We start from the raw sequence: 144,179 nt of genomic DNA on the forward strand, positions 1-144,179 counted from the left end.
TTTAACCATTGTGAACCAAGCTCATGACCAAAAGGTAGTTTGGGCACTTTGGTTAAGTATAGCTACATGTTATTTATATGTCATGTTTTTCTCACTTGGGCTTGCACCAGTAACATGGGTTTATAGCTCTGAAATATTTCCTTTAAAGTTAAGAGCACAAGGAGCAGGTATTGGGGTGGCTGTAAATAGGGCTACTAATGCAACTGTGTCAATGACATTTCTGTCGATGAGCAACGCAATTACTATCGGCGGGGCGTTTTTCTTGTTTGCTGGCATGTCTGTTTTGGCTTGGATCTTCTTCTTCTTTTTCTTGCCCGAGACTAAAGGGAAGTCACTTGAAGAGATGGAGCAGGTTTTCACAAGAGGAAAAAAATCAGGAAATGTAGATATTGAATTGCAGACTGAAAACCATGTTAGCAGACTGACAATATAAGACGTATTATACTTTGCACCTCTTTTTTTTTGGATTTTAAGGTGATAAAAGGTCAAGTATCACATTAGTTAATACATTAGAATTACATGTATTGTTTTCATCCCAAACAACGTAACTATATATAATAAGTCTTTTATTTTCTACAAATTGAAAAGTGCAATTTAAAAGATACTAATTGTAATACTGTATGTCCTGTCTGTATTAGTTTCATTTCATATGGCTTTTTTCTTCTTCTTAATAAGATTCTAAAACTGAACTGTTATCAAATATTTTAAAACTATTTGTTAGATTAAATTAAGTATTAACCAGATCAACAGTCAACTTGCTTTCTAAATTGTGCAATGAAGTTAACATCATGATGAAAGTGAAATATAAAAATATACGGAGTAATAAAAAGGTAAAAACCGTACCCAATTTATCAGTTTTCCAGGCAGTAGGATGAGATCACCTCTGCCTTAAGGTAGAAAATGGTTGCGTCTATAAGAACTTCCAGTCATTTTGTAAGGAGTGGGTATCAAACCTTTACCCCTGTATTTAAAGGTTAGGATTTCCCACTTGAGCAACCGTATTTGTTATGAAAGTGAAAATTCAAATAGAAAAAAAGAACTTCTTTCGCATAAAGGAAAGAAACGTACTGCTCACTGCCGTTTTTCACGGTTTTGAAGGACATGTGATCCCTATCTTTAAAGGACAGATCAATTACCACTTATCCAAACGACGCTGCTTCTAACTTGTTTAATCAAATTTCTTTAACAAGATTAAGTTAACAAATCAAAAAGCATGACATTAGTTATAGCAAAAGGAAGAGTTAAAACTAAGACAATCCTATATCCCAATAGGCAAAGAGAGAAAAATTAGCAACAGACTCTATGAGTATAAAATATTTGCTTTTGTAGTTCATTTGCCCATACGATTCAAAACAGTCACAAACTTTGCTTCATATGTAAATCATATGATATTCAGTATATAAATATAGATATAGACTATGCCATTCACTTCCATAAAAGGAAATTGGGATATCTATCGGGAAAAAACTTACACATAATGGTCTTAAAAAAATCGATGTAGCAAATGTAGAGTGCGCATTTCATCAAACGCATGGCGTGCAAGTTTTGGAACATCAAAAGTGCAAATCATTTAGAGTATCCTAATTTAGTCCATAATACTGATTATTATTCTTATATGGACAATTGTGTTGTATGTTGCAAATTAATAAAAATTTGATAGTTAAGTCGAAACAGAGATTCAAAGTTCACATTTACAGAAAATAAGGTGGACCGACCAGAAAGAAAAAAAGTTCATTTATGACCAACTTACTTAAATGATTTATCGTTATACTGACATATTTGTGTACAACATAAAGACAAGCAATAGTAAAATATATTAAGTTTGTATAAATGGGTCTAACATCTAGCGAGAAATATGTGTTTATATGATTAATACTTGATATAATAGGTCAAATACGATTTCAATATGTGCATTTAATTAGTAGTTTTTACATATTACTCACTTGTATCTTGATCTAGATATGTATAAAACGTCTTATGCTGCAAAACAAGTTATAACGATTGTTTACATGTATTTTCAATTGCATATAAAAAGTTTAAAATAAGCATCTTGGAGGACAAAATCAACACTGGATCAGTCAAAAATAAATTAAGAGGCACACATACATTTGTCCAAAAAATACTCCAAAACAAATATATTGCCCACATATACCTCTAAACTTAAGGGCAACAATTGGACAAATGTGATTTAACCCTTTACACCCTCACCTTCTCATTTTCATCACAAACCACCTAACAACATTCACACAAAAATAGCCAGACAAACAAAAGAAAAATAAAAGAAGGTTTTCTTCCCTCTGATCGATTTACATAAACAAAACCAGATAGCCCTGTTTTGATCATACAAATGAGGGTACTCTGTCCAAATGTTGATAGAGAAGACGCATTGGAAACCATTCTTGATGTACCGATACCGGAAGAGATGTTTACGAGCATGGGAAATAGTGTCGCTCTACGATGGCAAAACATGGCTACATGGATGAGGGCACAAACGTTGGACAAATGGTCGTCACCCGTCATAGCTAATAGTTATAACGAGCTTACGTTTTTGCTTTATATAGTCGGGTGTCCACTTCTTCCCCTTCAGATCCAACTAGACAATTCAAGCGCACGTTCCATTAGTAATTCTTCTATCGTAAGGGCATATATGCTTTTTATTAACGGCAAATCTATTCTGCTCTAATAAACACCAAGAAACACCCATGTCAAGGATCTTATAAATGCTTTTTAAGTGGTAGTTTTATTGAACTTGCATATAAAAACAACTTTTGTGCATGAAACTTTTAGAAAGTTTATGCAATGGTTGCTGATTTATTTATAGTTTATATTATCTTTTGTTATAATAATTGTTCATATTGTGAGTTAATTGATGTAATGTTGCTTGTGTTTTAAAGGAAGCATCAACTGCGAAATATATAGTGCAACAGTACATGGCTGCAATAGGGGGACAGCCAGCTTTAAACTCGGTACAAAGTTTGTGTGCTATCGGTGAAGTGAAGATCAGTGCATCAGATTTTCATCAAGGAGATGAAACCGTGAAAGCAAGAAGCAAAGAAGAGACAGGAGGATTTGTTCTTTGGCAAAAGAATCCAAATTTATGGTGTATAGAGCTACTAGTTTCCGGTTGCAAAGTTATTTCTGGAAGTAATGGCAAGATTTCTTGGAGACAATCTTCAAACCAATTAAAACCTATGACCAAAGGTCCTCCTCGTCCTCTTCGTCGATTTCTTCAGGTACTTGTCAACACTATTAACTAATGATCTCTTGTAATAGAAATTTAGAAACAGATTTATCATGGGCATGAATGCATGATGGTAACACCATAAAAGTGATCCTAACTTAATAGTAAAAGTTTGACAAGAAATGACAATAACGATTGGGCTGACTTCCTGAAAACTGTCATGGCTTTTTGATAAATGACAAACCCAGTATGTGAAGACTACCAACATTACCAGCCCATTAATAAGCTATTCCCTAATTAAGGAGGAGTTTGAAATTGCATTTTGAAGCGATTATCTGATTATTGTGTTCGCAAAACACAAATGTTTAGGAAAAGTGGCCGAATAAGCGATTATTTGCATTTGCATAGGGAGAAAACGCAATTTTAAAAAAGCAGGTTAGGATATGCTTGTTCGAAACGCAATTTTGAAAATGCAAGATTCATATGAAAACACATTGCCAAACACTCCCTAAATAGGGAGCTACAAGTGGAATAATACTAAAGTTCATTACCTCTGATGTATGTAATCTGTAGGGTTTGGACCCAAGATCAACAGGAGATTTGTTTCTTCAAGCAGTATGCATAGGAGAAAAGATCATAAACGACGAGGAATGCTTTATACTAAAGCTTGATACAAGCCAATCTGATCTAGAGGCACAAGCAGACCCAAAATATGAGATCATACATCACACAATCTGGGGTTACTTTAGTCAAAGATCAGGTCTTCTAGTTAAGTTTGAGGACTCAAGATTGTTAACTGTGAATAGTGAAGATGGGGAAGGCATTTTCTGGGAAACCAGCACAGAAACAGTGATCGAGGATTATAAGTATGTCGATGGTGTTAACATCGCACATCGTGGCAAAACTTCCGTAACGATTTTTAGATACGGAGAACAGTCATCAAATCATAAAAGAGAACTTGAAGAAAAATGGAAGATTGAAGAGGTTCACTTTAATGTTTGGGGATTGAATAAAGATTTCTTTACACCTCCTCCCGAGTTCACAGAAGAGAGGTAAACAACTTTATGATCATGGTGAAAAGCGGTTATGTTGTAAATATGGAAATGGAGGAGGTTCTGCAGTTCTTATTAACACATGCCAAACTTGGTTTTTGACCAAATTTTTGTTTTTACTTTTCTTAGTTTTAAGATGCACTGTAATTGTTCATCAGATTCTACTGAAGTGGTGGATGTTGTGGACACAAGGGTTGTCAGAACAGAGCTTTTGATGCTTAATTTTGCCAAAAGAGAGACTGTTTGATCAAGATGTATTACTCTTATATTATCAAATTTCTTTTCTTGAAAGAAATGCAGGGTGATTATCAGAATTGAAAACTTTATTGGATGATGCTAAGTTGTTTAAATTATGACCAACAAATGATAATTTGTTCGGCAAGAAGCTCAATTGCCAAAACAGGAATGAACTAACAATTAAATTAACAGATACCAAGATATACTAATTAGAAATCTTGCAACTTCGTTTCATAAGTTAAAAAAATTGGTTTTTACACCAGGCACTTAGGAAGTAGACTTTCAACGATAATAAAGGTACGGCAAACCCAAATGTGGAAGTACTAATTTTTATGTATTTAGGATCAAGATAGAGTAACAAAAGAGACATAACTTAAGTTACCGGATCCGCGTATGACCAGTCAAAACAACCGTTGGAACGAGCAGCAAGTTTCTACGACCGCCTTGTTGGGTCAACCTTCAGGCCCAAAATCACCTTTTTCCTATGAATTTTTAGCCTTCTTTATGTATTTTTTTCGTTTATTGGACTTGTTGTCCAGACTTCGGCCCTAAACACTGGGTTTACAAATTTCCTTTAGCCAAAATACGTTGTCTACAAACACACCTCATTATATATATAACAATCCGAAAGTTAACTACTACAGTACGGCTTAGTTACAATCTAACTGGCTTGGTTGGCCTTTATTTAATATCAAAGTTACTTTTTTACCCTTTCTTCTTCTACAACTTTCCGGTTTTCATCAACTTCTTTCCACCTCTTATCTTTGCCCTTTCTTCTTCTTCTTTTACAATTGTAAGCATTCTTTTCAGCTTTTATCTTTTTCTCACAAGTCTTCATCATATATGGAAACTAGGTAACACGGATAATGATAATCACCAAATATTTTCCACCGCCACCCAATTCAACATGGAAGATAGCATCAACTCCGTCGCCGCCGTTGGAAGCTGCGAACTCCGGGGACTACATACATACACATGCTGATATAAACATAAAATATATGTATATGTATCTATATATCTGTCACCAGGAAAACACGGCACGAACAACCACCGTCTTTCACCACCACGGGCTGCCATTGATCACACTAAACAATCATGGAGACCGCATGACACCCGTAAGAAACAAGAACAACCAACGACCTCCTTTCACCGTCAGGAACAACTACTTTTCAAATCACCAAAATAATCAAAAGTACTGGTAAAAAGAAAAATTGATTAAATTATATACTTAAATACAATCCCAGCTTTACTTACATGATTCAACCTCATAAGCCATCCTAATTTACTTTTTTTCACCCACCAATCCACCACCGAGTTGTGCCCCGCCAAAATGGAAGAGTGATTAAACCCCAAAAAAGATTTGCTGATTTTTTGTAGGTATATTAACAAAAATCGGGTCATCAAAATATCTATATAAATTTAAAATGAAAAACATGGTTGAGTTTTTATTTGAATCGAGAGAGATTGCAAATCTGTGAACTGTTATCATCAGCGACAAATAATGGAATGAAAACTATATGGAGTTTTATCAATAGAGAGTAAAAACATGATCACATGATAATGGAAACAAACGAGGAATGCGTGTAACAATGACAATAATGTGAACAACAAGTGATACAGAGACATACACCTGCCTCATTATTTTATTATTATTATTTGTTAGTGCCATTGATGTTGTCAATTGTAATTGTTGATGACTTGATGTAAGTTACTCCTAAAATAGCTATAAATTGAATTTAATGAATTTAACAATCAACAAATTTTTAGTAACGAAAGCTTGCATAAAATTAATTTACTTTTTTTACATTTACTTATTAACAAATGAAAGAAGAAATAAAAAAAATTGTTCTTTTGCCTTTTCACACGGATGATGCATGTAAATTAAATAATTTTTAACATATTACTTTGTACCTTTTAACATACTATCATATAAATTAAGGTGTTAAATCCATGAATCTTATTCTACTTATATCTTGAAGTATGGTTAATTTCATGAGGAAATTACTGTACGTTGAATGTTCTAACGAATGCTATACGTTGTTTCTGTTTTATTTTCAATAGTTGGCTAAATATGCATATAAAATCAATAAAGAGAAGGTTAACTAAACAGACGACTAGATGAAACTCGAAGAAACATTACATAAAATACCCCGCAGCGAAGCGCGGGTATATTAACTAGTTAGATAACAATTTCTTATGGTGTTTTAAGATAGAAAAAAAAAATATCTAGCAATAATTACCTGATAGCATTCCTTTTATACATGACTTTGCCATATTTCTTAAACAAATCATCATTCATGTCATCTGTATCTTGGCACACATTCTGCAAGTTCACTACTCATTTTAAACAACATATGTAGTCAACCAAATAATAAAAAAGCAGCATGTTTGGATCAGTGGTAAACACCCTTGCCTCTGGAAACAAAGGTCATGGGTTCGATCCTCATCCCATGCAAAGGTTGGAGGGCCTTTTCTACCATTTAGGTAGAAACTGGAAGCAGTCTGCCTACATCTTAACCTCCCCCATACACCGTCGAGGTATTGGGGCTCAAAACCCGCGGAAAGCAGCACTGAGCAGTTACTTACTTTTTAGTCAACCAAATAATACTTGCAGACAATAATTACAAAAAATAGAGGGAGGGGATTCCCTTAATTTACTCTTACCTTAAAATGAAAATAAATAACATGTGAAATTTAAGTATAACCGAAATCACTTCCTCCACTAGTCCCCTGTGTGAAAGGAAAGCAAAGAAACATATGACTATCTCCAATGTGAAAGGGATCAATGGTAGAGCGGTACAGACGCTTTGAATTTCTTGTAGAGTAATGGAATTTATCAGATTTTGATGGTTGATATGTTTTGTTAGAAATCTAACTTTGGGGCCTTAATACTCAGTGGGCCACGTGCTTGTGCCTAACCCAATACTATTATTGGGCCGGCCCTAGTGTTGATGTGAAGACCGGCTTTGACTAAGATGGACGTGCTTTTTAAATTTTTATTTCATGAGATCATGTTTCTACACGAATGGTAACAAGTGTTAGTCAAATTTATTTTTTTATTTTCTTTTTGCAAAGTTGAAATATGAGGTTAGTTTCTTGGTCCCCATCATTACATACTATGAGGCTATAGAATTTAATTTCAAACTTTGACTAACAAATTATTTATCTTTAAATTTAATTTATCGTTTAATTTAACCAACCATTACATATAAACTAACATATTCTACAAAGGAAATACTCATAGTAAACTAGCTATATCCTATTTTTTTTACCAAAACTCAAACCAAGTCTTGCCATTTCCATTCAACATTTCCATAATTTATGCAAAAATCTTAAACATAACATCATATATATAATATTCATGCAATGCTACTTCATGATTAGGATTGTATAAATGAGACGTCACACATATATATCTAAATTTGCATCTAAAGGTGATTTTATGTACTTGCTCATGATTATGGTTTAATAGATCAATTTTGTTGGAAAATGTAACGTGTAAATAATGAATAAATACGAACATATCTTTACGTGAAGTAAATCCATTTGCAAATATGCAATCTTATAAGCACAAACGTATGTAGGTGTGAGCGTACTTGGTCCATTATTAAACAAAATAAACAAGGTTACGTAAATTTTGGTGAATTATTCTATACACTAGGTTTTGGGTCCGTGCGTTGCACGAGCTAACGTAAATTTTTAACGAATAATTCAATAACATATGAATATAATTCATTGAAAGACGAAGATATATTATTGTGAAATTCAAGTAAATGTCTCTTATTTTTTCATCCCCTTCATTCCCTCCCCGCAAGTAAGGAATGTTTCACCATTCTCTCCCCATCTCTCTACATTTAAAAGAAAACAAAAAAATCAAGAAAAAAATTAAACAAATTATAAGGTGAGAATGTGAAGAAGAAATCAGACACTACTATCACCACTTTGCTCCTCATCCCATAAGTACCTATAGAGCAGGGAGTTGTTTCACCTGGTCACCACCTTACTCTCATATGTACGTACTCCTTCCACCCTCAGATAACTAAATATAAAGTATATAAAAACATATATCAACTTAAATTAAGACAACGTTTTTCGTGATGACTTGTTATGTAACAAAAACAAACAACTGATAGTCATAGTGATTAAAAATTTACAAGCCAAAAGGGAGATACATTACAAATTACATGTTTTGTATACATTTAGAAACGATTTTAACCATCCCACTCTTTTATATAGTAAAGTTGTTTGGGAGAACCACTCGTTTAATGGCGCAGTGGCCACCTGCCTCCTCACAAAAACCCCTTGTGGGCGCATGTCCTGGGTTTGATCCCAACACAAGGAGTTTGGAGATTTCACCGCCAAGCTTGCTTTGCTAGGGTAGCGGCTTGAGAGAATTATTTTCTATGCGATTAAGTGGTGTCCAGGCAAATACCATTTTTTTTAAAGTTGTTTGGGAGGTTACACAACTTTATGTATCTATTCCTATAACTTTCTATTTTAGATAATCAATCTTTTTTTATATAACGTGTAATAACTTGAATCAGATGGTAACGAAGACGATAACTACAGAAAAAACAATTAAAAGAGCAACAACTATCATCTTGATTATCTACGCATAATAACATGGTTTTACTAAAAAATGTTGGAATGAAAGAGGCAATATGTAATTGAGGATTATGAGTGAATTCTCTAAACGGAGTCTGTTAAAACAACGTATTTATCGAATTTGGTCACTCATTATTGAAAGTTTTATACCTTCCCTTTTCTCTTTTTTATCTTCCAAGTTATCTAAAGTTTATCTTTTTGCAATAAATTTGTATTAAAAAGTAAAAGTTAAATATACATATGAAATTTAATATTTCAAAACATTTAAAAAAGATATTAAGAGCCATGATTATTTTTTAGTGAGAATTAGACAAAATCCTTTAAGTACAAAAATTTAATGACTTTGGAATATGTCATTAAGATATAATTATTATTAATCGATTTACATAGTATATATTAATATTATATTTTTTTATATATATCTTTTTTATATATTGGAAAAGTGAATATGAGGTTATTAGACACCCAACTTTTGTGAACACTTTTCACATATTAATTTTTTAATATTTTGAATAATTAATTGGGGCCATATGTTTTTTTATGTATTATAAATTGATATGTCGGAGTTTTTTTCACAAAACTTGGGTGCCCAACCGTCTCATATTCACTTCTAATATTGATAAAATTGTATGTTCCGTGTATTGGACACGACCTAAAATCTATTATATACATAATAAAATAATATAATATAATGTATAGTCATTCTTAATTTATTGATATAATTTTTTTTTCTATAACAATAATACTTGTATCTTAATTGATTGTGTATCTTAAAATAATTTGTTTAAAGTTCTCGTATATTGCACTTTCAAAAAGAGTACTCATAATTATATATCACTTAGGGATGGGAATGTTTATTTATCGTATGTTTATTTGTACTCTATTTATGGTATATTTCAAATAAGACATTCAATAAGATTTTAACGATTCACAAATCCCTTCACAAAATCGTTACATGATATATTTGAAGTTGGTATGTACTGGTTTGTTTGTAACAATATCTATTTAATTTTTTAAAAAGTAAACAAATATCAATTTGGATGAAGTGGTTTGTGCCTCACATTAAAAGTTAGAGGTCATGGGTTCTAATCTTGCATTTAGCTTTTTAATCTTTTATTTATAATTAATAAAAGCGAATGTCTATGTGGACGATGATTTGTCAAGTTCTCGTAGATAATCAACGTATGAGTGCCACGTAGGAAAAAGATGACGTGGCGAGTAAAGAGGTACGCCACATATGCGCTTGGAGATAGAGTATTATATATACAAGGTTTTTTACCCACGCGATGCGTAGCTATTGAATTGATTTTAAAAAATTTTTAACATATAGTTTCAACGTGTTGTTTATTTTTGTAGCTACGTGAATACAAATAATAAAATAATAATAAAAAAAATTGAGCCTTACTTTTACAATTTACAATGTAAATGAATAGAACAATCAACTAAATAAAAAATTATAAAGAAAAAATTTCACATCAATTACTCGCAAAAATGAGTGTATCCATTTTTTTTAAAGTGATGCTTAAAAAAATATATATTCATCAAGTATCTCCATCTTTTATGTCTATTTATTGTTAATATCCATTATCTATGTTAAAATCGACATCTTCATCCCTTAAAAAAGAATTGCATATAAGAAAAAAAAAGGAAGATGATATAAATAAACCCACCAATTTCAAGAGCACAACTTTATATAAACACATTGAACCCCCAACTATATGTCAATGCTCCGAAAAACATCCAAGAAACATGGTTTTTGATGTCTATATTTTATATATACAACCAATTCATACCAATATAGTAAACTATTTTGTTAAATATATTATATTAAATATATTTTATATATATGTCAAAAATATGTATGGAGATGACACATAGGATAAAATCCTATGTGGCAATGTGTGAATAATTCTTTTAGTTGAAGAGGCTCTAAAATCGCTCGGTTAACTACTGTTTTATATAAAAATATTTATATAGATAGAGATTTCTATCTTATTGGAAGTTATAATAGCAATTTTATCGACCTTCAAAAGTGATTACCTTTGAAAAGGAATTTTGCTACATATGTTTCTATTTACTCAGTTTCTTCCATAAAAGTGCATAACTTGTTACGTTGATTGTTGGCATAATGGCGGTATATGCATTATAAGATTTTATTTTTAAATATAAGGATTTTATTTTTTGATATTGTATAGAACTGAACATTTTCTACATGTTATTTATGTGTAATATGTTCAAATATACGCTAATTGATCAATGATAAAATACGTGCAACTCACTATTTATTGTAGTATGTTCAAATATACGCTAATTGATAAATGATGAAAGTACGTGCAACTTATATTGCATATACGGTCATAAACCAATGCCATGTTATACTTAATTACGTATATTATGTTATTTGAAGGCTCTAGATCGTGAGAAACAAATATTTAAAAGTGACACCAAAATTTTGGTATTTTGGGTTATCCCAAAGCACATATATATGTTTATATATTTTATTTAATGGTTCTATATTATTTGATCGTTGATATGGTTAAGGTGATAAGAGAAGATGTCACTACATATGAGAAGATCACTGAGTAGTGACAATGTGCAAAAGATAAATATGTCATTAAAAGAGATATATTATGGTCATGAATATGAAAACATGTTGGATTGTGAATAAAAGAAAAGATATATATGTAATTTTGTATAATACATGTTCTTAAAGTTGTTACAAATGACGGGTATATGACATACAAGAAAAATACATTTTAGTTGATTTGATGTTTTGAGTTTCGCATATATGTGTAAGTTATGTTTATATGTGGTCTTATATAATTATAAAAAACTTTATTGAATAGTTAATGACATGTACACGTTTAGCAAGTTTTGCTATTTTACCATTACAAACATTGTTCTTGTTTGATATAGCTAGAGGCTAGTATACATATTGTATTCAATTGTGCGAAATCTCAAAGAATTTATATAAATTTGAAGGAAAATTTTGAGTTTCAAAGTACCAATGTGTGGTCATAAACAAGAGGTTTATGACTTGACATTATTTGATTGATTGACATGACCGGATTGATCATCCATGGTCAAAAATTGATGTGAAAATTGTAAAAGAACTAAGATATTCTTTATAATGATTATGTTATTTTGTCATCATTTGCTTCAAAGAGAGTATATGCCAATTATGATAAGAATTGAATTCTTTTAATTTGTTGGAACGTATGCAAAGGAGATATAAGTAGGCCAATACATCGTCCAAAAGACCATTTAATGTTTTAAATCGATGCATCGTCTAAATGGATCATTAAACTCGCAACATGAAGTTTGCATGATTGATTGCTCATCTTATAAGATTGAGAGCATGTTCCATATTTGGCTATTATTGGCAATAACGATTAACTTTACAAAGATTATTTGAGAGCAAATGAATGACTATAGATTGGGGGCATGTTATTATTTAACATGCAATAATTTGAATTCGCATCATGCCAAGAATGTATTGTGTTTCCTCCCCATTGAAATGGTTTATGGTCAGAAACCACATATGTCTCATAAGAGTTTTGAATGTGCAATAAATGATTAAGTTGCTCCACCACAATGTACAAAGATGAGACTTCAAAGAATGTTGGAAATAATGTTGGGAAAATAGACGTGCCTTGGAAGTGTGTAGGCTTATGTTTTGATTCAGTTCGAAACTGTCTGATTAAACTAGACATTAGTATGTGTAACAACCGTCACCTGAGCGTTCGTCTAACTGTACTTTTTCGTCCGAATAAGGTTAGTAACCGTCAAACATAAGTCTAAAGACGTGAGTTTTATGGATTAAAGTATGACTAAGACATGTCATTTTATTGTATACTAGTGTTTTAGACTTTTTAAGACTTGGTGCGAATGTTTGAGGAAGACTAGCTGTTTAATAGAAATGTCTAAATAAAGACTTAAAATACTTTCGTGAGTCAAATATGGTCATGTGACTAGTTGTTGGGTTCGTAATTCAAAAATATATCATAAAATATGGTCAAATCATTTCTATGACATTCGGTGTTCGTCCGGTAAGCAAAAAGGACTAAAACTGTCAGGCATTCTGTTAGTCTGACGGACCTCCCCTCCCTTGGCTCTCCCTATAAATAGAAGACCAGCCTTTTGCCCTTTTTTTTTTCTTTTTTTGGTCGTTCACATAGCTACACACACACTCAAGGTTTTCTTTCAAGAATTATAGCAAAATTTTCTATTGATTTTCGGTTCTAAACGCGTGTAAATCAATCAAGGCTTCAATCATCGATCAAGAAACAAGTGTGTATTATCATAATCATCATAAAAAACGTGGGTAAGGCTGTTCTTCATCTATTTAATTCGTTCTATATGTATATATATATGTTTACTTTTCGGTTCTTATCAAAAGCTAAGCGAATCATGTCTTTGATTATTGTTTGTGCATCTTTGGTTACATTTGTGTGTAAGAACTAAAATTGAACCTTGATTAAGGTTTGATTCGACTCATTATGCACTCATGTAATCGGTTTTGTGCAACTACAAATTGAAGATATCCTTTACTTGGCTAAATGACTCAAAAACTAGTCGATTTCGTATCCTAGATCAAGATTTGTGCAATTGTCAATCACATGCGTATGAAATCGGTCGAACATCACCCTTTTTGTACTGAGTTGTGTAACTTTTGTGCATCCAAGATCCATGGGTATGAATTGGCTAGCCATAATCTACGTCGTTTTAACAAAAATCGCATCGAAATCGTCGTTTTTGATCAAAATGCGTCCAAATCCGACCCCGAACAGGTCTAGCTCGACCTCTACCTAGTCTAGCTCGACTTAGGCAGGTCTAGATCGACCTAAATCAGGTCTAGGTCGACCTCTTCTGGTCTAGTTCAACCTCTCATAGGTTTTGTCGCTTAAACGTCTCGTAAAGTTACTAGCTTGACCCGAAATGACTTGTTTTAACTCTCGGACCCTTAAGTATTGGGGAGAACTCATTTTGACCTCTGTCCAGGTCTAACTAGACCTGTCATGGTCAAGTTCAACCACTTCCCTACTCATATAATCGAATTCTTTGGCCCTTCGTGTCCATACGCGCTTAATCGGTTCTTAAACTTGACTAGTTTTCTCAAAAAGTGTAGTTTTGGTCCAATTGATTAACGTATGATTAAATGGTTTCAAAATAACATTTTTGGGCTGTAGTTGGTCGAGTTCAACCATAAGGTTGAGCTCCACCTCAACTCGTTTCGGTTTCGTAAGCTTTTCGGTTAAAATCTCCGGTTTCGTCTAATTTTGATTAAATTCGAGTAAAACTTATTTTGGGCTATGTAATGATTTCAAATCAGGTTGTATTGATAAAATAATATATTTTAAACTTAAGAAAGGTCATTAGTGCCAAATCCAGACTCTTGTTCGGTTTATTCGAGTCTCGTAAATTCTAACAAACGTCATTTTAAAAGTTAAATAAAGACATATGGACTTAAAGGCATTCCTAATAGGCTAAGACTTAAGACAAAAGACTTTCATTGTGACTTTCCATGTACTATTGATAGGTGTTGATTGTCGTGGACTTTGATTGTGCTTGTCGTGCTCGTTCGTTATACTTTCATAACACCTTTCAGGTGAGTTTCGTAGCCCCTCTTTTTACAAGTTTTGGGGTGGAAAGTATACTTATTTTCAAACAATTTTGTCGGTTTCTGTTTTATGTTCAATATCGAGCCTGTGCGTATAGAGTTACTTGTGCCATTTGACGTGCTTTGATCTTATTGTTTGTGTGTGATTATGTGTTTGTTTGTTGTGCTTTGGACGTACTTATTGTATGAGTTGAGACTTGGGACTTTGGACTAAGGCAGGTACCGTAAGGCCGGACTTTGAGACATTGAGACATTTGGACTTATTATGGCGTAATTCTGCTCGTTATATATTGAACTATTACTTGTTTAGACTTAAAAGAATCGACAAAAGACTTATTTCTTTTATTAGACTTTTGACATAAAACCTACGAACTCACCAAGCTTTGTGTTGACACGTTTTAGTATACTTTTCTGGTGCTCATGCTAATCAGGGATAAAGGCTGCTATGCTAGGCTGGACTTCGGAGATTAGTACTCCTTAATAATTGTCAGACTTTGAGGCTACATGCCTTGGATTATTTCTTTATGGACTTGATTGTAATAAGCTATTGTAGCACTGTTATGACTTGAACTCATACTTTTGGGAATATATTTATTATATTCTATTTCATTTAGCAGTATCTATGTAATTCCATGTCGTGCTGTACTTTTCATGACACCTCATGTTTCCGCCAACGGTGGGGTGTTATAGTATGGCTGTTTTGGGTATGAGTTGGAACATGAAATAGGTGTACGTATTTACTAAAGACATCATTAGAATATTTGTCTATGGCTTAAGTTCTTCATTGACATGATTTAGTTTTCCCAACATTAGGGGGAGATATTCCCAATATTAGGGAAAGATGGAAAGTAGCTGAAATGAGTAAAAATGAATTATCTAAGATCCTCACACCATGAATATAAACTCAAAATTTGTGGGATAATTTGTTCACAACATTTAGTATCTAAGATCCTCACACCATGAATATAAACTCAAAATTTGTGGGATAATTCGTTCACAACATTTAGTAATTGCCAACATGTTAACTGACCTGAAAGAGATAGTGGTTAAATCACAAATATCAGCTGCTAATGTTCTGATTGGTAATGAGTCTACGCATATTTGAAAGTGGTAGAAAAGTCGATTTTAAATAAAAGGCTCGAAAGAATAGAAGCATAAAACTGAGATGATCAAAGTCGAGGTATAAAGACCTCATAAGAGATTGATGATGAGAAACTAGACATGAAGGCTTTTAAGAAACCCCAGGTACCTGAAAATAATGAGATCTCAATGAATTGGGACATGTCTAGAGACTTATGGAATCGAAAATAAACAAAGCGACGCTGAGAATGATTGTATATGATATAGCGCTAAGTATTATGAATAATGGTGAAGATCTTGTAAGCATGCATGCACATAAGTGACATGATATGGATGATTGGCCAATGATGAAAAGACGCTAGCATTTTGTACATGAAGTCCAAGCACTTGAAGTGCATAAATTATATGATGTAAATCGGTCTATGTTCAAATATTGAATTGAAGTATGGCACATAGATTATTAAACAGACCTTATATTGATTATGGACAAGATATGTCATATGGTTGAAACAATTATTGATATACTGAAAGTCTGGCAAAATAAGATATATGATTTGCGTCTAAAGAATACGAACAGAGCTCATTTGGTATTAATATTTCATGAGAGATATAAAATGCATGAAGCATATTTTGTGATTTGAAAAGCTTAAAAACCTATGTGTAATTGGAATATGATAGAATCGCCTTAGTACGTATTTATTAAAATGTGTCATAGAATTACTATGTTTGCTCATGAAACTTCATAAAGAAATTTAGATTTGAATATGATATAAGTTTCAATGAAACTCCGAGAGGGTGTCCAATACAAATTGAATTATTAGAAATGAATGTAAGATAAAAGACAAAGACTGTCTTAATTTACAAATTACTATGTTAAGGACAATATCATTGAGCATCATAATAACTAAAAAAGGAAGCTATGTTTTTTTTTGTGGACAAGTGATGCTCATGGCTATGAGGTCACATGATATTGAAAGAACCCCCTTAGTTTTCAAAGATAATGATCACAATGGATTGGTTCAAAAGTTTTGTTAAAACATTGATAGTTATCGATTGCTAATGTATGAAATCATGCATCATTTAAATTGAAGTTGTTGATAGAGCTTAGCTTATGAAGTACGCGTATGTACTTACATGAAATGTACGATGCATGTTGAAATCTTGAATTGACTATGTGAGCCATATTTGGAAAAATCAACATATAGTAAGTTGGTTCATGAGATATCAAATTTGTTTAGCGAGATACTTATTGACTATGTTATTTATTTTCTTTTTTCTACTACAGTTAACAGTGACCAGGTCGAAAAACAAAACATAACAAATTCATCATTAGGCGAAGAATAAAACCCATATCTTAAAAAAAAAATGGATCTTAATGTGGGGTAATACGAAGCCTAGATCTCATCGCAAAACGATCAGGGTAGTGGAGGATGATGGTGGCAACATGAAAAGGGCTCGCGGACCAGAATGATGACCTTTGTATTCTTGTCTATTTGAAGATTGCTCGGGAATAAGTTATTTGGATGTAGAGATACATCTAAGTTTAGTTGATTTGGTCCCTTATTTGTATCAAATGGGTTTTTTGATTTGGGATTTTGTTAAGGATTTATATTTATAATTTATGTTGAAGATCTGAAAACGTAAAAGAAATAAAAAGGTGTTGTTTTGAAGATAATAGATTGATGGGGATAGTCGGGTTGAGAGGAAAGAGATAATAGATTGATAGTGATGGTGGACTTGGGAAATAAAGAATAAAACTAATAAAACAAAAATGAAAATGGTTTTTATGGATTATAAATTGCAAGAATATTCTTGTATGTGTAAAAAGACAATATTTCTTTCATGTGAGAGGTACATGACCCACTTAACGGTTGATTATTGATGAAATCGTTAACTTGGACCAAAATTGCCACCAAAACATGAAAATTGGACCAAAATCGCCACTTTAGCATAAGTTGGACCAATCTTGCAAAACGTATGATATCACAGGGACCAAAAGTGCAATTTGGTCTATTGAAAAAAAAAAGAAAGTAAAGAAATCCAAATAGTAAAGCGATAACCAGGGTGGTATTATCGTAAAAAGAAGAGAATCCCATAGGCATATTCCTAAACCCATCACACAATAATCAATCCATCCATCCATCCATCCCTCTCTCAACAAACACACCAATCGATCATCCCCACCGTCCATCCAATCCACGTCATCAATCCGCGTCTCTAAAATCCAACGATCACAATTTCATCCCAATCCAGAGCCAGACAAAATATCTAAACTCTAGGGTTAGGTTTGTTTAACCCAACAATACCCATTTTGTATATCCTCTGTATAATCAATCACCCCACTCGGAGCTCCATTATCACAACCAACAATCTCACCTGAAAAACAAAAATTATACATACACATATTTATATCTATATTTATTTTAGGGTTTATCAGATTTTTATCTGTTTTTTTTTTTTTTAGGGTTTTTTAATATAAAATATATATATTTATTGATATATAGAGATAAATAGAAATATATAGATATAGATAGATGATGGATGAGATCTGGGAGAGGGCGGTGGAAACGGCGTTAGATGGACAAAGGGATGTGACGTCAGTGAGGACGTTAACATTAGACGGAGCCGTTAAGTGTGTTCATGGGCGGTTACCACAACCGTCATTATTTGAAAAGTTTATAAACTTAGAACATCTATCAATCGCAAACATAGGTGTAACAACGTTAGAGGAGTTTCCTAGGTTAAAAAATTTACAGAAATTAATATTGTCTGATAATAGGATTGCTGGTGGTTTGGAGTATTTGGTTGAGGCAGGATTAGATGGGTTAAGAGATTTGGATTTATCGAATAATCGGATTAATGAGATTGATGATTTAAGGGCTTTGGCTGATTTAAAAATTGTTTCTTTGGATTTGTATGAGTGTCCTGTGACTAGGGTTAAGGATTATAGATCTAGAGTGTTTGGTTTGATTAAGAGTTTGAAGTATTTGGATAAGATGGATGTCGATCAGAACGAAAGGCCGGAGTCGGACGAGGAGGATGACGACGATGAGGAGGAAGTGGAGGAGGAGGATGGAGAAGAGGAGGAAGGGGAAGAGGAGGAGGACGACGAGGAGGATCCGGGGAGTGGGGAGGTAGATGGTGATGGGGAGGAGAAGACGAATAATGGGGTTGTGAATAATGGAAGTGTTGGTGATGGAAATGATGGGGTTGTGGATGTGGATGAGGACGATGAGAGTGATGCGGATGAGGAGGAGTCGGAGATTGTGAGAGGGAATAATGGCGTGGTGAACGGGTTTCATGAGGAGGATGAGGAAAGTGATGAGATTGATGAGGAAGATGGCGGTGAGGACGAGGAGGATGTGATTGAGGTACATGAGGTTGAGGATAGTGATGATGATGAAGTGGATGATGACGATGATGATGAGGGTGAGGATGAGGATGATGAGGTTGATAATGATGATGGTGATGTCGGTGAGCCTGGGAGTAGCGGGTGGGCGACGAGTACGGAAGGGGAAATTGATGGCCACGAGCAAGGTGAGGATGATGTTGATGAGGATGATGATGGGGAGACCGGTGAGGAAGAAATCGGTCTTGATGATGCTGGAGGAGATTTTGAAGAAGAAGAGGATGATGATGATGCTGAGGATGAGGTAGTCTCTCTTTTCGTGGCTTTTTAGTAATTTATTATATATGTGCTTACTTGACTAGTTATCTGTGTTTTTGGTGGTTACTTGATTTGTTACCAGTGTTTGTTTTTAAAGTTTTTGAAGCATGTGATTTGTTAGTAATTTTTATGTTATTGATAGGTTAAGTTCATGATTTTGGTTGACTGGTAATTTTATTTAATTGCTTATGTTCATTTTTTGAGCTTCATATGACTGTCTTAGTAGGGTATTTTGGCATATATTTAAGTTTTGTTTTGTATGCGAGACATTTTTTTGGAGGTGTGGTTTTCATGATAGTTGTTTGTTGCGAGGGTGTTTATTGAATAAATTGTTTGGTATATGCACTTTTCTGGAGTTTTTTTTGATATAAGTTTAGTGACGGGGTGAAAAAGCGATAGAACATTTTGTGAACCTTTTGTTTTCGTTTGGCCAATGTTGGTTTTGCGGTTTGAATAAAAAGTGACTGTTTAGCATGCTCTTATGATGCTTATTTTAAGAAAATCTAGGTGGTTTTTGTGTTTGTTTGATTATTGAAATGATTCATCTATGTGTTTTCTATGTGTCCCCAAGTTATGGTGATTAAAGATTTAGCAGCGAATTAATCTGTTACTCCATATTATTTATTTAATCCTTGTCTTTGGGTTGATCTGGTCAGGAGATGTTCATTAGTGAACCATCTGTTATATAGTTGTCAAGTATAACCAAGTTATGTAATGATTGCACTAAATGATACTATAACTTCTGTCTTGATAGGAATCAATAGAACAGATCCTGTTCAAGTAAGGTTGTAAATGATGCTATAACTTATGCTTGAATGTTAGCAACATTTATTGCACGTTTTGTTCTTTTGTTTATTGCCAGTAATCCACTTCAATATGTTTTAGATCTATATATTTTGTGATTGATCTGATCAATATGGTGAATCTCTGTCTATTAGTATTTGCTGCATCACTGTTGTGTTATTCTCGATGCGATATTGTTTTCATGCTCTTCATGCAATTAATGTCTATTTAGCATGTACTGAAATATATGTTTTGTATATGGATTGTGGTATCAAAATCTGAATGCAAAATAATTGCTATTTATAGATGTTGGAGGAATCATGTCTTTGTTTTGTCATTAGATGAGTAATCCGAAGATTAGCTTGTTCAATTTTGTAAGACTGAGCTTAGGAGCAGTGGCTCCTCTTATGTCATGAGTTCCTGTCTTGAAAAAGAAATTTTTTACAAGCTGTAGCTGGTTTAAATATGTTTCCATCTTAGTCATTGCAAAATCGAGTTCTCTAGGTGTCAAAATTTTTAGGTTCTTATATAATTGCTAGTTTTGATTTTGGATCTTTACTTTTTTTGTTAAAAGTGTTTTTGCAAATTTTATGAAATAAAAGCTGCTTGCTGATTTTTTGAGTATTTTTTGCATATTTGAGTTTTTTTTTTTGGTTTTTATAATCAGTAGGCTAATTCTGTTTAATCATTTTCAGAATTTCTGGATATCTGAGTGTTTATTGTTCTGTTTTATGTATAGCTTCTGTGAATTTTAGTATTTTTAAGTATTATGTATAGTTTCTGTGAATTTTAGTATTTTAAGTAAGTTACACTGCAACTGTGTTTGTTAATGGCTGCAGGAAGATGAAGAAGATGGTGGTTCAGGATACCTGGTACAACCAGTGGCTCCACAGGTTGCCGAAGACGTGGTAGTTGGAGACGAAGAAGATGATGATCCAGAAGTGGATGAGGAAGAAGAAGAGGATGATGATGATGATGAGGATGATGATGAAGTGCATGATAACGGGGTGCATCCTCCATCTTCATCAAGTAAGAGAAAGCGAGATGATGATGATGATGACGACGATGGTAGTGGAGAAGATGATGATAACATTGTTGATAATCATCATCCCAAATCATCAAAGCACAACTAGCAAAAGGTTTCAGTTTCTTATGCGAAAAAGATGGATGTCAATGGCTGTATGTATTGCTGCTGGAGTTGATTGTCAATGGTGGAATTGGATTTATCGGGGATGGAGAAAGAAAGTTCTAAGGTTTCTTCTTGAGAAAAACTGTAAACTAATGTCTTTGTGTTTTTTAAATGAGAGAAGATTGGATGATATGATACTTTTGGAGGGAAACAAAAGATTGTAAACTGGTTGGTTGGGAAGCATTTGAAAAAGTTTGTTTTTTTAAAACTATGGTTAAGTTTATGATGATGAATGATGTGTATGTTGATCTCTGCTATCCGTTACAATAGATTCAAATGGCAGTTGAATGTTTAAAGAGAGGGAAAACAGACTTTTTTGAATGTCTGTTAGAGCACCGTCTTGAATTGGAGGGAAACTAATATATGAACAAAGCTCTAATTTATATCCATCATGATTCATATCATCAAGGAAAGGAAGTATGCGGAAGGAATTAGAACAAAAAGATATATATAAAATAAAAAAATAAGGTGAGATGCAAATGTGAGTGTATGTAGTGAGTTGTACTTGAGCACATGAAAGAAGCAAACCAAATTCGGGTAGCCAAAATGTATTGGGCCGGGTTTTTTATTAAAGGATTTTGATCAACGACGTCGTATCGAATGATTCGAGTGAGTCAAGTTGCAAATTAATTAATATGGAAATGAAAAAGGGAAGAAGAAATATGGGAAGGGGGTGCTTTTTATTTGGGACGGAAAGTGCGGATGGACAGGTGTTGGCAATCTAACGGATGCAAGAAGAGGTGCAAAAAGACTCGACTCTCGGCTTGTGTTGGTTTAGCCGCGAAAATGACAGAATTCCAATTCAAACAACGTAACAAGGCTTGGCTTAGCTAGGCTATTCTTCGGCTTTTTCCTTTTTTCTTTTATAATAATAATAATTATTTTGTTTACTCATTATGTTGACATATGGGTGATATGGGGAAGAGACGCAAAGGTCGTTTGGTGCCTTTAATTGTATTTTAAGTCATATATATAGTGTGACTTTTGTAATTTTATCTTCTTACAATATTCTTTTTATTCTTCTATTTTTAATCATCCCACAAAGTTAATATTACATTTGGGGAAACAAGTTGATGCAAAAAATTTTTACTGAATAAAAAGTAGATTACGAACAAATCTAGCTAACATTTTAAGATAATAAACAAAAATAAATAAATAAAAATCTGATTTTTTACAATTCTGCGTTAAAAAAGATGATAGCTTATGGGGCGTTAAACCGTTTAGAATGATTTTTTCTTTACTAAGATTAAATAATACATCAAAATTAATGTAAAAATACCATCTTCCATGATATCAACTACAGCTAAATTGCAATATGTAGCTCTATATCTTCTCTAAATGTAAAATATTTAACATTCCATTGATTAGCCTGGTTAAATTTTTTTTTTTTAAAAAGAAAATTAATAATGCACACTTATTAGTAAATGTTTATTTATTCTTTATCTCATTCCTTTTTCCCTTTTATTTATCTATACTATCTAATAAAAAAAAATCACCATTTTTTTTCTTCAGGGGTAAATTACACTTTTAGTCCCTGAACTTGGCACGTTTTTCGCTTTTAGTCACTAAACTTAAAAAACTGAACTTGCCACTTTTTTTCACTTTTGGTCACCCTGTCAACTTTGTTACCTTTTCTCCGTTAACTTGCCTAAATTCGTTAGTTTTTTTTCTCCAGCTTTCGTCCTTTTCATTTATTTTATTATTAAAAGTGATAATCGATGAAAAGTACACTCAAAATTCAATCCTTTATCTGATTTATTACAAATTTATATAACACTAACAAAAATATTTACGGTTAAATCATAAGGCGTTATCGATTATTCAGAGAAAAAAAAATCTAGAATACATTACTCCGGATAACCGTTACAATATCTTATGTTTATTATAGTTTAGCTAATAAGATGAATAAAGATAAATAAATAAATCTATATAAAACATACAAAAATACTTACGCTTAGTTTGATTAGATGAAATAATTAATATTCTTTTTGAACGACGATGAAATAATTGTTAGTTGAAATTTTTATTTATATAGTTAGATTTTTTTTTAGTGCCTCTGTTTGAATTTTTTATTCTTCTTATGTCTACTTTAATCGTAAATTTTTTTGTTTGTGTTATATAAATTTATATAGTTTTCCTTAATTCATTTTATTAACTATTGCTAAACTATAATAAAAATAAGATATTGTCACGGTTATCCCGGAGTAACGTGTTCTAGATTTTTTTTTCTCTGAATAATTGATAACGTCTTATGATTTAACTCTAAAAATTTTGTTTGTGTTATATAAATTTGTAATAAATCATATAAATGGAACGAGTTTTGGATGTATTTTTCATCAATTATCACTTTTAATAATGGAATAAATGAAAAAGACGAAAACTGGAAAAAAAAACTAACGAATCTGGGCAAGTTAACGGAGGAAAGATAACAAAGTTGACGTGGTGACCAAAAGTGAAAAAAAATGACAAGTTCAGTGTATAATTTGTAATTTTTGAAGTTTAATGATTAAAAGTAAAAAACGTGCCAAGTTCAGGGATCAAAAGTGTAATTTACCTTTACATACTTTTATTTAAACTTTTTGTCTACGAAAAACCAAAAATACTTTCTCTGTTATTTACTAATTTAAAATTCTCATTTAATATACCTATAAGATTCTTAATGAAACTACCTTTAACATCAATTACTTTTATATTCACCACTATCGTCACCCTCATCACCGTCCCACCACTGTCACTACCACCCCTTCCGCCATCATTACCCCACCTCTACCGCATCGCGCGGGCAATAAGTTTAGTTTTCTAAAAGGGATTTCTGTAAAATTGAACGTTAAGAACACACCACCATTCATCCCATATCTTCCTTCCTAAGAACAAACCAACAAACCCCTCTCATCTCATTTCAAAACATTTTCTAAAACAAACAATGTTACTCCAAACATGTCCATATTCCACAACAAGACTCATCCCACTAACACCATCCTTGAATTTCATCTCTCAATCTCGTCAAAATGTCATCAAATCCATGGCTAAACAAACCACCAATGAACCAGAACCACTTTCCACCCCCAACAAACTGGCTATAGCCGGTGGCCTAATCTCCAACCCTGTGATCGGATGGTCACTTTACACTCTCAAAACAACCGGATGTGGCCTTCCACCTGGTCCTGGTGGGTCCATTGGGGCATTGGAAGGTGTCAGTTACTTGGTGGTTGTTGGAATTGTGGGTTGGTCTTTGTATACTAAGTCCAAAACTGGGTCTGGATTGCCTAATGGACCATTTGGGTTGTTGGGTGCTGTTGAAGGGTTGTCGTATTTGTCGTTGGTTGCGATTTTGGTCGTTTTCGGGTTGCAGTTTTATCAGCAGGGTTTTATCCCTGGCCCGGTTCCTGTTCCTGGTGACCAATGCTTTGGTTAATATCATGTATTATATGTAATAATTATAATGTTGTCTACTCTATCCACTGTAACATGTACTCATTTCATTTCAAATACATTATGCATATACTCAATTTGAGGTAAATTTATTTAGTGAATTATGTAACACTTCATCTTAGTATTCGGTGTGGTGTTATTGTAGCATTGTTTCTTTTCGGTGTGTGAAATGTTTTGATCTTTGAGTGATATGTAAATTTTGAAATTTGAAGAAAGAATGCTAGCCTAATAATGTCTGATTTATTGGAAACGATAAGAAAAACATACGAAACATTGATTGATGTAAATGTTTTGTGTGATTTTGGTACTTATGGCACAACTTATATGCTGTTGGATTCTTCTTAGTTTTATCTTACTATTTGATAAATCTGCCGCCTATGGAGTTCCTGGCCCTTCAGTGTTTCTTTAAGAAAAAGTCTGTATCAGAAATTCTTACAGCCGTTTACTCATTGAGAAGCTTATGAAATAAAGTATAAATATTATTATGTCTATAGTCTTATAAACTGTGTCCTTGGTTTTGTGACTTTGTCTTTGAAGACACATAATAGCTTTTTATTTGTCTATGATGTTGAAGATTATGAGTTAGTAGACTGCAGAGTTCTCTCAAGTCCATATCTTGTTTTTGAAACGGTTATCCTGTTGATCAAGTTTTTTGTAACTCATTTAGATGCAATTACACTTAATTATGTTAAAAATCAAATCTTTTGCGGTTTTAAGATTGTCAGGCTCTGGATACATAGAATTTGTATGCATATTATCATCTCAGGTTCTATGCAGTGTGCGCTCTGGGTACCAAGACGGTACATGGGACCAGAGGGTTCCCATCCATTTACCCTTTGTTATCATCATCTCAGGGTATGCACCATATAGTTATTCAACTCGTTTTCTTGTCCTTTGTTTTCAAACTAAGTCAACAATGTATTCATTTAGATGATAGATATTAGAGCTTCTAAAGAACCTATAATTTAGATCACTCAGCTTGTAAAGAGAGAGGGAGAGAGAAGAAGTCTCCATCATTGTAGGACTGTAACCGGGAGAAGACTCGGTGGCATTTCTAAATTTGGATAGGTACTCACAATGTTACACTTAACCTCTCTTTTCTCTTTGTTGAGTCTATTTTCATCTTCTTCAATCAGGTTTCACACTTCTTTGATTAAGCACGAGTTTCTTTACAGATTGAAGCTTGATAATTCCCAATCTGTAAGTATTTATGTTCTATAATTCTAGAGTTGCATCTTTTCTTGAAAGTTATTTGGTTTTCTTACATCTTTTTCATTATTTAATTTCATCTCGCAGTACAGATTGAAGCTTGATAATCATTTCTTAGAATATACGAGGGAATAAATTACAACTGATAAATCATTGAGGAAGTTTAACAAATCTTCTTTGTTAGCATGTAGTTTTGGATTTGTTTTGATGAGAATTGAAAGAAGTCTAAATGTTTATTGAGGTTATGGTTCAGCGTTTGTTTCTACGGGTGTTAAGATCCTGAAAAGGTACATCAGACGCATGGCCCCGGCCCCTAAAATGCCCCTTCTCCAAAATCATCTCATCCTCCCCCATCATCACCACCCCCAACCAAAAAAACGTCTCATGGTACATTTGATTCTCCACCTGGCCATGTTGTAAGCAAACAATCCACACCACCTGCCACACACAAGTCAACCAAGTCTCCAAGCCACAAAGAACACCATGATAAATCAGTTGACGACTTACATACAAGATTTTCTAATGCAAGTTATAAAGAAATTGTTCTTGCATTAGTTTTGGTCGCTATCGTTTTTGTTCTTTTCATCATCATTTGTGTTAGTTGCGCTAAGAGGAGGAGGAGGAGGAGGAAGAAAAGGCAGAAGGCCACGGCTTACTATAATAAACCACCTCCAGGTACAGAGTTTGAAAACTACTGCTTCTCCACGAGTTATGTATATACGTAGACGTAACAATAAAAGGAGCAAGATTGAATTCCTTTCTACCTTTAAAGAGTATACTTCAGTTTATAAAGTTCTCCGTTACATGATTGTTAGATCAGGCAATAGACAGTTATAGTAGATTAGATAACATTTGATGTTGATTTAGTATCAAAGATTACAATGAGAGCTTTGTTATGATAAATTATGTGTCATTAGTTTACATTTTATGATATTTATTATATTTATGGAACTAAGTGAAAATATAACATTAACTTAGTTCATATTTCACAGCAACTGGAAGTGGAGACAATTACAATAGACAAAGGGCAGATTCATCTCACGAGTATGTGATCCAATTCACAAGACCTGGAATGATGAGTGTTCCTGTTGGTGTTGGTGGCAAATCAGGGGCCTCGGGCTCACACCAGCCCAACACAAGTGGTAACTTGTCAACCTTCGCGTTGCATACACCAAAAGTGACTTTAGCATTCGGTATACGAAATTTCTCATACAATGACCTATCAACGGCCACTAGAGGGTTCTCACAGCTCAACCTGTTGGGTCAGGGTGGGTTCGGGTATGTGCATAAAGGAATTTTGCCTGGTGGGGATGAGGTGGCAGTAAAGAGCTTGAAATCGGACAGTAATCAAGGAGAGCGAGAGTTTCAAGCAGAAGTTGAAACCATTAGCAGAGTACACCATCGCCATTTGGTATCACTGGTTGGATACTGCATAGCTGATGCGCAAAGAATGCTTGTCTATGAGTATGTTCCTAATAGGACGTTAGACTTTCATCTTCATGGTGGGTATTTATTTTTTGATATTATTTTGACCTAAATAGAAATTTACGTCAAACATGTAAGAGTCATAACAAACTTTGATCTGCAGGAAAGGGTTGTCCCGTCATGAAGTGGGAAACAAGGATCCGTATTGCATCAGGATCAGCCAGGGGACTTGCATACCTACACGAAGATTGTATGTTTTCAATCCAAATTTTGTATTCTTTGAGCAAAAGTTTACTTCATAATATATTAGTATGGATTATCATTGAAATGATATAACTACTTTAGTTATTTATTTATTATTATTATTATTATTTATTTGTAGTAAAATGTACATTTTTGGACAAATGTGCTTCTCGTTTTGACCCATTATCAAATAGCCCCTTGTTTGGCCAGAACCCATTACCTGCATACCCATTTTGTATGCCTAAGTTGGGTTGTTTGAAATTGAAACAATGTATGAATCGATTTTTGTTCTAGCATAGCAAAGATTACAATAAGTATCTCTTGGAAACTTGCAGGTGATCCACGAATTATCCATCGTGATATTAAATCTTCCAACATCCTCCTTGACTACAACTTTGAAGCAAAGGTAAGTACTAGATACACTCATTTTTCCAAAATTCTGATGTGTATAAAAGCCTTCTACTTATATCATAGTAATGGATTCAGGTGGCTGATTTTGGATTGGCTAAACTAGCGTCCTTAGAAGACACTCATGTCTCAACACGCGTTATGGGAACTTTCGGGTAAATTTCTAAAAGCAAATCAAGATCAGTTTTTCTTTTCTGAAAGTTTTGCCAAGATCCGATTTTCATACAGATCATGTTTTTGTCAGTTTTTTAACTTTTATGTTGGGGGTCTGATATAGGTACTTAGCTCCAGAGTATGCTTCGAGTGGAAAGCTAACAGAAAAGTCTGATGTTTTCTCATTTGGGGTAATGTTGTTGGAACTGTTGACCGGAAAGAAACCAAATGATCCTATCTTTAACAACACGGAAGATAGCTTAGTGGAATGGGTTTGTAACCTGATTTGTTTTCATTTTAATCTACAGTTTCCTTCCATCATATCCTTGGGACATTTGGATTACCTTTTAGATTTGTAGCCTTGATAATTGTCTTTGGTTACAAATCAGGCAGGGCCACTCCTAGTCGAGGCGTTGGAAAATAGAAACTACAATGAGCTTGTTGATCCACGCTTAGAAGGGAACTATGAACCAAATGAGGTGGCCCGTATGGTTTCTTCTGCTGCAGCTAGCATTCGTCATGCAGCTAAAAGGCGTCCCAAGATGAGCCAGGTAAGTTTATGACTATGGTCTCTTACAAAAAAGGATTGTGGTTTGCATTAACATATTTGGTTTTGTTTCATGTGAGTGAAATGTAAAGCTGATGATAATGTTATGGTTCAGATTGTACGAGCATTGGAAGGCGATGTAACATTAAATGCCTTGAACGATGCCTTGAAACCACAACGAGTTGACTCTACATTAAGCCTTTCGAGCCTTGACACGCCGACTTCCATCGTTAACGACACAAAGGCCTACAATAGCGACATGAGGGAATTCAGGGAGATGGCAGAACCGACCAAGAGCTCAGAAGAAGCTAGCAGTTAATAGCAGTGAACTTGTTTTTGTCTTATTGACAGGCAATGCATCTCTCCAAGCTGCAAAGAAACATCGGGTTCAAAACTCAACCATCGGAGATGAATAGTGTTCAGTGTGAAAGTTCAGTACGAAAGCTAACGTGATAGTTTAAAACTGAGAAATGGCTTTAATCCTAAGACCATTGGAGATGGTCTAAGAGGATAGAAGTCGATCCATAATTGATCAATGATCCATTTGGAATTTACAGAGTGATATTACTTGTCTACCATTTATGAATACATCATACTGACATTTTATAGTAGCGTTCTGTTTTGAAGCGTCTAGGTTTACACCCACACACACACACACACACGGTCGATAGTTGTAATAAGATACCTTTGATATATATGTAAACTCACTCAGTATGAGCTTGATCTTTCGGCCCGCAAGATCAACATATTTGATACAGGAAAAGAATTATTCATTTTAGTTCAATTTCAGAATTTCTACACCCAGTAATGATCATACTGATCCATATCTACGTTTATTCAGTAATATTTCCACGTTTAGTTTCACTCTCTTGTTTGAAAATTTGAAATTTGTTCATTACATTGTGCGGGTTGTCTGCATTTTTCTCTATTGAGTTTAAGGACTGACATTAAAATCAGGGTTGGATATATATAATTTATCTGAAGCTGGAACACTCCAAAAGATAATTAGGTCTAAAAAATTTTATAGATAGCAAGTTATGCAAAAAAGACATGATTTATTTACTTATATGATAGCAAGCTGGAACCTTCTCTGTAAGTTGTTTTTATTGACTCTGCATATAGACTCTGATGTGGTGAACTTTTCAAACTAACAAACAGGATAAATATTAGAGACCAAAGAATGATTCAAACAATGAAACCAAACTCTTCACTGTTTTTCTTTGGAAGTTGGGTTTAGAATACTTCTAAGATCTAGCTGTAAAACCGAATCATACACATATGTACTCATAGTATATGCCATACTTTTGAAGTTTGAACGAGAGAATTGTATTTCATATGATTATTCATGTAGGTGTACTTTGTAGGATATCTCTCATTAGTGAATTGAGTGCCGACTAACTTATAGTATAAACTCACGAGCATACATAAACAAATACCATCCATATCTACACTCTTATCATACATGTGGAACAGCAAAGCTTTCTAGACTTGGAGATCGACTGGGTCGTTTGTCTTTCGTAGTTAACATCTTTGGCATTGACATGCCTCCTGAGATTATGATTTCTGCATAATACACATGGAAATTTTCATTTATTACCAATGCTATTGTTATATATATATATATATATATATATTCAAGAAGGTGACAGAATTTTTATTTTTTAAAGAACACGTATAGAAAACTTTTATTTATGAATTGATTTTTTTACCTATCCCTTCACGAACCGAGATATTAGGCTTCATGACATCTTTTGAATTTACAAGGACTATATCACCGATATACAGGTGGTTAGTTGGCACATACACACAACATAGCTCTTCAAAGCCCATGTTTTTCCTAAGGATAACGGTTGATGTTATGAATCCAAATGCATATTCACCGACACTTGGATGCTTTATGATTGCAACTTCCTTAAAAGCATGTGAACCTTGTCCTGAGATAATGGGAATTAAAGTTAGACTGATGATATCTTGTAGTGAACTTTTGTCAAGGAACCTACCTGGTGAGATGGCTGTGCTGATTTGTTTGGAGGCAGTGTAAATATAGCTCATGAGAGGCATCTTCTTTATTATAAACTCCCCTAAACTAAGAAGAGAAGTTCCCAACCATGATGACATGAATACGCCAACGAAAAATATGAAAGCTATAGAGGTCACGAATCCAAGACCTGAAAATTAGCCAGAAAAATAGAAAGTAACAACATCTGACTGGACATGATTTGACCAATCCATCAGTAGATGGAGTGGTACTGCCATCATGTGACCACATGAGCCCAGAGATGAAGACTGGAGGTCACAACTTGCCAAAGGCAAGTGAAGATACTATATCTTGTGAACCATGTGTATGGATGGTAACTTATCAGGCATGAGTTCTATGCAGTCGGCGCTCTAGGTATCAAGACGGTGCATGAGACCCAAGGGTTCCCACCCATTTACCCTTTTTTTTCTGACTGGACATGATTTGTGATTAGTTGTTGGTCTAATATATGAAAACAATTCTCAATAGTAACAAGTTAAAGACATATTCTGCTTAAAAACCAATGACTCAATGCTAAAATTTTGTATTCTTTCTGTCCAAAAGTTAGTTTCCACTTTGACAATGCTGTGTCTTTGGGCTTCCTTGTTACACTTTGGTGTTACGTATCTAAATGAGCCCAAGTGAGCTATAACTATATCTACGAGCCAAACCAGATCGGAATGACTCATGTTTGACCCAGAGTTGTTTTAACCTGTTACCCAACCCACCCACTTTACCACCTCTAATAGCCCATAAATTTTCTTTAGCTAAGATAACAGAAGTTGCTACGGTCTTGGGATTACACCGTGATGATTTATGATATGAAAGAAAAATAAGGAAGCTGGTAGACTAACCAAATATATCTATTCCCAAAATATAGTAGATGGGGGAGAAGAGCCAGTCTCCAAATTGAATGAACCACCAAGTCACATAAAATGTAATGGCTATGGGAGATAAAATAACACTGAAAACCAATCAACCATTAGTAAACAACTGGCAAAATCACGATTTTATCATTTTTGCGAATGTAAACCATCTGGGTGAATACGTACTGCTCTGTTATCTTACCGCTGAAGTATGCATATAAGATCTATACAAGTATAAATAGACATTTCAAGATTGTCTAAAGGTTAACTCGATAAGGTAAGTAAAGATAGTTTTCGTAGTTCATCTTTAATAGACATGACAATGTTGTAAAAACCTTCTTTCCGATGAAGAACAACTGCCTTCTAAAAATGATGATTCAAATAATTCATAATAGCACTTTAGGGAATTTAGTGAACATGAACATAATCCTTTTTTTTTTTTTTTGTAAATTCATAGCTATAACACCAACAATGCATGATTAACTTACGGATGAAACAAACATATGAATAATACCATCCAGTGATGAACTTTTTGGATGCCCAGCTGCGAATAACTTTAATAAACGCCTGCACAAGCAAAACAGGAACAAAACACTTGTGAGATTTCCTTTTACAAACCATACTTTTAACATTCGATGCATTATGTATAATTGTATAAATAATGCATTATGTAATTTAAAATTTATATTTGTTAGTGTGTTATAGACTGTATGGCCTCCTCAATAGTATCTTGAAAACTGTTCGACCCTTATATAATATGTTCATTAGATGATCATATGCATGAAAACACAAAATGTTTTATGTTTTTAAATAAATAAACATATATGTAAAAACAAATTGTGTGTTTGATTAAAGAATCTTAATTAAACACACAATGCCATTAATAGAACATGATTTAATTTTATAAATTTAGAGACCTCTCTTCCGGCCGTATGATGAGAGGGAGAAGAATCCCCAGGAGGTGTATCCGACTGCAAAGGAGATAACGGGCCACCGATAAAATCCGAGAATCCGGTTGCCGGGATCAATCGTTCTAGATCTCTATCTTTGTCTCTCGTTCCCATTTTATATATGTATATGTATGTATATTATATATCTTCTGGTGAAGAGCTGCAAGTTACAATAACGAACTCTGTTAAGAAGAGCTCTTTCTATTTTTATTTTTGGACGAAAGACGTTAATGCATTATTTTTCATTGTGCTATGATATGTTACAAAAATGTCCCTCATATAACTGTTAAATTCATAGAATCATCCTACACTTTTGGTTTTCTATTTATATCCTTCTTTTCAAACCAATTTACACTTGCAACACATATCTCTATCAAATGATCTAATCTCCCCAAGGACTCTTCTTAGTACGTGGTCGCGCTTCAACATTCCTAGTGCGAGTCCTGAAGCTGTGATGGAATGGTGTGACAATCTCAAGGTGACTGCCTTAACATGCCAAAGGATCCAAGCTACTTTTTTTACTTGGTGGTGGTACTTATGGAAAGCTAGGAGCAATAAGGTGCATAATAATGATCAGGAAAGCACTTCGGACATTTTTAATGCTTTGGTTTCTTTATCATACCTTTGGTTACATAATCGCGACAAGAAGTATAACTTAGCTTGGAAAGATTGAATCGAGACACCCTTTAGTAGTGATTAATGGGTTGGTTTGTAATTTGGTTATTATGTGCGGGCTCTTCTTGGGAATAGCACTTTGCTTTTTATTTCCCTCGGAACTTGTATGGGAAAGCAGCAAAAACACCCCGAAGTGAAAACCGTTGGCTTGGCCTTTGTTGGTGAGGTTTTTTCTTGTGTCCCGGGTCACTAGAATTGACACAAGTTTTTTCCAATCTTTTTGCATTCCTAGCAGTTAAAGTTTCAGGAAACATCTAGTCTTATGGTTATGTGGAAAATCTAGATTGTTAGTGTTGTACTTGTTGTATTCCGACCTCTAGCATCTTGCTAGATTGGTCTTTTTTATTAATAAAATATTTTTGCCGTTCTAAAAAAAATATCTAATGTCCCCAACCTAGGCAAGGGCAAAGATTGGATCAATTTCGTCAGTTTTAGCTCAAAACTTTAACCCGTGTTGAAATTTACGGGTTTCAAAAACCAAAAATCATCAGATTTTGTTTTGGTTTGGCTAGTTTTTTCGGGTCTTCGGTTTGGCTTGGGCCAGTTTTCTTATCCATGAAATATTTGATTCTCTTACATTATCCAATACATAATACATACTAGTTAACGTATATCATCTTCGTTTTTTCTTATTTATTTATTTTATTATCATTGGAGCATAACTCATATGTCTCTATTTCAATCCTGAAGGAAATGGGTTGTTGCATCCAATAAAAAACACCATTTTGATGCAATAAAAGTCCATAAAACTAATATAATGCATAATTAATTATCATTATTTAAGTGTTTAACAACACATTGATCTGTCAAAATCGAAAAAATCACGTTTTTTGTTGTATGCATTATTTTGATGAATATGCATCCAAGATGGATGCACAAAACAAAAAAACATGATTTTCTCGATTTTGACAGACCAATGTGTTGTTAAACACTTAAATAATGATAATTAGTTACATACTATGTTAGTTTTATGGACTTTTAATGCATCAAAATGTAGTTTTTAGGTGTTCTCACCGTGTTCTTATTTTAAGACTGTTCTTATTTGATTGTCCATATACATATATATATATATCAATAAACTAAAACAGGATTGACATGTTCTTGAAACGTCACATGACGTAATCCTTGATCGACACGTGTTCTTTTAATTTATTTATTTTATTAAATTAGTTTTTTTAATTGTATATAGATTCAATTTTCTTATTAGACTTAGAGTTAAACTTTAACGGCTTATAAATACAAAACACATTATAACCTTATTTTATTGATCATTTTCTCATTAGTAAAATTGTCTTTTTTTTCTTTATTAAATGGCAAAATTGTCTCTTTTTCTTTTTCAATTGTTCAACACCTATTACATATATTACTTATAACTAGACGGATGTCTGCGCGATGCGGCAGTGATGGTGGTAGCAACGAAGGTGTGGCGACGACGGCAGTGACGGCGGCGACTTGCGGCAATGACGGTGGTGGTGGCGTGGTGGTAAATGTAAATTAATTGATGTAAGAAGGATTAATATGGTTCTTTAAGGGTATTATAGGTAAATAGGTGGAAATATTTAAATTAGTGAATAAAGAAGAGGAGTAATATGTGGTCATTTCAAAATCTTAATTACTTAAAGGGGTGAACTAGTTTACTTTATAGAGTAGTATAGATATAGATATAGATAAGTTATTAACATGAAGACTTCAAAAATTTGAGTATACGATCCGAAATCACAAAGTTATTTGCCATCATCCACTATGCTTATAAGTTCTGATTTTGATGTGATTGTAAAAATTAAAGGGTAAATCAAAAACCCTAATATATATATATATATATATATATATAGGGGACTCTTGTTTTGAGAACTCATTTTTTGTAAAAATTGTGAGAACTCTTAAATTTTATATTGTATCACATGTTTTGTTTGTTCATTCACATGTGAAATATTATAAAAATATATGTTGCTGGAGAAATTTTTTTTCAAAACCTTATATATAGCCGTTTGTCATATGTGAACAGAAAACGTAAACAAATTCATTCACAAGTTCACAAAAGGCTACTTTAAAGGTTTATTCAAAAAGTTTCTTTTACAACATACATTTTTATATCATTTCACATGTGAATGAACAAAAAAAACATGTTAACAAATATATAATTTAAGAGTTCTCATGGTTCGTACAAAAAACATGGTTCTTAAAATAAGGAAACTCTCTCTCTCTCTCTCTATATATATATATATATATCATTACTGTTTATTATAATTTAGTTTCGATTATCGGTTTACTTTAGCCACAATTTATTTCAATCTCATAAATCATGTATGAGACATATTCGAATTTATTTATGATATAATCTATTGCTACCGTACATCGTACGAGTATTAGGACTATTATATATATATATATCCCATAAGAACATGGCATGTTTGCCTCGATGCACGCAAAACCCATGAACAGTAATACATATATATATAGCATGTACTTGCCAATACACATGTTATAATATTGCCAAAGAGCCAGTGCTTGCCAAATAAACTTGTCGATCAAACTTGTCGACTGCACCCTTGCACCTTAGCTTACCCAATGTCGTATGTAGTTTTGTGAATGTTGTCGTTCTTGGTTATTGGGTGATTTTGAGTAGCTGAGCTTTATTCGTTGTTAATTAAAAAACAATGATCTAAATTATATTATTAAAAAACACTCTCCTTGATGAGAGTTATTTTTTTTTGGTATGACAATAATTATATAAAACTAAAAATTAATTACAAAGAAGCTCTAGAAACCATAGAGTTGCAAGTAGCAACCAACTGGCCGTAAGCAAAGAATATCAATAAACACAAAATAACAACCAACACTATGATTAACACATATAATACTCTACCGAAATCTAAAACAAAAACTAATGCTAACAATGTCCTCTACCACATCAACCTTGTTGAGAGTTATAAAGAATAATGGTCTAAAAGGCCTTAATGATTTAAGTTACAGTATCGGTCTTTATCTTTTAAAATATCAATCAATTGACCTTTTACATCGATTAATTTTACATCAATTAATTTTTCCGATTCCGAATATCACTTTCGCCCCTCTATCGCCTCCACCACTCCATCATAATCGCCATAATTAACAAGTAAAAACGGAGAGAGTGTGAGAGATCAAACACCCAAGACAGATCGAAGTTAGATATGGTTTTTGTAAGTCCACCACTACCAGCTCCGATTTTTTAGGCTATCGGTACCGACCACAATATATCCTTGTAATCTCTCACAACCAGCGATCTTAACTTCAAGCTACAAGAAAATCAAACCATTATATATAATATAAAGTTTAGCAGGAGGGGGTGATTGAAAATTGTTTAGTATTTGAAGTAGGTGGGTTTTAGAAAGAAAGAATTATAGGGAATTGGGGCGGTGATTATGATAACTAGATCAAAGTTGGTAGAACAATTGAGAGAAAATCAGATCAGATCTCAACACAAGTGGTTTCCTCCTCTTGTTCTCTTCTCTCCTAAGCCTACTCTCTCCTCCTGGTATTCTTTCTCTCTCACTCTTTCCTAAGTTATCTTTATATTATTGGAAAATAACTGGTTTTGTAGCTGTTTTTGTTAAAAATAGTTAATTTTTGTTTGCCGTATGTAAGTTTTTTAAAAAAATGGATGTTTTCTAACTCATTCCTTACCAAGGAACTAGCTAGCTAGCTATCTTTCTTTATAGTTTATACGCAACATTATGTTTGTTAGTTAGTTTCCCCATGGTACGTGTGGCCGTAAAGTTTTGGTTTTTAAATTAAAAAGCTTTGAGGGATCCCTGTTCGAGCTATTGGGGAACGTTGAACCATTATATGGCTATGATGTACGTTGCCTAACTGGTACTCCGGTGCTTTTTCCTACACCTTTATCCAAATTGTTTACCCAGAGAGGTTAAACCCGGTTGGGTATCTTCGGATGCCTTACCACTCGGAGATAGCTATTTGGTGGGGTGTCAAATATCATATTAACTGATTAGTATAAAGGAGCTAGCTTTATATGTTGTATGCAACTTTTTGTTGGTGGATGGATCAGTCTGGACTCAAAGAACCAACAACTGAACCAGATTGAACCTGCTACCAGTTGTTTGTCAAGACTTAAGAATTGACAACACCTACCCCTTTTTAACAATAATTAAACTAAATTCGACATTTGTTTATATCGCTGAATTAAAAGTCCAAGTTTGTACTTGGCACAGAGCTTGGTTTGGGATCGAACTGGGCCAGGTTCGTCTGATTTGTTTATTTTGAATTTCTGTGTTTAGGTATGGTCCAGTCAATACCGCATGAACCAAAGACAGATAATTTGGAAATGGGAAATGACATATTTTCCTAAGGAATTGACCTAATAACTAAAAAAATTAATTCCTGTATGTTGCAATTAGCTATGATTTTATATGTGTTACTAACTTCTAAATGATGAGATGCTTGGAATCTTCATCACAATTGGTTTATATTTGACGAAATTTGACCTTTCAAAGGGAGTCTTGGTTAATAGAGGGAATTTAGGGTGATATTTCAACTCATGCTTTCAGATTCCTTGGTGTTCTTATTTAAACAGAGGAACACAATTTAGTTATTCTGAACTTTTATAACAGCCTCCAGGTTTGTGTCTGTTGGCATGATAATTAACGTAGTATGTGATATGGGTTTGCCTAGCATCATATTTCACATAATACAATGGATAAGGTTTCTCGTTGTTCAGTCCCTACTTGTTATCGACTTTGTATATAAAACACACCAAAAAAGCTTGCTATTACATTTTGATGAATGTAAAACTGAAACCTTGGTTTGAAATAGCGTGTGGCGACCCGTGGCGATAAGGTCCCTGAGGCAACAAGCGTGGCGTTGCGAGCGCGGCGAGCGCAACACGTATTCGCGGCGACAGTTTCTACATATATGCTAATACTCTACATGTAACAATTGAATACCAAAAGATAACATTCCATATCATAAGAAAAGACAATAGTTTGTGATTTCAAATCACCAAATCATAATAGTTTGCGATTCTACGACACCAAATGTATAATAAGTAGAAAACAAACCATAAAAGTAGACTAATAGACTTGAAATTGAAAGTTGAAATCAAAACAGTGGGCCCAAAAAAGTGAAAACATAACTTTGTACATGTTGCGATGCAACAGACGCAACACGCAACGCTCGCAACGGCTCACTACGGGCATGTTGCGCTCGCAACATGTAACCTGGTCGCCACACCCTTGGTGTTGCGCCCTAGGGTCGCAAGACGCAACGCAACGCCTGTTGCAATTTTAAACCAGGACTGAAACTTGTTATGTTTAAACTCCACCTCTATATTCTAGTCTTGCAAATAGTTAGAGCTTGAGTATCTGTCATGCTTAATGACAATTTGTCTGAATTGATGATGCATTGAACGGCTGACTGTATCACTTGCATTAAACTTTTTAGTTTACATTGATTCATGCTATGTGAAATAATTTTAATTTGTCTGAACGATGCAGGGTTGATGTTACTGTGGCAATCTTGTGGGCCACACTGTTCATTGTGCTTGTAATATTATCATACATGACCCTCTACTCCAGACATTTTTGGCTTTCCTTTGCGATCATTTGTCTTGGTATTTTAGTTCCTATACGCTTGAGGATTTCTAGGCAGACAATTGCAAGGAAAAAAGATAGAAGGTTGCTATTGCCTTTGTCCATGTAAACAGCCACAATTGGTCATACAACTATACAAGTCAAACCCAGTTATCTTATCAACTGGTGAAAGTGTGAAACTGTTAGAAACTCCAAGTAGCTGTTAGAATAGACGCTGTTATTGCTCTTTTTCCCCTTTTTATCTATATGTACAAAACATGATTAATTACTCACATTTTCATTTGACTAGTTCATTTAAGCTCAATGCTATTGGGTATTATGGCTATTAAATTATTTGTTCTTTATCTCTTTAGGATCTTTTTGTTAGAAACTTCTTAGTTACTGATCTTTTCACTCATTTATATATTCCAGATTTTGCTTTATGTAACTTTAGGTTTTGCCGGAAATATATTAATTGGCAGAAGTCAAATTATTAGTCATTCGTGGTTAATAAGTGTTGTCTTTGGAACCTTACTCTGCAGGTCTTTAGACTTCCAGAACAGCACAGAATGCAAATGTTCTGATTTTGTGACCTAGATGTGGTAGGTTTAACTTGTTTAATTATGAAAGAGTCGAATTGGAGTAGTATTCTGTCTCAAACAGGTCAAATAAAAATAGTTAGCTAAAGCGTGAATGGAACACAGATGCTCAAACGGGTGTCGAAAGTCACCGCTAGAGTATTTTTAATTGATAAAAAAATCTTGACAGTTGTTCAAGCTAAAATATAGATTATCATTGTAATTATAATGATTTTGTAATCATAGTAAACACTTCAACTATTTAAATTAGTTTTCAAGAATGGATAAATATATGTTTGCGTGACCCAGCCCCTTTCAAGGTATATTTCAACCTGCAAATAAAGTGACTTGTTCTATCCCAACCCTGTTTCTACTAATTAGCCTACCCGCTTAACCCACCTATCTTGCCACCTATAGTGTAAAGTGTAAACCTATTAAGCTGGTGGACATGTTACTTCTCTAGTGCTGTTTCAGTGGTATAATACTTGTTTATCTGATCTAGAATTCTGGAACTATCCCATATTTTTGTCTAAATTTGAAACTGCAGTTATCTTTCTATGTTATTTCATAGATTGTACAGTTGTAAGTTCCTTTGTTGTCATGGTCCCGGCATGGACTGTTTCTGTGCAGTCAATTATATGAAGATCAATCTGATTTCAGAGAATTATGAATGGCATATGAGCTCATTATTGTCACAGTCAAAGGATGATGTTGGGCATACAGCAGCACATGGCTTAAAAGGTACGGCTCTCATCTTATTTTTATAATTATAAAGAATGTCGAGGATGCTGAATTATAACTGTTAGGCTGTTTGCTTTTGTTGAAACATTTGTTTAGTGGTTTTTCGCGTAATTAGTCATTTCACCTCGAGCTCTACCTTTCTGATACGCCTATAAGATCTTGCATTTACCATGGAAACCCTTTTTGGCTTTTTCCAAAAAAATAATTATATAAGATCTGAGGTACTCCTCCACTCATTGCCAGTTAGTTTTGACACGAATTGGAATGGGCTGTCAGGTAACAGATTAAATCAGTTAAGGGCTGTGGTATGGACTATTTTTGGTACAGGTTGAAATGGAATGGGACAGGATAGGTTGGCCCAGTAACATTTTGACTTTAATTTCAAGTCTTTTTTCAGTTCAGTTGATGGTTAATAATGGACTCTGAAAAACATTATTAGAGTAATCTTTGAATAATATAATTTAGAAGGTTGTTTATACTTAGGATGCCTTTCAAATCGTTTGACATTCTTCTGTTTTAGCTACATTTATTAATCTGACCCGTTTATGACAAAGATAACCCAAATTGATTCATTTATAGCTGTAGGAACTGCCAGGTTGCCACATATATTGGTAAGCATGTGAAAGTAGCTCCCTTTTTGGATGATTTTTTTTTTATTTTTTAATGAGTTTATGATGTAAAGCTTTTAGTGACTTCTGCTTGAATGACATCCTGGAAGGGAGTATCCCCCAACAGAACAGCCTGCCCATTTTAAGAGTTCCAAAAGGCCCACATTTGAATTTATGCATAGTTATATACATCCTCCACTTGAGAAAGTTGATATGAGAAAAAGGATAATAGATCCATTATTGTTGTACTAATGTACTTACATGTGATACATGTGTGCATTTATCAATTCAATTCTTGACCTTAGATGGTGATTAGTCATACAAGATGAAAGAGAGTAGACATGCATACATACAATCAACAATAGCTGCAAGATGCCCTCCACACCCAACATAAGGAAAAAAGAAGGGAAAAGTAATACAGAAAAAGACATCATAAGTTTTGAGTCTTGAATAGTGCACTTTTAAAGGTCGCTCGAGATACAAGTCGAAAGTAAAAAGCATTGTGTTTTTTTCAGACATCGCTAATCATGAACATAATTAAGGTATTAACACTAATCAGTATGAGTAATCTAAAATTAAGAAACATAGATAGTGGTTTAGTGGAGTAATAACAAAGCAATATGTGTAAAAGGGAAGATATATTGAGGAATGAGGATTAGATGTTCCCTTTAAGAGCATCAAGTTTTTCATAGTAGCATAGCGTAGGAACCTTATAATATCAAATGATTATAGAGAATGGAATATGTTCACCTACAGAAATATTTGCTATTCTTGTAGTTGTAGGTTAGCAGGGGTATTTATATATATTTTTGCTGATACATTTTATAGCTTATCACATGGTTAGCACTAATTATTTTCGTTTTTGACTCAATACTTTTCGAATTAAACCATACTTCGCCATGTCGTTGGAGCAAAGTAATACTATGAACTTCATGGACCAACCTGCTACTGCAGACTTTGAAGCTTTTAGTAGGGGGGCGAAAGTCACAAGGCTCAGAAATAACGCTTAGGCATTCTTTATCGTCATACACAAAAATGATGTCATGTGCCTACATCTATTTCTCTTACCTCGTTCCACCTTTTCATTTTTTCGTGTGTCTATATCATATATTCTTAAACGGGATAATTTGCAGGCAAAAAGTTAAATTTTTTTTTTTTTAAATCTAGGATAAATATTTTGGAAGCCAAATAAAGTTTTATCTCAAGTGGTAGTCAATTTTCTCATTATTATTTGATACCAAGGGAAATATAGTTTTGCTTTAGCATATTTATATGAATATATGATTGATAATTTGATATGATTGATGACTATTTCAATATTCTTTTCTCAATAGTAGCATGAAGCGCATGGGTTGTATGTGGTGCCAAAAGGTGTCCTTAAGGGGAAGGTGTCACAATGAGAGTAATGATTTCTTAGCACATGTGCACTAATGGATGATCGACCTAAATGTTTATTTGTTCTTTAAGTTTTTTTGGTCAACCAGATATAGTTCAACTTTGTCGTCCAAGTTCATGCATTACATGATAGATTTCAGAGTTTGGCGACCCTCTCACACTATGCAGTTGACTTTTTTTTTTTTTTTCCTGAGAAAGATGTCATTGACTAGAATACACGTGATCTACAAGGATATAGGATAGCTAACAAGATATGGATTATATAACTGAGATCGGTACAAATACACACTATCTCTATCTATGCAAAAAGTTGATGTCTTATTCACATGGTGTGGATGTGGTCAAAAAGGGCCAGAATCCTTTTATATTTGTTATGTTCCGTGTTCTAATGTCACCTAAGATTTAATGTTATCTTATGCATGACAAGACATTAGCAACAAGTTCACTATCATCATAGGTAAGTTACTTAACGTAATAGTGTTGAACACAACTAAAGTGATATATCTAGCTCCCTCAACTATCTTGATATATATATATATATATATATATATATCTGCGGGAGTGTTGGTTTAGTTCACTTAGTAGAGGCTCTGGCCTATTGAGGAGAAGTCCGGGTCAATTTCCTGGCATGCGTGAGTTTAGTATTATTCGGATAGTTTAGAGTGGAGTAGATTTGTTGTAAAACAAAAAGTAAGAGTATTTTTTTAATATTCGCGCCTACCAATATTGTTGTAGCTTTTAATCGTGGCTACACGACAAGTAAATATGGTGATTAGACATAATTAAGCTTTTAACTTTCATCGAATCTATGTTTGCAACAAATGGAGTATGTTGTGGTAGAATGGGAACATTTTAAAGTTAATTACCTTAACAGAATGATGCCCATTGGTCCACTTTATGGTTTTAGGCCTAACTTAATTCAAGTTGTTTTTAACCTGCCCCCTTAGTGTCTAATCTAAGGTTAAACTTTTGTTTTTAGAAGGAATCATTTTGTTTAGTTGTCATAGAATGTAGGCCATTGTCCCATTTAAAGTTGATTAGACAGACAAACCCAGGTTAATCAACTTCACGGCTAATCCCCGATAATCTCGGCCAATCACTTCTATTCTAATATTACTTTCAATAATTTTGTTAGTTTAGATTTGGACAGATTGACATAAGTAGCTTAGTTTTGTATGGAGATTTTGGAACCAGATGCATGTTTTATTTGTAGGTTATACTAGCTTCACATTTGAGTGGGGTGTAGATTCAAACTTTCACTATAAATTATTTCGACCTTATTGATAGTTTCGGGGTATCATGAAGTGTCTACGAGGATAAATCAAAAGACAACTCTAATCTAGGGCAACTAAGAGTTCGAGGCTGCAAAGAGACTATGCATGTATGCTATTTTTTGTTTTGAATTTGAAACAAAACTCTTGTATAAATTACATGAAAAGCCATATAATTTGGTTATCTACGGTTACAACTCTTAGATGTGAAACGTTACACCTTTTGACGAAATACACAAATGGTTGTACCCTTTTGTGAATTTCTCCGTCCTTTGGTGAAAATGCTTCGATCAACAAATGCAAACTTCCAATTTAGTGATTCTAGAGCATCCACTCTCCTAACTCGTAATAATATCTAACTTGAAATCCCTTTATTTTAAATAAACTCAAATCACACCCTTTTAGGGGATGGTGAAAAGACAGCAACAACATTCAACTAGGTCGGATGATTTTTGCTCCCAAATGGATTCAGGCCTCAAGTTAAAACAGATTTCCCACTGACCTGTCAATTCACACATAGATACGGATTCTAATAATCATACCACACCCCCAATACACAGATAATACCACTAATCAATCACTAATTAATTTGCCAACCTAGTGACCTACTCCATTCGTTATGTGTATCATGAGGCCACCTTATCACAAGTCACACACAATGGTGTGGGCTCATGGTTTGAACCATCAAGAGTCTACCACATGAAGAATTGGTATATTGGAAAACTTGAAAGTTCATGATAAAATTTAAATTTTGAAGGAACATATTTGTTTTTGTTGCCCCTTTTGGATGTAGATAGGTATAAACTTCCAATTGCATCCTTTAAGAACAGATTGCATCAAACAATAGAATCTCATCGGATTTATTATCCGAATAAACAATAGTAATGGATGAATGAGAATAAGTCAAAATCTTTGATTTGGACTTGATGTACACCGCATCTTATATATGTGCGATGTACCTCAACATCAGTAGCTTATTTGATTTCAAAGACACACAATGTACGCCAAAGACCTGTTTTGGTAATAACCGCCTAACCGGTATCATCTCATATATACCAACCATATACCAACCGTACAATATTTTGTTTGGTTTATGCTCGACTTTGGTACCGGTTACCAACGGGTTGGTACCGAACTTATCTCTAGAATAGTGGAATCAGTTAATGTTTTGAGCTTCTTTATCATGTTGTTTTATATAGGAGTACAATGACTCCATGATACATTAAATCTTACATTAGTGACATAATTGTGTGATTCATGAAAAATCGATTCTGGTTTTAAAGGTTTCTTCAAAGTAGACTTTAATTGATATGAAAAATGATTAAATATAATTCAGTGGCATAGAAATGCTGAAAACACATTTGGAAATTAAAGTTTAGAAGAGCAAATGGTAATATGCATTTAAAAGACCTCTTAACAATCCTCCTAATTTATAAATATGACATTTCAGATGATAGAGGTAAGTAGTGAATTATAATTATCATGTATCCATGACATTAAAAAATTAATAAAATGTGGGTTGGCCAGGGGTATTATCTAAATCCACTATGTGGGTCTCGGAGGTGACTTTTTTCCAAGGTCTCGGGTTCGAGTCTTGGGTTTCTCATCTCAAGGTAATTTCCATGAGGAGGGGTTAAAGGTCCAGCGATTTATTGGTTAAAATTGCCTCCAACACGTCTGAATCGAAACTAACTTTACAAAAAAAAAAAAAGTTTACTTTTTCAAACACTTATTTTTTGAGTTAAGTGCAAAAATCATCCCAGTGTTTTGTTAGTTTTGTAGTTTTAATCCATACGTTAACTTTTTCGTCAAAGACATCCTTGTGGGTTGCACTTCGTCCTTATTTTTCTTGAGTCTCCTACGTTCAAATCACGTAAGGGGCATTTTCGTCATTTCATTTAATTCCTTCCCCGCTTCTTGAAAACCACCCCTGTTGTTTGTTGTTTTTGCAATTTTCATCCATGTCATTATTTTTTTTAATTCAGACATTTAACTAGACATATAGTCTACATAATCTTATATATATATATATATAGTGAAAAGTTATTTTGAGAACCTTTTTTTTTGCGAGAACCTTTGAGAAATTTTCAAATCAAGCCCAATCGATGACCATTCTTTACATGAAAATTGTTTTTTGATTGTTTTCTGAATAACTTATGTGTAATTTTTAAGTTTATAATTATGTGGAGGCATAGATTATCATCCGTTATACAATTATGTGGAGATTTGGATTGTTGATCATATGTGCACGAATATTGCTATGATTACATGTGATCGACTTGCATACATGTGATCATAGCACTACTCGTGCACATGTGATCAAAGATCCAAATCTCCACATAATTGTATAACGGATGATAATCCATGCCTCCACACAATTATAAACTTCAAAATTACACAGAAGTTATTCAGAAACAATAAAAAACAATTTTCATATAAAAAGCAATCATCGGTTGGACTTGATTTGAAAAGTTCTCAAAGGTTCTCGCAAAAAAAAAGGTTCTTAAAATAACTTTACCCTATATATATACATACATATAAGGTTGTGAATGGGGAACCCTTATTTTGAGAACTAATTTTTTGTAAGGTTATTGATTATTCTTAAATTATGTATTAGATCACATGTTTTTTTTGTTTATTCACATGTGAAACGTTATAAAATATATGTTGCAGAAGAAAGTTTTTTTCAAAACCTTATATATACCGTTTGATCACATGTGAACGAAAACGTGAACATATTTATTCACAAGTTCACAAAAAGCTATTTTGAAGGTTTTTTAAAAAACGTTCTTGTACAACATACTTTTTTATATCATTTCATATGTGAATCAACAAAAGAAAAGCCTGTAATCGATTATATATTTTGAGAGTTCATGGTTCTTGTAAAAAAAAAAAAAATAGTTCTCAGAATAAAGAAAGTCGTTATGAATGTTATGATATATACAAATAACAAGGTTCATTTAAAGAAACTTAGTCTTTTATCAAACAAAGTATCAGAAACGGGTGTTGGGTTTTTTTTGGCCATAGTGACAACGTCTAAACTATAAGGATGATTTTGACTAAAAAGTTAACGGAGGAATGAAACTATAAAATTGAGAAACCATGGGGACAATTTTTACACTTAACCCTTTTTCATTAGCCAATAAGAATAAATTTCAATCATTTTTCATCTAAAACTTTCATACTTAGATATCTTGTATCCACTATATACTTATTTTGTACTCCCTCCGTCCCGTGTCCTACTTTATATATTCAAAGTCTTTATTTATAAACTTTGACCTTAAATATATTTAATCGTGTTATATATAATTTGATAAAAGTTATATCGGCCATAAAAAAACAAGTTTAAAGCACAATTAATTTAACTTTTATAAAATGTTATCTAATACAAATAAGTTTATTTAAGGTCAAAGTTAGAAATATTAAACTTTAAAAATTCAAAACATGACATTTCTAATAGAACGGAGAGGATATATAATGAAACACGAATTATGTTACGAACAAAATTTGTTAATATGTAAAAAAAAATAAAATTTGTTAATGCTTTTTATAATAATGATTTTGTTATAGGGTTCTTTAATTTGTCCCTTAGTGCATACCTAAAATTGCGATAAATTCTCCTAGTAATCGTTTGTATTTTAATCAAAACTAGATTTTAGACTCGTGTCCAACATTGGATACGGGGTTTACGATATTATGAATATTAGATCTTCATACATTTAAGTCATAAAATCTTATAATTTTGAAGATATAGGGTTTTAAGTGTTACACTTTGCAAGTAGTAGTACAATAATCATATGTTTGTCATTGTCATTATTAGCTGAGACATATTGATGAAATTGTTTCTCGTATTCATTCCACAAGACACATGTTATAATAAAATCTCTATTATATAACTTTTTGAAACCAATTATACTCATAATGTGATATTATTATGAAAGATAATTAAGAATTAAAATATAAACATACTTTTGATCATGTATTTGAAATTCAAGTATATGTATGGAATCATGATGCGGACCCATAACACGCATAAGTTTATTTTCAATCACCTGTCATATAATAATTAGATAACAATTAAGATTGTTTTCATACTCTTTGATAACAATTAGGTCTCTTGATTTGAGTGACGATTTTACTTTAAACATTAATACGCAAACCTAATATACAAAAAAAAATAAATAAATTATGTACCTTTTTGATTTGAGAGATGTAATGAATCTTGAATAGAGTTCATATTGAATTCGATTTAGTATTCAAGTAACCCTGTGTTGTAAATCGTGTTTTGTTCTGTGACCATTGCATGTTTTGTGATTCTTATTGTGTTTAGCATAACGATGTTGTATATCGTCATCTGTTATTATGTACGTTTTGGATATGTATCTAGAGTTCAAATTGTGTTTATATTAAATATTAAACTAAATATTGATATTTATAATTTATAAAAATCTAATCTAATATGTTAATAAGTCATTAGGTTTTGAAATAATTTTTTATAGACAATATTTAATATATTGAAATTTGTTTAACTAATTAAATGATTATAAATTTAAAAAAAAGTTCTCAAGTTGATGGTTATAAATAAATATAAATTAAGTATTTAGGGTTAACAAGTGTAAATTATTGATGGAAACAAAAAAAGTGTAAATTAATGAGACTTTTTCTACAAAATAATATAAATACTAATATAATAATATATTTGGATAATGATTATTAGGATTTTTAATTTATAGTTAATCTAAATGATGACATAAGCGAAAATCAATTTGATAAAATTAAACGATTTGATTGGTTAATAAGTCATTAATTCAACTGTCTTATAGTATATATATTAAGATTAAGATTCTTGATTCAAAAAAGTACGTATAACTTTTAAATCCTAGGACTTTTGCTTTTAATCGAGAAATCTTTTTAACTTTTACTCCCTCCGTACCAATTTAAATGTTACGTTGATTAATTTTGACCGTAAATAACTTTATTTGTGTCATGTAACACTTGATATAAAATATATGAATAGATTGGGTTTTTAATGTACTTTTCGTTCATATAAGTTTCATCAACTACTATATAATACAAACAAAGTTATTTACGGTCAAAGTTAGTCAACGTGACATTTAAATTGGGACGGAGGGAGTACATATCAATCCCTATCCATAATATAGACAATAACAAAGTTTTTAAATAGGGAATGAGCCAACACATTTTATTTTTGGGTAATCAATTTATCGTGTTGCCAGTGTTGGGATATTATAAAAGAAAAATGATATATCCTTTTAATAAATAGCCTAAAATTCTACTGAAATCCTTAAAACATGATAAGCTAATGTAATTCACTCATGCTCTTTTTCAATCTCATCTTTTAATTTTGACAAATGTGATGATCACATAAGGGGTGTTTGGTATTGCGATTACAAAACAGAATCTACGTTTTCAAAATAAATTATGTGTTTTCAAAAACATGTAGGTACATGCTTCTCCAAAACTGTGTTTTCATAGCCGATAATCACTTTTTCATACAAACATTTTTCTAGATTATTTGCGTTTTACAAATGCAATAATCAAATAATCACTTTATAACTCAATCCCAAACACCCTCTTCAAATGATTTATCATTTTTAATTATAAAATTAAAGCGTGAAACAAGATAAAATAATGCTAATTGGCAAACCCAACGTTAATATTTGTTTTTTCAATTTCTATTCCAACTCACTCACAGACAGGGATATAATGTAACGGGTTATATAGACAAACGAAATTGAGAGAGTTTGGGAATTTTCTATACTTACTTGATTGAAAAGTGATTAAGTTAACTACAATGAGTATCTAAACTAATATTTCTGGGAGAACTACCATCTAACTACCTCTCTAACAAACTCCAATAAACTAATTGTAACTATTTTGTATCTATACATTAACTAACTATATATACATAATCATCGAGCGGTTAGTATATATTTTGAATCACTGTATTGTTTGGCATTTCTTGAAATACTTTCTACGCCACTTATATTAATTAGTTGTTATATTGTTGATGACTACTGATTGACTGGTGTCACACCTTTTTTATCCAAGGTCTTCGGTTTTCTGTTCAACACAATTTTTATATAAATTTTCATTTTAAAAATTGAATCAATATAAACTATTTTTTATTGTTTTTTCTCAATCAAGCAACCGATCGACTGAATATATATTGAGTTGTTATATTGTTGATGACTGGTGTCACACCTTTTAATTAACACAAGGTGTTCGGTTTCGTCTGTCCAACACAATCTTTTACATAAATTTTCATTTTAAAAATTAAATCAATATTAAGAATTGAAAAAATGATAAAAACTCTTAAAGAATAGCCTAAAAATCCTCCTAAAATCATAAGTATGTGACATGTGTTATACACTAATTCTTTTTCTTAATTTTTCCCCTTAATTTTTTCACATGTTATCATCTCATGATTAAGAGGATCTTTAGGCTATTTCGTTAGGAAGATTAAGGGATAAATATCTTGTAATGTAACAAACTTTAAATGAATGTCTATAGTATGAAATAACTAAAGTTGTGTGTATTGTATGTAAACAACTCGAAAATAATGTTTATTGTATGTAAGAAAATGTATTCAACCAATTAAAATCAGACAATTAAGTGACACCTCTATACGGTTGTCACGTATGTTTTCTTACATACAATAAACATTTTTTAAAGTTGTTTACACACAATACACAAACTTTAGTTATTTCTTACTATAGACATTCGTTCAAAGTTTGTTACATTCCAGGATACTTATCCCGGGTATTAATCATTTCCCTAAGAATTGTCACATTGTTTTTAATTTATAAAATCTAAAGTCTTCCAAAAAAAGGTTGAAATTTCTTTTTCCATCAGATGGAACATTGCCAGCATCATGTACTTGTATAAAGGTGGTCTCATCTCATTTATTTCCATTGCAATCACTCCCCCACGCTTACACCCCACACACACGAAAAACACACTCATTGTGTGCTCCTAAATCATCAAAAACACACACAAACACATAAAAAGAAAATGTCTGACTTTGAGTTCTTCCTCTTAGTATCTCTTCTAATCTTTATTCTATACGTTATTCTCAATCTTTTTAAAAGAAATAGACCTTCAAATTATAACCTTCCACCCGGAAACATGGGTTGGCCATTCATCGGTGAAACCATCGGTTACCTCAAGCCATACTCGGCGACCACCACCGGGGCATTCATGGAACAACATGTATCAAGGTAACTAAGTTTTACATAATTCACATATTTCAAGCATATATATATATATATATATATAGGGTAAGGTTCATATAATAACTGTTCACGTATGAATATCGTTAATATTGAGTATAACCTGATTTGAATTTTTTCACTTATACATTCACATATCAACATCAATTAATAATTTAGAGGTTCCCCCAATTCAGATGGTTGTATATATTCGTCATAAAAATATAGACGCTATCATTTTATCTTAAAATGACAATTTACTTTTCAGTCGTTACATTTTCTTGAGTTGTCTAATTAAAAAGTTGGTCAAAAAGATGCAACTTCAATTCTATAAATACGAACGTTTTAAATATGAGTTGTTACGTGAGTAACAAAATATACTAATTGAAAAGTAAGTTGTTATTCAGATATAAATAATAATTATTTTGTTGATATGTAAATAAATATAGTTAAGTTACCCTTATACTACTATTAATGCTATATATAATGCTACAAGCCAGTTACTTTTCTTCTTTTCTTTCAGTTTTGTTTTAGCTACGGTGAAATTAAGTGGTTTTTTCTTGTTGTATATATATAGGTTTGGAAAGATATACAAATCGCATTTGTTTGGAGAGCCAACGATAGTTTCGGCTGATCCAGGGTTAAATAGGTATATATTGCAAAATGAAGGGAGGTTATTTGAATGTAGCTATCCAAAGAGCATAGGAGGGATTCTTGGCAAATGGTCCATGTTGGTTGTGGTTGGGGAAATGCATAGAGACATGAGGCTAATCTCACTCAACTTCTTGACCAATTCTAGGCTCAAGACTCAACTCTTGAAAGAAGTTGAAAAACACACTTTGTGGGTGTTAGATTCCTGGAAAGAAAACACACCTTTTTGTGCCCAAGATGAAGCCAAGAAGGTAATTTCTTTAATTTCCCAATAATGCATGAATTCTATACATAACAATCCAAATGTGGAATATATGGTATGGCAATATGTCAAATAAACAAGTTAACTTTGATCGAGTCTTTTCTAAAAGACAAATATTCTATTTTAGAAACTAATATATGCGAGATTCGAGCTCAACATACTATCCAATTAAATATCATTGTGGTGTCTCGAATGCTAACTAATAACTTTAACTCATCCTAAAAAAAGTCAAAAATCATTTTACTCTTACAGTACTCTAATAAATATTGAGGACCAGTGTCAAAACCCGGCTTGGCCATCTTTTCCTCAAGACTCAAAAGCATCAATGATGTGAGCTAACTCCACATTGATAAATACTTCATCCGTCTCATTTTAAGTGTCTTAGTTTGACTTTCAAAGTCTTTTTCTTTTGATTTTGACCGTATATATTTATTTTTGTATTATATAACAATTCATATCTACCAATAAACTAAAACAGGATTGAGATGTTTTTAAAACGACACGTGGCGGGATCCTTGATCTACACGTGTCCTTTTAATTAATTTTTTTATTTATATAAATTAGTTTTTCTAATTGTATATGGATTCAATTTCCTCATTAGACTTAGAATTAAATTATAACGCTTGACTTATAGATACAAAACACATTATAACCTTATTTGATTGACCGTTTTCTCATTAATAAAATTGTTTCTTTTTCTTTCTTAGTTCTTCAACTCCTATTACTTATAATAATAATAATAATAATAATAATAATAATAATAATAATAATAATAATAATAATTTATTAACATTAAAACTTCAAAAATTTGAGTTTACGATTTGAAATCACAAGACTATTTTTCGTCATCTACTATACTTACAAGTTTTGATTTTCATGTGATTGTAAAAATTTAAGATAAATCCAAAACCCTAACTAAACATATATTATATTTATCATTACTGTATATTATAACTTGTTTCGATCATCGGTTTATTTAACCACAATTTATTTTGATACTCACAAATCATGTATGTGGCATATTCGAATTTTATTATGATATAATCTATATAACTACCGTACATCGTACGAGTATTAAGACTAGAAAAATATATGAATAGATTGACTTTTAGATGTACTTTCATCCATATAACTTTCATGATACAAACAAATATATTTACGGTCAAAGTCGAAAGAATAATACTTTAAAAGTCAACTTAGGACACTTAAAATGGGATGAAGGGAGTATGTATTTTGTTTATTTATTAACTAAAATTGTATATGCCTTCAATATTGTTATAAAAATAGTATTCATCTTTTATTGATAAAAAAAGGTTTTATATATATATACGTAAAAGTAGTACACTTTACTATTTAGATACTTTCCAGCCCTCTTTTAGTGTTAATTAGTAAGAGTAATAAATAATCGAAATTATCACCTTAATTTAGCATGACAAAGTGTTCTTTTTAATTTTACAACGTAACATGTGTTACTTTTTACAGTTTACTTTCAATTTAATGGCGAAACATATCATGAGTTTAGACCCGGGTGAACAAGAGACAGAGCAATTAAAAAAAGAGTATGTAACTTTCATGAAAGGTGTGGTCTCTCCACCTTTAAACTTCCCTGGAACTGCATACTGGAAAGCTTTAAAGGTAATTAATTAAACATATTTATTTTTTCTTTAATTAAATTACCTTTGTATATATATATATATATATACAAATAAAACCAAAGACCCCGATTAATTAAATGTGTGAAGATTTTGATTTAGAATTTGGTTTTTTTTACACAACAATTACAGTCTAGATCAACAATTCTTAACTTCATTGAAGTTAAAATGGAGGAAAGGCAACAGAAATTAGATGAAGGGAACGATGTGGAGAAAGTCGAAGATGATTTACTTGGATGGGTACTAAAGAATTCAAACCTCTCAAAAGAGCAAATACTCGACTTGGTGTTGAGTTTGCTCTTTGCTGGCCATGAAACCTCTTCGGTCTCCATAGTCTTAGCCATTTACTTCTTGGAAAGTTGTCCAACCGCGGTTCATCAACTTAGAGTAAGAATTTTTAAACTTTATTCCGATTACATGATTTCTAGTCGACCCAAAAAATTAAATATATATTCTCTCGTTTCATTTTATATGTCTTGTTTAACTCAAAGAGTCAAACTCAAACATGACATTTAAATTGGGACAGAACAAGTTATAATAATGAACTTGTAAATCATAGTTACTATATAATATGTCCGTTAGTTCATTATTGTTTCAAACTTTCAATATATTTTGTGCATGTACATGTAAATGGCCTACAAATTGAATGCATGAGGTGTATACATATATAGCAATATACGTTTTAAAAGACTTGAAACATAACCTTATTGTACTTTGACAACTCTCAGGAAGAACATGAAGAAATTGCCAAGGCCAAGATGCTATCAGGACAAAAGGATTTGACTTGGGATGACTACAAAAAGATGGAATTTACACAATGTGTAAGCATCTTCTTTTTAACTTTATGTGCATTTTGAATAATATATATTTGTATATAGAAACAACATGCAAAACAATTGAAATCGAATCGAACCAAATTGTATTATTTTGTATTGTGCTATATATAAAATGAGAAAAGTGATATAAAGTTGTCTGACATCTAAATTTAGGTGTGGAATTCTGCTTGTATTAATCTTATAATATGTTTTATTTGATGAATAAATAATTAGACCGTCTAATTTTTATGAATTACAAATTTCGTATGTACTGAACAATTTTATATTACCATTCCTATATTAAAATTGCGTGTGTGTGTTATTGAAGGTAATCAATGAGACGCTAAGATTCGGAAATGTGGTGAGGTTCCTACATAGAAAGGCTATAAAAGATGTTCGTTATAAAGGTACATAAAATACTACCGATACTATGTAGTATATTGGTTTTTTTCTAGCTTAATTACATCATAACCCCTTTGTTCTATTGATTAGTCACAAACTGGCCCCTGAACTTAAAGTTACGTACAGCTTTAACGATAATCTTATATATTTTGACTTGTGAAAAAAGGTTATGACATTCCATGTGGGTGGAAAGTGCTACCGGTGATTGCAGCAGTGCATTTGGATCCTACAATTTTTGATCAACCTCACGTTTTTGATCCATGGAGATGGCAGGTTAGTACTCATTTAGTGGACTGTCAAAATCTGATATATATTTTGATGTACAGATTATCACTCATATAAACAATCCTTAAAAATTATATGCAATCACGTACTCGCATTGTACTATAAGAGAATTTCGAGATGAGTCATTGCATAGTGTTAAACTTTTTTACTTTTTTTTTTTTTTTTATCTATTCACAACAACAACAACTGCATCATCCGATTCAAACATAGGGACTAAAATTATTTTTTATTAATCATCGTTTGGTCCTTTTATTCTTTTCGTGATTAGTTAAGATCAAGTATAAAATACATTAAAATTCTATATATAGCTCGGCTACGATCGTTGGAGTTGGTCTCTTCCGCCTACAATGAATTGTGTCCACCTACACGTACAGCATAGAGATCCCCTAAAGTTGTTTTCAACTTCACCTATGAAGTTGAGAACATCTTGACCTTTGGATTAAAATCAAAGGTTAAGATTCAATTATGGTTTTTGAATCTTGACCTTTGATTTTAATCCAATGGTCCATATGCCAACTTTACCTATTAAGTTGGGTTTTAACTTTATAGAATCTCAATCCACACGTACCACAATACAACTATATAATCTAGATATATATGGATAAAATAAGTTGTAAATTTATTTAACTTTTCTTTATACGAGTGTCAGGCAAATCTATTTATGAAATTTTAGTTACATGTTACTATTATTATAGAAAACTTATAAGCCGTATTAAACTAATTTTTTGTTTGGTCAAAGCACTTGAGAGATCATTATACTTTACGAAAAAATCTCAAATATTGTAATGATCACGAGTAATTAAACCCGCGTCTAACCTGAGTTAAGATATGTCGCTAGCTATTATTATTATTATTATTATTATTATTATTATTATTATTATTATTATTATTATTATTATTATTATGCATAAATATAAAATTAGTCCTTAACTGAAATATAATAAAAGTGTATATCAAGGTTTTCATTCCTATATTTATCATATTTATCCTATTTTTTAATTTATTTTGTTTCTTTCCTTTTTATAACTTTTTTTGGGTAAGGATTTTAAAAATTAGTGTCGGTGCACTGAGTAAACCAAAAGAAGAACTTGGTACCCTTTTCATAAATATTTGTATTTATAAACGTAGAGTAATGTGTGTCCCGGCATAAAAATCTCACAAATTTATGAAAGCTATTCCATTGCCTAAAAAAAGTCTACATAACATTTGTTTAAAGGGATTTTCTTCGTTTGGAATAGAATACTTACTAATTGCTATTAACAAATTAAAAAAAAACATGGGGACATGCTACAACTTATATAACACAATATTATTTAGCAAAAAAAAATCTCTCAAAGAAAGGTAAGTCTTTTTTATTTAGATATACGCGGTTTTAATCAAGATTGTAAAACTCCCCCGAGTCAACCGAGTACCCAAAATAAACTCCTGGCTCCTCACCTCGCCGAGTCGAGTCCGAGTCATGAGTTCTCTTACCTCGATACGGACAAAATGATGATGAAGCGTGAATCTATCGACTAATCTTACGTTTAATTTTTAAGTTTTAAATTATTATGTTACCTTTTTTAAACAATTATGTTAAAATTTGAATTTTGGAAAATATTTTTAAAGTTCTATTACATATAATTTTAAAAATACTTATGTTTGTATATAAATTTCAATCCGAGTTCTCCCTATGTCGAGTCCAAGTCTCCAAAAACTCCCGACTTCCTCCTTCACTGAATTGAGTCCGAGTCACGAGTTCTCCAACCTTTTAATTAAAAAAGTGATTGTTTTTGAAATTTTTTTTTACTATCCACCGAGAATGTTGTATCTAGTAGTTTGAATGAAAAGGTCTAACATGTTAACTATTTAACTATCTTGGAAGAAAAACTTCATCATTTTATATTGTACCCTTTTTTGAAATACGCTAATTGCAACGATACTATTTTTTTTTATATATAAATTGGCTGCTACAACAGTCTATTCTATAGATTAATTATCAAGCATATAAGACATTCATTGGGAGATAAAATGCAATAAAATTTGTGAACTAGTAAGTCGTTGGAATTTGTCTAGGAATGTGGAAAATAAAAATCATATCATAATCAAACCTCTTTTTTCTTTTTTGTAATTTGATAATGACACCAATAAGTTATTAAAATGCCCTAAAAATAGTTATTGAAATTTGATAATGACATATAATTAATCATTCCAGAAAGATATACATTATATATTATAAAACATCTCATTAATTTCCTAATAGAAAAAGACAACTTTTAATTCTCTAGTTAAAGGTTATCGACATTTATAAGGACTATTATTAACGAGACATTTTGATTAATCAAGTAGTTGACAAATAGGCAAGTGCATATATTTATCAGTTTATTAGGTGAAACCTTATACATTGCTAACAAAGTACTTCGACATTCGTACATCGTAGTTTGTTGACAAAAGCTTGCTTAAAACACATTTTTCTTGTATCATAACCGAAATAGAGATGTTTTAAAAGTTATATATCAATATAAATGTCCTTTTTGTAGTGTTATAATCAAAGATCACTTGATACATTATTTTCAAAGACCCAAAAGAAATATTTATGTAGAATATTATATATTATGTTTGGTTAAGGTGACGTTAAAAAAACTTTAAATAGTTATCATATGAATATGAATAATTGGCAGGTTAAGTATGAGTATTATAAACTTTCTAGAATACATCCATAAACACTTGAAAACTGAATAAGGTTGGATTAAATGGAAAATCCTTTTTCTTTTTTTGAAACAAAGATATAGAGTTTGGTTTTCACTCCCAAACTCTCTATCTTAGAAATTGGTTTACCTTTTTCTGTATTCATAAAAATGTAGAAATAATTTTGGAGAAAATATGTTTTTGCATAATATGTGTGAAAAAAGAAAAGAGAAGCACTTGAAGAAAGGAGCCGAAAGAAAAGTGAGTGGGCCCAAATGAAAGAGATGAGGAAGTCAAGGTATGGACAGATAATGAATAGGGGCCCAAAGTAAGCAGGCCTAGTATTGGTTGCACGTGTACGGCGCGTGGGCCCAGTAAGGAATGTTGATTACGCCGGGCCCAGTTTCAACCTCTGTTCCGTGCGTGTGGTAGCAAGTGATGATTAGAAAGGGTGTGGTTGCACGTGCATTCATTCTCCTCCTATGGTCATACTTACTCATTCCTCAATTGATATAACAAATAATAATAACTTGAAAGTAAAAATATGTTTAGTTATAGAAAGAAATAATGGTTTTTAATGTTTGAAATATAGAAAATCTATAGATGTAGCCTTAAAGTTAGTCGTTAAACAAACGCATAATAATCAAGATACGTGATAAAATCAATGATATACATTTACAATATAAAATAAATAAAAAAAGGTAAATGAAAACCTTTTAGGACCATGTATCCTTTTTGGTACCCATATACCAGCAAAAATAGTGTTAAAATAATTCAATCACAATACATTTGAGTCATGCTTTAAAACGTACCAAATTGATATATGGGCGTGTATAAATGTATAATGTTCATTCATAATGTAAAAGGTCGATACAAATGCACTAAGATTACTTAGATTCTATATTGCAAAGTCTCCACTTAACATTATATTTTACAATTCTTATATAGAAACTGATTAGTTAGTAGTTATTTTATGTAACTTGGTTATGTTGCTACTTATGTACAAAGATTAATCACTTATTTAAGTAAATGCCGCGATATAACTTTCTTTACAATGACAGGGAAGCGTCCCAGCCACGACGTCCCCAAATAATTTCATGCCATTCGGAGGAGGGCCCCGATTATGCACTGGATCAGAATTGGCCAAAGTAGAGATGGCGATATTTATCCACCATTTGGTCCTAAAATACCACTGGGAATTGGCTGATTCTGATCAACCTTTTGCTTATCCATATCTCGACTTTCCAAAAGGTTTACCAATAAGAATTCGTCGTATCAAAACAGTCTGATTGATGATCCAAAATTCAGAAAAGACAGACTACGAAAGCATCCAAAATATTTAAATCATAAGGAGACTAGACCTCATCAAATCTTAAGTTTGGTGGGAGAGAATCAATTAACAAATGAATGGCTCAGATATGTCCATGTTGATATTGAAGATGAAAGTTGCTTGGAGCTTTCCAAAGGACAATTTTCTCTCCACTTGAATCAAGTGGGATTCTAAAATTAAATTAAATTATATTAAATTGAATTATTATAAATTAAAGTATATATATTTATATATGTAGTTAGATACAATATATATGTCTAGTTTGATCGTACATTATATATACCAGGTGACTTTTAATTTTAATACTATTATATATTGGTTTATACTTTTTCCTTCTTTTAATTTTTAATACACCCCTCCCAAAAGGTAAGGCCTACTCAGACCAAAATAGTCCGTCATTTTAACTAAACGCTTAAAGAAAAACCTCATAGCTAGCCCTGCTTTCGGATGGGGTTAACGAGGATCGACCTCTCACCTTTTGAGTAAAACTTGAATGTGTCACCGGTTGAACTTTGGATCTATCATTGACTGGTTTGAGGATCGACCTCTCACCTTTTGAGTAAAACCTGAATGTGTCACCGGTTGAACCTTGGATCTATCATTGACTAGTTTTTACTTCTCATGCTCGTATTTCAGCTTTGCTAAACTTATACTTCAATACTTGCAAAGTTACAACAACAATACAAAGTAGACCTAATACATAATTTTTATGTATATGTGTTTAGACCTTCAAAATATGTCTTTTGGATTATTTATTTGAACTTATAAAGATGTTATGATAATGATAAAACTTGTCTACATATCGTTTTTACATAAGTTAGAACCGGTATAAGCAGAGGTGGCTTTATGCCTCTAAATTTCTAAGGCCTCAGAATCTTGTATATTAGACTTAGTGTTTGAATTTGGATTGAGTATCGTTATATAATTTGTATTTCAGTAACGCCTTTTTGATTTTTGCATCAACATCTGCATATTTTTTTATTACTTGTGGTTCAATAACAAAATACGAGCTACTTTTTTTTTTTTACTTTAGTTTATATGGTAATGAACTAGGCCGTCAAAATTGATCTCGTTTGACGCCTCCAAAAACTTTAAGCCGTCACTAGGTATAAGGCCAAATTTGTTACTCTGGTTGCTTTGGCGACCCAACTCTTAGTCTAAGTTAGTTGGCTAACTCTATTGGGTTGGTGTTAAGTTAACCCGTAGTGTTCTACTAGTGTTCTTTCTTTTGTTCTCTTTTTGGGCTCACTACTTCTCCCATCTCTAATTTTTCATCTACTTCTTTCAATATTTCATCTCCGCAATCACATACAATATTCTTTCTAACAAGAGAACACTACAAATAATGTTGTATTTATTCACACTTTTAGTTAGGGTGAACAAATTAAATTAAAAATTTTGTCACGCTTTTATGTGTATAAAAATATATAGAATTAAAAGTGTGCACTTTTTAGTGTGTAGAAATTTCTACACACTTTTAATTCTATATATTTTTACACACATAAAAGTATGACAAAATTTTTAATTTGTTCACACTAACTAAAAGTGTAAACAAATGCAACATTATTTGTAGTAAAAATTATTTTTTAAACGGTGATATTTGATCGTTCGTTCGATATGCAATGTCGATATGGCTCTTTCGACCAGACCAAACTGCATGTCTTTTTGATATAATATGGTATATTAGGGTATGAATTGAATAACTTTGTATAAACAGTTCAACTCGCTGATACTTTTTTAAAACATCTAACTAAACTAATAACATATACAATCAAAATTGAACTCTTAATTTTATTTCTTTTTAAAGATATACTTGTAATTTTGTCCTTATAAAAAAAAATAAGAAATAATCCTTCCGTCCCAATTTAAATGTCCTATTTTGACTTTTGAAGTCTTTCTTTTGTAACTTTGACCGTAAATTGTTTCGTTTGTGTTAAGCCATAATTGATGTAAAATATATGAATAGATTGAGCTTTGGACGTACATTTCATTGATATAACTTTCATTAAGTATTATATTGTACAAATAAAAATACTTACAGTCAAAGTTAGAGAAGAAAGACTCAACAAGTCAAATGTGGACACTTAAATTGGGACGAGGGAAATACAAATCATAACGCAAAATATTTTTAATTTGCCTCTCTCGAAATAATTTTTCTCACTCCGACCTAGTTATTAATTAAAGTTGGTAGCATCAAAACCAAAAAGGCCTGATGATAGTTTAACTTGTTGATACTTGTGACGACTTTGTTAGTAAAGACATATAGTTCGAAATCACATCACTATCACATCAAGTCTACGGCGATTTTCAAACTTCTTAATTGGCTTTTAGTTCGTCTAAATTTTTTGACGTTGGACTTGTGTCAACATCTATCCAATCTAGCAACTGTATATATATATATATACAAAAACACTAAAAGCCAACTCTTTTACTAGTCATGTACGTGGAAGATTTCTCTTGCTCATCTTATTTATTTGATTTTATCAAATATATCAACTTAATTTTTTTTCCGTAAAAGTTGTAACTTAATTTTGTGATTAGAAACTTTTTGAAAAGTTTACAAGTTAGAATTAGTAGTATATATTGTATCATTACTAATTATGACGTCGTCGAGGACTTAGATGTTCAGGGTGAGCCACAAAAAAATCTCGAGACTAGTTATAACGAATTAAATAATATTTTATTTTTATAAAAGATAAATAGATAATATATGCTAAATCGATCGTATTCTCAAAAAACATAGACAAAAGTCTATCAATATAATAAATTGTATATATATCAATCATATAACCAAAACAATAATTTAAAATTTATGCTTTGAAAAAAAATCAACCTTAGAACGACTTGTTAATTTGTTATTCCCAAGCTGCCGACGTCATTTTAACGGGAAAGTAAAATGAGCCATAATTAAAATGAGCCATTGAAAGAGTTGTAATCGAGTCCAATTAAGTCGGCTCAAATAGGTTTAAAGTGTTTAACGTTGACACTTGACAAGTTGACATACATTTTGAAATGGGCTTTTATATTTAGGCTCCCCACAATGTTTCAAAAGCCAGGTTGGACTAACCGGCCTTTTTTGAGTTGTCTGGTTCGAAACTTCGAATCATCCGGTTCTATGTTTTCGAATCGTTTTTGGTGGATTGGTCGTTATTTTAGGTTTTGATCAGTTTCCGGTTCAACTGAGATATTTTATTTTTCAAGATAATCATTTTTTTTTTTTTATGTTTTATATTGAACTTTAAAACTAATATTTTTTATAAGTATTTAGTATGATTTTCATGTGTATTATAATTGTATTTTTTTAATAATTTCTATTTGATTACAAAAAAAAAAGTGATAGTATATTTTACACACAATTAATAACACAACCAACAGGTGAAACCCGATCACATGGGCATACAGACGAAGAATAATTTTCACCAGGTTCGAAACTTGTTAAAGGCAAATAACTATATATCGTTATCTATGTGTAAGGATGGTGAGCTACTTGACATTAGTTCTATGAAGTATGTGCTCTGATAGTATATTGAACTAGAGGGTTTCCACCCACTTTCTTTTTTTAAGATACAACCCCCACCCCCCCTTAAAACCCAATTGTTTCAACTGTCTGGTCTAACCGATCCTAATGGTTGAATTGGAATTTTTCGGTTGCCTGACTTAGTGCCAAAATCCGATTTTAAAGCACTGCACCCCTATCAACTACTATCACACTAGGTATCTAAAAAGGTATGAAGGTAAACATGTTTGCTACATAGATCAAAATTATAAAAGTCCTCAGATATTTAAACATACCAGTAGTTTAAAAATATACTAGTTTGTCGTTTTAAATATATACTAGTCACATGACCACGCGATGCAACAATGTTATGGTAGTGATGGCATCAGCGACAGGTGGTGGTGCAACGGTAGTAGCGGTGACGGGTGGTGGAGGTGGTGAAGAAGGTATTGTAGTTATTTTAAGGGTTGAGCGATATATGTTGTAGGTAATTTCATTATGATATTTTATAGGTATATTAGGTGAAAGATATTTAAATTACGAGTAGTAGATAAGGAAAAGAGGTACTTTGGGTAAATCAAATTCATTTTTAAAAACATAGGAGGGGTTAAATGTTTTGTAAGATAAAATAATATTGATAGAACAAAAGAAACTTTTTTTTATTGCAATTATTATTTTAGAAAAAGTGTATATCATAAGTCATAACTTTTTCTTTTTTTTAAAACCAGGTAAATTTACTGATTTTTTCTAAACCAAAGTGTTTCTCCAAATACATATTAAGGACCTCACTTCTAGTTCTAGTTACATTACATGCATAATTAATGAATAATAAGAACATTCATTTTGGGCCTCGGATCCAAAGAGCCCAATTTTAGTCCTTATCTTTATATCCGCTTGCAATCCAACACTAAACTTAAAACTTCGTTTAAGTTGTGAGAATAAATAATTTTGAATGTATTAGAGGAATAAATGATTTATGCAGGAAAGAGAAAAAAGATGATTGGTTGAGATTTGAGAAGAGAGAAATGATATTTGGTAATATAGAATTGATAGAAGGGGTATTTTGGGAAAGTAACTGTTGAAACTTAAAATGTTAGACAGAGCAATCTGCTTTATAATATAGTATAGATAGTATAGATATAGATATAAATATAGATATAGATATAGATATAGATATAGATGAAGGACAATATTGTGATGTCTCCTACTGAACCATTCTGCCACTTTTAGTTGTTATGATTAAACCTCTTTTTTGGTGATAGATATTAATGATATAGCCCGTTATGAATGATGTCTCTGATGTTATTGTAGGTTATTACCATTATATTAAGGCGGTGATCCTGATGCCATTGTTCCAGGACTCATGGATGTTGGAGAGGCAACACGTGCTTCTGTTCATGGGGCCAATAAGTTTGGTGCAACTTCCCTTCTTGGCATAGTTGTTTTTGATTGAGCTTGTGCAAATAGAGTCGCGGAGATCAATAGGCTAGGTAAAGGTTTTTTTTTATATTTATATTTAGTTGGTGTTGTGAATTTCGCATGTATAACTATTCTTGAATTCGTCCTCAATTTACTTATCTACAGGGCAGAAGCAAAAAACCATTAGAAAATGATGTTGGAGAGAAGACTCTTGCATGGTTTGATAAGATCCAAAATTCAAAAGTTGACTGGCTTGGGTTGAGACGATAAATTCCTAGGGAGTAGGGACGCTGGGTTGGGCTGGACTTAAATTACTTTTGGGTTCAAAAGTTTAGATCTTTTGTTCATTCTTAGTGTTTCAAAACTTTATCGGATTAGTTCAAAAGTTTGGAACGTGGAAAATATATCAGATTAGTCAATTCGCCTTAGCGGGCATAGTGAATGACCAGATTCCAATTCAAACGGAATCTTTTAACTAAAGCAATGAGATGCTTAAATTGAAATCTTTTAGTTCAAATAAATCAGGAGGAATTTAATGACAGGACATGGATTCAAGTCCTGGATCCTAAGCCTTTCTTTCATCTAGCCATTCTACTAGTTATCTAGTTCAAGTTGATAGAGATGCCATAGCTACCTTCACGAAAGTGAATTACATCGATCACTTTTTCAAACCCTAGTTACGTAGTAGAGTCTGTTTTTGAAACTGTCTCTATATTAACATAGTGGTAAAAAGAGTACCATGTCGCGTCTGTTTGGACTTCAAACAGTTTAGCTTTAACCATGTTAATGGTCCCGCATTATTGGTTGATGGAGGTTTAAATGGAGGATTTATAGCCCTTGAGAAATGGAGCTAAACTAAATGGGATGGACCTATTTTGTTCTACATTTCTACTTCTTTCCTTTTTTACTAGTCATGGAAGACAATACTAATTGCCAATTGGTGTTAAACTTTTGTCCCTTGCCCATTGGTAAGCCCTATTAAGGAAAACTTCCTCGGAAGATAAAGGAAACAGTTCATAGCCAATTTGTTCGACTTCATTTTCCTGTCCATCCCTTGGCCACTTGAGCTTTCCATTTTACACCGCTAACAATTCGACATGCGGATTGTGTGAGGTGATTTATAATGGTGCAGTTCCAAAGATCAAATTGCAGGATAACTACCCATTCTATGATCTTGACCAGGTCTTAATGCAAGACAGTAGTGTCGTTATTCAAGTTCGAGACACCTATTTTTTAGATCAGATACGTAATAATCGTTGTGACTCCTTGATGTACAGATTTCCTTCCAATTCACCTTCTCTCTATTACATCTATCCTACCACGACCCTCACCGTGTTAAAATGTGCAAAGACTCCGGGCCTCATTGAACAAGTAGAGCAGTATTTTAGCCCCCAAGGGGAATATTATGCTTTCATTGTTTGTGATAATTATAACTATTATTACACGTATTCAAGTGTCTATATTTCGGAAAACACCAACATACCAACTTCATGCTCTGTGGTTCTTCTGCCGGGAAATCCTCTATCTACTCTACCGAAAGATACAAACTTCAACAATCTGTTTTCACTATTAAACTATGAGCTTAACCTTGTACTGCAAATATCCGATGACTGCCAGGAATGTCGTCAGAGAGGAGGGCGGTGCTTAAATGAGAACCAGGAGTTTTTGTGCAAACACAACAACCTTAAAAAGAAGAAAGAATTTCCAACAAACACTGTGATAATATCTGCACTAGCAACTATTGGCATCTGTATTGTTATTATATTAATCTTACTGGTCATTGGCCTTAGATTCAAGATCTTTTCATGGTCTAATACCGAGAGTTATCTCGATCTGGAAGCCATTATAAAAGATCATGAAGCTCTTGCTCCAAAAAGGTACTATTATTTGAGTGTGAAAAAGATGACCAACTCTTTCAAAGTCAAATTAGGCAAAGAAGGTTATGATTCTGTGTTATCAAGGGGAATTGCCAACGGTAACACTGTAGCAGTCAAAGTTTTGAATGAACTAAAAAGGTCACGGTGAAGATTTAGTTTATGAGCTCGCAAGCATTAGCAAGACTTCTCATGTTAACATAGTAAATCTATTGGGATTCTGTTTTGAGGGTCGTCACAAAGCTCTGATTTATGAGTATATGCCATATGGATGCCTTGAGAAATTTATTTATAATCAAAGTTCAGTAATAGGTAGGCAACTAGAATGGGAAAAGCTGTATGAAATTGCAGTCGGGATTGGTAGAGGACTATAATACTTGCATCGGGGTTGTAACACCCAAATTCTGCATTTTGACATAAAACCCCATAATATTCTCTTAGATCAAGATCTATGTCCTAAGATATCTGATTTTGGGCTCGCTAAGCTATGTCCTGAGAAAAGAAGTGTCGTATCTATGTCAGGTATGAGGGGGACACCAGGGATATAGCACCAGAAGTATTTTCTAGAAACTTTGGAGGGGTATCTCACAAGTCAGATGTGTATAGCTACGGGATGATGGTGTTGGAAATCGTTGGAGGGCGGAGGAATGTTGTGGTTCATGATAACGACGACACAGACTTCCCCCATTGGATATATAAACAGTTAGTCTCTAACAAAAATCTTGGATTAAGTGGCGTGCTAGATGAGGTTAAAGAACGAGTAATGAAGATGATTATTGTAAACTTATGTTGCATACAAACTGATCCGTCAAGCAGACCATCAATGACTAAGGTATTGGAAATGCTAGAAGGGAGTTTAAAGTCATTAGAAATTCCTCCAAAACCCTTCTTGTTTTCCAGTCCAGGATTAGCTTTGGACTCCTGAATAGTTAAATAATTTCATAGTTTCAATCTATAATATGATCACAATGTAATCAGTTTTCTAGCTTAAACTTGTAACGGATGAATTCACGAAAATGTGATGCAGACCTGGTCGTCTGGAACTTGACCTATGACCCGACCTGTGAAAAGACCCAAAGTGAAAACAAGTATAGGGGTCGTTATCTATGATTTAATATCCTTAATAAGCCCTACATTCATTATGTAGTACAAGAATATAGGTTGTGAATTCATGATCTGCAGGATATTCGGAACAAGCCCAACACAGGGATTAATACTTCTTTGTTATTAATTTGATTTTCATTCGTGAACCCATTATATGATTAAGGAAAACATTATTGGTGTAGCTTTAACTGTTTTAAGTTCTTGTTCAAAATGACTCAATATCACATTTGGGTACTATTCACTAGTGTTCAACAATTAATAGAGGGTGTGACAATTCAACCCATATTCTTAAAAATGAGTCGATTTGGGTTTGGTTCGTATCTAACAAGAAACAGGTAACTTTGTTGAAAAAGACCTTAAAGCAAATGGGTCAAACCGGATGAAAATCACCCACTATGTCTTTATTTCGCATAAAACCTCCTAAATCGTTTTATACAAAACTTAATATTTGATATAATTGTTATTGTATATATTTTAAAAAACTTGACAATGATGGTGTCATACCTAACCCGTGTGAGTGTCCCTTGTTTGGACCCGTCCATTTTGACCCCTTTACAACTCTCGCTTGTCACTCCCAATTTGCCACTTCTAGCCATTATTTCACTAATGATATGATACCCGTTTTCATCCCTTTATGATTGTCCAACTTACTATTTTTGTTTGTTTATCGAGGATATACTCTTGATTAGTTACCGTTATTACTACATTCCGATTCAAACTTGTTAAAAGGTATCAATTAATCTTAATATTTCTTTTTATTGCTTAAATTTATAAAGGGAAATGCTAAATACAGCCTAAGGGTTGTATTTAAGGTGCATAAAAAAACTTGTACCTTCCATATTAAGAGTCCGCCCCTGATTTTCATGGTAAATGTACAAACAATTTATGCACCTTAAACACAGCCCTTAGAGCTGTATTTAGCAAACCCCATTTATAAATTATAAACATTAAAGAAGTCAAAAGTTTCCATAGTGTATATAGACGTTGTTATTGGAAGTTAATTGTATTCATCTCATTATTCATGGATGGTTGTATACATGTTCTCAGCTCTTGTTTTATTATTGTGTTTGTAAAACGTCCCTCCACACAGTGATAACTCTTTTTCTCAACGTCTTATCATCACTTCTTTACTGACACACCCCCCGCACAATATTTATTTTCTTCGATCATCACTAATTTTATCACATATACACCCACAACACACAGTCACAGACACATTGGGCCTCACTTTCTCATCTTCACTTCTTGGCCTTCACGAAGCAAACCGGTGAGAAGCACTAAGGAAGAGCCCATGCCAACGATGTCTTAAGAAGAAGGAGCAATGATGACAAGCTTGATGGCACCGGCATTATGCTTCAGTTTATCAATGTATATATATGCTTAGATGGAAATATATTAAGAAATGATTTACCTTTAATCAGTTTCATGTAGTTCCGTAGTGACAAATTATAATATCGAACTAGATATATTAAGTTAAAAAACACCAATAAACGAACGATAAAATGTAATAAGATTGTACCAATTTATCTTAATTTTCACGTGATCTCTATTCAGATTTGGTCAATGTCAGGTGAAATTTATCCGTTAGTATTATTTTTATTACTTTAAAATTACCATAAAAATAGTATAATCTATAGTTCTATGTTAGTTATAGATTAACGAAGAAATGTGTTTGGTAAGTTAATCGAGTATTAAATTTCTGCTTGAGATTTGAGACTTGCCCACGTGAAACTGGTCCCATGCCATTGCTCAAGAAAATTTTTTATCTGAACGCAAAATCAAGTGAAAATCAAGTGAAAACGAGGCGACTTGGTCAAGTGAAACTTGTCTACGTGAAACTTGTACTAGTCACGAGTTGACTCGTACGAGCCAAGTCAAAATCAAGTGAAAACGAGGCGACTTGGTGGATGACTCGTTTTGCTCCACACTCTTAGCATGACTCATGTTTTGTTTTGCGAGTCGATACGAGTCATACTCCAAGTCACGAGTCACAAAAATGTTTATTTTATGTTTAGTTTATTTTTATTTTTTTTTAAACATAACTCTTTTATATGCTTTCAAATTTGATTTTATTTTAATATTGTTTACTATTTTTAGCATAATATATCAATACAATATTATAATTCTACAATAAAAACTTATATATAATAATAAAATTATATATAATCAAATATCCTGACTCTTACGATTCGAGTCACGTTTCGATTCACGTATGAGTCATCAGATTTCAAGTCGAGTCAAAAATACCGAGTCGATAACTATGGTATAATGCTTGTGTTAATATATACATATATATTTCATATGATACATAGGCCTAAATTTATAAGCTTAATATAAATGATATGTCTAATTAAGTCAATTATTTGTATGTTCAATCTTTTCATATACTTTTATATTATTTTAAAGCATATTTAATTAAGCTATTTTTTTAAAATTCAAAAACTATTTTCTTTTTAAATTTTTTTGAAAAAGAAAACACCGATTTATAAAGACGAGATGAAATGAATAATCTAAAAAAGGAGTTGACAAAAAAGAAAACAAAGCTTATGGCTTAAGTAGAATATGAATAGAAACAAAATATCTTCAATAATCCACAATATCTATACTCAGATCAATCTTAAGATCAAATCAATCTTAATTGATTTAATGATATTATTATTATTAATACAATCTCCACTGCTAATCAGGTGAGATTCACACAACTATATGTTATGTGTTCTATTACAATCAATCTAAATTGATTCAGAAAAATTATAGAGCAAATGAATAAATTGAGAGAAAACAGAAATATCAATCTTCAGGTTATGAACCCTAATGGTTCATAACGATGTATATATACTAGGCATGTTTAGAGTGTTGACAAAACTACCCTCTTCTCTCTTCTTTATCTTATTTAGTCCTTCTTTCCTTTTTATCAACAGCTCCAGTCCTTGTACTTAAATATGAATCAGCTTCAGTCCTTTAAGTCCTGCACATTTACTAATCATGTCATAAGTACAAATTAAAACCATCTTAAGAATAAGATTAATCCTTTTAACAGAATAGAACGATGTCGTTCAATGGCTTTTTATTTTTAATCATTCCTAAATTGAAGTTGAGTGCGAATGAGTGAATATGAAACCCGCCATGCACCTTTTACGGGTCTAAACTTTAAAGTATGTTTAAATTTATTTGGTAAAAATCGACGAATATGGATTGATTGTTATTTTTTTATCAGTCTATTGAGTAACGATATTAGCGAACATTTCATCATACAAGGATGAGGCGTTGTTAATTTCACTCTTTCTATTATGGTTTGACAGATTATGAATAGAAAATTTAAGGAAAATAATTAACTTCACAGAATAATCATTCTAGATAGTCAAACTCAAAATACGTAGATATCAAAAGATCGATTGGTTTGATTTCTAATTTATCTCAACTCAACCATAGGAAGAAAAAAAAAAGGGGGAAAATAAATCTGTTTTTTAATCTTCACATTAACTTTGTCATGTTTCTTGATTTTTGTATATAAAGATGTTTAAGATCATAAATTTTTAGTCGTGTATGATGTATCTTTTTTATATTCAATTACTATTATGTTTTTAATATTTGAAAAAACAAGTTATGAGTATGAAGTGAAATGTGTTAATTTAGAAAGGAGTTAATATGGGATGTTTTAGGTGATTTTAAATTTGGAATTACTACTGGCTCAGATTTTGAGCAAAAATAAAAATAATGAATTTTGAAAATTTTATAGCACGCGAAAAATAAAGGTATTGATAAGTCGTTTATATATGTATCTTTTGTTACGTATGTTTCCTTTTAACGCATAACAATGTAACCAAAAAATTTAAAAAATTTAGTTTCTCAACTATGCTCTTAAAAATCCTCATAAAATTATTAAAACATGACATGTATAATCTATTAGTTCTTTTTTCTAGTCTTATCTGTTAATTTTATTACATGTGATCTTGTAGTTAAGTGTAGTTAAGTAAATTTTTAGAAGGGATTAGTTAAAAGAGGATACATGGCTTTTAAAAAAGGAAAGTTTGATAAAACATTAAAACGTTAGGGGCTGTGTAGTGTCAATAATTTGTCAAATTGGTTAAATTGGCTAAATTTAAACCAATAAGGAGATGCCAAGTATGATAACCAAAAACTTGTCAATACTAGTCGAAAACTTATCAAATTTGTGGGTATAGTGCCAAAAGTTGTCAAAACTAGCCGATGAAATTTTGACCAAAACAAACAAAAAAAAAACACGCTCCCAACGTGCAAAAGTTCAACCCCAACGTTTACTTGCATCGGCCAAAACTAGCCGATGAAACTTGCCAAACTTGCCGATTAAACTTGCCGAGACATGTGCTATAGTATAACCGATTAGCCGATTCTTGCCTATGATTTTTGCTGATAAAACAAGCCGATTACACTCTTACCCCTTATATCTTAATTGTTAAGTACGCTTCTTTTTAACGCGTAGCAATGTAGCATTGACTTCATTGACTTGCATGATAAAGATTGAACATATTTCTTGATAAATGGGAATCGACATAACAATTACAATCATGTCACCATCATCATATTAAAAAAAAGAATATGCTAAATAGCCTTAAGGGCTGTATTTAACGTACATAAAAAAACTTGTATCTTCCATATTAAAAGCCCTCTAATTTTCATGGTAAATATACAAACAATTTATGCACTTTAAATACAGCCCTAAGGGCTGTATTTAGCAAACCCCTAACAAAAATTATGTCTAATGATACATACAATGAATAGATGGACAGTAATTAAACATATGTATTTTCAACAATATATAACAATAATCAAAATTACAATATTACAAAGTCAAAATTAGTTTTAGAACATTTTGCATTTTTTTTAAACAAAATATTAAATAAAATTGAAAACGATCGAAAACATTGCTAGGGCGCTTGGTAATCAGCCAAATAAAGAAACGTGTGGAATGTTAGAAACTCATGGGAATGGATGGTACGTGGACGAGAAGAAAAGTCATGAAGAAATGATCGATACTTTGGATGTATATATATGTTGTCTTTCCAAAATGACACGATGTGGACTCCTGCAGGTGTAGGCAGGAAGTCTGCAAAACTTACAATGTTCACACTGCAAAAGTAATCATCAATAAAATATTTATCACATATATATAGCACAACGTTCATGGATATCTGGTTTGTTTAACTTGCAGGCGGTTCATATATAGTTAGGTTTGTGGTATGTTCGAGAACCGTGGTTCATGGTTAAGTTCGATTGATTTGTAAATTGTAAGTCAATGTTTAAGTAGTTTGCTTCTTGGGGTTCATGGTTAATTGGTGGTTCTAATGGTTAATGTGTTGTAGGCTTGTAGCTCATGATGGTTCAAGAGATTAGAGATGGGATTTATATATATGGTTCGTGGTTTATGACTTTATGTTATATAAGATGCCACAGTTAACGATCTAAATTGAGATTGCATTAATTAAAAAAAAAAAAAGTGGGTGAGAACCATCTGGTTCTATATACCGTCTTGATATCCAAAATACACATAATTCAGTCACTCATGTCCGGTGACTCACTAATTCACTATCCTCACGCATGGTCTACTAGTTTCCATGCGTCTCTTTGACAAATTAACAACTCGTGATATATACTATGTACTTTTGTAAAACAAATCGATGAAGTTTTCTTCTTCATTAGTTTTTATTACTCTCATACACGTACGTGACATAATTAGGGTATCGTATCGAGTGACTCTTTCGTAATCTTATTTTTACCACCTCCAATGTTAACCTAGTGAGATTCATATGATCAGATCTTAATTAATCTTGTGTAAATAATAGAACGGTACTCGTGCAATGCGGCGAGCAATAATGGATGATGGCGGCGTGCGGAGGTGGAGGCGCGCGACGGTGGTGGCGACGGCGATTGGTGGTGGTGGCGGTAGCGACAGTGGTGGTGGTGGCAGTGAGTAAAGTAAAATAAGGGTAAAGGAAAGCATCATGTCTCTGTAACCACATTGGATCTCCAACACCCTACACCGTAAGGGTTATGATGCCGGTAAAATATTTTCACTTAATAACCATACGATTTCGGCATTCGTAAGGAATGAACCCGTGTTTCTTAACTTCCAATGTGGGCCCAAGCTAAATTGGTAACGGGTATCATTTCATCTAATGATGGATTGGTGATATGTTATTATGTAATGTAGTTTTAATGAACTATGACACCAAAATTGTGTGTCATAATCTTTCAGGGGGTGCTTGGTTTAAAAAGGGAAAAGAGTAGGGGTAAGTGAAAGATAATGGATAAGGAATATTATCATTATAAAATATATATATAATAATAATAATAATAATAATAATAATAATAATAATAATAATAATAATAATAATAATGGGATGTGAGAAAAGGAGTAGGGTATTGATAGTTATTCTCCCCAAATTATTGTATAATGAGTCATTACCTATTTTTAGTATTGATTACCCACTTTTTCTTAACCAAGCATCATTAATGATTGATTATCTTACTCATTTCTCATCCCCAAATACATTCAACCAAACACCCCTCAGATTTTACAAGTTATGACAGTTTTTTTATGACGCACATTTTTACTTGTCATCATAGATGTTTGTCATAATTTTGGTGTTATTAAAGACTATTTTTTTAGTAGTAGAAATTTGAAAATGATATTTGATTTAAAATAATAAAATATGGTATGGATTTTCAGATGTCAACTGTTTAGCTACTTTGAAGTATACTATACGAGTCCCGTTTTTAACACGCAAATCACTTTCTAGACATAAACAAATGAATGTTTTATATCGCTGACGTTTGATTAGACATTTGATTTTATAAAGTACTCGTACTTATTACGTATTATTTTTTATTATTTAGATTTGTCGTGGACATAAAACCATGTAGTTAAACCTCCGAAATAACGTGGATATAAAAATTTGATTTTATGATTAGATGTTGATAATTCATGCCCCATGCCTTTACACATATTCAAGTCTAAAGAGACCAGAAACGAGTGGTTGTTTTGATTTGTCAAACGTTAAATGTCTGGCTTCCACTCCACTTGCAGCAACAATTGACTCTCCTATATATCTTATGGGACCATTAATTAAATTAGGATCGACTGAGATTTATGATTCAAACATTTCCGAATACGGATTCTATATATCAACTCATTTTAACCTTTCACTCTTTTTAACTATAATTTTCACTAAAAACATAACATTTCATTAGAAATTAAAAAAGAAAATAATTTGCATAAATTTTTAAAAAGAAAATAAATATACATAAATATTATGCAGATCAGTTGATGATGTTAAGTCTTCAATCGGTGATGATTGAAAAAATGCGTTATTGAGGTATGATAAGTCTTGACTCGCTACGTACTCGTGATCAGCTCCCATTTGTATAGGATAGGTGATGGGTATTCGTGACCACTTAAGGCTTAGTTATGGGGTTATGGGTTACGAAGCTTAGGTGGTGGATCGGTAACGAGGATCTCAGTGATAGCATTGCTTACCTGGTTGATTGTTTATTTAAATGAAAGATAATGTATTTTTGGTTAAATACAAATGAGATCCAATTTGAAAATAATGTGTCATGACCTAAAAGATAATATGAGAATAGATGAAGAAAAAATTGGTTTTCACTTTCGTCATTTTAATAGGTAACTAGGAGGTTCACAACCACGTGTTGCGGGGTTTGCAAGAAATCAAGAAGTAACACGTAATAAAAAACCCGAACGAGATGTGGCAAAATCCAAATAATGTAACAGGGCGTAACCTACGAATAGTAACTCGCCATCAATAAGAACTTTGACATATAAAATAGATATTTGTTCAAAGGCATTACTCCAAATAAAACCAAGAATTAACCTGTAGTTTTATACCCTAACGGGTGTGGTAATATCAAATAGTGGTAAAAAATAAGAAAGTTTTCAATATAATAATTTAGAAACAGAAAAAAAAATATACAAGAAACTAAAAAATAACCCGTAATAAACACCCGAACGTAATGTGATTGACGAAATCCGAATAATAATACGAAATATAACGTGGCGAGTTACTATTCACATTTCATTGTCTTAATATACTATATAATACTCAAAATGTGTCCGTAAAATATGATTTGGATATTTTCATGTTATTATATGTTATATGTTATATATATATATATATATAAAAACTAATTAAGTTTTATATATGTACGATCAAATCTTAATATTAAACACTCAGGTAGTCAAATTAAGACATCTCTATTGGGATTGATCAGCTAAAATACATTACAAATAGTCTTATTTATCTACATATAAAATATCAATTTGTATTTGAAATGCATATAAACATAATTGTTAAACTCTTACGAATCTTGAGTTGACTTTTATGAGTCACAGAAAACGAGTCAACTATCTAAGTGATTCTCTTTTGTCCAGATTATTACAAGTCGTTGCGTGAACTTAGACCGAGTTAATACGAGTCGCAAAATTATAATTGTTGTAGTTGACACTATAATTGTTGTGTCGAAAATCGACCACGTATAATTTGTCCAGAAATAGTAAGTTCAGTGAAGAATACTTGTACAGAATTCTGAACCACTTTAAAATAAGTTCACTGAAGCTTCACTTCAGTGTAGATCATCCCAAACTAAAAGCATTCATTCTGAAATCAAAGACTGAAGACTGAAGCATCTCAGTGTAAAGTACTTACAATACTTTATACTGATTCCGAGTAAGCCTTTTTATTTTACCAACCTTTACTGAGATAATAGTTCTATCTCTGGAAAAGTACAATGTTGAGTAAAAGATTGAGAATAAAATGTGAAATTTCACATCAAATGAATTTCAACCTTAAAATACACATTTTAAGGAATCAATTTGAATTCCTTAGATGTTTCTCAACAGTATACTGTACGACCTTGTCTTGTCATCATGGACTTTGCCTATGAATACAAGGCTTCTCACAACTTGTAAACTGCTCGAAACTTTGGCATTGCAACTTGTGAGTTGTACTCTGAGTAATTCTTACGAGTATTTCCAAGTTATTAGATCACTTGTATTTCAAGGTTGTTTAGATACTACACCTTTGTGTTTATCTTTGTTCCGCAAAAAACCTTTGTATTTTGTTTATATCAAGGAATAAAATACATTGAAAAGTACATCGTGTCTCAATGCTACATACTTGACTTATATATATTATTTATATAGTTTCAGCACCTTTTTGTTTCTTGCAATTTACTTTCAACAATTTATTTTATTGTTCTATCCATATCTGGATCGTCATTCTGAAGTATTCCAGTTCTGAATTGCTTGCCAGTTGGGTATTTACCATCACTTTGCGACTTACAATAATCGTATATTATATACTATTTTTATGGCTGTAAATTTATGACTCAAAATTATAGAATATGTAACATTTTAGTATATGTGTTAAAATATTCAACTTATACTTTGTTGTAAAGACGTCAAATATATAATTATACAATATTATGTAATGTTTGAAAATGTTTACAAAGCGAGACAGTAAATCACGCTCTGAGTCACGAGTAAAAAAAACATATTTTTAAATCGAATTAAAAGTTACGAGTCAACAAGCATGTGTATAAGAACTTAAAATTGATTTTTTTTGAAAGACGAAATAGATAAAATGGCTAATATTCCTAACTTTGATGCACCCATGCCAGATTTAAATCCTGACAATGCCCTACAGTGTTTACTCTCTCATTTGACAAATGTTGTGTTAAGGCCTAAAATTTTAACCCATGATTCCTTAAAAAGAAACAACAAAATGAAAAGGGAATTAATAATCGTGCCATATAATTTAATTAATTTAACACACTGTACAAATATTATAGTATATTGTAAAAAACGTTAATGCACAATTGTAGTAGATTAATGAGAGAAAAGGTTTAGCCCTTTCCCTAATGGTCGATCGAGTAACGATGTCCCTTGATCCTAACCAAAGTAACGATGTCCCTTGATCCTAACCAAAGTAAACTAGTCCACGGGCGAAAGGCTTTCCACTAGATAGAATGAGGGTACGTATCACTTCCCAAATGAAAAACTTCCAAACTATTTAAACTATCACTCCAATCGCATAAAAACTTCAAATTAATCCGTAGAAAAGCAACTTTTATTTCCAAAGAAACCACCGTTTCAACTTTCAACATACTGACTTCCCCCCCTATACTCTCAAAAAACATCCCCTTTTATATAGATAGCTTTTTTTACCAAATATTGCCGTTGCTAATATCTTACTCTCACTCACTCACTCCCCCCAATAGTGATGTAAAAATCTGGCCGGATAATGGCATATTTGTGCACCGACAGCGGCAACTTAATGGCCATTGCTCAACAAGTCATTCAACAAAAACAACAACAAGAACAACAACAACAACAACTTCACCACCACCACCACCACCACCCATTAGCCGTCGCTATGAACAATGCAAACCCATTTTGGCCCACCACCGCCCACCAATCTCCTTACAATTTCTCAGATCCATTTGACTCAAATCCAAATGATAATGATGTGGTTGTATCTGGGCCTGAAGAAACCACACCACCGTTTCATTTCCCGAGTCAACCCGGTGGGTTTAGGTTTTCAGATTTCGTGGCGGCGTCGGGTTCTGTCGGCGATTTTGATACTGATGAATGGATGGAAAGTTTAATTGAGACTTCTGCTTGGCAACCCACTTCGGATTTCACTTTATATTCATCTGATCCTTTTTCTGATTGTCCTCCGAGTCAGCCGAGTCGACTCACTGATCTGAAAAACGTTAATTTAACATGGCCTGTGACGGCGACGACGGCGGCGACAGCGACGGCTGACCAGTTTATTCCGGTGGAGAAGAAGGAAGTTAAGCCGGAGAAAATTTGTTCTCCACCGCGAGGAAATGATTTTCCGAAAAAAGAGGTTATTTTCAAAAACCCATTACTCAAAACCCTAACTGATATCGCGAAAACTGCGGAAACTGATCCGGAAAAAGCGGCCAAATCGGTTGTTGATCTCCGTGTTCGGGTATCGGAACACGGAGATCCAACCGAAAGAGTTGCGTTTTATTTCGCGGAAGCCTTACATAGCCGCGTAATAAAACGACAACATTTGTCGTTAGTTCAGCCCGGAGAATTCGGGCTGACTTACAAAGCGTTGAATGACGCTTGCCCTTATTTTAAATTTGCTCACTTAACAGCAAATCAAGCAATTCTAGAAGCCACTGAAAATGCTAATAGAATTCATATTATAGATTTTGGTATTGTTCAGGGAGTCCAATGGGCTGCACTTTTACAAGCTTTAGCAACCCGACCCGTTGGAAAACCGGATAGAATTCGGATATCCGGAATCCCGGCCGCGATTCTTGGAGACTCGCCAGGAGCTGAGCTTTTAGCTACTGGTAACCGTCTCCGTGAGTTTGCGAAAGTTTTAGATCTTAATCTCGAATACGAACCGATTTTAACTCGTGTAGATGAATTAAGTGTTTCGAGTTTTTGGATTGATGAGAATGAGATTTTAGCTGTTAATTTTATGCTAGAGCTTTATACTTTTCTAGACCAAAGTTATTGTGGAGTGGAAAAGGTATTGAAGCTAGTGAAATCATTGAATCCTAGTATAGTCACTTTAGGTGAATACGAGGCGAGTTTGAACCGAGTTGGGTTTTTTGAACGTTTTAATAACGCGTTAAGTTACTACTCGGCATTGTTTGATTCACTCGAACCAAATATGGAACGAGACTCGTTGGAGCGGTTGGAAGTCGAGAAGTCGATGTTTGGAAGGCGGATAGTTGCCGCGGTTGGGTACGAAGAGGAAGAAAAAGGAAGGAAAAGGGTGAGAATGGAGGAAAAACAAGAATGGAAAATGATAATGGAAAAATGTGGGTTTGAATCAGTGAAATTTAGTAATTATGCAGTTAGTCAAGCCAAGATATTGCTATGGAGTTATAATTATAGTGATAGATATGGTTTGGTGGATTCTGATCCTGGATTTCTTTCACTTGCTTGGAATGATGTACCTCTTTTAAGTGTTTCTTCTTGGTGTTAATTAAGTTTATTAAGCTAGTCATAATTTTTTTTGTTTTAGTGTTTTTGGGCTATTGGTGTAATGGGTAAGAAGATTAGATCTCAGCCATTTTTAGTGTTGTTTTTTGTTGTTGAAAGTATGTTTCTATTGTAGTATTAATGTTGATGATGAAGCCTGGTCCATGAATAGGAAAGTAGCTCCAAGTTAGATTTGCTAGTAATGTTTTTACTTTTGAAGACTTTGCTTATGGTAATGATGATAATGATGATGATGCCTAGTCAAAATGACACGGTTTTTGTCTGTTGATTTAATGGGAATTGGAGGTTAACTTTACTTTTGGCAATTTCAATTGTATACATTTGCTTTATAAAAAGTTATACTTTGAAATTTTTAATGTTATGTATGATGTTTATTTTATCAGGGTTTATAGTTTATATATAGATAGACGTTACAATCCAAAACAGAAGATTGTTATACTGTAAGTCTCTAAGTGTAATGCCAATAAAGCAGCATATATCCAAATATCCAATCACAGGTATCAATTCCTTATATTGTTGGCTAATCTTGTTGATCTACGACCTAATTGCATCGAATCGTTGCTATTGTTTGGCACCTGACTTTTATTCAATTATTCCCTTGTTGCTATCACCTATGACGAGTTTCTTCTGTCAGTTCCATATGGTTCCTTAAATACAAGATTGTCCTTAAAGTCGGTCCAAACGATTTGTTTCTTCATATAATGATCCACTTGCTACAACTTATAAAAGTTATAAGTTTCAACCTGATCTTTTGGTGTCTACCATTGGCGTTTTGTTCTTATTTATGAACGCAGTTTGTGACATTCAGGTTGCCTGGCAGCCGAGAAGCTGAGAACACATTCTTTTTATGAGTGTCTACAGGTCGACACGCTAAGTCACGATTATCAAACTTTGATATCCAACTTTTCCCTTTAGTAATTGAAAAAGTCTTTCATAATGTATGTAATGTAACACATGAACAAATAAAGTATAAGATTCCTATATTCAAAAGTCCAAACATAAGCATCTATTAGGCGACCGTACCTCAGTCCTCAGGTAAGAGATGACTATGAGGCAGATTTTCAAACACATATGAGTTAGGCCCAAATATGTAAAGCAATATCTGTTAGCCCCTTCCAGGGTTCAGTTTTGCCCCTCCTTATTTGCACATATGGCCCTCACCTGACCTCATATTGTCATTCAAGATGACTACGGTGGTCCTTATTTGCACCAGCACTTTTAAGAGTTTATAAACGTATAGATTTAATTGATTATTGTATATCTAGTACTATAAGTCATGTTATATCATTGTTACCAAATTTGTGTTACACCATCACTGTATACTGTTGTAGTTTAATGCAATTAATATATATTGATGTGTATGAATTTGGAAAATACATGACATCTTTGAACAAGTACTATCAGTCTATCAATGCAAAATGCATGTATATATTTTCTGAAACCGAAACTCATGACCACAAGGTCTTGAGAAAAAAGTAAAAAAAAAAGAGAAACTTACTCAGTGCCGTCTTCTGCGGGTTTTGAACCCCAATGCCTCAATTATGTACGGGGGAGGTTAAGATGTAAGCAGACCTTACCTCTACTTAAGTAGAGAGGCTGCTTCCATTTCTACCGAAATGGTAGAAAAGGCCCTCCAACCTTTGCATGGGATGAGGATCGAACCCATGACCTCTGTCTCTAGAGGCCAGAGTATTTACCACTGATCCAAGCAAATTTTTCTGATTGTGGTAGTCAAACTTAAGTTATGCATAACCTTGTTTTTCTTCTGGAAAGACATTAAATTTATATATTGTTCCTCTCCACGAAAAAAACCTCACAAAAGGATTTGAAATTCTTTTCTATGTACGAGAGAAAGTAACCACGCGTTACGGCGGTGAGATAGTGGGGTGATAGGTCATAGGAGGTGATAGTCAAATGTCTTAGCCGTACGGGTTCCGCTCTTGGATTTAAAAATTCGTCGAAAGTATATTGAACTACATCTTTAATGAAAGAGCGTAGAATTTTAAATTTTTATAATTTATCGATATACGGTTTTTGAGATAAAAATTTTTGAATGAATTAGAGGAATAAAATGATTTATAGAGGAGAGAAAAAAAAATTAGTGGTTGAGATTTGAAGAGAGAGAGAGAAAAATGAGTGGTTGAGATTCAAGGATACTATAGGTATATTAAGTAGAGATGTTTAAATTAGTGAATAAAGAATGAGTAATTTAGGTAGTTCAAATCATCTTTTGAGATTTTAAAAAAGAGGCAAAATGCTTTACAAAATTGTATAAAATCCTCAAATTGGCATAAGTTTTTTTCAACCCTTTGACATTCATAGCAGTTAAAGCTTCGGGAAGGATCTAGGCTTTATCTATGGAGTTAATCTAGATTGAACTTGTTGTAATCCTGTATTTAGACCTCTAGTATCTTGCTAGATTGGTCTCTTTTTTTTTTTAACGAGAGAAACTACCCGCGCATTGCGGCAGTGAGATGGTAGGGTGATAGGTCATAGAAGGTGATAAGTCATAAAGTGTGATAGTCAAATGCCTTAGTAGTACGGGTTCCGACCTCGGATTTAAAACTTCGTCGAAAGTATATCGAATGACATCTCTAATGAAAGAGCATGAAATTTTAAGAACACCCACACAATTTTTATAATTTATGGATATACGGTTTTTGAGATAAATTTTTTTGAAAACATTAGATAAATAAAATGATATTTAGAGGAGAGAGAAAAAATGAGTAGTTGAGATTTAAGAAGAGGGAGAAAAATGGGTGGTTGGGGAATTAAGGGTATTATATGTATATTAGGTAGATATATTTAAATTAGTGAATAAAGAACGGAGGTAATTTAGGTAGTTTAAATCATCTTTTGAGATTTTAAAAAAGGGCAAAGTATTTTATAAGATAGTATAGATAAAGATAATATATTTCTGTCGTTTTAAAACAAATAAAAACCCCCAAACGTCTCTACACTAGCCTCCAGACGATGGTCAATTGATTTAGGGCTCATTGGAACCTTATGCAAAAGTAAATCATAGATTATTTTTTTTTTTGAAATGTATGGATCATTTGCTCGCAACATGGGATCTAGCTTACGTTGTCTTAACCGGGTCTGCGCTAGAGAGCCCCCACACCCTCAATACCTAGTAGGAGGAGAAACTCCCAACTAAACCGTTCGAAAGCACGACATTTAATTGGGATAAAACCATGCCCCCTCTGCGGGACTCAAACCTGCTTTACTGAAGAACTTTATTACCAAATTCATGTAAATGTCATTTTCATGTCTCGAACTCGAGACCTTCAACATGTAAAATTGGTGTTCAACCACTGAGCTATAATCGAAAGTACATGTAAATCATAGATAGCCTCTAATTATCGGGCTATCTCGGACACTAATAAGTGTTTAGTTCATCATTTAGAAGATACATAAGTACAATACACCACATAATAGCAGTATTGGTCAACACAAACTATATCGGGTACTAAATATCGGGCCATATTTATTTGGCATAACTTATGCAGTGTGTTCGAAACTCATTATGAACTAAAACATTTTTTTTGGTAATAGGCAATATAGGATTTAAATATCGAACAAGATAATCCATATTTATTTGGCAACAACAAATTTATTTGTGCTTGAAATATTACGCCAGCTACTCCATATTTATTAGGCAACCAGAATCACTAATTATACACACACAAAAAAAAAAAACGACATGTATCTTCCGTATATTTAAAATGTATGAATAAAGGATTACATTAAACAAAGAAGAATATTTGGCACTGCGTCGACGATAGTGCTAATGGCAACATGATGCATGATGGCATTGTCGGAAGTGAGTAACGTGAGTTATTGATATAAAAAGGTACTGTAATTATTTTAGAAATTCAGATATAAATATTGTAAACTAGGTGAAACCCGTGCGTTGCATCGGTTTATTTTATTTTCTACATAATTCATTGTAAATGATATGCAATAGATATAATATTAAAACGAAAAGTGAATATATGATAAAATAGATGTTCATATACATTCTAGAGTTGAATATCTTAAAAAAAAAGGTGATTAATATCTATTGTACAGAAAAGTTGTAAAATCAATTGGAACTAAACAAAAATTAAATATAAATATAAAAGAAATTTTGGATGACTCAAAACCTCATTCAAAACAAAACATTTTTTGTGGTATTTACACGCCTGCCATCTTGTCTAAAATTAAAACATCTGGCACTTGTTTGAAGTAGTGGCACGAGCAGGTAGAGGAAGGGTGAGAAATATCTTTGTATTCGATGGAGCTTTTGACACCTAATTTGAATTCATCTGACCATTCTAAAAATGCTTCAGTTAGCACACCTTTCGTAAACTGCAACATAACAAACACCATAAACATAGTTACATAAATAATGACATACACACCTTTATATTCCAGCATAATAGTAAAAATAAAAACAAATAAAGCTACATACCACTTCGATATTTCTAAGTTACAATATATTGAAGAAGACAACTTACCAGATGGGTTTTCTTCATCTTCACGGCTTCACCTTTAAATACATTTTTGGTGGAGAAACAATAGAAATTGAAAACCCACCTTTTCATCAATTAGGATGATGAGATCTAGTTAATACCCGTGAGTTACAACGACTATCTTATTTCTCGTCGATTTCTATGGTTTTCTCCTTGTTCCGGCTTGTTTTTGGTTCCTAACTGTTATAATATATATATACGTTAAATAATTTTTTTTCCCAGTTCGTAAGTGTATGCTTCAGACAAACAAAATAAGCATATATATACAATAAAACTAAAAGATGAATATATGTGACACTTGTAGTCTTCTAGAGAAATAGAAACATGTCTTAGAAAGTACTATGTGACACCAAGAGTCTTCATATCAGTCCACCTCTTTCAAGTCCCAGCTGGTTAAAAATCAGATCCTATGCCCAGACCCGCAACCTTGGATCTTTGTTTCCTAGACTCCGTATTTTTGACTGCCCTTGGTCACTAACCCATCGTTTCCTAATAATCTAGACGTATTACATGTTTTTAGCACTATAATGTGACTAATTTACAACAACGATTTCAATCCAGCCATTTCTGTGAGTTGGTAAGCATTGTGACTAAAGCGGTTGCGGTTTTACTATTCCTCAAAATTTCAATATATGAGTTTAGAAGTAACTTGATCAAATAATAATAATAATAATAATAATAATAATAATAATAATAATAATAATAACCAAAAAATTAGTTGAAAAAGGCAAACTGGTACCTTAAAATAAAACTTTTTATCATATAAATAAAAAGTATATGTATGCTATCTAATGGCCACAAAAAATCTTAAAAGATGCCCACATATCTCTCGCTTCTTCAGCTTGTTCCTGTTCGTCTATTCGGGAAGGGGCAGGCAGCCCACATACATGCAGAGAAAGACTGGGCATTCAGGCGAGCCACCCGGTGGTGTGGTACGTAGTGGGTTTAGTACACCCCGCCAAAACGGCTCAGAAACAAACAAAAAGGTGTGTGCCACACTCACAAAGGACTGCCAATGATATACTGGAGGAAGGTGGGGATGTATATAAATATAAATGATTAATTGTTTTTGCAGATGAAAATCGACATGCAACTGGTGACCCTTGCCTACGGGAATCATGGTATTCTAGGAGGGGGTACTCTTCTCATGTATAAATTAAAGGATCATAACAGTATCCCCACGACCCCGGGTTGTTTATCGACATGAAGAGGGAAAGTAAAGTCCATTGTATCCCAGGTGGGCATAAATTTCCTGATAGGATCAGGAAAGGCACGGATCTGTGAGATAATGATGATGATGGTAAAAGAAACTTATAGAATAAAAACGAATTCGATAATAGTACCTTAGGTCCCTAGCAACTACCAAGTAATTTAAGCTCATTGGATAAGATAAATTTAAACAAAATACTTACATGAGAATTCCTCCTAATTTCATGTTCTTTATAAAAGACAAATATAAACACAAGTTCCAAGCATTAGGCCTATTTATCCAATAACACGTGTTGTACGCAAAAACGATTGCATATATTCACATAAGTTCTTTTAAAACAATGTTCAAAGTTAGAATGTAGTGTAAAGGCATGAAATCTACCTTCCTCTGTATTGCCGTCATAACTTTACTGTTAACCCGAAGCTTATACAATTATCAATTTATAACAATTATCAATTTAACAACTAATTAAGTAATAATATGATCAGTTTTGTATCTTATGTGTACACACAAACACAAAAATACATCTAGACCCACTTTCTAAAATTGAGTAATAATATGATTGAGAAAAAAAACATCCAAACACAATCTAAAATATTAACAATAAAAAGCCCAGCATTATGCACGTGTGTCTTATTTTTATCATCAAAGATCAATTGATAGTAACTAATGACTAACCTGTTCATATGCTAAAAAAAGTTCCAACATCACGGGTATCTACCACTCGCAGCATGCTACCAAGAACGTAGCATTAGAACCCCTTACACTTGCATTTTGTGTCGTAGGTATTATAACGTTAGGCATGATTGCGGCTTGGTTCATCTTGTTGAAAACATGTAAAATAGACGTGAACTAAGCATTATAATGTACTATCTAATAAACGACCAAAAGGCACCTGACAATCTGATTTTAAGATGCAAATATTACGGAATTTGGTTAGGCAACTTTCCAACCAAGATTGAGACTATAATTTTACCAAGACTACTACTAAAAAATGCAATAATTATAAAAAGGTTAGACAAATTGATTCTGAAATGTTTTGTTAGATTAGATTCTTTCACTTTTTCCAAGTTCAGAATCACATTTATACTGATGCTGGAAGTCTATATTGGAATCGGTTATAAGTATCAAAAATATGTTTGATGCTTGGGTTCTTATATAACTATTTTGTATAATTCCAGTGGAATCATACACAGAAGTTCATTGACATTATTCATTTTTTAAGATCATGCTACAACACGGTTTATATCTATTAAAAAATATGCTAATATGAAGATCAAAAAAATTTGCACCGCTAAACTGGAAATAAAAATACACTTCATAATAAGCCTTAAAAGGATGAACCAAAAATAACCAAAACCTTCAATTAAAATTCTTTAATCACGAATTTAAATAAATAAAAAAAACATGATTTTTATATATATCATAGGAATCCATTAATAATCTCACAAAAAGGCAAAAAAATGTTTGATCACAAGTAATACATACCTTTGAACCGACATAACAGAATAGAAAAGGTTTCATGATGTGCTGATATCTCCCTCTCCCTCTCTCTCTCTCTCTCTATATATAAATATAAATATGAGATATATGGGGATTTAGCCATTATTTTAAAACCCTAAATCCCTAAAGTTGAGGGATTTTAGGTAATCTGTAAAAATATAAATTAGGAAGAGATTTGGAGAGAAAATAGGAAGGGATTTTCGGGGATTAAACATTTGAAAGAATTCGAAAAACTGAAATAGGGGAGGCTGGCAGAGGGATCTGGATGTTTAGGTATCTCGTTGTTTTTCTACATAAAAGTTGTCTGAATGATAGCTTATTAGTAGTGAGTTTGAGAAATTTAAACAAAACTTCCTTTGTTGAAGTGGTAAACGCGCGGAGCTATTGAGCACAAGGTCTCTGGTTCAAAACCCAGATACCGCTCTTTTAATAAAAAGTAAAATTATGCCTTGCATACCCAACCCATCAGCACGTAAAATGCTGATATGGCTGCTGACGTGCCATTCAAATCGCTCTGGTAACGCCATATCAGAAAAAGCTGACATGGCGGGATCAGAGAGCGTCACCTAAGTGCTTTTTGATAGCCTTTTATAGAGATATAGAGATAGAGATTAATTATATATAACTATTGTCACCGATAAGTGACTTTTTGAATTAATATGAACCCTTAGATTAAAATATTAGCTCATCCCAACTGTATAAAGTCTTACTTTTAAGAAGGAGTTTAACCTAAAGTTTGTTGGCTACTTAAAAAACATGTGTTCATTGTGATTTTAAGAAATACACTATTTTTATTTACTGAGGTGTTAAATTTTCCTTTTAAAAAGGAGAATTTGTTAGCAACTAAAAAACATGTGCCCGTTAAATGTTATCTCTTATCCCTTATATAATTATTGTCGTTTTTAAGAAAATATATCTACAATCATACTTTGTTAATTCTAAAACGATAAAATTGGCACTTTCATATGTATATTTCAAATTATTACAACTAACTAATAAGAAATTTATGGAATATAAACAAATACATGTCTAGCATATAGTTTTACAATTTTGATAATTATCATAAACTTCTCAAAAACTACATAACTTGAAAAGAAAATGTCTTCATCTAGCAAAACAAAGGATATGTCTTCAACCAAAAAATTAGATGTTCTCATCATCTTACCAACCAAGGTATAGTTTGTTTGTTGAAACTTTGATGATACGTATATAAAGTGATTTACTGTTTACTCCATTTCCAGTATATATGTAGCACAAAGGAAACAACGAAAAGAGAAGACAATCTAAGAAACTCGAAATGGGACGACATGATCGTGACCAATTATTCGGATGATGAGAAAATTGATGGTCTCGACTATGATGGCGATGATGAATTTGCTTTATTGGATAACTTTGTTTTCTTGGATGATATTCATCATGATTAAGATAATGTTAACGAAGTAAGTCACAAACCTACAATAATATTTACTCACAAATTCTATTTAACGTATATTTACTTTTTTATATGTCGTATATAGGTGAACTTTCAAGCTAATGATGAAATTGCTATCAAAATAATGCTAACCAAGTAAGTCACATATCTTGAATGACTTTACATCGTAATATATGGAATAATTTTTAATTTAGGAGATCCATTGAAAATGATATTAAGAAATAATACAAAAATGGCCTAAAAATGATTTTAAGCAACTTATTCAAAATACTTGCAGAGAAAACATTACCATGACATTTTTATGTGCAACCAGGATCTAGGAAGTGTATGGTGCATTGAGATCTTAAAATGATTTTCACTACCCATTTAATTTCAGACATTTTGCTTACTAACCCCTAATATGAACTCTAGGATAAGTGAGTTTTTAAGCTTGCCCGACTTTAGGAAATAAATAGATCGATCTTATAATAAGAGCTTCATAATCAGAATTTAGTAACTTAATAATATATGACCCCAACCTGATTTGGGCCATTAAAAAAAATTTATAGGTGTTTCATGCATAATGTCTGTAGTTCAATTCTCCAGAACTGACATGCCTTCCTGTGAGACTCGCGCGCAACTAAAATTTCAAGTAAATGCCTGAATGTGTATTTGACCATTGAAGCATTTCTTCAACCGAAAACTTCTCTTATGATTTCTTTTAGTTACAATACTGTACAACTCTATAGATAAAAATGTCAACTTATCAAGAAAAAAAATGATGGAAGATTACCTTAAGAGCATTACAAATGGTGCCAACAATGTGATTGAGGGTTAATTTAACTGCATTTAGCCCCTTCTGCAATGAAGGATATATTATTCGCTATCGACGGTCTTCGGGCAATTACCACTACTAATTAAAATACTTTATGTAACAAAAAGCAAGATTAGAGAGTCGACCAACTTAAACTGTTGTGAACCATTGTATCGTCCCAACTACAAAAGCTTAATCGTACCTATGCTTTGAAAATTTCGTTTAACTTAGGATGACTAAGCAGATACATATAACTCATGAGGGGAAAATAAGCATACCATAGGATGATGAACCGTGATTCATGCCTCCCTTATCATCTCTCGCCCTTACTCCTGCCTCTCCTCTTTTTGAGGAAAAGCCCAATTTGATTTACCAACATCATATATAGCGTAAAACATGTAACCTTACATAAGTTAGTTGTATTTGACATTTCATAAACTGTTACATCCGTTGGTTTTGATACATTTAGTTATGATCATGTCAAAGTGGGTAAAATGGGCCATATACAACACTTTGGTCTAAACCATAGTAAGCATAAACCTTAAACAAGACCCATAAACCATACGAACAAATTTTGGCACCACCGATGTACAAAGAACAAAAATCGCCAAGTAAAGCTTTGGAACAATCTGTACGTGTCACAATTTGTACCTGATGATGAGAATATCATGATGGACGAAATTCAATGGGGAAGAGGGTGTCTATCAACTACTTGTGCAACTGCATCGACAATTATGCGTGAACATGTGAAGGATGAGCAATTGAAAGATGAAGATATGAAGGACGGGTTTGATATAAATGGCGTGAAAGATGCAACTGAAAATGAATGAAGTCATATATATGGATTTAGCACAAGGGTTCGCATTCTTGATTTGAACACATCTCAATTCAGGTTTCGACTTATGTTTGTATCCTATATTTTGTATGACTTTGTCAATTATCCGTTTTTTCCTTAACTATTATGATTAATTTTTTGTTTCTTTTTTCTGTTAGTCTTTTTTTTGTTTTGTTTAATGTGATTTATGGATTTACTTTAATAATCGTTACCCGAGCTACGCACGGGTATTTTACTAGTTTCATTAATGGTAAATTAGGTACAATATGCTTGATTGGAATAGTTTCAAACTGATGTAACTTTTTTTATTTTTTCCAGTTGTACGTGTTGTATACCACCAACTTGGTGGTTATATACGTTAGTTACCTTTAAAGAAAGATATAAAGGACATTGGGGTATTTTGAAGGTAGAAATATTGATAGGAGGAGGGGAAGTTTGATTTATAGTAGACTAGATGAGTATCCCGCGTATTGCAACAACGAGATAGAAAGAGCAGAGATGGTGTTTGAAAGGAGAGAGAAAGAGATGGGGGGGGGGGGGGGGGGTTGGTTGTGCTTTGAGCTCCGGGCTCCATAGTAGATGTGATCATAGCAATGTGGTCCAACAAGCAAATATTTAAGGTCTTTTTAAATACAGTCTTACTGTGTTTTTTTTACATGTGTAATTTGAATATCATAATGGATGATCTAGAATATATTATATTAATTGGATCCACGCTAAAAAGCCCACTCACTCAATACTTAGTAGAAGGAAAACCCTAATAGTCCGTCCGACAGCACGACAACATATTAGGGGAAAACCTTGAACTCTATGACTTGAACCTCGGTCTCATTAATATATATATATAGGGGAAGAATAGACTCACGACACTATGACGGTTAACTATACACAATCCTTTATCATTTTATTTTACATTTTTTATTATTATTTTATTTATTATTTTTTTATATAATTTATTTTATATAAATATAATAATAATAATTAATATTAATAATAATATATTAATAATAATTGGGCGGATAGCGGGAATCGAACCCGTCTTCTCCTTGGCAAAGAGAAATTTTACCATTCGGCTATATCCGCTTTTTGTTTTGTTGTTGATACACAATATGTCCATAATACACAATATGTCCACACATATATATATATATGATGATATAATATAATAAAAATATATATGTCTGGAGCATTTTTGTGCAGCGATGGGCCGGAGACTCTCTTCAGATTGAGCTCAAATTTTTTATTAATTTGAATTTCATATTCATTTTTTTTTCAAGAACAGGAAGTTATATATATATATATGTTCACAATAAAATTCAGAGAGTGGACTTTTGATATCGAAGATAATTTTTTTATGTACCGTAACTACGACCTTTAGTGTTGTATTTAGCGTTTTCTTTATATTTATAGTATTTTAGTGAGTATTTGTATTTTAGTAAACGTTTAACAACATTTAAAAAAAGAAAAATCAAAAGTAGAAATAATTAAGAAAAATCTTATTCTCGATCTCAATAATTAATAAACAAAGTAATCCCTTTTTTCGTAAAAAAATGTGCTTTTGGTGGGAGTCAAAACCTGTAATGATGACTATGCTTAACCAAGGCGGGTGGAGAGGGTGGCGAAAGTGGCCGACGGGCCGAGGTCTGATTTTTTAGGGGTCCCGATTTTTTCTAGTTTTTATTATTATTTATATATGTGTGTAATTAGTCAAGTGTATTGTAAACTCTAGCAATCATTTAAAAACTAAAACATATAATTTAGCCCTTAAAAAGCCCACGTATATACCTTTTATTGGATTAAAAAAGAATGTATCATCACTTACCAGAAACATGTAATCTTTCATTGTTCCACTTTTCATTTATTCGGTATGATAAGTAGTTATTTTTGTTTATTATTTATTTTAAATAGTATATATTTATATAAATAATATATTATTAAATGATATATAAAATATTATCATGTTTAAAAAACAATAACATAGAAGTTTGTTGCTTGTCATTTCTTTAGGTCTTTTTATGTTGTTTTAAACCTATCGAAATTTTATTTATGTCTTTGGGTTTTAGATTTTATTTATTGATATAATATTTATTGTAGTTTTTTGAGATTATTATGTATTATATAATTTGTTATGTTTAGCTTATGAACCCTTATTTTCACGCTTGATCTGGATTTATAACAAACTGAAGATGGTGCAATTCACCTTCTTCCTATTTGTCTCTATCTATTGGTGGGGAGGTATACGAAGGAACGAACTAGTGGATTGAAGACTTCAATTGATTTGACTAGTTCTAAATATTTTATGCATGCGATTTTACCTAGATAAATACATGTGAAAATACCACAAATTTTCTGGTAAATCTCTACCCAAACAACGTATTTTTCTCCACCTCTTTCTCAAGCTACATGCACGTATCTAAACCTAGAAGCCATGAATACCGTTAATAAAATCTCTTTTAAATTTTTCATGACTTGACATTCGAGTTTCAATTCAAACTTTTTAATATATGTAGAAAACACAAAAATGTTTGGCATCAATAAATTAGTTTCTGTTCGGGCTAAACCAAAAGGATCATTGCTCTTGGCAGCTTCCCACAATGATGTGGCCCGAAAGGTAGTTGCCCTAATCACAAAAATACCCCATCGAACATTTACCAGCGACAACAGACCAACCAACATGGACAAGATTCAAGAATCGCAAGAACCCAATAGAAGACGGTATATATACTTCATTTCGTATTGAATTTTTGTTTTTCATTTTAGTGAAATTTTGAGTTAGACACACATAAAAGCGCAATAAATGCGCCAACATACATTCTTCTTAAAAAATGATGCATTTGTTGCACTCTTATAGTTATGGAATAATCCATGACATCTTATAACAATATATGTTAATATGAATACATAAAATGGTTTATATCGATTTATGATATGTTGTAGATATATAGGGATGTGATGTCGCATTCATTTGAAGGTGGATATTCTACAAGGTCAGACGAGGAGGCTTTTGGAGGAGCCTTTACCGGAAACGAGACCCTTTCTAGTAAAGAACAAGAAAAAATAGTTCATGCTAATTGTCCGGGTAATTTTTTAGTCTAAGAATAACAGTTGTTATTACACCAAATATATGCATTTTCTATACCTATATGCATTTCAACTAGTACAAACCACTATGTAAATAGGTGCATACATGATCCTTTTTTATGGGATCGTTACTAACGTTTTAACAATTTTGTTTGTTTTGCTAATTGAAGAATATGATAAGACTCAAGGCAGCGAAACAACAGAAAAAGGGGAAGGATGAAATTAGGCTAAATCACTTTAAATATCAAGAATTGCATTTGAAAAAGAAGAAAATTTTCATTTTCATTTGCTTTATGATAACTAGTATTTTGGTTGAGTTTCTTAGTCCAAATGTAATATATAGATCGAACTTGAAAAATTACATGAGTTTCACTGCAATTTTGTCATTTTTAGCATTTATATATAACACATTATTTAATGTTTGTCGTGAATATGTTTAACCGAGCATAAAAACTAATAATAGATGTTTGTTATTTTTGTATTATAACATGTAATATCATCTTTTGAAAATGAAATTTGACAAAATATAGTTGTGTATATATAAGTAATCTGATCAAAAATACCAACGTAGAATAACTATTACAAGTATTATTTAGCAAAAATTAAAACACCAACCACACGGTGTATTTGAGCATTAGCTCAATAGTTAAAAGAAATATTCCCTTATTCTTTGAGAATTGTTTCAATGGTTGAAATGATATTTTCTCATTCAAGAGGTTTTGTATTTAAGTCTTAGGACTTAAGAAGTCCTTTTATGAAGGCTTAACTTGAACATTTTTAAGTTCAAGTTTGAAGACAGAATTCACCCATATTAATCGCTACGACTGGTTTTGAAGTTGATCACTTAATGTAATAGTCACTGTCATGTTGTCTAGCTACCTTATAAGATTGTTATTTATTAATTCCGATAGGCTTATAGCCTTTCATGTACATATATATAATTTTAGCTTATAAAATTCTACCAAGGTTCCGTTCTTTTTTATTCAAGTTTAAAGTTTTATATTTTATGTCTCAATGTTGTTTATATAAGTTCAAGGGTTAAAACAAGAACGTTTAGTACAAAAGCATAATACGGACAAGTAGGCTGCTTATCTTTCTTCCTTTAATTTGTCGCTGAATATGTTAGACTGTGAATATTTATCTAAGTTATTAAAAGTTGGTACATGTTAATCTGCTTTTCCTTTTAAGATGTCGTCTATAAAATCCCTTAAGCATAATTCATATCTTACTTATACACACTACATATATATATATATATATATATATATATGCATAATTCATATCTTACTTATACACACTACAAAGCTTTAGAAGCATCTAGAAGTCTAGAAGACAGACTGGTTAATTTATATGCATTTTTGTAGTTGGTGGAAAATGAATATGCTTAGGGGTGTAAACGAGACGATACAGTTCGCGAGCTACTCGAAATCGACTCGCAAATTACTCGAAATCGACTCGATCTTAGTCGAGCCGAGCTCGAGCTCAAGCTACTCGAGTAGACTGTCGAGTCGAGCTCGAGCCTCAATATATCTTACTCGAAAAGCTCGCGATCTTAATCTAGCTTATGCTTATTTACAATTTTATCCTTGAATATTATAGATTTTTACATAATAATTTTCCTATCGAGCCGAGCTTAATCGAGTCGAGCTTGAAATTGTCGAGCTTATAGGCCTAATTTGATTTAAAACTTAATTTAATTCTTAATCGAGTCGAACCGAGTGGAGCTCAAAAGTGTCGACACATAAGGCGAGCTCGAGCTTGAAAATAAAGGCTCAGTCGAGCTCGAGTCGAGTTTCGAGCTACGAGTTTTACAATTGAGTCGAGTTCGAGCTTGGCACTGTGTCGGCTCGACTTGGCTCGATTACACCCTATATGCTTGTATTCGCCGCAAAGGGCAATGAGACCTACTTTGAGAGATACAGCTTAGGAAAACCGGATACGTCGATTACCCGATTATAGTGCACTATAAAATTTAGTGCCTACAAATATATTTTTTAATACGTAGTTAGCATTAAAAACATGTAAATAGACTTTAAAAAAGAGTATGTGGAACTTGAATTACGTGCAATTCAAGACTTTTAAATAATATCCATAATAATCCGATTTTACATATATAGAATCCTATCTTACATATATAGAAGCAAAATTTCAAGTGGTGGATTTTCTCATGATCTAAAACTTTAGCAATTGGCCCAACCCATTATCTAAATACATATGAAACATATACATTTTCCATTAACGGGCCCTTTAGTTTATTATAAGGCTATCTCTAATGTTAAGGACGTCCTTAGGCGTTTTTGAGCTGATATCCTTACAAATCCTTATAAATCCTTACAAAACCTTATACATTGTTACAAATCTTTCAAATCTTATAATTTTATCTACAACCATACAAACATCTTTACATATCCTTACATATCCTTTTACCTTCACTAAAAACAAAAATATATTAGGTAAGGACACCTAGGGGCATACCCTTAGGTAAAGGCATCGTCCAAAAAATCCTTAATTTTTAAATAAGATTCAACTGCAAATGATATCAAAGGGCCAAGAGCACCTCATTGGAAACTAAAAATTCACGAGCCAGCCGAAACTAAAAATTCACGCCTTTCTTACCTTTTTTTTCATATTCTTTTTACTATTCATCTTATTTTGCATTTTTATATTATAAGATTTATATCATCATATAATAATTCAAACATTATCTACATATATATCTATAATCCCTTATAAAACATATTGGGCTCCCTATTTTAGAAATTCAACAATCTTTTTAATATCCTCATATTGCTCCTAATTCACACATTACCTCTAATTCTAATCTCTAACCACAGACAGACAAACACCGTATCAAAATCTAATACATATTCACTTTTCTCTCTTTTCTATTTACACACACGCATATCAATCCCTCCTCCACTGTTTTGTATTATTATCACCGTTTAACCGCCGCAACGTGTGGACACCCACCCTCGTAATAATAATAAAATAATATATACTCTCTCCGTTGCTCCCTCCGCCAGTTATTTGTCGAACAAAATGCGTTGACTTTTTTATTGCTTTCTATCGATCTCTATTTTGTTTTTTACTTGGAATGGAGGCATGGAGTAATATCTATTGTTGATTTACGATCGATATACCGGAGAATCTATACAACAAGAATTGATAGTGATCAGGTACGTACACTATTTTTACATTGATTTATGCAATATATATATATATATATATATATAGTTTCTTTGATGCATATGAATTAGTTTTATAATTCATGTTTCATCATTAATTATATATATTGTAGTTCAGTTCAATTTATCGATTCTACGTACATTGATTATATAAGTGGATATGAGCCCTTTACAGGATAAAAGAAGATTAAATGTGAGTTTTCAAAAATTTATTTCAAATAATGTGACACCTAGTAGCACCAATAATAACATTGGAGATAGTCTAATAACATAGGGTATCCAATCGGGCATAGGTGGTTTCATAGACCCATAGGCGCACTAGCCTATTTCATTCCGTTCATTTAGGTGGTTCATCAGAGCAATAACATTGGAGATAGTCTAATAGTGTAGTGTTGCACTTAGTGTTCAAATCAACCCAATTTTTCTTTTACATATTTCATCAAGACAGCCGAGGTTTGATTGCTTTTTAGACAATAAAATTTATTTCTAGAAACAATTTGAGCTTTTAGCCACCAGTCAATAAGTTGAATTATGAACCTACTATTCGTTGCAAAGTTAGTATAATCCAGAAATGTTTTTGAATGAAAGATATATAATGTGCTATCACCAAGGCGTACTCGATGTGATTTATGAAAAAAATAGTACTACTTAAATTGTCAATAATGAAGATATAAATGAGTGTAATAATTGCATGAGATCATCGTGTTTAGTTAACAGTTACATTGCATTATATAAGTACTACTAAATTAAAATTTTGGTACAAACGTGCACTTAACTTTCCCTAACAAGACAAGTACAACAATACTAAACAAATTAATATCATGATCTTCGCATTATCACACTTAAAATCATATGACAGTCACAGCTCACTTGCCAATTATTAAACTAGCTTAATTCAATAAATATATGTTATCATGAACTATAAAAAACTTTTTATAACCATAGTTTTCCTATATGTCATCTAAGATTGCAAAAACATTATTATCTCATCGAACTGATATAACATATTTCGTATGTATTTGTCTATCTTAGATTACTAGAAATGACAAACATGATGCGAAGATGGCGCGGTCAGAACCAACAGGAAGTTGAGCCCGTCGATCATGATAAAATGGTACGTATAATATATATATATATATATATAACACTCCGGTGAGAACAGTCTTAAAATAAGAACGGTGAGAACACTTAAAAACATCATTTTGATGCATTAAAAGTCCATAAAACTAAAATAGTGCATAACTAATTATCATTATTTAAGTGTTTAACAACACATTGATCCGTCAAAATCGAAAAAATCACATTTTTTGTTTTGTACATCCATCTTGGATGCATATTCATCAAAATGATGCATCCAACAAAAAACATGATTTTTTCGATTTTTATGGATCAATGTGTTGTTAAACACTTAAATAATAATAATTAGTTATGTACTATGTCAGTTTTATGGACTTTTAAACCATCAAAATGTAGTTTTAAGTGTTCTCACCGTGTTTTTATTTTAAGATTATTCTTATTTGATTGTTATATATATATATATGGCTATATGCATTACCTTGAGACAAGCCTTGTTGAGTACTTAGGTATCTATTTTGTAGATAATGCGGTCTAATTTGAAGTCATATTTTAACATAAACAGGTCAAAGAACTTGGAGTTGTTATCGGACCCCTTTCTGGGCGCGCCTCAAAGTTTTGTACGGATGCATGTTTAAGGAGGTAATTGGAAGCGCGTAGCTGGAATGTTGAGAAAGCGACCAAGATGTTCAAGGAAACGCTTGAATGGAGATCAGACTACAAGCCTGGGGAAATTCGTTGGGTTAGTAATTAATCACTGTATATACAATTTGATCATATACATTTCTATGTGGTTTATTGTGTGAAAATATATAAATTTATTCACCCAATTGTACTAATTATTGACAGAATGAGGTAGCACATGAAGGAGAAACAGGTAAAGTCTTCAGAGCCAACTTTGTGGATCGATTTGGTAGACCTGTTCTCATTATGAGACCAGGGAAGCAGGTTTGCACTAGCATCTTATTTTTCTCATTACAAAGTACTTATCGTAGTTTGACTTGTTAGTCTTTCAGATTCAAATTTGACTGTAAGATTTTTTTGTTGTATTATATGATACTTGATATAGAATATATGAATGGATTAGGATTTAAATTTATTTTTAATGATATAATTTTCATCAGCTATTGTGAGATGCAAACAAAAAGATTTACAGTCAAAGTTGAAAAAGAAAGTCAAAAAGTCAAACTATGAAACATCAATCTATACTGATTTCTTCTACTATGATGATGTTGCAGAATAGTAAAACCGGGGAAGGTAACGTTCGTCATTTAGTGTATCTAATCGAGAACGCGATTCTAAACCTCCCTGAAGGCCAGGAACAAATGACTTGGTTGATTGATTTCACTGGATATTCGATGAATGCATCAAATATCCAGATGAAAACATCTCGAGATATTGTTAACGTGTTACAAAACCATTATCCTGAGAGACTTGGCATCGTTGTCCTGTACAATCCTCCTAAAATATATCAAGCATTCTTTAAGGTACCTCCTCAATATCTCCTCCCCTTTTTCTCACCATTAAATTTTAAGAATCAAGCTAATTGTCATATATTTTCATGAATGTTTTATTATACAGGTTCTAAGTTACTTCATTGACCCAAAAACATATCTCAAGATCAAATTTGTTTACCCAAACCATAAAGCTAGCATAGAGGTTATGAAGTCGTTTTTTGATACTGAAAACCTTCCGAGTGAGTTTGGGGGAAACGTTAACTTCAATTTGAACTACGATCATGAAGCGTTCTCCAAATTGATGCTTGAGGATGATATAAAAACCGCCAAGTTCTGGAATTCAGAGAGCAAATCTGTTAATGATACGAATGGTCATTGAGTCGCGCCAATTTAGGATCACAAACCATTATATATTTTCTTGGAAGCGAAGAAGAGAGATAAAATGGCATCAACGTTCAAAGGGAACAAGAAAAGGTACAATGGAACTGATTGTATGTATTTTTCTGTAACAGAGTACTCATACAACTTTCCTTGCTTCAAAATGGATACTCATGTAATTTTTTGATTTTAGGTAATAATGAGATACTCGTATATCAAGTTACAATAATCAAACATATATTGTAATTTTTAAGTTTATGATAGAAAAACAAAAAAGTAACACAAATGTTGTCTTCAACGTGTTATGGGTCAAGTTACAATAATCAAATCCTTCACTTTTGTCTCCAGAGGCAAGGGCTCCAACCACTTTATCCAAGACTGATTGTTTTTTAAGCTTATGATGTCAATTAGACAATGGCTGCCCCTTTAAAAAAATTTCTAGTCTATGATTTTTGTATGTAAGACCCTCTCCGGCCAGCACACAAGGTGAAGCCGAGGTGAAACCCCATTCGCTGCAGAGCTTCGCGTGAATGGACTGGAGGCTAGGATATGTTCGCAGTTTGTGTTTGGTTTGAAAAGTTTTTTTTTTATCTTTTTTTTTTTTTATACATTTCTAACGGATATATGTTTTTTTTTTTTTAAATTAATGATCATTGATAAGACGATTTAAAACTGGGTTTTCGGTCTTATGGGTGGGAGGTAAGATCTTCAACATGAAATATCCGTATGAAAGTTGAGCTTTAAAATTGAGATTGTGATATGTTGGAAAGGTCTAAGGATATCAACTGATGGTATATTCTTTCTATCAAAACTTGTTTATTCACTTAAAAAAAATAAATCATTTATTCACATTTTCTCTCGGGAAGTATGAAATAATTTCTTAATTTATTCACGCTTAAAATTGTTTAAAAAGTAATATACATATAAAAGTGTGAAAATTTTCAAAAAATTATAATTTTTTCACATTTATATATGTTGAAAAAAAAATTCACACCTAAAAGTGTGAACAAATGTCAAATATATTCACACTTAAATGTGTGAAAGTCAAATTGTAATACCTAATTCTCCACACCTTCCTTGTGTGAAAAAATTTGGTGTTACAAATTATTCATTACACTTCTAAGTGTGAACAATTGATATAGTTTCACACACTTAGAAGTGTGAACTTTTTTTCTCACATATATAAGTGTGAAAAATTTATGATTTTTCAAATTTCTTCACACTTTTAAATATGAATACTTTTTATACATTTTTAAGTGTGAATAAATAAAGAAATTTCTTCACACTTCTTTATAGTACGTATTAATAAATGACATTTTTGTTGTAGTGATTTTAGCAAAAGCAAAACCCAAGTTAAGGAAAATGTTAAACACAACTTTAGGGCTGCATTTAACGAGTATAAAAAGTTTGTACTTTTCATATTAAAAGTCCACCCCTTAAATTTACTAATAAATGTACAACTATTTGATATACCTTAACTGCGTTTAGTAAAACCCATAAATTAATTCAAAGTCAATCAAAACACCTGGGAAATTACACCGATCGATTTAGAGGATATAACATATATTTAGCAGTTACTTAGAAAGTCAAATGCTTAAGTTTGCTCATTCAAGAAAATTTTTCTGGTGTGGCCAAAATCTTGTGACCGTCAAAATCAAGATACAAGCGCTGGGTATGTAACAAATCGTCACATATTGATAGAAGCTAAGTTTGATTCATTTGTAAGTGTAAAGTTGTGAGTTACAAGTAGTTCATTCTATAATTGAAATATGAAGATATTGGTTTATATAAAACCACGACTTCATGTTACAAATTAAGTGATATTATAGAGAGATGTCCTAACACCTATGTATCTCATGAGGTAGTAGTAAATACAATGGATAAAAATCCTAGTTAAATCATTCTTCAATATTAGATTAAAATGAATGGTCAAAATTCACTATTAAAAATCCTCTTATGAGCATTAATACTATATATAATATACGAGAGCAAGTACCCGTGCATTGCGACGGTAAGAAAATGGGGTGATAAGTCATAGAGTGTGATTGGTCATAGAAAGTGATAAGTCATAGAGTGTGATATCCAAATGCCTTAGCCGTATGGGCTCCGCCCTTGGATTTAAAAATTCATCGAAAGCATATCGAATGACATCTCTAATGAAAGAACATGAAATTTTAAGAACACCCATATAATTTTTATGATTTATCGATGTACGTTTTTGAGATAAAAGATTTTGAATGAATTAGAGGAATAAATTATTTATGGAGGATAGAAAAAAAAATGATTGGTTAAGATTTGAGGAGAGAGAAAAAGTAATATAGTTATATTAGGTAAATATATAATTAATAAGTGACATTTTGGAAAGGTATATGTTAAAACTTAAAATTTAGACGGAAGCTTTTTGCTTTATAATATAGTATAGATATAGATATAATAAATTAATGTCCGTGTTATAAGCGGATAATTATATTTAACTATTCACATATTTAACGATAATAGTAAAGCTTAAGAATTACTCATATTGTATTGTTATCTAATAATTAATGTGTTGCACTTGCTATTAAGAAATCAACATAACATTAACAACAAATGTAAAAAAAAAAAATAACTTTATCACGTACTAGCATTATAGTTTTTTTTTTGTTACACGATTATCAAAGACGTCGAACGACGTCAACCAAACTTTTTAGACGTTTATCCTTACTATTTATTCCTATTCTAGTTAATATTTAAAGCGAGTAACATTTAAATGATACAAAAGTTCTAACGTGAAAACAATAAAATAAATCGAAATCAAGCCCAAAATAATAACAAATCATGCAGTAATAACCTTATTATCTTCTATTGTTTATAAACTTTTGAGAAACTACTAAGTATTGCTAAATACAATCACATATGTTGTAATTAAGGTGCATAAATGGTTTATAATTTTTTATGGTTGAATTTAAGTTTCTCTTTTAGTATTATCTTATCATAATATCATCCTATCATAATTTCATAATATAATATAATATATATTATAAGACAGTTGAACTGATAACTTATTAGCCAATCAAATCGCTCAACTTCATCAAATTGACTCTCGCTTATGTTATCATTTAGATTAACTATAAATTAAAAATCTTAATAATCATTATCCAAATATACTATTGTACTAGATATCCGTGTTATAGGCCCGCATCATGATCAAGTATATATACTTGAATGTCAAATAAATGATTACAAATATGTTTATATTTTAATTCTTAATTATCTTTCATAATAATATCACATTATGAGTACAACTAGTTTAAAAAAATTTTATAATAGAGAAATTATTGTAGCATGTGCCTTATTGAATGACTACGACAAACAATTCCATCAATATGTTTTAGCTAATAATGACAGTGACAAACATGCGATTATTGTACTACAACTTGTAAAGTATAAAACTCAGAACCGTATATTTTCAAAATTATAAACTTTTATGAATTAAATGTATGAAGATTTAATATTAATAATATCGAAAACCTCGTGTCCTGACATAGATCTAAAATAGATCCATTTGTTAGATTGAAAGGAAAGTAAATATTTTTTCGTCTACGAGGGATATATAAATAAATAAAATAAATTTGGAGGACCCGTGGATTAAAATTCAATAGATTTTCATACCCCTTTTTGTTTTAAGATGCAAGATCGAAAATTTCGTACAAGCGATCTAACTAAGGTACTAGCCAAGTTTATTGTGAGTGTAAATTTTTTTACAAGTTTTCTTGTAGAGAAATTAAGGTTGTATCTAGGCTTCCAAAACGCAATATAAAAACACATCTCGCATTCATTCAATTCATATTTTGCTCTTCGGCTCTTCCTATATATCGATCTCATTCAAACTAGCAAGGTAATTGGTTCGTTCTTTCTTTCTTATACATCATCAATGGAGAATATCGAAAATGATTCCTCTGGTCCGACTTCGGCCGCAACCAATTACTCTAAAAAGAAGCTAACCGAAGAGGCTGCCGGTTATATTGACAATGCAAAGGAGTACATGGGCTCATTATTTGTTCATACATCTATGGATGAGTACAAGGCTTGCTTCAAGGCAACTTGGGACAAAGTATGCATACATATTTTAGTTAATTATATACATATATGAATTATATTGCTCACCAAATCGTAATTTTTTCTTCTTTGAAAAAGAACGAATTTTTTAATTTTTTAGTGATACGATCGAATATGTTTTGTTTTGACAAATTAACCATTGATTTAGTAAAGATAGTGAAACAACCTGATAATACGTATAGATTAATTAATTAACTTATGTTAAGAGGTTTTTTTTTTTTTCAAGATGAAAATAAATACTATGATATGCGTAAGAGTGTTCTAATAATCGGGTTTTATTTTTTTATTTGACAAGGTGCTTGCAAGGTTCCAAGACGAAAAGCCTACAGCAACAGAAAATAGAGACATTGCGTCGAAGAATTAAGAACGACTTATTTACTCTTATTATTCATATTGTAATTTATTTGTTTCGCTTTACTTTGGGATGGTTTTTATAATGTTTTAGAGAGTTATATGGCTTATGTTAATTATTTATTGTTCAATACACTTTGGTCTCAGATTTGTGAATGAAAATTGATATTTGTTTGTTAGTTGAAAAAAATAAGATATTGACATATTGTGAGCTAGTAATTAATATCTTGGTTGAATTCTGCTAATCATGATTTGTAGTTGTTAATTGTTTGGGACAAGGAAAAACAAAAAATATTATTAGTCTTAGGAAACCATGAAAAAAGAAAGAGGCGACCAAAAAACAATGTCACAGAAGAAATTCTATAATCGTGATATTTATTATTTTTCCACAATAAATCGATTGGATTCAATGATGAATAAAAAAAAAAACCACAATAAATCGATTGGATTCAATGATGAATAAAAAAAAAGGAAAAAGAAAGAAGTTTTAGGCCAAATACGAGTACATGTTTGCTTTGCTCCCTTTTAAAATTTGACTACATACATGTTTTCTTCCATCTTTAAATTGAGTATTCTACTATTATGTACATCGTTACACTACGCAATCAACTAAACCTCAACAATCGTTTAGTTATTCACACGGGTTTCACGACTCCAACAAAATTAGTAACTCGACCACTGATTATTACGGAATTTTTTTTCCCCCCTGAATATATGGATCCATACATATATATCCCGACTCTGACCCACCAACACCAAATAGTTTGTAAGATGTTTCTTTTCATCATCACTTACCATACATATTCATAGGATGTCCATAATAATGAAAATAAAACTCACAATCTATAGATTAATGACTTCAAATACTATGAAAAATAAATCTCTTGTTTTTTAGAGGATCGATAGATATTAGCATTTAATCTTATCATAATTGTGATAAAAAAATAAAAATAAAAAAATCAACCCACACACTACATCTACTCAAAATATCTCTAAAATATTTTCTAATTCTATCTATTCAAATTATCACTTTCATTTATTCACTAATTTAAATATTATCATCTAATATACCTATAATAGTCTTAATAAAATTATTCACAATATATCCCTTAATCGTTAAAATTACTACACTAAATCTTTTACATCAATTACTTTACATTAATAACCACACTGTTATCGCCACCACTGTCACTGTCACTACCACCACCCGTCGCCGCCACCGCCGCTGCATTGCGCGGGTATTCCTCTCGTTTCTATATATTTATAAGATATAATATTTTTTTTAAATCGGTAAATACATTATATACTTTATTAAATTAAAGGGATGTGAATAGTAAGTCGCCTACGTGGCGAGTTACTATTCATTCACATTACAACTCAGTATAATTATTTGCATTTTACCATATCGTATCTCATTCGGGGTTTTTTTATCACAGTTATTTTTTTAGGTTTATTCACGATTTTTCTTTTTGGTTCATTCAACCTTTTTATGGTCATATCCCTTACAACTACTCGCATTTTGCTACATTTCATCCCACTTGAATGATCAATTAATATATTGAGGATTTTGTTTGATCACCTCCCGTACAAGTTTTCTATATGGAGTTACTCCTTGGTTTCTTGACTACTTTTAGAAAACTTGGCTAGTTACAATTCATCAACATCACACCCTGTACCACCATTCGGGTTTTGCCATACTGCATCCTTTTTGTGTTTTCACCACGGGTAATTTTTGGTTTTTCTCACCTTATTTTTTGACATTCAACCTTTTTGTGCTCACAGCTGTACCACTATTCTCAACTAATATATTAAAGAATTTTGCCACATTACATCCTATTCGGGTATTTTACTAGGGGTTTTTTTCGGTTTCTTGCAAACGTTAAAAAAAACATATTTATGACATAATGTTTTTTTATTAATTGCTTGAAGGTTCAACACAAATACATTAAAATAATGTAATCATTTCAATAAGATAACCGAGACTCTATAACGCGGTGCCCCCGAAATTTACTAGTTATAATAATATCAAATTTGATGTTTTGATTTAAATAGGTTCGTAAATATCAAATTTGATATATTATTATTTTACCTAAAGAGTAAAGTTGATATTATTTTCTATAATAAAAAATCAAGTTTTTTTTTTTATCAAAATACGCCAAATTTGGTGTTTCATTGAAGATTTTTTTTACCTTAAACTTGTTAAAACAAAAATTTACATATACAAAATATATTGTGGTAATATATAAGTATTTCTTTTTACACTAAATTTGATGCAATGTCTAATAAAATGCCCATCGTGACACTTTGGTCCTAATGATTTTGCAATTTCTTATGATCCAACTATTATAATAATAATAATAATAATAATAATAATAATAACAATAATAACTACATTGGTACATGACCTTGAAGAAGTCCATCAGGTTTCAAATTTTATTTTGTATATTTGTAAGAGTGGATTAATGTGAGATTTTTGAGAATCTTAGGTTTCATCTCAAACATGTATGGTTTGAATTTCGCATATGGTCTAATTGGATGTCACTGTAATGTCTAAATGCTAAGGGGGAGAGGAGTCATGTGGCTCAAATTTTCATCCCTCCCAAATTCTACCAATCAAATACCTCCAACTCAATTTTCCTTTTCAACCCTTCCAACCAACCCTCCCAACCATTTTCAATGACATTCATGACCTTCTCAACTCTCCCAATTTTTTTTTCTTTTTCATTTAATTTAATCAAACAATTTTTAAACAAAACAATATAAATAAAACATAAACCATACATATTAAAATTAAACAAAGTTCATTACACACTTAGACAAATAAAAATTAAAATGTTCGACACATAAAAATAAACGATAGATTAATAACATAAAAATTACTCATTAAACTCCCATCCATACTTCGCCGCAATCTCCTGTTTTTGCTCAATCGCCCACGCTCTGCTTTTTAGATCGGAGTTCGCGTGTGGGGTGTTGAAAAACTTGTAGTCACTCCTCTTACTCTTGTTTCTTTTGACTTTGCTTCGTTTTTCACAACCTTTCAAGCTGCAATACTCGTGAACTCCTTCCCGGTTCTTGTTTTGTAGCCCTTCAACGCCTCAGTCATCACATTTAAATCATTACATCCACTATTCCTTACACCGTCCTACCATTAACAACATAAACGTAAATATATTAAATATATAAATAAACGTAAATAAAGTACATAAATATATTACTAACAATTAACAAAATAAACGTAAATAAACGTAAATAAAGTATATAAATATATTACTAACAATTAACAAAATAAACTTAAATAAAATATATATAAATACCGCTTGGATGTAGCATCCGTTGAACGTTGTTATTGCCGTATTCATGTTGCCCCACTTGGTGTTGAGGCTATCCTTAGTTCGACTTGTACCACCCAACTACTTCGAGAAATGCTCTAAAAAAATTCGCTCCCAAAACTTATCCCGTCCTTGTTCATTACCGACTACTCTACATGTGGAAATATGAATCCACGCTTGTGCCAACGCCACCTCTTCTTCTTGCATCCATTTTACTTTTTCAGCCCGGTTTATAAACTTCTTTTTCGGTACAACTTCTTCCACTATTAATAAATATATAAATATTGAACCGTATATTAATATATATATATATAAGCGTATATATATAATAAATATATAACCGTATATTATATATATATATATATATATATATAAAGTATAGTAACATAGTTTAATACCTATTTGAACTTCTTGTGTATCGGGAATGACCTCATCCTCATCATCGGTGGGGAGGGGAGTATGTGCATTGCACGAGTGGGTAGGGGGAGGAGGATGCTTTACGCTATCAAACGGATAGAACGACTCCAAATCAATCTCGGCCGTTTGGTACCACTCGTAATCTTGGATGCGAGTAGTTGGAGGAGGATTCATTGCGCGAGAGGGAGGATGATGCATTGCGCAAGGGGGGGGGGGAGGAAAATACGCCGTATGAGATTGTGAGGCATAATGATATTGAGGTTGAGTAGTCGGTGGTGGGTCGGGAATATAGTATTGTGAGCGGTCGACTTGTTGAGGTTGAGTAGTCGGTGGTGGGTCGGGAATATAGTATTGTGAGGGGTCGACTTGTTGAGGTTGATATTAAGGCGTTTCAACTCTTCGTGGTAGACGAAAGTTGCCTCGTGTCGGTGCTCGTGGACCTCTAACATGTTTCCCCCTCCTTGGATCCATGGATGATTGTGAAAAATGTGTTTGGTTTATGAAAAGATATAGTTTTTTTTGTTGTGTTTGTTTGAGAAAAGAAGGATGTATTTATAGATAAAATGAAGGGTTTTTTTTTGTTTTTAGCCCCAACGGTCAAAAGTCAAAGAGGTGATTGGATTTTTTTTTTTAACTCAACAATGGTCAAAAAGGGTGAGGCCCCACCTCCCAACGTCTACATTTCTTCCAACCCGCGCAGGGCTAAAGCCCGCTCACCTTCATGTCGTTGGCATGCCGTTCTTTCGGCGGCACGGCCAACCCGCCTGCAAGCCGTTTGCAACTCCTCTCCCCCTAACTACTAAAATTTAACTTGTCGTTTTATAAAATTGAGGCTTCTGATATGAAAAGTATAATTTTTTTTTATGCCCTTGGACATGTTCGTAAAAATAAAATCAATAATCTAATTTTAATTACTTTTTTAATAATATAATATTCAGTTAATTATGATGTATGATGTATCTACAGAAAATTTCTTTTATTGGTAGATAATTACAACTTCATATATTTTAATGAAATAATAATAAAACCACTTAGCTTTTCACCAAAAAGTAAAACTCTTTTTTTACGGAAATAAGGGGAAAAAAAAATGAAAAATATGTCTTTCCATCCAAGTTGTCTTGAGGAGAAAGTAGGCTTTTATAACCCCACTATATAAAAAGTTAAAAACATACATCATTCATATATATATTTTCTGCTATTAGTAATTGTATACCTACTTAATTTCGTTCCATTCTTCTACATACACCTTCACAGGTACACTAATTCTTATTTTTTTTTTATTATACATCAGCACATTATACTTTATTATCATATATTAATTTATTAATTAATGTGTAGCATCTATGTGTTTTTTGTTAATTAATGTGTAGCATCTATATGTTTTTTTTTTTTCCTGAACTACAGCATATATACGCTTTAGATGAAGAAACAAACACATTAGGTTTTTTTTTTCTTTTAATGGAAAATTCACGGGAAAAAAAGTTTAACTTTCTTACATAGATTGAAGGTAAAATATTTTGAACATATGAAGGAGCATAAATTATTTGTTATATTTAAAAAAAAAACAAGGTGAAATCTCTCCTTTTTAATACTAAATTTGGTTCCCAATTTTTAATATATTTATTATATTTTTCAAAAATACTTTGGATATTATGTTAACTTTTTTTTTTAAAACTATTGAATTTATGTTATTTTTTTCTATATCCTAACAAAAAATCCAATCTTTCTTGCGTTTCAACAAGAAGTAAAATCTCTTTTATTTTTAAATACTAAATTTGGTTTTTTTTTTAATGGAAAAAAAGTATTATTTGTTATATTATTTTAAAATTTATTTGGATATTATGTTAAAAAATTTAAAAATGATTGAATTTATGATATCTTTTCTAAATCATAAGAAAACTCCTTTTTTTTTTTTCCAAAAACAACTAAAATATCTGTTTCTAATGCTAATAAATTTGGTTCCCAATCTTTAGTAAAAAATCTATTCAATTTTAAAAATATATTTTAAAATTGTGGGATGTTATGATATATTTTAAAAATATTCTGAATATTATGTTAACTTTTTTAAAAACTATTCAGTTTATTTTATCTTTTCCTAAACCCTAACAAAAATTCTAATCTTTATTTTTATTTTTTCAAAAATCAAGTAAAATCTCTTTTTTTTTTAATACAAAAATTGGTTTCCAAATTTTAAAGAATTTTTTAAAAATATAAATTTTAGATATTTTGTTAAATTTTTTAAAAAACTATTGGAATTATGTTATCTTTTCCTAGCAAAAATTCTAATCTTTTTTTTTCAAAGTTATTTTATAATTACCCTCATTATGAAATTTTGGTAAATACATTAATTTTTTTCGGAAATTTCCCTTTCCTGTACTGTAGAATGTATGCCCTGTTTTTTCTTTTATATATACAAAATAAAATAATTGCATAGATATAGTTGTAATGTGTATTGTTTGTTAGGAATGGGAAACAAAGCAATGAGTATGCCAACTGGGAATACTGGAAGCACTGTCAATCCGACACCAATGAGTCATCTGCCGAATCTGGACAACATCCCTGCCCCGCCGTCCCCAGTTACTATCAGATACTGTGATTGGAAGAAATCTGCAGAAGCTGGATTTATGGATAATGCAAAAGAGTACATGAGCCTATTTGTTCATTCATCTTTTGCTGATCATAAATCTTGCTTTATGGATAAGTGGGAAAAGGTGAGTGTGTAATACATGCATTGCTTAGTAAATTGTTTTAAATGATTGTTACCTAGTGACTTCAATAATGAGGAGGTTATGGGCCGGATCGGGTGGGCTAGTGGTCCATCGGTGATCCTTTGCCGTTAAAAAAAATAATAATAATAAATAAAAAATTATTGTTGCATATTAACTTTGTAATATAGGTAGTAATGGACTTTGGTTTCCAATTTGACAGATGGTTGCAAGATTCAAAGGAGCAAAATCTGCAGCAGGTGGAGGGGAAAATCCGTCAAAAAAGTGATCGATTAGCTAATTATTCACTCATTATATCGTAGGTTTATTTGTTTTAATATCTGAGATGATCAATGATTTTAGATGTTTCCGAAAATTAAGAGGATTTTGTTACTTGGGAGCCTTCTTTCTCTCAAGGTTATGCCTGAAATAGTATCGTTGTAAACGAATATTGCTGATATGTTAGTAGAATGCTTCATGGGTTATTTTCGATTTGTAGTTGATGACTTTGTAAATGGGTGTGGTAAGAAATAAAAGATATTAATGTAAGAATACATGACCCTCGATCTTAATGCTACAACTTATAAAACAAATCAAACATATTAGGACACCATACTAGAAACAGGTGTGTTTGAAAACTTATCTGGGAGATGCTTCACTGCGGACAAGCCGACTACTTGGTCAGGTTGGGCGGTTGGCTATACCAAGCTCGGTTCAGGTCTAGGCATATCCCGATACCTTTAATGTCAAAGACGATCTTTATGACAGGCCCGCATCAAACAAGCAAAACATCTAATCTAACAAAACACTGCATAAACAACAATTCAGAATATAAACAAACCATTTGAAACAGGCAAAACATCTATAATCTAACAAAAAGAACTCTCATCAAACTTGGAATTGCATTATAAAGCTTGACAAACATCCGACAAAGAAACAAGCACATCCTATGTGGAATTCTATGTGTTATAAAAAATGCATTGTTGTAAATTACAAACCAATTAGATGCGCCAGAGACTAATCACGATAATATTTGAAATTAAAATTATAAATGGAATCATCATACCATAAAACTCTATTTCTCTTCATTTCTTTAAGACAAGTGTACATTACATATGAAAGTTTAAACTTAGTGTCTATGCACACAATTTCAATACATTTATAAATACATCTTTCATAGTGCAGATATCATTCCAATCTCACACTGACCAAAGTACCAAACTCACACCACTTAGAACTCTTCGCCCCAAAAAAAAAAAAAACCATAAACTTTACAAAACGAAACAAGAACCTTTACACGTTGCTTTCTGCTTTCGCTGTTGAGCCATGGATATTCAATGAAAACTTAGCCACCCTTGGCTACCATGCCAAGCAAATAATCCAATTTTGGAGGAAGATTGAACGCATGATTTGGCGTTAATTTAAGGCTCTCGCAAAATTAGTTTACCAAATGTGTTTTATCTTATTCTCCTTAGCGCTGATCCTTTTCCACTAGCTCTCATATTCTGAGAATCACGAAAGCAAACAAAATGCACGATTGTGTTTCCATTAGGATAGACGGCAAAAACACTGGTTCCTATCTTCTTGTTACAAAGGGAACACATGCTGTCAGCTGTGATCTTCACATCCACTTTTCTTTGGCTGTATAGTTGATCTTTAGTCTGCAGATAGTATAAAGTTTAAAATAGTGTTTGGCTACTCAAGCATCTAGAACATTTCAACAAAACAGGAAAAAAAACAACTTGAGAGGTGATATCAATACCATCGATTCATTTATGCCAATATCAGATGCGCGAATATGTAATTTAAACATGGAAAACTTCATAAAAAAAAAGAAGGATCTTTCTATTGACTGAATAAAGTGTTAACAGTTCAGTCCTTTGCCCAGACATATGTTAAAGCATACAAATGTCATAAGAATATATATATAAAAAAAAATTGTTAATGGCAACTTCGGTTTACTTTTGAAAGGACATAAATGTTGTTGATGACATTACCTGGAGGTTTTCACTTTCTCTGAGTCTCTTAATGACAGAATAGTTGCGGTGTGCTTCACTGGTTTTTCTCAGAAGAGGTCCAAGAAACGGAAGTAAGTTCTGACCAATAAAAGACCAAAAAGAAAAACTCATTTACCAATATCAAGATGTGAATTAGAATAGATTTGTAAAAAAAGGGGGGAGGGGAAGGGAGGGAATTAACAACAATTAATGGGTCTTATCCTCTCACTATGTATCAAATATAGACCAATACCGATTCAAGATTCCAGTAAAAATATTTTCTTAAATGATGTTCTAGGACTCACAAATCTTCTATTAAACACTAGAAAGCCAAGATTTATCATTCATTTGTGAGCACCGTTACTTACATCAAGCCCTTAACAATAGAGGTAGCAATTTTAAACCAATTAGTCATAAACGGAGTGAAATGGACTGAAACTCGGCCAAAGTCTGTTAATCATGTATACAACCCACTACCCACGCAAGTCTTAAACAAGTCTATTCAAAGAATTATTTTATTATTGCAATAACATTGTTTTTAACCCATAATCAACACATGAACTCCATAATAAAAAAATCTATATAATGATCACAAAGTTTTTGCTGGTCAGCCTGTAAAACTATGACCAGTTTCAACTTGGACCCATTTTGGCCCATTACCAACCCATCTGAGACAAATCTTGCCATATCTGTTCAGGACTAGAGCAATTTTATCAACTTCCGAGCATTATAGAAAACAAAGGGTGGTCACCTGTAGCTTAGTCTCTTTAGGTAAGAGCTTGAGGGCCTGTGCTCCCTGGACTCGGTCCCACCTCTGGCTCAAAACATCAAGCACTTCATCTAGCATGATATTGGAAATCGCTTCCTCATCCCCATCACCATCACCATCACTTTTCCCACTATCTGTACCACTTAGGCTTATTCTGGTATCTTCTGCACCTTCAATATCCGCAATTTTCTTACCTAACCCTCTTCCTTTACCTTTAAGTGATGTCCAGCTAACCTTTGGACTTGGAGATGAAACTAGATTATTGATTCTTTTTTCAATATCTTTCGTAGTTCTCTGGGGATTCAGATAGATTTGTAGTAAAGTTAGGTATATGTTGCCAGGAGCTTTTGCAGGCTGTTGATGAAGCCCTGACTCATACACCCGATCACAGTAGGACAGTGCCATGTCTGGAACATGAAGCTGGAATACAAAGACATATACATAGTTATTAACAAAAAAGAGAACATCAACTAATTTGACAAAGAATCAAAGAGCTTCACTTGATTCAGTATATATAGATAACTATTAGATAATGCATGTGTTCTTACAGAGGTAACCAAAAGGGTGGGTCCAAACAGTTTATTTACTTGCACGGGTTGACATGATTTCGGTTGACATGAAACACTCCTTGTCCAGGATTTATAACTTTTTAATACATAATTAGTGTGTCGGATAGGATAACAAGAATATATTTACATTGTATTATAAGAGCTATAAACGTCATATCTAATCAATGGTGATTTTTTTTTCTTTTCAAAAAAGTGATTTCAAAGGTTAGTTTTTATGCATCAAGAATCCCTCTTGGGAGACTCTAGACCCTTTCCCTTTTAAGCGCTTTTCTTACTTTACTAGTTCAGCCAGTAAAGATAAAGCCTAACCCAAGTTCACTGGTTCATAAGTAAATGGGATAAAATGTCCCTCTACAAGTTCTTATAACAAGTAACCAAAACCTCTAAGTCGACAAGACAGTTTCCCTAACAACTAATACCTTATGAATATATATGGACAATGCAAGTTCGTGCTGGTTCATTTTCCCTAGTAGGAGTGCCCGTTCTTCAAATAGAGCATCTGTTGGTAGTCGCTTCAACAAAATCTCCGGAGTATATCCTGAAATACCCTCCAATGCTGACAAGAGCTTTTTCCTTGCTGGGGTATAAACTTTCTCATCCCACTTTTTCTGAGCAGTGAGATCAGCATACCATTCAAGCACTTCCGAAAGATATATTTGCACCTACAGCACAAATATCACAAGTTTCCTGATAAGTAGTATCTTGGTGACTTTTATTAATGCAGAGGCACCTTTATACTAAAGAAGGTTAACATTTTCTTCTCTTATGAGAAACACATCGTTTAATACTATTTCCGTTCTGAAAGAAAATGCTCACTTTCTATATCGAGTTGCCCAACCCTTTCCCTTCCTAATAAGACTCCTCTGCAAATTTACCTATTCGTTATCATTGAAAAATAATTGAAAGACTGATTCTTGTCAACAAGTTTCCGCCACTACGTGTCATGATTGCTTTTTAGGCCAGAAGGGGATACCATTGTTAACAATGCATGTAAAAGGTTGAGCAAATGCATAAAACTTATTTTTTAGTTCTCATTTGTCTAATGTAGCATGGTCAACACATGTAAAAGTTTTTTGTAGTCTGCTTGGTAACATACTTTAAATACAGGAAATGGAAAGAATACTAGTGTGTAGTGTAAAGATATACCATTTCACTCTGCAGATTCCCAGAGATGCCATTTTCATTCATTGACAGCATCAACTCTAAGTATGTAGCCTGCATGCTCGGAGCATGCTGCTTTAAGTATGAGTTAACCAAATCTGCTGGAATGTTTCCAGATAAGAAGAGCTCAATAGTTTGTGTCGGACAACTTTCAAGAACAAGCATCGAATATTCCAGTACAATCATTGGGTCAATCACACACAAAGGCTGCATAAAAGGTTTTACATCTCTGTTACAAGAATCAACTTGTATAAATGGTAAAACATGCTACAATATTTATAAATAAATAAAGAAGACATACTTTGAGATATTCGATTATCATCTCCGGCTTGAACTTTTGGCTGAGCTCAATTTTTGGTTCATCTGATTTGGACTCCTCAATTAAGTTATGAAGAAGTGTGAGAGCTTCACGATGTAGTGAGTTGCCTCTGTAAAGCTCTAACAAACATAAATAGTGATTTCCATTGCGTAATATCTCCTCGGATATTTTCAAATCACAATAGTTGAGTCCTTTTAGTAAATCCAAAGCAGCAGCAGACTGTCCAGTCAGAAGCAGGGCCTGGAGAAGTGCAGTGTCCAATATTGCAGCCATCTCTCTAGCACCAGAGTCCAGGGGAATGTTGACTCTGCCCTGAAGATAACAAAAATCTAGAATAAACCAATGTAGATCACTATAGCTCGTTATTAAACCAAATCTTACAAATCAATTATAAAATAATGTTACACTTAAAGAGTATTAGAGCCAAAGGCTCGACTTTCCCCGGTTAGCGTGAACAGGGATCCCTCTCCCATTTATACACGAATCATTCTCATTCACCCTTTTTTCATAAAATTATATTATTCGCAGGGTAATATATTTTGTCTAGGTGCAACAAAAACATTAAATCGAATGATGCTAGTAAACTTTAAGACCCTGAGTGAGTATAAACTTGTTTGGATAACTTGTTTCATTTTTTATTTTATTTTTGAGCAGCAGAGAACTTATTTTATTTAATAGATTATAAAAGATAAATACACCCCATCAACAAAATGCAATGAGATGGCTACTGCAAAGGCTACTGTTTCCAAATCTCACGGGTTAAGAACCCTAATACACTAGGTCCTTCTCCTTCTAATTGATTGAATTTCTAAATGTCAAATGGTCAAAAGAGGTCAGACTGATCCAAAACTTACTTTCCATTTTTGTTTTTCCTAAACATACTGAGTGTAGGAACTTCATATATCATTACACAAAAGCTGTTTTCCCATTTAAGAGAATTAAAAGAATTTATGCATTTAAAATACATTTGGGTGACTTTCAAGTTTCAACTCATTCCGCCCATTTGATCGGTTTCCCTTTTAGCTGAACTATTTTTATTTCACCCATTATAGCTAGAACATCACCTAAAACAATCATTAGTCAATTGCACGAAAACAACACAAACGTCACCAATAATAATTATGGTGATGTGAATCAAACCAGAAAAACAGATATATACTTACGATTCGAGAAGTAAGTGGTATCCTTTCCTGTATTTTGAGAAACAGGGATCTCCAAGAAGTCTAAGACTAAACTCAATTCATTCATAATAAACTTTACAGCCTATTTACTAATCCTATTAGCATGATTAGCAAGCTAACTAAATAATATAAAAGATATCATAAAATATCTATAGTAAATACAATACTTTCCTAATCATAATAATAATAAAACTAATATTATATTACTAAGTAATAATTATAATTTTCCAGCAGATCCATATCATTACTCCCTCACCTAAAATACACCTTGTCCTCAAGGTGTGGCTTCAAAATTGCTTCAGGTGATTCGCGGATCTGATGGGTAGTCATCATCATTATTAACTTCGCTTCCAATGCCTCTTCTGTAACCAATTTTTTTCTCTACCGACTCTTGTTTCCTATTCTCAAAAACAACAGTCATCCGCAAAGCAGTAGTCACCCGCATATCTATTGCAAAATGTTTATCTCTTCTGCTGTTATTGTTCCAGGTGACCAGCCCCAAAGCAATGTAATAGAAAACCGTAGTACATAATTATATTTGTCTTGCTTTACAACATGACTACCACGAACATCTCCATAGTTCTCACTGATATCTTTCACCACTGTTGGTTGAGCAACCAATGTGTTCACTTCCTTGAGATCCTTGCTGATTTCCTTTAGCTGTATAATATCGGCCTCTTCTTTTCTATGCAACTGATCTTCATCCAGCGCCATTGATCTATTGTCAACAGCTTCTTTCCTCATCATGGGTGTAGTTGAACCTTCGATAAACAGAGTTTGTGTCTGCTTATTAATTGGTTCAATTCTTTCATCTATCCCAAAACCTGTTTCCTTTGAAGTCAAAACCCTAGGTGGTGGCATGGTCATCGACGCTGCCTGGAATAAGCATACCCCTGCTTGTCAAACCTCTGGTTGCTTCAATCCAAACTGATTATTCAATAATGCCATGATTTCAGCGTGTTGCTATTCAGTTGTCTCTTTGAAGTGCACCAAGGCCAATTCAAGTTCATCCAGCCTTTTTTATTCCTCAACTGAAATCGTTCAGTAGCTGCCCGAAAATGCTGGAAATCAGCAGGAACATCAACAATCATCCTTGATCCCATTGTTCAACAAACCACAAGTTGCAAGATCGAGAGCTCTGATACCAATTTGATGTGAATCAAACCAGAAAAACAGATAGATACTTACAATTCGAAAAGTAAGTGGTCTTCTTTCCTGTATTTTGAGAAACAGGGATCTCCAAGAAGTCTAAGACTCAACTTAATTCAATTCATTCATTATAAACGTTACAGCCTATTGTCTGTAGAGATACTAATTGTTGGGTTTGTGAAGGCCTTATGGGCCTGCTGGTTGTGTTTATTGATTAGGAAGCCCAAATTGGTTTCCTTGTTCAACAAGCAAGAAACCCTAGCTGTCCTCCTATATATTCCCCTAATATGTAATTGTAACTTCCATGGTTCAGAGCATCAATAAAATACCTGGTTTGCAGCCGGTGGATTAGGCCCCCCATTGGGGCCGAACCACGTTAAATCTCGTGTGTCGTTTATCTATTTTCTGGTTGTTATCTTCTTGATTAATTGCTTCCGCTATGCTAAGCCTAAGGCTGTTCCTAACAAGTGGTATCAGAGCTAAGGTTCTGTTTGATTCGATTCTGTCTTTGTTCGTGGTGGTTGTCTTTGTCGATTAGGGGTCCTGTTTTGCCCCCTTGTTTGCTGTTTTTACCTACAACAGGCCAGAAGCCAAGGCTGCTGTTATTTTTCGAATCTGGTTGCTGCTGTCGGCTCTGCTGTTTGCAGCCATGAGCCGCTGTTTCACAGCAGAGTTTAGGACCTGTTGCCACCGCCAAGCTGCTGCTATTTACAGCCACCACGATTAGGGTTTTTCTATCCTTGTAGGCTGCTGTTTGCTGCTGATTTGCAGCTGTTAGCTGCTGGAACTGCTGTTGCTGCTGATTTTGTTTGTTCTTCCTCATTCGATCAGTTTTTGTGCTTGGTTTGCAGCTGTGATTCGTTGCTGTTCCACCTGTTTTATCACCAATTGGAACCCGCATCAGATCTAAAATCTGTTCAACTGAATTTTTGATTGATTTTCTTGATCAGAGGTTGCGTTTAGGGTTTCCGGAAATTGGGGTTATGGTGTTATTGATCGATTGGAAGATGATGAAAGCACTGTTTTGGTTTTCTTGTTCGAGAAGGTATTGGCTACTGTTCTTGGTAACCACCGTGACATTCTTGTTCGTCATTGATCAGAGGTTGAGGTATTGTCTCTCTTCAGTTTATTGTGAGTTGTATCTCGGGTTATTCTAATTCACGATTAGGGTGTGGTTTTTGCGGGTGCTTGTTACTCAGTTTGTTGCTGTGATATTACCTTGATCGATTAGAAAATAAAAGAAGATAAATACTATTGTTTTAAGTTAGTCCATTGAAATAAGGTATCAGGTTGATTAGGGTTAAGCCTTTGTTCGACCGGGTATATACATGTGTTATTGGATTGGATTTCTGTTGGATGTGGTACTTTTTATGAAGAAAATAGAACTAGCTGGTTTGGAGTGCGTTGAGTTATAAGTATTCTTGTTCCGGGGTTGCTAGTGTCAACACGAGTGAAAAAAGTTAGCAAAGTCATGAAACTAACGCTTGTTTTCTCTACTGCTGTTATTGATCGTTTGTTGTTAACTGGTCTGGAACTGTGGATATTATTCCTTATTCAGTTTTGATCAGTGTTTTGACTTTTGAGAGGATCTTTGTACTGGTATTGGGTGAAGGTTTTCGTTGGTTGAATACTAGTGGAGGTTCGTCTCATGAAGTCTGGTTTAGCATGGGTTGGAATAACAGGGACAGTGGGAGCTGTGCGTAGTTGACTTGTGGGGTTGCATGAGGTGCTCGGGATTTTAGAGTCGTCCGAGGTTGATAAAATTCTGCTTATGAGAATGTGTCTGGGTTGATGCATTGGGACTCATTAGAAGGAAGTGAAGCCTCTTGTTACAGATTTTGGTTTGCTTCATTTAATGTTACCTACTGTAGTGAAGCCCTCATTTGTTGTTTAGACTTTTGGAGTGTGCAGGTTACTGCACTACCAGAAGAATTGAACCAACTTTCGGAGAAAAGTCTTGACTCGCGGATTCGAGAGTTATACGACTCGGGTGCGCGGTAGAGGACTCTGGGACTTTCAAGTAATCTGTTTGAGCGTATTCGGAGGTTTGAACTTGGACACGATTTTGTAACACTGGGAGCACAAGGAGTGTGTTGACATATGTTAAAATCGACGTTAAGTTCTGAAGACAAGGCATCTGAATGAAACTCTCCGGTGATGCTACCGCTAGTGAAGAGTGTTGTTCCTCTGGAGTCTCTAGAGCCGGTAATTGAAATCAGTAGGAGTCGGTTGAGATTGAGGATGAGTCATTGGTGGACTTTGCCATGACTAAGTCAATTGTGTCTCACTGTATTGAAGCAATTTACAGCTTCAATGGGCCTTTCAGGTGACTAATGAAAAGGGCCATTGCAACTAGGTATACATTGGATGCATGGATTGAAGTTTGGTTTGTTCTTGGGAGCTGGACCTGTGAAGACTTCTGTTCCTATCTGATTTTATTGAAATCCTAGCTTGTTCATGGAGAACTGAAGACTTGGGAAACTTCTGTTTTGAAGTTTTAGTTTGTTCTTGGAACGGAAGGCTTGAGGATTTCGGTTATCTGAAGATACTGGATGACGGGGATATCGTTTGCTTGAATGGAGGGTTGAAATTTATCACAAGGCCTTCAAGTGGGAGATTGTTGGGTTTGTGAAGGCCTTACGGGCCTGCTGGTTGTGTTTATTGATTAGGAAACCCAAATTGGTTTCCTTGTTCAACAAGCAAGAAACCCAAATTGGTTTCCTATATATACCCCTAATATGTAATTGTAATTTCCATGGTTCAGAGCATCAATATTCAATAAAATACCTAGTTTGCAGCCGGTGGATTAGGCCCCCCATTGGGGCCGAACCACGTTAAATCTCATGTGTCGTTTATCTATTTTTTGGTTGTTATCTTCTTGTTTAATTGCTTCCGCTGTGCTAAGCCTAAGGTTGTTCCTAACACTAACCATATTAGCTTGATTAGCAAGCTAACTAAATAATATAAAAGTATCACCAGATATATTTAGTAAATACAATACTTTAATAATAATTAAACGAATACTATATTACTAACTAATAATAATATAGTTTTCCAGCAGATCCATGTCATTGTGTCAATAATTCTAGAATTTAAGTAACAGAAATGTTTTATCCTACCTTGTTTGATCTCTTGACACGGTTGCTTTCATATGAAACAAAGGAATGCCCAACAGCATCTGAAATGGCCTCTTCTGTTCCCTCAGCAGCCGCCTTTCCGATTATGTGGTTCCTCTTCTTCTGCAGGAACTTGACGAGTGCCATTAAAGTATTGTGAGACATTTTCTTTGACTCAAGAGCTGAACTCTCATCATATTCCAGTAGATGAGAAGTTGAAGAAGGATCCATATCATCTGACAAACCAGACGAGGCTCTTGATAAATACACCTCTCCACTGACATCAAGAAGTTTATCTGGTTCACCAACCAGAGACGACTTGGGGATAAGAATAGATGGATATAAAGCCAGCACATATGTTATTTCTACTTGAGATGCCACAAAGTGCTCCATGGCCTCCTCATAACTCCCATTTTCAAACAGATAGTGTGCATATCTGTAACATGATCCGATATATGAAATTATATTAGCTTTGATTTACTTTTTTTTTGAAAAGCACATTAGCTTTGATAACTACCTTGAGCTTTAAAACAAATACTGAAAAAGAGATAGATGGGTGGCAAACTCAATTTTTCCCTTTTAAATCGTGGAAATGTACCACTCCTTTTGTAAAATCAAGAATTAAGAGTGTTGTAGTAATTATGTTTTAAAGGTATTCTAAACTTTAAGAGATAAGCTTGCTTAGGTATATCACTTCTTTGAGGGTTGCAAAAAACAAATTTCTTTTGGGTGCACTAAGGGATCTGAATGTCAAAACATAATCACACCATCTAATAAGAAAATATGATAGCAACAACTTCACAACATGTTATCAAGGAGAAACATTTTAGCTAACGTCTATGCATTAGGACGTTTAGAATTACGCCTAAAGTAAAACATAATATTTGAAGCTGTAGATGCAGTCCCAATGTGAGTGTCTAAAAAATTGTCAATTATATTACCTTACATGAATTGACTGCTCCTTTGAGGCTCGGAGATTTGAATCTTCGGGTGGCAGCAACTTACATAATGCCAGGGCTTCCTCAAAATTTCCAGAGGCTGTCAATTGTACAATCTGCATTGACATACAGTGTTAGACAAGCCTGCTAGATCTTTAATTAAATTCACTTAATTGTTGTAACGCTAAAAAAAATACACATATCACTACCAGTTGCCTCCTTGAAATATGAGGGTATTTACCTATCTGGTTATCAGGAAAGGCAAGCAAATGTCCTTAATTGTGCAAAAAACTTTACATCAAAATGACAACGGAGGAGTGTTGAATAGCTCATGCCATACTTGCAATTTCATATCCTAAAGTATATTTTGAATCTACAATACAAAGCATGCAACTTTACCTAGTACTAGTATTAAAGACTCATATCTTGTTGAGTTTGAGACAAACCTGTGCTCCAAGAGGAACAGGAAATAATCCGTAAACAGAATTGTTTAAAGCAACAATTACAGCATTCTTTCCTTGGTGAATAAGGCGGACATCACGAAGAACAACTGTTTGTATCAAGGCGTAAGGGACTCTTAAAGACCGTATCTGCAAACCTCAAATTGACAATAAGAATAAGTCTTACAACCCCAACGTTCAAATAAACAATAAATGAACACTCGTACATACAGTTCTCTACAAATTTATGAGTACCTCAATATGTCTTGGTAGAAGAGCTGTAGCATATGGCTTCTGAATGACAACTATCGCTGGAGCCTCAGACCAACAAATCCTGCCTTCTTGGAGGAGCTTGCCATTTTGGTCCACAAGCACTCCAATGTTATCCTGAAAACACAAAATTCAAAAACAGAGATTCACAAAACTAAGGCAAATGTCTAATAATATTAAGAAACCAGCATTTGAAATATTATCATTTAATAAAGCACTAGATAGCAGAACTGCAGAAGAACAAGTACTAACAGATAGAGAACATTAGATGTTATAACTTTGAAATGATTAAATTCCTCTAGTCACATTTACTCGAAAGATAAAAACAAAACCATTCACTCTGAAACATAAGTAGCAATTCTTGACAGAGCTAAAAAAAACCAGAAATTGTTAAAACGTGTCTCAACTTGCTCAACGTTTACGGTTTACCCTCACTGCAACACATGCTCTCCCTTCCTTTTAACTTTCACTCCACAAAGCTCACATATAATACAAGAGTCATGTATATATTACCTTCCCTAGAAGAAGTTCTCCGGATGGAAGAGACACAACTAAAGGTGGAGCAATCCTCCCCGACGGAAACACCTCCGTTAATGCACCATTCGTAGCATTCAGTATAGTATACTCTCTCCTAATCCCTAAGCATATATTATCTCCACACCAAGACATAGACTTCACATAATCCGGTACACCAAACTCTTTCACCTCCACAAATCCACGTCCTCCTATATAAATGATATATCACAATTATTAATTACTATGCGGACGCATATAATTATGCACACATTTCTATAGTATAATCAAAACTAACTCGACCGAATCAATTATGCACACATTTCTATCGAATAATTAACTCGAACGAATAAACGAGCGAATAAAAATAAAATATCGTTACCATCATGTCTAAAAATACAAACTCTTTTCTGTCTAGCAAAACACAAAAACCCTCTCTTATCATCCCACGAATACGCATTCGCTCCTTTCGCTTTCGTAATAACCGCAAGAGTCTCCAAATTAGGAAGTTTATGAAACGAAATCGATTCCGAAAGCGAAAGCAATAATTCTCTTGAATCCAACACTTCCATTGCCACCATAGGTCTCCTTGAGAATCCATTAACTGTTCTTTCTAATACGTAAGCTTCTTTTTTTAAATCTAGGGTTTCAGCTTGATGACGATCCGACGGTGGTGGTGATGATGATGATGATGACGTGGAAGATTGTGGAACGTAGATTCGAAGAGATCCGTCTGAACAAGCGATGAGTAGATTTGAATTGTAGGATTCGACGGCGTCGATTTTGTTTGGACAGTTGGATAGTAGTTCTAGAGAATCGTAAGCGTTGTGCACCATAATATTATTTTAATTATTATTTTTCCGGTGGTGGTGGTGGTAGTTCAGTTAAACGACGTCGTGTAGTGAGGTTGACTATTTTTGGGATGATGATCAGGGGTTTATGGTGTTTTTATTTAGAAGTGGGTTTTACATTTTTGTTTCGGTTTTTATTGTTATTATTAAAACCAATATAACGGTTAATTATCTATGCTAATGTATAAAATTTATACCCAAAATGGGTGTTATTCCTTACACACCAGCAAATGTTCCTTTACACACCGGTCATACAGCCCGTTTTATGTAGTACTCATCGTTTTGGTACTGAAAACGGTCCATATGAAGTAAAACGGGGTAAAAAATGGTGTGTAAATAACTTTGCACTGTTGCACTGACATGTCAGAGAATGACACTTCATAATCAACAATATGGTGGATATGATTTAAAACGGTGAGTTTTATATAAATGAGTCAAATACATAAAGTTCTCCTATATTTTCAGGGAATTATCACTTATTACCCCTCTTTGTTAAGATTTTGTATTATCCATCTTTACTATACTAAAAGTGTAACACAACCGTCACCCCTTTTAACTTCGTTTAATTCTCCATCAATAGGTGTCTTGTATTATCCATATGTTGTAAAACGGGGTATTTTAATTAGTTGAAAAGCTTATTATAAATTTTTATAACGGTGAAATTTAGTTTTTTCCCTCTAATTTTCTTAATAATGTACGAAATCGTTGATATGAGCGACTTGATATGTTAACATAAAAATCTCTTTGTATTAACTGATACGTTTATTATATAAGTTTAGTATAAGTTTTTTTTTTTAAAATTTTAATAATTGTAAAGTACTTGATATACTAACATAAAAAACTCTTTCTAATCTCACGACATAAGGTATTCACCTCCTGACAATCCCCTGTATCAACTGATACATTTGACATTATGAATGTATACCTTAAAAGAATTTTGCCGCATTTCACATTTTCACCTATGGGAAATAACTTGTTAACACAATTATTTTTCAAACACAACCATAAATAATAAACCAAACACAAATTAAACGGTCCATTAAAACACAAAATATTACATAATACACCCATCATTATAGTTTCCTAGCCATTAAAACATAAAATATTACATGATACACACATTGTCATTATTCTTAACCATTAAGACCCAAAATATTACATAATAAACACATAGTCATAGTTTCTAAAAAGTACGCATAACACATAGTCCTAAAAAGTTCGCATAACATCAAACACATAGTCATACAACCACATTTTTAGGTGTAAGAAAATACAAATACCGAATACATGTGTATGAAACCAGAAGGTGATATATATAAGCTTTATTTGTATGATTCGCTCATCATCCGCTAATAGTCCATCATGATAATGGTGGAAATTAAAAAATGCTCAACATTAGATAAAACAATTGTTTTGTACATTTTAGGTGTGAGAAAAAAGTTGAGTTATATATAAGTAATTTGTGTGAAGGCCTACTAACTTATATACATAAGCCATCCCGTTTTATGTAAGACGAGCACATACAACCCATTTGGCCCATCAAATATCAAACGATGTGGATCTTTTGAATTTACATACATATATCCATATATACATAATCACGACCACTAAGTTTATTGTCAATTATTATAATGATTGAAATTAAAAATGCTATCAAATGTGTGAAGGCCCACTAACTTATGTACATAAAACACCCCGTTTTATTTAAGACGAGCACATACAACCCATTTGAAACGCGTATGTAGGCCCAATAGGCCCATTCGGTTGAAAGACAAGCACATATAATCCATTTGACCCGTTTAAACAATTGATGAACACACGACTCATATGAGATATGAAACGAGTATGTAGGCCCAATAGGCCCATTCAATTGAAAGATGGACACATATAATCCATTTGACCCGTTTATACAAATGATGAACATAATTTGGCCCACTAGGCCCATTCGAGTGAAAAACAAGCACATTTAACCCATTTGACCCATGAGATATCAAAAGATATGGATCTTTTGGAAATTACATACATATATCCATATATACTTACACACGACTCACATGAGATATGAAACAAGTATGTTGGCCCAATAGGCCTATGAGATATCAAACTAGTGTGAAGGCCCAACAGGCCCATTCGAGTAAAAGATGTGCATATACAACCTATTTGACCCATTTATACAAATGATAAACATAATTTGCCCCACTAAGCCCATTCGAGTGAAAGTCGAGCACATACAACCCATTTGGCCCATGAGATATCAAACGATGTGGATCTTTTGAATTTACATACTTATATCCATATATACATACACACGACTCACATAAGATATGAAACGAGTATGTAGGCCCAATAGGCCCTTAAGTAGTAAAGACGGGCACATATAATCCATTTGACCCGTTTATACAAATGATGAACATAATTTGGCCCAATAAGCCGATTCGAGTGAAAAACAAGCACATACAACCCATTTGGCCCATGAGTTATCAAACGATGTGGATCTTTTGGAAATTACATACATATATCCATATATACATACACACAACTCACATGAGATATGAAACAAGTATGTAGGCCCAATAGGCCTATGAGATATCAAACGAGTGTGAAGGCCCAATAGGCCCATTCGAGTAAAAGATGTGCATATACAACCTATTTGACCCATTTATACAAATGATAAACGTAATTTGGCCCATAAGGCCCATTTGAGAAGCATATTGACCCGTAGCATATCAAATTTTTTTTTTTTTTATAATAACATGTTACTTTTTATGTCGTTTTATATAATATGGACTAGCAATCATAAATACTCTACGTTTTATAATATATGGATAACAATGAGACACCTATTGATTTACTTTTTATGTCATTTATCTAATACGGACCGTATAATATTAGCTAGGTAAAATACTCTCCGTTTTATAGTATATGGTTAATTATAGGACACCTATTGATGGGGTTAACGTGGGGATAGTAAGTGATTGATATTGGAAAATATTAAGAAAGAGGGACCATAAGTGATAAATAGTGAAAACTTTTGTTAAAAAATATAAAATATCCACCGTTTTAAAATGTGACGGTCCGTATTACTTTTTTAATATATGTTGAAATTGAGGTGTCAGGCTCTGACATGTCAGTGCAACAGTGCAGAGTTATTTACACACCGTTTTTTCCCCCGTTTTACTTTATACGGGGCGTTTTGGACACTAAAACGGGGAGTTATACATGAAACGGGCGTATGAGCGGTGTGTGGATGAACAGTAAACGGTGTGTAAATAGGCACTCCCTTATAAAAAATGAGACACGTGAATTGACCAAATTACCCTTAATGAATTAAATCACTACTAACTCTTAATATTAAATTACATCATTAGTCCCTTACATTATAAAATATCTTTAATTACCCCTTTTAAATCAAACATTTCTACATCAATTACCTACACTATTTGACGTTGCCACCACCATCACTATCCATCGCCTCCATCGCACTCATCGCCACCGCATTGCGCGGGTACCATGCTTGTATATTTGCAATGTGAATTCTACTTACAAAGAGTCAAAGATTTGTCATACATAGAAGTATTTTATTTTGTATAAAACTAGTAATATTTGGACCCCGCAACGAAATTGTTTGTTAAAATTGTAACGTTGTATTAGTATATTTACATTGACTTTCAACTACTTAATTAAAATTATTCAGTCATGAATATATGTTTGTTTAAACTGTAAAAAAATCATAAAGTAACCCTTAGTAGAAAACAATGAGAATTCAAATAATGCAAGTAATGATCCGGAAGGTGACACAAACGGGTTCATATGGTAACTTGGTCCTTATTTAGTTATTCGTGTATTTGTATAATTCAATCAATGTTAACAAGTGAATGGGAAAATTAAAGAAAATTACATAATCCATTAACCCATCTACCCACACACACTGTTTCACAAAAACAACGGGATTCTTTTTTTATTTTTATTTATTTATATGTTTTAGTTTATATAAGAAAAATATGTATCATAAATTTAATTTGATTTTAATTTCTAATAACAAGTATGATTATCCTAATTATAGTCTGATTCCAATTACTATTACAATTAATTTGAGTACAGTTAATAATATAAAATAAAATATTGATAAAAATATGTAACCTCCCTAACATTTAGCAATATTTTGTTATTAGATAGACATTATGCAATAAAGTATTAATTATTTTTAAATTGGGTTAAAAGTGTAAATTGGTAATGGAAAACCAAAAAGTATAAAGTAATTTAGACATGTATTGATTTAATTAATTTTGATAAATTGAGAGTTGTGATTGGTCAATTGAGGTTAGGTCAGTTGTCTTTAGTATATATAAAGATTAAGAATAAGTTAAGATTAAATGTTTTTAATTATAAAAAGATAAAATGTCATGTATGTCATTATTAAGTTACAAAATATCATGTTTGCCCAATTAAAATTTGAAATATCATATATGTAATTTATAATACTCTCAAATATTAAATATGTCATTGTTAAATAAAGAAAAATATCATATGGGCCCAAATACATTATTAGATACTTTATTATATATAGGGTCATTTTTAAAAAATATATCTAACATGTCATATCAAATTCTTTAAATTTATCATTAAACTTTAGATTGCATTAAATGTAAAAATAAAAATAGCACATAGTTGAGTCACTTGCAAACTAAGATCGAAACACTTTTATATATACCATGAATTGAATTGAATATCAATGAAATTAATCATGTTGGTAACATTGGATTAAATTTACACGATTAGAAGAAAAAAAACATGGAATTAATTATAAAAAGCAGGAGAAAAAGCGTGTGTAACTATGATTTCCTAAATACTTTATTAATAATCTTAAAGAATTTTTATGTTTTAATTTAGACCAAATTAATTTAATTGGTCATATTGGGTATCTTTCAATGACATATTTGATGTATTTCAAAATTAACAACAAAATATATAATATTTAAAATTATATTTATAGATATTTAATATTTTTTACATAACAATGACATATTTGATATATTAGTAGATTAGAATGACATATATTTGATATATTTAAAGACATGTTAGATATATTTCAATAATAATGGCCCCATATATAATTTATACTATTTTATAAAATATTTTGTCCTTACTTAAAATTTTAAAAGATGATTTGAACTACCTAAATTATCCTCCTACTTTATTCACTAATTTAAACATCTCTACCTAATATACCTATAATATTCTTAAATCTCAATCACTCATTTTTTTCTTTCTCCTCAAATCTCAACCATTCATTTTTTGTTTCTCTCATCCAAAAATCATTTTATTCCTCTAATTTATTCAAAATCTTTTATCTCAAAAATCATATATTGATAAATTATAAAATTTGTATGGGTGTTCTTAAAATTTCATGCTCTTTCATTAGAGATGTCATTCGATATACTTTCGAAGATTTTTTAAATCTGAGTACGGTCCCCGTAAGGCTAAGACATTTAGTTATCACATTTTATGACTTATCACCTCCTATCTATATCTATATCTATATTATTTTATAAAATATTTTGCCATTTTCTAAAATCTCAAAAGATAATTTGAACTACCTAAATTATCATCCCTCTTTATTTACTAATTTAAACATCTCTACCTAATATACCTATGATACCCTTAAATCTCAATCACTCATTTTTTCTCTCTCCTCAAATCTCAATCACTCATTTTTTTCTTTCTCCTGCATAAATCATTTTATTCCTCTAATTTATTCAAAATCTTTTATCTCAAAAACCGTATATCGATAACTTATAAAAATTATGGGTGCTCTTAAAATTTCATGCTATTTCATTAGAGATGTCATTCGATATACTTTCGACGAATTTTTAAATCCGAGTACGGAGCTCGTACGACTAAGGCATTTGGTTATCACATTTTATGACTTATCACCTCCTACGACCTATCACGCCCACCATCTCACCGCCGTATTGCGCGGTGACTATTGCTCGTATTCAATAATGTATTTAGGCACATATGCTATTTTTTTACTTATATGACATATTTGATATTTGAAGGTATTAAAAATGACATACATGATATTTCAAATTTTAATTAGACAAATATGATACGGAGTATTTTGTAACTTAACACTTAACAATGACATAGATGAAATTTTCCCTTATAAAAATATCATTAATTTGGTAGGCCTAGAAATATACCAACACGTACATGTATGAATGTATGATCAATGATTAACTTTCACGAGAAACAATACTTCATGTAATATTTAATCACTAAAATGTGCCGATGTCAAGTTTTTAATTATGATTGTATGAGTGATATCTATAACACGGAATACTATTATTGTGCTCTCTTCTTGTAACCCAAATCCAACTATTATTATCTTGCAAAGAAATCACAGCTTCACAGCGGTCGATTATTGTACTAGTTTATTTGTATGTCTATATTTGTAGCTTATCCTAACAATCTTGCAGTCCTTGGTAATGGGATCGAAACCAAACCCAATGATGTCACTGCTACGGTATCTCCAAACAGGATGATCAGCTATCTTTACTATGCGCCTAATTGACGGGTTCCACAGACATACACCTCGAGATTCTCGTTGGTACAGCCTAATTAAAAGAATTCCATTAGAGGAACTAAAAATATAGTAATTTCTCTGGCGAATGTAATGTGTACAAGTATTGATCATTTTTCAGTCGTCCACTTTCGTTGTGTATAAGCAGGACTTTATGTGGGGATTGTAACAAGTGCCGACGGATGAAGTTAGGAGACGGACCTGAATCGGAGGAGGGATTTGGGTGGCAGTAGTCTCTTGAAGATTTCAACAATCAAGTCATCGCACATATATCATGTGGACATTCGCTGCATATGTCAATAGCTAGGATGAAAATTCAGTGTAGTGAATGCCAAGATGTGTATATATATTAATACTTCTATATTAATTCTGACTAACAATTAAATAGTTGCCTATCATATGCTCAAAGGTCATTTTTTTTTTTACTTCAAATAGAATATGGCAAATATGAGTCCATTCATCCGACCGGCATGTAGGAAAAGGTATCAAGAAGTATATATTGACGAAATAACTTATTACTTATTACTACGGCGGTTATTAACTATATAAATTGGAGGATATCTTCTTCTTGTCTACGTACTAATGAGATGAGCAGGGTTTACTATGATGGGATGGGTCTACGTACAAATTACGTACTAATGACTAATGCAATGACCCTCGCCCGATATAATCAAGGCATATATATGGCCCAATACAACACACGTACTTATCAATTTTGTTTTTTAAAAACGTGGCGATAATAGGTCCAAGCAATGTTTTAAACCGGACCGGACCGAACCAGAAAACTCCCGGGGACCGGCTGACTAGTCTTTTGTGATATGGAAATCCACTGCAACAGTGCAACCTAAGTATGAATACAATTTGTAACCATGGAATTATTCAAACTTTGTTTGACAATTCAAAATGGTGTATGTTGGCCTGTTTGACTAAATTTCTAAACACCATGGCACAAAACACTATTTAACATATGGGATTATCAAAAAATTAATATCCAATTCAAATAGTAGCTAAATGATACAGTAGTAGTAAAATTTGTTTGAATGGATGCGAAAATGATTACTTTGGTCATCTTCACAATTTTAATTATCAATTATACTTTTGTTGCAACAAGTGTTTCGACAATCAAACTAGGTGACCAACTCAACCTCACTTCTCAGCTTGTTTCCCCTGGTAACAACTTTACCTTAGGATTCTTCAAAAACTACACTTATTTAGGAATCTGGTACACCAATGATGAAGAACCCCATGTTTGGGTAGCCAACCCATCTACACCGATCACCTCAAGCTCTAGCGTCCTCATGATTGATCCGAGCACTGGGAATTTGATCATTTCATCTGGAGGATCAACCCTTGTAAATATTTCAAATAATCAACGACCGGGTATAGGTCCTAATCTGACCGCGACTCTCGAGGACACTGGTAATTTTCTGCTCAAGAGTAGTGAAACTGATGATGATAAGAACCAGATTATCTACTGGGAGAGTTTTGATTATCCGACTAATGTACTTTTACCAGGCATGAAACTTGGGTCAAACCTTAAAACCGGCCAGACTTGGAACTTAACTTCTTCGCTCACTGATGAAATCCTTGATCCAGGTGCTTTTACTTTGAGCTGGGAACCCAATCAGAGATTAGTGATTCGACGACGGGGGCAGCCATATTGGACTAGTGGAGATTTGATCAATAATCAAACGTTTGAGTTCATGGCTGTGAACAGCCCATTTAGTCGGTACCAGTACAACCTCAGTTATACATACAACAATGAACAACGATACTTTAGTTTTGAAAGCATCAACGGTGTTAAACCCTTTTGGTATTTGGATCCACGTGGGTATATCCTAGACGGTGACACCAACCAGTTTTGGACTCCGGAATTTTGTTATGGGTTTGACGGTAATGGATGTGTGGCGGATTCTAACTTGTCTCAGTGTAGGAGCCAAGATGATAAATTTAGTCTACTAAATGGGGATTTTGCTCCAGGCATGACTACGAGTTCATATGATGACAATTCAACCATTAACTTTAGTGATTGCATGATGCGATGCTGGAATGATTGTGGTTGTTTGGGGTTTACAACACATAGCACTGAAACTGGATGCATTACTTGGGCCGGAACCAAACCAATCAGTAACTTTTCAGTTGATGTTCAAGGGACATCTGTGCCAAAATATGTGCTTATTTCTCCAACTGAGCGTAAAGGTAAATATGTGCTTATCGCTCTAATCTTGATTAATGTCGAATTACTTTATTGGATGGTTTGAATGTTAAATAAGATGAACTTTCTAATTCTAATCATTGAAAATAAATTCAACTTTTAATCTTGGGCACTTGGCCATCTAAACTAATAGTCGACCTTTCTAAATTAAAAGTCAATCTTTCTAAATATCACCATGGACTTTACATACACATTTATTGCATATGTTACCGTTTTTTATGAAAGGTCTGGATACTGTAAAACAAGTATTAAAATAAAACAAATAAGACAAGATCTTAACTCTTAGATCATGGTTAAATTGATGCATGAAGATTCACGAAGCAATTGATGCACGATGTTTTCCATGATACACGGTGATTTTCAGTGAAAAAAACTATTGTTTTATTTCTTTTACTATAATACTTTTTTTATTTTACCAAAAACTTTTTTATGAAAGTTATAAGAAAATAAAACACGGCATTACAAATCTAATGGCATTACAAACATTAATTGCATAAATCTTTATAAATTTCATGGAGATTTAGCAAATGTCAAACTATATATAAGCGATATAAGTATTACATAAACGAGATAATATCCCGTGTTAACATACTAGAATCCTTCAGCATATTTTCAATTTAAAATTTAATATAAGATAAGTTTATAGCGATCGTTTGTAAACAGATTATCTAAAACTGAAAAAATAAAGTAGGAAGCTTATAATAAGTGAGAGATACAATATTACTATTATAAATTAAAATAGAGGATTTATCTGCACGTCATTTTACTCAATCTCACCAACATATCATCTTTTATTACGAGATGGGTACCCGCACAATGCGGCGACGATGGCAGCAACAGGTGGTGATGGTGACAATGGTGGTAACGATGTGATTATTAATTTAAAAGTAATTGATGTAATGGTAGTATATTTATTTTATGGTTAAGATATTTATCTTTTGTAAATAATTTTATTAATAGTAATATAAAGATTTTAGGTAGAAATATTTAAATTAATGAATAAAGAAGATAGATAGTTTGGATAAATATGGTTGAAAATTATATTATATATATATATATATATATCATCGCTCATGCAAAGATTGGAGGGCCTTTTTTACCATTTAGATAGAAATGAAAGCAGCCTCTCTAATTAGGTAGAGGTAAGGTCTACCTACATCTTAACCTCCCCCATACACCGTCGAGGTATTGGGGCTCAAAACTCACAGAAGACGGCAATGAATAAGTTTCTTTATCGCCGGTAGAGCTCAGATAAAAAAGTAAAATGAACTTCTAATCCTAACCATTGAAAATAAATTTAATTTTTAATCTTGGTCATTTAAACTAATAGTCAACCTTTCTATATTAAAAGTCAATCTTTCTAAATATCACCGTGGACTTTACATACACATTTATTGCATATGATAACGTTTTTCATGAAAGTAATAAGAAAAAAAAAATACGGCATTACAAATCTAATGGCATTACAAACATTAATTGAGATAATATCCCTAGTTAACATACTAGAATCCTTTAACATATTTTCAATTTAAAATTTAATATAAAATAAATTTATAACAATTGTTGGTAAACAGATTATCTAAAAGAGATACAATATTACCATTATAAATTTAAAAAGAGAATTTATCTACACGTCATTTTACTCAATCTCACCAACATATCATCTTTTATTACGAGATAGGTACATGCATGCGCAATGCGTACACATCATTGTTTTGTTTTTTACTCGGTCAATGATGGGGTATTATTCTAGTTAGTAGCGGATATAGCATTAATATCTAACAGTGGTGCACACTATATATATATATAGGATTAGGAAACACGAAAAACTGGATTTGGGCACCCATTGTTGCTAGCATATTTATACTTGTACTCTGCGTAAGCCTATTGTGGTATCGTAAAAGGAGAAATCTTAAACAAAAAGGTATGTCACTTGTCGACATTAACTTATCATTAATATTTACGTTTTAATGCTATTTCACTTTCTAAACCGATTTGGTTGTAGTAGTGGAGAGACAAAACAGAGATGATGAGTATTTTCTTGAGCTTATGGCTTCAGAAAGCTTCAAGGGTACAAGTAATCTTGAAAGCAATGGCAGAAAAGGAAGTGACTTGTTGGTATTCAGCTTTGCTTCGATAGTTGCAGCCACAGATAACTTCTCGAGTGAAAATAAGCTTGGTGAAGGTGGTTTCGGACCTGTTTACAAGGTACTTATTATGTTCATCATATGGATCATCGTTTTACACCGTTGGTAGTGTTTCCAAATCTAACGAAATGAGATAAATGATGTTGTTGAAAAAAGGGGAAACTTAATGACGAACGAGAAATTGCAATTAAACGACTTTCAAGAACATCAGGACAAGGGCTTGTGGAATTCAAGAATGAGCTCATACTTATTGCCAAACTTCAACATACAAATCTTGTTCGGGTTCTAGGTTGTTGCATTCGTGGAGAGGAAAAGATGTTAATTTATGAGTATATGCCCAACAAGAGTTTAGATTTCTTTCTCTTTGGTAAGGGAACTTATTAAACTATATACTCCGTATATGTTTATGATGATTTGTGTATAGTAGTAAAAATTTGCATGTCTTCTCTATGTGAGTTGCTTGCTAAAATGATTAAGCAGATGATACCAGAAAGGGGCTACTAGACTGGCCAAGACGATGGTACATCATCGAAGGAATTGCCCAAGGCTTGATTTACCTACATAAATACTCTAGAATGCGAGTTATTCATAGAGATCTTAAGGCCAGTAATGTTTTGTTAGACGAAAACATGAAGCCCAAGATATCTGATTTTGGTTTGGCAAGAACTTTCAAGCCAAATGAGACTGAAGCAATCACCAACAGGGTGGTTGGAACATAGTAAGAACACTCTTATCAGAATTTTTGCTTTAATCTAGTTCGAGCCCCCAGTGAGAAATCTAACACTTTTTGGAATGTCCAATCAATGGAAATGGCCTTTTAGTTTAAACTTATATTTATTAATTTTCTTTTAGGCCTCAAAACTATATGATGAAATAAGTTGGAACGTTTTTGGAGAAATAGTGTATTTTTCAAACACACATGTATAGTAGAACAAGTAAGCTAACAAACGCGCTTGTAAAATCAGTATACCCGGGTTTTGGAAACTATTAGCATGCCTGTAGCGAAAACCGGGTTTCCCCAAACCCGATGAAACCCGGGGAAACCCGGTTTTCGCTACAGGCATGGCCCGTGGGTGTGTTTGTTCAACAAACTACCTTGTTGACTTATGGTTTCTACCACTTTGTTTCAAAAATACCCATTTCTCCAAAAAAAATTAAAATTCAATAAATAAGTCGGGAACCATTTTGCCCACTTTCATTTAGCTAGTTTTCTATCTCAATACGAGTAACGTCTAGTTTTTCCATTACTAACTCGAAATCAAATACCTAATGCAGTGGTTATATGTCTCCCGAGTATGCTATGGAAGGCACTTTCTCAGAGAAGTCAGACGTGTTTAGCTTTGGAGTCTTAGTATTGGAAATTGTGAGCGGAAGAAGAAATACTAGTTTCTCTCATCTTGACAAGACAATCAATCTAATCGGATATGTAAGTCGAATTTAATAAAAAAAAAAAAATTCAACCAATGTATTAGAACTACTAAGGAGTTTCATGTGGTTTTAGGCATGGGAGCTTTGGCAACAAGGGGATGCACTGGAATTAGAGGACACAACGTTAGCCGAAACCTGTGTTGTGCACCAACTATTGAGGAGTGTTCATGTTGCACTCCTGTGTCTACAAGAAAATGCATCAGACAGACCAGTGATGTCAGAAGTGATATCTATGCTAAGTAATGACACAATGTTGTTACCGACTCCAAGTCGGCCAGCATTCCTCTTTGGCGCAACCGTATCACAGTCAACATCGGCAGATAAGAAGTTAGAGAACTACTCTATAAACAAAATAACCATTACAGAAATGAAGGCTCGATAATAGGCACCAGGGGCGGATTTAAAGTGTAAGAAGGTAGGTCCTAGGACCTACCTAAGTTTCGAAAAATTTTAGAGGTTATGTAATAATTTTTTCGAGGACCTGCGTATAAAGTTGGTCAGGACCTACCTTACATCTTATTCTTGTATGTGGAGATAATGTTATTTTCATATGTTGCTTATGTTGTCGGAAATTAGAAGAAGACGAGGTTTTAGGAGAGAGATACTTTTGGAAGTTTGGTCAAATGTCTGCTAATTATAAAATAAAAGTTATCTTGTTGTATGATATTATAATTCATAAAGTCACATAGGTCGATGACATTTTACATCTTGCCTTTTTAATTTTAGCTAGAGAAAAAATATGTCACTAACAATTTTTTATTGACAATTTTCGTTTTTACCATCAGATATTATCATGTTTATGAAAAATTATATTAATATCATGTTTATTGTAACTGATTTTAATAATGTGTTTTATTTTTACTAATAAAATTATAAATTTTATTGTTAATATATGCTACTTTAAATAAAATAAAAAAGTAGTTTAAGCAAATAAAATAATAAAAAATTAAGGTGCTTTACATCATTTTGCATCCGTAATCGGCTTTGCATCAAATTCATGCTACTATATTAGCATTATGATCGGCTAGGTTGCTCCGGGCCATTATTTTTTCTCGATTTCAACTAAGTCATCACTCAAAGTCTAGGACCTAGGTAAGTGAAATTCCTGAATTCTCCACTTATAATAGCATACATATATAATGATATATCATCAAGAATTTGTTATACTGATATCATCTATATATATAATTGTAAAAACTGTAGTGGCAGAATATTTTATTTTCTCCTGTTGTATATGTGAAAGCCGATGATGGTCAAATTTGTTATATACATGTAATTAATGGTCATTTATTAGTTTGATTGTTCTGTATCATGGCCTGGCTTGTTTCGTTTAGGTTATAAATCAAATAGGAGCCCATATATGGTTTATGACTAACCATGTGTCACACCCCGACTAAGGCGGAAAACTCAGGATGCGACGCATAGTACACACGTCATAGATATTACGTAGAGTAGCTACATGAATACTTAATTAACACACATTTCATAGAATTCAAAACATAAATATCCAACATAAGATCAAGATTTAAATAAAAACATAGATAAAACTCCCACGTAGGGGATTAACACTTAGGCATAATGTCATAATCTAAACATATAGCAAACATAACAAAACATAAGATATGCAGCTCCAAAACCCTAGTCTGGTCTGCTACAGGTCACCATGCTATGCTCCTTAGCCACCTCTAATGCGGTTCACATGTTCACCTGAAAGGATACTCAAAAGCGTCAACACAATGGTTGGTGAGTTCGTAGGTTTTGTAAACAAGTATCAAGTATGGTGCCAGGTCGAAATATCATCAAGATCCACACAGCAATATGGCTATCAACTTACTTATGATAGCAAGAATCAAGTATCTCTATGCCACCAGCACTTACGGTATACCAGACCTAAGGTGCAAGTATCAAGTATCTGGTGTCTCCAACTCCACCATAAGTATCAAGTATCAAGCATCTCAAACTCCAACATAAGTATCAAGTATCAAGTGTCAAGTATCAAGTATCACAGTGCACATCATACAGTATAGTCAAATAGCCATAAATGATGATAGACACAAAGGCACGAGTATCCTTCCACCCCAAAACATATTAAAAAAGGGGCTACGAAACTCACCTGACTGCTAGCAACAAGATCAAACTACAAACGATATCAGAAAGCAAGTAACTGGTACGCAGTCAATCTGTTACAAGTTATCACAATTAAGTATTCATTCAATATAGGTAAACGTGTTCATAACGTGTCACCAAGTGTTGACCTAGTTGTCCAAAAGCGTACTAGTTTGACTTTGACCAGATTTTACGAGTTTGACTAAGTTGACCAAATTGATTAAAGTTGACCAAAGTTGACTAAACCGACCAAAGTTGACTAAATCAAGGTAGTAATCGAAATCTGAGGTCTCGATTGAAATTCGAGGTCTTAAATTGATCTTGAGGTCTTAAATTGAATTTGGGGTCTTACTTCACCAAAAGACAAAACTGAAATTAAGAGACTAGATTTAAGAGACTAGTCAATCTGGGGTCTCATTTAGAAATACGAGGTCACAAATGGAATACGAGGTCACATTTGAAATACGAGGTCGCAAATGGAAATATGAGGTCACATTTGAAATACGAGGTCGCAAACTGGAAATACGAGGTCGCAAATCAACGGGGTCGTAAACTGGGCTGTTCTTCCCCAAAATTCATTCTAGAAAACCCTAATCGTTTATTTCGATCTGAAAGGTGTTTTTAACATCAGATTGTACTTTTAGACTCCCTAATATGATGGGAAAACAATCCTAAAGTCGGAAACTCAAAAAACGGATTTAAACTCGAAAACCCATTTGAACAAAGTTTATAAAAAGTATACAAAATTCTTATATCTCAAGATTTTGTTAACGAAATCACATGAAACTTTGACAAAAGTTGTAATATATATTTTTAAACGTTTTGGACGTAAAAAGTTCGATACTTGGCGTGTGTGATGCGTGTATTATAAGAAAAATCGAAAATACCAAAAAGAAGAGCATTAAGTGGGTTTTGATTTTATACCTTGAATATGTAAAATATGAGTTTGTAAAGATGTTTAGAACGTAAAAACACTGTTGTTAAGGCTAAATCTAAACAAAATAAGGTTGGATTTTCATAAACTTGATGTAAAATGAGGTAGAAATTTGGGGTAGCAAAAAGGGAGGTAGTAAGGGTTTGTGTGTGTTTTTCTTGGAGGCTAAGTTGATGGAATGGGGGTTTTGAGGAGAATAAAGAGTATTTATATGTAGGGTAAAATAGAGGTGCTTCCTTGCTAACACAAAAATACGATGCCAGATACGTGATTGAAATGTCAGACATGAATACTAGGCCAAATCAAAAAAATGCGAGGCTGATACAGAAATACGAGGTCGTATCACAAATACGATGTCGATACCAAAAAAATACAAGGTCGATACACGAATACGAGGTCGTTTTACAATTACGATGCCGACTAAATTTACGGGGTCGTATTCTCGTATTTAAAATTTTAAATTTGACTCAGAATTTTTCATGGTCGACTCACGGGTGTTACACCATGTAAAAAACTCGTAAAAAATATGAAATGTCTATGTAATGAACTATCTATAATCTATAATATCTTTTTTTCAGAAAGGTGAATTTTGCATGAAACTTAGTTTTGCGATTCGACAACGAGATATACGCTATCTTAACCAGGTCCTTTAGAAAGCTCTCTCGAAGTAAAAATGTTTATTTCAAATACCCAATGGGAGAAAACCCCCTATAAATCCGCCCGAAAGCACAACGACTTATAGGGGTAAACCTGCCCCCTCAGCCTTAAACCTGGTTGTATTCAAGTCAAACCCTTATAAAAGAACTACCTATATCTCAAAGTTTGCTGAATAGAGATTCGAACCAAGGACCTATAAGGCACTAAGAGAATTCTAAACCACTACACCAACTCATCGTTGATTATAATCTATAATATCTAATAAAAAAACACAAAGTTACTTTTATAAGTGTTAAAAAATTGTATAATTTTTTCACCTACATCCCTTAAAATATTTTCGCATACACTACTCACTTAACATTAATTACATTTATCTTTTAAAATATCTTCATTTAACCATTTACATCAATTACTTTACATTAACTATCTATACCACTCGACGCTCTCTCCATTACCACATTGTCGTCGTCACGACCACCGTCGCATTGCACGGGTACCGTGCTATAATTATAATAATAATAATAATAATAATAATAATAATAATAATAATAATAATAATAATAATAAAGTTTTTTCCATTCTGGATTAGAATATGTCAAAAGGGAGACCGTCCAAAGCCTACTTGATGTTAACTAGGTGTTTACTCGCGTGTTGCTGCGTATTCATTTTTTTAAGCATAATATCATATTTACACCTATCGTATCTGGTATTCATTTTTTCAATTTAAGAGCAATACCATAACTACACCTATCGTAAAAAACAAACATAAATTTATATTTTTTAAAAAGAGATTAACATACCACAACCACACTATCATAATTAGGATATAGTTTTACTCCATTTTGTAAAGCAAAATAATATAAAAGAAACTTAGAAAATTGAAAAATCTAAATGAACTATTTCAATAAACTGTAAAAGCCCAATATGCTACTCAAACCCAATAGTTTTCCCAACAAAATTCATTTTATTAAATAAAGAAAAAATATGTAATAATTTTATTTATCACCCCTTAAAATATTTTCACATCTAATATATTACCCCCTTAACATTAATGATTAATTTACACAATTAATTATTTCTCTTTTAAAATATCTCAATAAACCTTTTACATCATTTATTTACACCACTCGTCGTCGCCTCCACTACCAACAGTCGCCCCACCACTACATAATTGTTGTCATGACCACCGTCCCATTACGTTAAAGAACCTAACTCGACCCGACCAAAATACAAGATTTTTTTAAGAAACATGCCGCATGTTTTTATGCATACGCCGCTTTTTTTATCAGACTTGAAACATGCGCCGTATGTATAAAAACATGCGACACATTTTTTGCTCAGAATGCTCGTAGACTTTTCAATCTTCCAAAAATAAGCCGCACATGCCTAGTATGTGTTGCATATGAGCATTTAACAACAAAAACACTCATTTTGACATTTCATATAACTCGCAAACTTTCTCCAATCATTTTTAAACCTTAAACTAATTTGTTAAACTTCAAAATGAGTTAAAGACATGATATCACCTATTTTACACATAATTATTTTACGCGATATCATTTCTTTTATGCTTGATTTATGTTATTTTTATAGACTTTATACTTAATATTTGTTTTTATTGGATGATAAGTCTATGAGATGATTTATGACAAGATTGGAGCTAAAAAGATTAATAATGTGATATATATTGATTTATGTGTTACATAAAATCTGGACCAAAAATGCTACATGTGATTTGTTTTGGTTGAAGAAGTTGGCTGCTCAAAGTTAAGGGAAATAAACGTGGGCTAAGTCCAAGCTATTAATTATATGGCTACAGCCTACAAGTCAAGAGGTGTATTGGGTTTGGCTAGACAATGCAAGAAGAAATAAGCCCATAAATATAGAGTGGCCGAGAGAAAGGGTTGGAAGTCGGTTCACCAACAAGTCAATAACAAGTATAAATATGATTGCATATCATTATTCGATGGGGGGAGCCGCCAGAAGGAAGAGAGCCAAAAGGCTCTTGGCCTTTGTTTTGTACGTGAGGTAGCAGCCACAAAAGACATAAATAATCAAAGGCTTTTGCCTTTGGTTTGACGTGAGAATTGCAGTAGTACATAAACTCTACTCACTTTGGTTTTGCTTCTCTTTTCTTTATTATTACTAGAGACCATTACAATAAATCATTAGTAATTTGATATTGTGTTGGATTATTCTTTTTCACAATGATTAATTATTATACGTTTGTTAAGTATATTATTAGTCCATTTATGGGCTAAATTTTGTCGTCTACTAGATGACGTGAAATAATTATGTGTGATGGTTGTGATGTTTTAGTTGGTACACTTAATGTTTTGTCGTGATTTTGATGAATTAATTTCTTGTCATTTTTTATTATTATTGTTGGTGATATATGTGTGCTTCGTTGGTGGTACCAGTTGTATGCATATGTGATTTTAATTGTTTGTCTATGAACAATTAGCACTAGTTCATGGTATGATAGTGAACAATATAATAGTAATAGGAATTAATCTGTCAAGTTGGATTAGCGGTTGTTGGTATCACGTTATCCCACATTAGGCAAAGCTATTGTTTAAATAACCAAACAAACTAACTAATTAGGAAAACTATAAACGGAAAGGGTGGTACTCACGGCTATAGTGGAACTTTTTGGTAAGGGGTTTTAGGTAGAGGATACGGACTTGCTAGCGGTTGGTGGTACCACGTGAACTTGTCTAGTGATTTGCTTGAAGCCCGGTTATTGTATCAACTATTTTAAATGCAACCTGAACTATTATGGATCTAATTCGAAGTAGATGATGTTTTTAATCTTTCTGGTTGATACAAAAACTCTTTCAGATTAATTCTTCGGAATTACTAACTTGCTCAATTTAATAACTGTTCTCAAAACCCACTCATCTTCTAGAATTACTTAAAACTCACTTTGTTCCTGAATAAATAGTCCCTGTGTTCGATCCTGACTTACCATTTTTCTATACTATACACGAACGGGTCCACTGCCCGAGAGTGTGCTTTAGTTGATTAATTGGTATATCTTGTTTATAAATTTAAGACTCGATTTTGCACATCAAGACACAAGACTCAACATTCCTAAAGCTTTTATTTGATTATGTGTACAATTTACAATGAAACGTGTCGTTTACTAGCCTTTACCTACCTTGACAAAATACATCATTTATACCATGACACCATACAAATCATTTCAATTCAAGACTCCATGACTCAAATGTTTAACTTTTCAACAAGTTCATCAAAAGGACACAATTTATACAAAAAGCAAAAAGTTTAAACAATACAATATCAAATGATTACTAACGCATTACATGGATCAATTAAGCAAATGATTACGTTCACAACAATACAATATCAAATGCCCCTGCTTCGGTTATATCAAATGCCCCTGCTTAGGCTAAGCCCCTACTTAGGCTCTAATCATAAAATGCCTTACTTAGGCTCAACACCAAATCGATTACCACACACGAAATCCACCATCATAAGGTAATCGACCTGATGCATATATAAAAGTATTGAAGAATACTCACCTTCTTCGCGATAAACAAAATAATAAATCAAGATGACCGCAAAAACACAATATAAAGCTTTCAACCTAACAATAAATCACAAAGGCATATAAGATCATCAATCATATACTAGGCCACCTACCCATAAGCTAGCACTAACATTTCAATACCCAACTCATCTTTTAATATCTCACGTTGTTCTTGCATTCTTGGGTTGATTCACAAAACATAAATCTCCTATATCATTATCATATGGCCGAACTCACTTTCATTACAAAATCACCATTTTTGTATTTGACAAGGCTCACTTCAAACAAGCATAAATCGGTAACCATTCAATCTTTTAACATGATTCTGGTGGCTAGTTAAAGAAAACATATATGGCTACATTTTGTCTTCAGTGACCAACACATGATTTAACCCTTACAAGTGTATTTTACTAGTTTCAAAAACAGGTACAAAATCAATTCTTACTAAAAAATCAGAGTGACCACACTGACTTCAAAATTATTTTTACCTGATTCTAGTGGCCACTCAAAGAAGACACATAAACTTACATTTTATTTTTAATAATGAACAAATGATTTATCTGTTACATAGGAGTTTTACATGTTGCAAAGTCAAGAACATAGTCAGATTATATATATTTAATGGTATATTTTATATTTTTATGACTCTCACAAGTCGAGTCACGATACGAGTCACGGGTTATAAATTAAGACTAAAAGGAGTGGGCAAATCTTTGCCCGTTCCTCACCTAAGTCGGTCAAAGTCGCCGTGAACACCACCCCCCTCGCCGACTTCTCCTTCCAGCGAAAGTCGCCGACACCTACAAGTCGCTTCTATTTGCTTTGACTTTTGCGTGGATCAAGAAAATGACAAGGATTTATTATTATTTTTTTCTCTTCCCCCTCTATATACATACAACACCTACCTACCCCACATGCCACATGGTGCAAGTTCCTCCACTCTCTAAAATTCACCCATTTCCACCTTTTTAAAGGGGCAATTCTTATTACACCATATGACACATGGCGTAAGTCGCCGCTCCCTTCTTTCTTCCCACTCCTCTTAGTCTAAGAAAATGAGTTGTGTCACGAGTCATGAGTTGACAACCATGATCACTATCACTCATCAAAATCATTATTTTCTTATCTTGATTATGAAATCACTAGCAACACCATTAAATACACTATTATTCACACTCAATAACAATAAGACCAACAACAATGGAAATAGGAAATTTGGTAGCAATCATGCATGGTCTCTATTTGGACAAGACTCTAGGGCTCAAATGACAATTACCCATTGCAATCAAACTTCCCCAAATCAATTTAGTTTTAAGAACCCTAATTTAATTAAACCAATATAACTCATTTAAAAAAGAAACCACCAAATTTTATTAATATATGAACCCAAATTATAATTAACAAGGTGCACGAAAAATCACACCTAAAGTAGATGTCAATAATGATAAAGATTGATAATCTCTAACTTTTCTTCCTTCTTCTTTGAAATTTCGGTTCACACACCTTTCCAAACCCTCACTTTAAAATACTTGAATAATAAAAGTTTATTATTTTTCGTTTGAAGAATTTCTTGAATTAATGGAATGAAGAACACAATTTTTCTTAGAAGAAATTTGAAGAAATGGAGGTGAAGGTTGTTAGAAGTTTGAAGTTAGAATAAAGAGCAATGGAAATATGATTAGTATAATAAAAACATGGCTGACATCTCCTATGGATGCTACATCCCTTTTTCATTTTTGGTGGGTAACATTTAAAATGCCTTTTTTCCATTAAAATTCTAACAAAATTCATCCCGTATCTCAAAAGTAAATAGTAGGAAATTATTGTAATGTTAAAATTATAATAACGATTTATTTCATTTGCTTTAAAATTTTAGAATATTATTATGCGGGTATCTTGTTAGTATAGAGTATAGTTAAACTAAATCATCTATAATCTATACTCCCTATATAAACAAACTACTCCTCCCAAATTAAACACTCTACCTTTAAAATCCCTATTTTACCCTTTTAATTTATACTACCACCAAACCCTTTATTCTTAAATCTATATCTATACTATATTAATAAACAAACTAACCTTAATTTTTAACACATTTCTAACTCACACACTAAATTTATCCCATATATTCTTAAAATATTTTACACACATATTTTTCCAAACTATCTATCTCATTTATTAATTAAT

The 144,179-nt window shown here is 32.7% G+C and overlaps 12 protein-coding genes, 1 long non-coding RNA gene and 1 pseudogene across 14 annotated transcripts in view; 12 read left to right on the forward strand and 2 right to left on the reverse strand.

Moving 5' to 3' along the window:
- The window catches only part of LOC122579524 (probable polyol transporter 6), a 2,028-nt gene extending 1,577 nt beyond the window's left edge, over positions 1-451 (forward strand). The window contains exon 2 of the mRNA XM_043751707.1: positions 1-451. This exon is cut by the window's left edge and continues 979 nt beyond it. Within this exon, the coding sequence (XP_043607642.1) occupies positions 1-433 (433 nt within the window). The 3' untranslated portion in view covers positions 434-451.
- Positions 452-2,347: 1,896 nt separating this feature from the next.
- Positions 2,348-4,480, forward strand: LOC122580642. Its single transcript, XM_043752910.1, has 3 exons — positions 2,348-2,635; positions 2,895-3,233; positions 3,755-4,480. Exons 1-3 carry the CDS (start codon positions 2,348-2,350, stop codon positions 4,235-4,237), a joined length of 1,110 nt encoding a protein of 369 aa, XP_043608845.1. The 3' UTR covers positions 4,238-4,480.
- A 13,773-nt stretch (positions 4,481-18,253) lies between these two features.
- Positions 18,254-21,643, forward strand: LOC122578587 (acidic leucine-rich nuclear phosphoprotein 32-related protein). Its single transcript, XM_043750570.1, has 2 exons — positions 18,254-19,428; positions 21,065-21,643. The coding sequence occupies exons 1-2, from the start codon at positions 18,310-18,312 to the stop codon at positions 21,356-21,358; spliced, it is 1,413 nt and encodes a 470-aa protein (XP_043606505.1). The 5' UTR covers positions 18,254-18,309; the 3' UTR covers positions 21,359-21,643.
- A 2,602-nt stretch (positions 21,644-24,245) lies between these two features.
- Positions 24,246-24,934, forward strand: LOC122578797. Its single transcript, XM_043750834.1, has one exon. The coding sequence runs from the start codon at positions 24,338-24,340 to the stop codon at positions 24,827-24,829; it is 492 nt and encodes a 163-aa protein (XP_043606769.1). The 5' UTR covers positions 24,246-24,337; the 3' UTR covers positions 24,830-24,934.
- Positions 24,935-26,172: 1,238 nt separating this feature from the next.
- On the forward strand, positions 26,173-29,615 carry LOC122579501 (proline-rich receptor-like protein kinase PERK4). Its single transcript, XM_043751681.1, has 8 exons — positions 26,173-26,730; positions 27,048-27,557; positions 27,644-27,730; positions 28,059-28,129; positions 28,210-28,286; positions 28,409-28,556; positions 28,674-28,835; positions 28,947-29,615. The coding sequence occupies exons 2-8, from the start codon at positions 27,128-27,130 to the stop codon at positions 29,148-29,150; spliced, it is 1,179 nt and encodes a 392-aa protein (XP_043607616.1). The 5' UTR covers positions 26,173-26,730; positions 27,048-27,127; the 3' UTR covers positions 29,151-29,615.
- A 609-nt stretch (positions 29,616-30,224) lies between these two features.
- On the reverse strand, positions 30,225-32,784 carry LOC122579506 (protein LIKE COV 1-like). The gene is made up of 6 exons (XM_043751687.1): positions 32,632-32,784; positions 32,229-32,281; positions 31,703-31,812; positions 30,832-30,999; positions 30,541-30,765; positions 30,225-30,394 (listed from the first exon to the last, which is right to left on the reverse strand). The coding sequence occupies exons 1-6, from the start codon at positions 32,776-32,778 to the stop codon at positions 30,288-30,290; spliced, it is 810 nt and encodes a 269-aa protein (XP_043607622.1). The 5' UTR covers positions 32,779-32,784; the 3' UTR covers positions 30,225-30,287.
- A 3,623-nt stretch (positions 32,785-36,407) lies between these two features.
- On the forward strand, positions 36,408-39,254 carry LOC122579507. The gene is made up of 2 exons (XR_006320657.1): positions 36,408-36,853; positions 38,829-39,254. It is a non-coding gene; the product is annotated as an uncharacterized LOC122579507 (long non-coding RNA).
- Positions 39,255-50,475: 11,221 nt separating this feature from the next.
- LOC122579500 (cytochrome P450 90B1) lies at positions 50,476-59,115 on the forward strand. The gene is made up of 8 exons (XM_043751680.1): positions 50,476-50,737; positions 51,306-51,630; positions 53,124-53,276; positions 53,426-53,680; positions 54,022-54,114; positions 54,437-54,515; positions 54,677-54,783; positions 58,524-59,115. Exons 1-8 carry the CDS (start codon positions 50,532-50,534, stop codon positions 58,749-58,751), a joined length of 1,446 nt encoding a protein of 481 aa, XP_043607615.1. The 5' UTR covers positions 50,476-50,531; the 3' UTR covers positions 58,752-59,115.
- Positions 59,116-64,895: 5,780 nt separating this feature from the next.
- LOC122610184 lies at positions 64,896-66,506 on the forward strand (annotated as a pseudogene).
- Positions 66,507-76,777: 10,271 nt separating this feature from the next.
- On the forward strand, positions 76,778-79,035 carry LOC122579499 (scarecrow-like protein 4). The gene has a single exon (XM_043751679.1). The coding sequence runs from the start codon at positions 76,984-76,986 to the stop codon at positions 78,712-78,714; it is 1,731 nt and encodes a 576-aa protein (XP_043607614.1). The 5' UTR covers positions 76,778-76,983; the 3' UTR covers positions 78,715-79,035.
- A 17,906-nt stretch (positions 79,036-96,941) lies between these two features.
- On the forward strand, positions 96,942-98,380 carry LOC122579502 (phosphatidylinositol transfer protein PDR16-like). Its single transcript, XM_043751682.1, has 4 exons — positions 96,942-97,100; positions 97,208-97,306; positions 97,597-97,845; positions 97,940-98,380. Exons 1-4 carry the CDS (start codon positions 97,044-97,046, stop codon positions 98,192-98,194), a joined length of 660 nt encoding a protein of 219 aa, XP_043607617.1. The 5' UTR covers positions 96,942-97,043; the 3' UTR covers positions 98,195-98,380.
- A 9,191-nt stretch (positions 98,381-107,571) lies between these two features.
- LOC122579504 lies at positions 107,572-109,581 on the forward strand. 2 transcript variants are annotated; one of them, XM_043751683.1, is made up of 3 exons: positions 107,572-107,645; positions 108,855-109,102; positions 109,320-109,581. In XM_043751683.1, the coding sequence occupies exons 2-3, from the start codon at positions 108,857-108,859 to the stop codon at positions 109,383-109,385; spliced, it is 312 nt and encodes a 103-aa protein (XP_043607618.1). In that variant the 5' UTR covers positions 107,572-107,645; positions 108,855-108,856; the 3' UTR covers positions 109,386-109,581. The 2 variants fall into 2 exon arrangements, with proteins under 2 accessions (XP_043607618.1, XP_043607619.1); XM_043751684.1 differs by lacking the exon at positions 107,572-107,645 and adding an exon at positions 107,876-107,898.
- A 578-nt stretch (positions 109,582-110,159) lies between these two features.
- On the reverse strand, positions 110,160-122,475 carry LOC122579498 (vacuolar sorting protein 39-like). The gene is made up of 12 exons (XM_043751678.1): positions 121,901-122,475; positions 121,519-121,730; positions 120,991-121,122; positions 120,742-120,885; positions 120,299-120,411; positions 119,361-119,793; positions 113,894-114,223; positions 113,578-113,799; positions 112,851-113,093; positions 111,845-112,282; positions 111,094-111,192; positions 110,160-110,757 (listed from the first exon to the last, which is right to left on the reverse strand). Exons 1-12 carry the CDS (start codon positions 122,352-122,354, stop codon positions 110,554-110,556), a joined length of 3,024 nt encoding a protein of 1,007 aa, XP_043607613.1. The 5' UTR covers positions 122,355-122,475; the 3' UTR covers positions 110,160-110,553.
- Positions 122,476-130,004: 7,529 nt separating this feature from the next.
- On the forward strand, positions 130,005-135,389 carry LOC122579505 (G-type lectin S-receptor-like serine/threonine-protein kinase CES101). The gene is made up of 7 exons (XM_043751685.1): positions 130,005-131,151; positions 132,984-133,091; positions 133,176-133,375; positions 133,471-133,681; positions 133,795-134,032; positions 134,590-134,740; positions 134,816-135,389. Exons 1-7 carry the CDS (start codon positions 130,005-130,007, stop codon positions 135,122-135,124), a joined length of 2,364 nt encoding a protein of 787 aa, XP_043607620.1. The 3' UTR covers positions 135,125-135,389.
- The last annotated feature ends 8,790 nt before the right edge of the window (positions 135,390-144,179 follow it).

This window comes from Erigeron canadensis, chromosome 8 (genome assembly GCF_010389155.1).
Source record: "Erigeron canadensis isolate Cc75 chromosome 8, C_canadensis_v1, whole genome shotgun sequence".
In the NCBI taxonomy this organism is placed as follows: domain Eukaryota; kingdom Viridiplantae; phylum Streptophyta; class Magnoliopsida; order Asterales; family Asteraceae; genus Erigeron; species Erigeron canadensis.

What these genes read in the sequence shown, in the direction of transcription:
- LOC122579498 (XM_043751678.1), bottom strand. Translation starts at nt 122,354, where the DNA reads ATGGTGCACAACGCTTACGATTCTCTAGAACTACTATCCAACTGTCCA. An exon ending in GAGAACTTCTTCTAGGGAAG is followed by an intron (nt 121,123 to 121,518) that starts GTAATATATACA and finishes TTGTGTTTTCAG; the next exon opens with GATAACATTGGAGTGCTTGT. An exon ending in GTGTCAAGAGATCAAACAAG is followed by an intron (nt 114,224 to 119,360) that starts GTAGGATAAAAC and finishes TGTTATCTTCAG; the next exon opens with GGCAGAGTCAACATTCCCCT.
- LOC122579505 (XM_043751685.1), top strand. Translation starts at nt 130,005, where the DNA reads ATGATTACTTTGGTCATCTTCACAATTTTAATTATCAATTATACTTTT. An exon ending in GTTTCGGACCTGTTTACAAG is followed by an intron (nt 133,376 to 133,470) that starts GTACTTATTATG and finishes TGTTGAAAAAAG; the next exon opens with GGGAAACTTAATGACGAACG. An exon ending in AACAGGGTGGTTGGAACATA is followed by an intron (nt 134,033 to 134,589) that starts GTAAGAACACTC and finishes TACCTAATGCAG; the next exon opens with TGGTTATATGTCTCCCGAGT.
- LOC122579500 (XM_043751680.1), top strand. Translation starts at nt 50,532, where the DNA reads ATGTCTGACTTTGAGTTCTTCCTCTTAGTATCTCTTCTAATCTTTATT. An exon ending in AGATGGAATTTACACAATGT is followed by an intron (nt 54,115 to 54,436) that starts GTAAGCATCTTC and finishes GTGTTATTGAAG; the next exon opens with GTAATCAATGAGACGCTAAG. An exon ending in TTGATCCATGGAGATGGCAG is followed by an intron (nt 54,784 to 58,523) that starts GTTAGTACTCAT and finishes TTACAATGACAG; the next exon opens with GGAAGCGTCCCAGCCACGAC.
- LOC122578797 (XM_043750834.1), top strand. Translation starts at nt 24,338, where the DNA reads ATGTTACTCCAAACATGTCCATATTCCACAACAAGACTCATCCCACTA.
- LOC122579504 (XM_043751683.1), top strand. Translation starts at nt 108,857, where the DNA reads ATGGGAAACAAAGCAATGAGTATGCCAACTGGGAATACTGGAAGCACT. An exon ending in TTATGGATAAGTGGGAAAAG is followed by an intron (nt 109,103 to 109,319) that starts GTGAGTGTGTAA and finishes CCAATTTGACAG; the next exon opens with ATGGTTGCAAGATTCAAAGG.
- LOC122580642 (XM_043752910.1), top strand. Translation starts at nt 2,348, where the DNA reads ATGAGGGTACTCTGTCCAAATGTTGATAGAGAAGACGCATTGGAAACC. An exon ending in CCATTAGTAATTCTTCTATC is followed by an intron (nt 2,636 to 2,894) that starts GTAAGGGCATAT and finishes TGTGTTTTAAAG; the next exon opens with GAAGCATCAACTGCGAAATA. An exon ending in CTCTTCGTCGATTTCTTCAG is followed by an intron (nt 3,234 to 3,754) that starts GTACTTGTCAAC and finishes TGTAATCTGTAG; the next exon opens with GGTTTGGACCCAAGATCAAC.
- LOC122579506 (XM_043751687.1), bottom strand. Translation starts at nt 32,778, where the DNA reads ATGGGAACGAGAGACAAAGATAGAGATCTAGAACGATTGATCCCGGCA. An exon ending in TTTGGGAATAGATATATTTG is followed by an intron (nt 31,000 to 31,702) that starts GTTAGTCTACCA and finishes GCTAATTTTCAG; the next exon opens with GTCTTGGATTCGTGACCTCT. An exon ending in CTCGGTTCGTGAAGGGATAG is followed by an intron (nt 30,395 to 30,540) that starts GTAAAAAAATCA and finishes TGTATTATGCAG; the next exon opens with AAATCATAATCTCAGGAGGC.
- LOC122579499 (XM_043751679.1), top strand. Translation starts at nt 76,984, where the DNA reads ATGGCATATTTGTGCACCGACAGCGGCAACTTAATGGCCATTGCTCAA.
- LOC122578587 (XM_043750570.1), top strand. Translation starts at nt 18,310, where the DNA reads ATGATGGATGAGATCTGGGAGAGGGCGGTGGAAACGGCGTTAGATGGA. An exon ending in ATGATGATGCTGAGGATGAG is followed by an intron (nt 19,429 to 21,064) that starts GTAGTCTCTCTT and finishes TAATGGCTGCAG; the next exon opens with GAAGATGAAGAAGATGGTGG.
- LOC122579502 (XM_043751682.1), top strand. Translation starts at nt 97,044, where the DNA reads ATGTTCAAGGAAACGCTTGAATGGAGATCAGACTACAAGCCTGGGGAA. An exon ending in AGCCTGGGGAAATTCGTTGG is followed by an intron (nt 97,101 to 97,207) that starts GTTAGTAATTAA and finishes AATTATTGACAG; the next exon opens with AATGAGGTAGCACATGAAGG. An exon ending in TTATGAGACCAGGGAAGCAG is followed by an intron (nt 97,307 to 97,596) that starts GTTTGCACTAGC and finishes ATGATGTTGCAG; the next exon opens with AATAGTAAAACCGGGGAAGG.
- LOC122579501 (XM_043751681.1), top strand. Translation starts at nt 27,128, where the DNA reads ATGATGAGTGTTCCTGTTGGTGTTGGTGGCAAATCAGGGGCCTCGGGC. An exon ending in GTTAGACTTTCATCTTCATG is followed by an intron (nt 27,558 to 27,643) that starts GTGGGTATTTAT and finishes TTTGATCTGCAG; the next exon opens with GAAAGGGTTGTCCCGTCATG. An exon ending in GGCGTCCCAAGATGAGCCAG is followed by an intron (nt 28,836 to 28,946) that starts GTAAGTTTATGA and finishes GTTATGGTTCAG; the next exon opens with ATTGTACGAGCATTGGAAGG.